The sequence below is a fragment of the Conger conger genome, chromosome 16 (genome assembly GCF_963514075.1).
Source record: "Conger conger chromosome 16, fConCon1.1, whole genome shotgun sequence".
Classification (NCBI taxonomy): Eukaryota; Metazoa; Chordata; class Actinopteri; order Anguilliformes; family Congridae; genus Conger; species Conger conger.
In genome coordinates, this window is record NC_083775.1 from 3,396,051 (window position 1) to 3,538,747 (window position 142,697).

At 42.4% G+C, this 142,697-nt stretch overlaps 10 protein-coding genes and 2 pseudogenes across 13 annotated transcripts; all 12 read right to left on the reverse strand.

The window, feature by feature from the left end:
• Window positions 1-17,225: 17,225 nt before the first annotated feature.
• On the reverse strand, window positions 17,226-23,918 carry LOC133114682 (amine sulfotransferase-like). The gene is made up of 6 exons (XM_061224245.1): window positions 23,212-23,918; window positions 21,641-21,849; window positions 20,798-20,924; window positions 18,996-19,090; window positions 18,593-18,773; window positions 17,226-18,189 (listed from the first exon to the last, which is right to left on the reverse strand). The coding sequence occupies exons 1-6, from the start codon at window positions 23,351-23,353 to the stop codon at window positions 18,065-18,067; spliced, it is 879 nt and encodes a 292-aa protein (XP_061080229.1). The 5' UTR covers window positions 23,354-23,918; the 3' UTR covers window positions 17,226-18,064.
• A 2,078-nt stretch (window positions 23,919-25,996) lies between these two features.
• On the reverse strand, window positions 25,997-32,613 carry LOC133115059 (amine sulfotransferase-like). Its single transcript, XM_061224776.1, has 6 exons — window positions 32,389-32,613; window positions 30,865-31,073; window positions 29,929-30,055; window positions 28,110-28,204; window positions 27,707-27,887; window positions 25,997-26,564 (listed from the first exon to the last, which is right to left on the reverse strand). Exons 1-6 carry the CDS (start codon window positions 32,528-32,530, stop codon window positions 26,440-26,442), a joined length of 879 nt encoding a protein of 292 aa, XP_061080760.1. The 5' UTR covers window positions 32,531-32,613; the 3' UTR covers window positions 25,997-26,439.
• Window positions 32,614-34,478: 1,865 nt separating this feature from the next.
• LOC133114540 (amine sulfotransferase-like) lies at window positions 34,479-40,659 on the reverse strand. Of its 2 annotated transcripts, none has more exons than XM_061224032.1 (7): window positions 40,430-40,659; window positions 38,531-38,739; window positions 37,716-37,842; window positions 35,909-36,003; window positions 35,487-35,667; window positions 35,241-35,395; window positions 34,479-34,730 (listed from the first exon to the last, which is right to left on the reverse strand). In XM_061224032.1, exons 1-6 carry the CDS (start codon window positions 40,569-40,571, stop codon window positions 35,271-35,273), a joined length of 879 nt encoding a protein of 292 aa, XP_061080016.1. In that variant the 5' UTR covers window positions 40,572-40,659; the 3' UTR covers window positions 34,479-34,730; window positions 35,241-35,270. The 2 variants fall into 2 exon arrangements, with proteins under 2 accessions (XP_061080016.1, XP_061080017.1); XM_061224033.1 differs by having other exon boundaries at window positions 34,479-34,779.
• A 2,536-nt stretch (window positions 40,660-43,195) lies between these two features.
• On the reverse strand, window positions 43,196-51,260 carry LOC133115040 (amine sulfotransferase-like; annotated as a pseudogene).
• Window positions 51,261-51,905: 645 nt separating this feature from the next.
• LOC133114539 (amine sulfotransferase-like) lies at window positions 51,906-55,328 on the reverse strand. The gene is made up of 7 exons (XM_061224031.1): window positions 55,104-55,328; window positions 54,566-54,774; window positions 54,148-54,274; window positions 53,679-53,773; window positions 53,257-53,437; window positions 52,993-53,149; window positions 51,906-52,478 (listed from the first exon to the last, which is right to left on the reverse strand). Exons 1-6 carry the CDS (start codon window positions 55,243-55,245, stop codon window positions 53,025-53,027), a joined length of 879 nt encoding a protein of 292 aa, XP_061080015.1. The 5' UTR covers window positions 55,246-55,328; the 3' UTR covers window positions 51,906-52,478; window positions 52,993-53,024.
• A 1,654-nt stretch (window positions 55,329-56,982) lies between these two features.
• Window positions 56,983-59,923, reverse strand: LOC133114964 (amine sulfotransferase-like). Of its 2 annotated transcripts, none has more exons than XM_061224666.1 (7): window positions 59,732-59,923; window positions 59,189-59,397; window positions 58,771-58,897; window positions 58,302-58,396; window positions 57,880-58,060; window positions 57,613-57,772; window positions 56,983-57,479 (listed from the first exon to the last, which is right to left on the reverse strand). In XM_061224666.1, exons 1-6 carry the CDS (start codon window positions 59,871-59,873, stop codon window positions 57,648-57,650), a joined length of 879 nt encoding a protein of 292 aa, XP_061080650.1. In that variant the 5' UTR covers window positions 59,874-59,923; the 3' UTR covers window positions 56,983-57,479; window positions 57,613-57,647. The 2 variants fall into 2 exon arrangements, with proteins under 2 accessions (XP_061080650.1, XP_061080649.1); XM_061224665.1 differs by having other exon boundaries at window positions 56,983-57,507.
• A 4,738-nt stretch (window positions 59,924-64,661) lies between these two features.
• On the reverse strand, window positions 64,662-70,025 carry LOC133114622 (amine sulfotransferase-like). Of its 2 annotated transcripts, none has more exons than XM_061224162.1 (6): window positions 68,639-68,771; window positions 68,306-68,432; window positions 66,878-66,972; window positions 66,501-66,681; window positions 65,176-65,335; window positions 64,662-65,070 (listed from the first exon to the last, which is right to left on the reverse strand). In XM_061224162.1, the coding sequence occupies exons 1-5, from the start codon at window positions 68,759-68,761 to the stop codon at window positions 65,211-65,213; spliced, it is 651 nt and encodes a 216-aa protein (XP_061080146.1). In that variant the 5' UTR covers window positions 68,762-68,771; the 3' UTR covers window positions 64,662-65,070; window positions 65,176-65,210. The 2 variants fall into 2 exon arrangements, with proteins under 2 accessions (XP_061080146.1, XP_061080145.1); XM_061224161.1 differs by lacking the exon at window positions 64,662-65,070 and adding an exon at window positions 69,946-70,025 and having other exon boundaries at window positions 65,182-65,335; window positions 66,425-66,681; window positions 68,639-68,844.
• A 1,159-nt stretch (window positions 70,026-71,184) lies between these two features.
• Window positions 71,185-75,307, reverse strand: LOC133114621 (amine sulfotransferase-like). Its single transcript, XM_061224160.1, has 6 exons — window positions 75,075-75,307; window positions 74,167-74,375; window positions 73,627-73,753; window positions 72,784-72,878; window positions 72,367-72,547; window positions 71,185-71,323 (listed from the first exon to the last, which is right to left on the reverse strand). Exons 1-6 carry the CDS (start codon window positions 75,214-75,216, stop codon window positions 71,199-71,201), a joined length of 879 nt encoding a protein of 292 aa, XP_061080144.1. The 5' UTR covers window positions 75,217-75,307; the 3' UTR covers window positions 71,185-71,198.
• A 3,062-nt stretch (window positions 75,308-78,369) lies between these two features.
• Window positions 78,370-83,615, reverse strand: LOC133114738 (amine sulfotransferase-like). The gene is made up of 6 exons (XM_061224332.1): window positions 83,279-83,615; window positions 82,208-82,416; window positions 81,847-81,973; window positions 81,402-81,496; window positions 79,263-79,443; window positions 78,370-78,886 (listed from the first exon to the last, which is right to left on the reverse strand). Exons 1-6 carry the CDS (start codon window positions 83,418-83,420, stop codon window positions 78,762-78,764), a joined length of 879 nt encoding a protein of 292 aa, XP_061080316.1. The 5' UTR covers window positions 83,421-83,615; the 3' UTR covers window positions 78,370-78,761.
• A 3,092-nt stretch (window positions 83,616-86,707) lies between these two features.
• On the reverse strand, window positions 86,708-93,461 carry LOC133114955 (apolipoprotein L3-like). The gene is made up of 4 exons (XM_061224655.1): window positions 93,448-93,461; window positions 92,481-93,077; window positions 89,248-89,331; window positions 86,708-88,521 (listed from the first exon to the last, which is right to left on the reverse strand). The coding sequence occupies exons 1-4, from the start codon at window positions 93,459-93,461 to the stop codon at window positions 87,582-87,584; spliced, it is 1,635 nt and encodes a 544-aa protein (XP_061080639.1). The 3' UTR covers window positions 86,708-87,581.
• Window positions 93,462-97,056: 3,595 nt separating this feature from the next.
• Window positions 97,057-104,255, reverse strand: LOC133114956 (uncharacterized). Its single transcript, XM_061224656.1, has 5 exons — window positions 104,242-104,255; window positions 103,275-103,871; window positions 100,042-100,125; window positions 98,379-99,315; window positions 97,057-97,242 (listed from the first exon to the last, which is right to left on the reverse strand). Exons 1-5 carry the CDS (start codon window positions 104,253-104,255, stop codon window positions 97,057-97,059), a joined length of 1,818 nt encoding a protein of 605 aa, XP_061080640.1.
• A 5,725-nt stretch (window positions 104,256-109,980) lies between these two features.
• On the reverse strand, window positions 109,981-116,513 carry LOC133114957 (apolipoprotein L4-like; annotated as a pseudogene).
• Between the last annotated feature and the right edge of the window lie 26,184 nt (window positions 116,514-142,697).

A 142,697-nucleotide genomic window follows, 5' to 3' on the forward strand; every position in this document is an offset into this window, starting at 1 on the left:
AAGGAGGTAAGAACACTCAGAGGTAAGGAGGTAAGGAGGTAAGAGCACTCAGAGGTAAGGAGGTAAGAGCACTCAGAGGTAAGGAGGTAAGGAGGTAAGAGCACTCAGAGGTAAGGAGGTAAGAGCACTCAGAGGTAAGGAGGTAAGGAGGTAAGAGCACTCAGAGGTAAGGAGGTAAGAGCACTCAGAGGTAAGGAGGTAAGGAGGTAAGAGCACTCAGAGGTAAGGAGGTAAGAGCACTCAGAGGTAAGGAGGTAAGGAGGTAAGAGCACTCAGAGGTAAGGAGGTAAGAACACTCAGAGGTAAGGAGGTAAGGAGGTAAGAGCACTCAGAGGTAAGGAGGTAAGAGCACTCAGAGGTAAGGAGGTAAGGAGGTAAGAGCACTCAGAGGTAAGGAGGTAAGAGCACTCAGAGGTAAGGAGGTAAGGAGGTAAGAGCACTCAGAGGTAAGGAGGTAAGAAGGTAAGAGCACTCAGAGGTAAGGAGGTAAGGAGGTAAGAGCACTCAGAGGTAAGGAGGTAAGAGCACTCAGAGGTAAGGAGGTAAGGAGGTAAGAGCACTCAGAGGTAAGGAGGTAAGGAGGTAAGAGCACTCAGAGGTAAGGAGGTAAGGAGGTAAGAGCACTCAGAGGTATGGAGGTAAGGAGGTAAGAGCACTCAGAGGTAAGGAGGTAAGGAGGTAAGGAGGTAAGAGCACTCAGAGGTAAGGAGGTAAGGAGGTAAGAGCACTCAGAGGTAAGGAGGTAAGGAGGTAAGAGCACTCAGAGGTAAGGAGGTAAGGAGGTAAGAGCACTCAGAGGTAAGGATTTAAAGGGAGAACCTGGCAGTACAGGGGTCCACACTGCATACAAAAAGTGGCCTAGCTTTCTGTGCTCCGGTTAAACACCCCATCAGTGTCCCGTGTACCACCCTCATGTTTCCGACCAGACCAGGGTCAAAAACGCAACTGCTTTTGATTCAAATATTTTCTGCACTCGATTGATCTTGCTTTGTGCAACTGAGTCAACCAAGAGGATCAAAAGGCAGGGTTTGCACTTTCTGGGAGCATTTCATTGGTTCCAGTAGAACCTTAAAACATTTTTTTTTTTTTTAAGTATTTGAATCAAGGACAATTACATATCAATTACGTACCCCGTATCTCTATCTGTATCCAGCGCCTTCAGGACCTACGGCCATTCCTCGCCGTACGAGCTCCGTGACCGAACAGGAAGTCCTAACCAGCGTCGTCCACGGTCGTCAACACAGCCCCTTCGCGGCGCCGCGAAAGGGCCGTTTAGCGCTCGTTGTTCCGGAAGCTTCCGGAGGCCATCGGGCGCGCAGAGTGCCCTCCGCCCTCCGAGACGAGGAGGCAAACAGACGGGCCGGAAACAGCGGTGCGGTCGGCCAGCGCCCGGGGCCCCGGGGCCCGGTCGCACCGTCTAATGGAGACGCGGCAGCCCCCGCTAATTTCATTCCCAAACATTGGAGCGGCTCCAGCGTCCCGATTAGCCCCGGCGTTCCTTTCGCTCGAGTGCAGACGCGGCAGCTGGAGAACGGGACCCTTTGCAGGCGTTAGAAAAAAAACACTAACCATTAACCATCCCCTTTCACCAACGTTTACTCATTGTAAACATCAATACATTTACTGTACATCCGAGACAGGAAGATGATAAGGACCTGCGGCCTTTTCGCGTACAGTATACTCAATCTATCACTCACAGCTCTCGCATTACATCAGAAAACACACATCCGTGCTCGACTGCAAATAAATCACCCCCTCATACTGGAATCCTACAAACAAATGGGATGAATCCCACACTCATCATGAATAAAAAAAAAAAAACTAAAATAAACAAATCACAGACTGGACTACACAATATCGCCATGACTGTACCTCTGAACCAAGCTGGTCATAAAGCTGGACTAGCTGGTCTGAACTGGTCAACCAGCTAAACCACACGTTTCTCCCCTTAAACATGAAACGATCGATTTTTATGATCATTATCCAGCGATAACCTGGCGTTCTCTGCTGCTTAGACGTCTAGGGCTGTGGTCCAATCTGTTAGACGTTCGGTCTCCACAAACTTCAAATGCTCACTACCCTCAGGAGGGCGTGACGCAGAAGAACACGAGCACAGACACTCAAACTAATGAGGAGGAGCAAGGCGAGGGTGGAATTATTCATGTTGGACTGCACTTGAAGAAGTGATTTCTGGTTGGTCAAACAACTGCAGAGATCATTTTAGGGAATGTGGGAGCGTTATTCCTGCGGGAAAAGGGCTCTGGGGAAGCGTATTTTGTCCTCGGGAGAGACTTCAGCGCCAGGGACCGACCGAATCCTTTCTGCTCTCTCCTCCTCTCCTCTGTGAGAACCCCTCCCCTCCCCATCCAGGGCCTTCACTTTTCATTCCTCAACACACACACACACGCACACACACACACACTCACTCACACACATACGCACACGCACACACACTCACTCATGCACTCGCACACACACACACACACACACACACACACACACACATGCACACACTCACACGCACAGCACACACACGCACATGCACACACACGCGCGCACAAACACACACACTCACACACATACGCACATGCACACACACACACACTCACTCACACACATACGCACATACACTCACTCACACACATACGCACATGCACACGCACACACACTCACTCACGCACTCGCACACACACACACACACACGCACACGCACGCACGCACGCACACATGCACACACTCACACGCACAGCACACACACGCGCGCACAAACACACACACTCACACACATACGCACATGCATAACGCACACAGACTCACTCACATACACACACACACACATGCACACACACACACACACGCACACACAAACACACGAGCGCACCCACAGACACACACAAAAGCACACAAACACACACACTCACACACATACGCACATGCATAACGCACACAGACTCACTCACATGCACACACAAACACACACACATGCACACACAAACACACACACACACACTCACACTCACAAGCACACACAAACACACGAGCGCACCCACAGACACACACAAAAGCACACAAACATGCACACGCACACACACACACACACACGAACACACACGCACGAGCACATATGCACATACACCCACAGACACACACAGGCAGACATGCACATGAACACACACGAACACACGCGAACACACGCGCACAGGCGCACGCAAGTGACTCATCTCAGAGCAGGTAAGTAACTAATCTCAGGGCCAGGTAAATCACTCATCTCAGAGGCCACGTAAGTGATTAATCTCAGATCTAGGTAAGTGACTCATCTTAGAGCCAGGTAAGTCACACAGCTCAGAGCTGAGATGTCCAGTCTGAATTCTCAAGATGGTACCCTTTTGAATGAAGGAGCTGTGAGTTCAAGCTGTGCTCTGAAATAAGATCAGGAGTGAAGGGGAATGTGTGAACAGTCAACAGGGTGAAGTACTGTTAGCGGTTAAAGAATTGCACTGACACTACACAAAGTAAGCATAAGAGAGAGTGCAAAGCACACAAACACACACATACACAAACACACTCACACACACAGACGCATGCGTGTGCGCACACACACACAAACACACTCACACACAGACGCTTGCGTATGCGCGCGCGCACACACACACACACACACACACACACACACCCACACAGAGGACCACACCAGCTATACTTTAGCTGTGATGTTAGCCTCACTGGGGGAATGAATCGTGTTGCTAAGAGACCAACTGCAGGGAAGAAATTGAGGAAAGAGAGGAGAGATTTTTCTGTGACTGTATTCGATAGAGTGAAAGGCAGGTGAGTGGGTGGCGAGAACAGAAACGAGAGAAAGAAAAAGAGAGAGAGAGAGAGATATCTGCTGTGGGAGAACGAGACAAAAGGGTGAAAGTTCATCATAGAGACGGGAAGGCCAAGCTGTTTGCCCCCCCCCCCCCCCCAGCACACACCGCTGTTGAGCCACAGCCACAACACCAAGATCCTGCAATGCAGGGGGGGAAGAAATCCTGAATCTAAATGGCTGATCATTTACTACATTCATATTATGCATTATATCCAAAAGACTTTCCATCTAAAAATACGTACATAAGAGGTCCTTCCACGGAGTTTCCGTGTGTTGAAAGCAAAAGGTCACTGCATGCAAGACCACCATTTTTGACATGACAAGATCATTTTCTGACTGATATTGATCTTCTTCTTCTGGTTCTTCTATTCTTACTCCTTTCATTGCTGATATAAGCTTCAGTACGTTCTATATTTCCTTTCTGTGGTATATTTCTATTTCCTTTCAGAAAGTAAATGACAGGAATCTTCATTGACTTTAGGGGCTGGTAGTTACCTGTACACCCCTATTGTACATAGCTATTAATGAGGTATGAATATTCAGGAATTACAATAGGTGCTAAATTGTCCTGGGATTTGAACACAGACAGAGAGGGGGGGTATCCACCAATTACTACCCTCCACGCTGGCAAGCACCCGTCTTTAAGCATGGCATCCCGCTGACAACTCGACCAATAAATACATACAGTTGCTGTGGCGGTGCGTCGTAGTAGGGAAGAGCGAAGCTCAGGCTCATAAGCCGTGTAAGACTTTCTCTTTATGGGCCGTGATGTCAGTTGACCTTTTAGTCGACAGCTTTGCGTCAAGGCGCTCAATATTTCTTAATCAAAGCAAATACCACAATAGGGACGAGTTTTAAATTGAATTTCCCCCAGTTATCGGGTGCAAGTTTGTCCAACTCATAAATCATGACGAAAGTTATAATTTGCTTCGCATTACAGCTCTTGCTTGCGTTATCCGAATCGTCCCGTCGTTTGGCTTTTCCTTAGCCTATAATAAAGTAATAAATCCGGCAATGCGTTTGGTTGGAAAAATGAAAAAAATATTGACTTATTGACCTTTCCTCTTGCATGCATGCTAACGTTATCCGGGCTGCACTCTGTAGTGTATGCTGAAGCACGCAAACTTAGCAGGAATTTAGCAGGAAATTAGAACTGATAACCCATTGTAATTCTATTAAACTGCTTTCTTTTGCACTTCGTTAGCCGCTGTATGTCGATTTAAGATCAGGCTCACTATAAAGCGTTCACAATCTTAATTTAGGGAAGAAGAAAAAAAAACTCCGACCTAAACCCTCACAAGAGAAAGCTTGAGAAAATTCCTGAATGCATGCTTGAGAATATTTTAGGCTAGACGTTACGCTAACGTGTTGATTTGTTACATTATTTGTTTAGGTTAGTGCATACTTGTAAAATGGGACGTTTTATTTTTGTTTCTGGAAGAAATGCTATAAGCCTGGCAACACTGACACTGTCCTATTACGTTCCTGAGGGTGTCGGAGTGTAATTGTAACGTAGCCTGCGAAATTCCCGAATTTCTGATTATCATGGTGAGACTAAGGAGAAGCCAATATCGCCCAGCTCTTTAGCCGCGTGTTCAGATGCAGCTCTATTTTGATATATGCAGAAACAACTGAACGAGTCTGCGCGGGGTGCATCTTTCTGAAATGGCGGTATTGCAGGTGCACCTACCGGAACAAATATCGCTCCAAAATGAAACGGGGACAAGTATCGGCCCGAAATTGAATTCTCAAAGGTAGAATAAAAACGTAGCCCAAAACACAATGATAATGTGTATTCTGGCCTAGTCTAATCACGACGTTTCCTCTTCTTGACTGAAATGTTTCACAATGTGTAATGTGTAACGGTAATGTGTTCTGTTCTAGAAACAAAGCCAATAGGAAAAGGTCGTGGACGACGTGGAGGATGCGTTCCCTGTGCTGTATAGCCGTGTTGACAATAGCAGGGATTTTAAAAGGCTTTATGGAACCCGCAGTCCCCTATCAGAGAGGACAAACAGACTGAGAGGTTAATTGCACCTGCGAGGTGTCAGCTGCTCCAGCTTTGAAAGCTCACAGGGCAGAAAACTCAAACAGAAGCCACCGAGGGCTCTCGGCCGTCCAGCGAGCCTGGTCACCGGTAAACGCAAACTCACCGGTAACCGTTTATCTTCAAAGGGTCCTCTTGAGCAAGATCCAGTTCTCAGGACCCACTTGCCAGAAGTTCCTGGTTAAAACAAAAACCTTCTGGCAACTGGGTCCCGAGGACTGAAGCTGAGAAATACTGCTCATAGAGCGCATGAACGGAGGCCGGTAACAGATAATAATTTATTTTCTAATAATTCCAAAGACAGAAGTTTATCACGGATGGGCCAACTCCTGAACTCACGCAATGACATCAAATTCACGGGGCATATTCAGGACCATGGACAGAGAACGGCCAGGAGTAAAAACGTTCAACGACTGATACAGTATCAGGACCATGGACAGAACTCGGCTTCGGGGAAGAGCTCGGCCCAGGGACAGCGCTGGGTTATGATAATCATAACTGAAAAAAAGAGAGATTCTCGTTCTACTTCCAATGGAGACGCTTTCAGTCTGATCATCACTGTCTGAACAATATACCATAACCCAAGGGAAACAAACAATGAATGACTTAATTATAAAAAAAATTATTTGTTATTTAGCTCATGCTTTTATCCAAGGCAACCTACAGTTGATCAGACTAAGCAGGGGACAATCCCCCCTGGAGTATTCTGGGGGTTAAGGGCCTTGCTGAAGGATCTTATCATGGCTACACCAGGCCTGGAACCACCAACTTTCCAGGTCCCAGTCATGCACTTTAGCCACTACGCTACAGGCTGCCCCTTTTCAGAAAAACTGTCAACACATTTTTTTGGGGGAGAGTGTCCTTAATAACAGATAGTCCCTAAAGAAGGCATCTCAAACTCCAGAGGGTTGCGGTGTCAGCAGGTTCTTGTGTTTTCCTTTCAATCAACAGTCTGTAGCCTATCGTGGGGCAGTCTGTAGCCTATTACAGTGCAATGTATACAATCATGTAGATACGGGTCAGGAGCTTCAGTTAATGTTCACATCATCACATGGGGAAAAAATGTGATCTCAGTGACTTAAACTGTGGAATGATTATTGGTGGCAGACAGGGTGATTTGAGTATCTCAGAATCTGCTGATCTCCTGGGATTTTCACACACACTAATCTTTATAGTTTGCAAAGAATGGTGCAAAAAAACAAAAAGAAAATCCAGTGAGCAGCAGTTCTGCAGACAGAAACGCCTTGTTAATGAGAGACGTCAGAGGAGAATGGCCAGACGGGGCATTGGCAGGCAGACAGGAAGGTGACAGTAACACAAATAACCACACATTGTGGTATGCAGAAGAGCATCTCTGAACACACAACGCATCATAACTCTAAGTGGATAGGCTACAGCAGTAGAAGTCTAAAAGTCTAATAAATACCTAATAAAGTGTTCGGTGAGTGTATATGCCATCAGAGGCCACTCTAGTGTTTAATAAAAGCAATGATGAGGATTGTTTTTTTATTCTGACACGTTCCGTGCGCCACCCAGTGGTCACAGAGCGAAATGCAATGGTGTGTAATTGCATTATCATATTGTCATAAAAACGGCGCACTCACATTGTAAATCAATATATCCCATATTGCATTTCACTAAGTGTTCTTGACAAAAGACAATTAAATGCAATGCAATCATTTTTTTTAAATGGCGTGATAAATCCGCATCATTGTGTCAACGCAAACGTTAATTATGTTTCACTGTAAAATGAAATTGCATTTAATTAAAGGTAGAATAGTTAATTGCGAACTTCTAACGGTCAAAAGAGGAATTGCAGCAACAAACACGCTCAAACCACAACACTGAGCGTTGGTGAGTCAACTGTATTTTGAAACTCGTTTTTAAGGACTATAAACACAGGCAGAGGGTGAGTCAACCATGTCAGTGATCCTTTTTCAATGATAGGAAGGGATTTACAATGGTCTGGTAATATGTATTATCACACAAATCTTACAAATTGTACATTTAAGTCACTGAAAATCTTCCACAGTATATGGGGTTGAGACCTGAAAGGTAAAAAGAGGCTACCAGGAACCGCTCCCTCCAATCCGAAAAAATCCCGCCAGAAATCATTCGTCGACCAAAACCGCCCCCTGCAGTCCCTGCAGAGCTCCACCGTCCTGCTTATTTCCGGTACCACGGAGAGCAGGAGCGAAGTCACATGAGAAAATGTCGCCCTCTAGTGAAACTCTAGTCTCACAACTGGGCATGCCGCATTAGAACAGGATTTCACAGAAAAGACTGTACAATGTTAAAGATATGAGTCTATAGAATAAATGTATGCCCCCTTTCATTTGGTAAGAATTTATAGCTTTTGAGTTATCGGCTATGCAAATGAGCAGGTTGGCAACTGACAGTCTATAGCAACGTATGGCCGCCCCACACTGGAAACAAAGCAACAATTGCTGGGAACATGATTTCACGGAAACCACTGTACAATATTTTATATATGAGTCTATAGATTAAATGATTAAATGTATACCCCTTTCATTTGGTATATATTTTGCAAAAATTAATAACAGTAAATACTGAAAAATCTGAATGGCTTCAGCAAACTTACTCATTGGATTAAAATATGTGTGTGTGTGTGTGTGTGTGTGTGTGTGTGTGTGTGTGTGTGTGTGTGTGGAGAGAGAGTCCATAGAATGTACAAAAACAACTCGAACTTCAAACCCCACCTCTTCCCACGGCATGTTGTAAACACACAGCCATGTGCTTCAAATAAGCCGCAGTATAGAGCTAGCATTAGACACGAATGATCCAGGATTAAAAGAGCATAAGCATAAGATAATTTTAACGACGGATGGTGCGCTCACGATTTTGTAGATATGGACATTATTTTAGCGAGAGGTAAGGTAGTATGGTTGGCAACGGACAGTCTATACACACTGTTGGTGGCATTAGGATTTGTCAAGTGATTTTTGTCGAACTTATACAGTTATAGATCGCTGCTTCTATGTCAACAAAATGGCGGCTGGCACGTAAATTACGTCAATCAAATACAATCTATAGGGATAGATAATACTTGATATCAACCGTGACGTCGGTTGCAGGTTGCCATCGATAGGCCACTGATTACACGAACGCGTCTTATTCGTAATCAAGTTTATACGTTAGAATCATGTTCAGTTAAGTCAGATATTTTAAATCGGGACAATAAATGATAAATTAATGCAGACACACTGTTGGCTGGGCAATTGGATGGCCCAGGATGGTTCTCTGAGCTCAGCTGTTTCAAAATATAGCTTAACCATGCTGAGAGCTGGTCTGAAGTGATCAACCAGCTGTTTCAAAACATAGCTTGAGCAGTTTGTTTTCAGCAGAAATGGCCTGTATGAAGTCAGATAAAACTGTACTAGGCCAAAGAAAGGGAAACCCTTTCAGGCACACTCTGTGGGCATTAGTTTGCGAGTGTGCCAAGGGAAAGATGCACATTAGACATACTTTACTTGTATGTTTGCTACCTGAAGACACCAAGCCATTCCAGAGCTAAGTTAGATGAGTTAGTTGGCAAATATTTCGCACAAAAAAACCCAAGCTTGCAAGAGTATGTGTAAAAATCCAGCTATCACCAGCCTGAAATTCCAGCTACCAGCTGTTCCAAAACATAGCTTGAGCAGGTCAAACCAGCGGTTTCAAGTTGAGTTGTTTTTTAGTTTTTTTCCAGCAGGGACGCACAATAACCCAAGCTTGCGAGAGTACATACAGCAGTGAGCCGTGCTCTTGTGCAATTAGCAGCAGTAGATTTAATTCCTCACAGCCACGTGTCTCTACAACGTGAATGAACGGCTAAACCCACACACAGAAGAGTTACGGCGTGCGTGGACCTCGCCTTCGTGTTTACACTCAGTATTCCCTGCAATCAAGTAGGCTGCACACGCGTTCTCTGTCATAAACGAATCCTCTCTCAGCCTGGTCACAGAATACACTTCATTTAGCCAATGTATTCCCTTGATTCAGCTGGTTAGGAATTATGCGATGCATGTAGGAGCCTAAATTTGTATTCGTTCCGACGTATGGAAGAAAGCAGATGGATAGGGGGGAAAGTCTGCGCCAACATCAGGCATCACATCACAACGCTAATAACGACAACAATTTTCGCAATACCCTGTAAATTTGTAAACATACCTTGATCGCCAGCGTCCCCCCGTCATGACTCCATTCTGAAATCAGCAGCAGGAAGTTGGCCGATTTATTTTGCGGCAGAGGCAAGGGCACCGACTTTTCTTCTTCCTAGAGTTCCCCGCAAAAATAGGTACAACACAGCTCCACCTAGGAACTAAGATCTTAAGATAATTAAAACCTCCACTATATTGAGGAGGAATTGGTGTAACTACCCAATCAGCTGTCTGCAGAAGAGGATGCATTCTTCAGATGTTCAGGGGTTTATGGCAAGTTTCCGCTGCTAGCTGGACACAGCCAGCAAGGGACGCCACAGTCTTATTTCCATGATATGAACTCAAAGGCCGTAGAAGTATGAACTTCCCAGATTTTCTGGCTTACACAAATTTCAGCCTGAGAAACGTACTGTGAATTGGTTTGCTGCATGTAAAAGTTGTGACTTTGTAGCCAGACTTAACCGTTAACTTGCCTCTCTGGAGGGGAAAAAACGAATCAGTCGGTGCTACCGAAGAACGTTTTGTCTCGCTGTCAGTTTTTAAAATCCACAGTGATCATTAGTGCGATTCTTGACTACCATACCCCTCTCCCGGAGATCATGGTGAAGTTTCACCAAGTTTAAAAATCCCAGCGAAGTTCAGACATGCAGTACCAGCAAAGTAAAGACGAGTGACGGCTGCGATGGTCGTCCTCATTAACACCACGGTACAGTGATCGGTGGATGATTAATACAGTTTATATTCACAACTGATATATAAATGAAGTTTGCTTCATTTAAGCCATTTTTCAAGTCTCCGTGATGCTCATCTCTGGAGTTGTCAAGCCTCAAAGTAGAACACGGCAAACATGGGAAAGGGTTGCCAAATTTGCCATCGGCGCGAAGGGATTAAACGATGTGTGGTTTTATGAAATGGAGTTCAATAAAACTTTTTAAAGGAACACTGTCAGGCTTGTTTCAGTAGAGATTATTCGGATTAAATGCATAAAATATGTGTAGGCATCACCGTCAGTATAGCCGTTTCCTAAATATGGGGCAAAACGTCTTAGGGCAAAACCGAAAAGGTCATTCTCTAACTAACTGTCCGTCATATCGCTCAGGCTAGCGAATTACGTTATATTTGTATGCTAACGTTACCATATTTTCAGGGGAATGTCATGTATAAATAAACCAATGCCATAAACCAGTCTCTGCGTTCAAGGGTGGAGTTTGAGCGCCCCTTACCATCGGGGAAACACAGGCTGGAGATTCAAGCCAAACACATCCATTGACTTCACTGGACATGTTTGGCCTAAGAAGTTTTGCCCCATATTTAGGAAACGGCTACACTGACAGCGATTTAAAAAAAAGCCTAAGCACATAATTTAAGCATTTAATTCAAATAATCTCAATTGAAACATATGTGACGGTGCTCTTTTAAATCGGTTCATAAAATAACAGACATATCATTAGTTGGCAAGAGGGTATTGCACAGAGACATACATTTATTGAAGCTATTCGGATGAAGTAGGCCTACTGGTACTGCACTCGCGAATCAAACCTGCGAGTTGCAACGAATCACTATTGCAACGAACACTTTACTTACACTCAAATCAACTCGGAAAAATACAGCTCCAAAAAGGCGACAAAACACAGCCACCAACCGAAAAAGTCTCGCTGGGCTTGAAACGCAACTACATCACACATTTTCACCATTCCACAGGCTGCGTGGTCATCTTAGCACTAATCAACTGTTCGTCGCTCTGGATAAGAGCGTCTGCCAAATGCCAATAATGTAATGTAATGTAATGGACCTGGAAAGGTTGGTGGTTCAAGGCTCTGGTGCAGCCACGATAAGATCTGCGAAGATCTGTTGGGCCCTTGAGCAAGGCCCTTAACCCCGCATTGCCCTTAACCCCGCATTGCCCTTAACCCCGCATTGCCCTTAACCCCGCATTGCCCTTAACCCCACATTGCCCTTAACCCCGCATTGCTCTAGGGCAGTGGTCACCAACCCTGTTCCTGGAAATCTACCATCCTGTAGGTTTCCATTGCAACCCAAGTTTGGCACACCTGATTCTATTAATTAGCAGCTCAACAGGATCTTTAGCTGTTGAATGAGGTATGCTTTGCTGAGGTTGGAGTGAAAACCAACAGGACAGTAGAGCTCCAGGAACGTGGTTGGTGACCCCTGCTCTAGGGGGTTGATTGTCCCCCTGACTAGTCTAATCAACTGTACCGCTAGTCACTTTGGATAAAAGCGTCAGCTGAATAACAGAAGTTGTTGTGAAATTATGATGGTTTGGGAGCTGGGGTTGCAGCTCAGAGGTTGCCAGCTCAGTTCCCTGGCAGGGGCACAGCAGTTTTACCCTGGAGCGAGAGGCACTCAACCTGAGCTGCTCCAGTGTACGCCCAGCTGTGTAAAACCGCTAAACCGCTAAACGCCTGGAATTTCAAATGTCACCGTTTTCCTCTGGAAGCCCTGCTGGGGCTGTCAGTGCCGAATCGGGTCACAGAGAAGCTGTTATTGGGCGCCCGAGACCTTTTCTGTGAGGAAAATTTCCAGAACTAAAGTAATTAATTCTGTGTCCCACGAGATGGAAAAGGTTATCATAGATCAGGTTTTTGGAGACAAGCCCTTTAAATTTGTGCCCTTTACGATCTCCAGATGCACACTGGGATCATTGCGCATTGGCATTTGTACTGGTGTCATTATTGCAAAGCATACACTTTTGTTAATTTGTTTAAAAGTAATTCATTGGTTTGAAATGTTTGCAAGTTGAGAAGCAGTCAGGTTTTCCAGGCTGTAAAGGGACTTTTCTGTGGTTTTACCTCACCTTGCATTTGAGCTCTGTGTGGGTCTTTTTTTGTGGTTCTGTCAGTGAGATGGCCAACAGACCACCACAGGACGAGGGGAACTCCTTCAGGAACCGGCAGAGGGGATTGACCTCTGCTTAGTCTAATCAACTGTCAGTTGCTTTGGATAAAAGCATCAGCTTAATGACAAAACTGCACTGAAGTCACTCAGCACAGAGGAGCTGCTGGGCGTGCTCAGGGCAGAAGTGGCTGAAGAAGGATCTGTAGGAAACTATCATACATAAGTACATGGCCACAGTAAAATAAACTGGATAACGTTAACTACACAGGCAATAGGGCACAATTTACTACAGACTAAAATACACTGCAGATATGTATAAGTGTACATGCCTTGGGTTAAAATACGTTGACATGCAAAGAAATGCAACATTTTTTTTACTATTGATCTGGGCAACAAATACCAGGTGATAATTTCAGTTCAGACTTCATGGTTTCCTGTTGAAGAACAATCTTCCTTTTTGATGGAAACTTAATCTCCTAGAATAGAATGATTTTGTTCCGTTTGATGTGGCCCCCGGGTGTGACTGGTGTAATGTGGAAGTTGTGTCTGTCAGGGGAGAGAAAGCGACAAGTTCCCTCACCCAAACCCATTTTGTGGAAGAGGACATGGACAAGAGTGAGGTTGCATCATAATAACCTAAAAATGGCCTAGGGCGCCTGAGCCCTGCTGCTGACCTGTGGCAGGCACCCCCCCTCACCGATATGAGGAACTCTGCCCAAATGCCTGAATATGCCAAATTAGCCATTCTGTAATTAAAATAATTAGGATACATGTACTTTGCCTTTGGCCTAACTGCAGAGGATTCCGTTACCAGAGTAACCCATGATTGCCTCGAAGGCTCTGTCGGCATTGGACGCCGGGGAATGACATGAACCAATGGGGAGCTGTCCTTCATCAACATCGAGACCCTGGGCTCATCCCAGTCGCTTATTTCCACTTCCACTTTTTCCTTTCCTTGCTCCTGTCCCGGGCGGCACGGATGGTGCAGTGGGTAGCACTGCCGCCTCACAGCAAGGAGGTCCTGGGTTCGAATCCCCGTCGGCCGGGGCCTCTCTGTGCGGAGTTTGCATGTTCTCCCCGTGTCTGCGTGGGTTTCCTCCCGCAGTCCAAAGACATGCAGGATAGGCTGATTGGAGAGTCTAAATTGCCCATAGGTATGAGTGTGTGAGTGAATGGTGTGTGTGCCCTGCGATGGACTGGCGACCTGTCCAGGGTGTATTCCTGCCTTTCGCCAAATGTATGCTGGGATAGGCTCCAGCCCCCCTGCGACCCTGTTCAGGATAAGCAGGTTAGGATAATGGATGGATGGATGGATGCTCCTGTCCTGAAAATCGAGTGAGGTCCGCCATCTTTAAGGACATTCCAACCCATTAAATGCTCCTTCTAGGAGCTAGAAGCAGGAGTTAGGAACTCTCAATCTTTCCTTTGAGCAAGAACATCTGCGCATCCCTTACGAAAGTTTTTTTTAAATTTTTTATCCTGACATATAAATGATCAACCTGTTGATCCACCTCCCCTCCCATCTGCCATGTCTGTAACTGACGTGGCATCCAACTGACAAACTGAAGGAGCAAGGACCTTCCGTTTGCCTAATTCATGTTTTCTTGATTTCCCCGGCTTTATTTATTTTCCTTGCCACTTTTCCTAGCCTCTCCCGATGGGTGGAGCTAGGAGAAGAGCAGACTGAAGAGTAAGAAAAAGGAAAAAGAGGAGAAAATTAAATGATTGGAATGAGCCCCTTGAATGATTCGGAGCCCAGGGGAGAAGTTAATTCTAAAGTAAAGTACGGAGAATGAACACAAACCAGAATCACTTTTACCAGAGATTTATAGAGTTTCATCAAAAAAGAAAGAAAAAAGAACCAAACTCAAATAAAAGAATAAAATCAGCCAGTGGTTCAGTTAATTTGCATAAAGGTGTAGGGGCCGATTTGAGAGTGGAACCTGCAGGAAAAGGAACACAGATGGTAAAAAAATTCACACTATTATCAGTCATATTGTGGCTTATTATTTCCAACACACAGAAAATGTATGGAAAATGTATTACCCCCTGCCATAAGTAGTTTTTTTTTTTTTTTTTTTTACATAGCTTGAAGAGATTTATTAAGTTTCTTACAATAATACATTACATTTATACAACTATTCATCTCATAAAATCATAAAATGCCAAATGACATAAAACTCACAGACATTTATGGTAAAAGCTATGTTACATATAAAATGTACCAATAAAAGTATGGCAGTTAGAAATCATTTAAAAACATTATAAAATGGCTGTTTAAGGGGACACAAGGCAATAAGAGACTGACCGGAGGTCCTTGGTCATTTTACACAGGAATGTCCCATGTGAACTGCAGTGGGAGGCCCCTCATCCTCTTCTGGAAGACCTGGCCAAAGCGCTCACTCTGGGCCACGGTGAAGGTGTTCTTCCAGTCCCCGACTTTACCTGCCAGAACATTCTCCACCGTCATCCTCCACAAGAAATCCTCGCCAAGGTTTTAGAACACTGGTTTCCAAAACAGTGTAGAAACAATGGCAAGTACAGGAATACTGAAGGATTTCAGTCACGTGACCAAGCTGTTGTGGCTGCTTACCGGGGTTGACAGCAGACCGCGGCGATTACGATTACTTCCGCACAAAGACGTAAACACAAATCAACATTTGGAGGATTGGAACCGTGTAATTTGCCTCTCTACATTTTTAACATCCTCCTGATTGCTGACAAGTTACCTGATTCTCCTTCTCACAATATTTCTGCTACATACGTTTGCCTTTTCCAGTGTTTTCCCAAGGTTTGCCAGTCATAGGTGGCACCATGAAGCATTGCATATGGAGAGCTGTGGTAAAGCCATTCACTTTGCGCACAGTGGAGCTCATTTCAACTGTGATCAACCGTAATGCATGTCGTTCGTAATTTTCTTTATGAAACTCTCTACACGAGTCAGGTGAAACGGCGGGATGTGATCGAGATCAGCTAACGTTACACGATTTGTCATTTTGATCAAAATAAATGTTCCACACGGGCTAATAATATACACTTATAATATGCACTTTATTTTTCTGACTGAGAGAAGCTAAACTAACAGCATTTCAAGCATCAAGGTTTCAAGTCATCAAAATGGCGGTCAGATGCCTTATGACGCCATATGAATTGTATGGATAGCTGCAGGCAGCCAAAGGGTTCCAAGCACCCACTGAGAAATCAGACAGAGACATGGAACACAATTTCACAAGACAGACAAATAAGCAAAGGTTTTGGAAGGACTGGAATGGCAGTTGGTAAGGTGATTTTATGCTGGGCCATGGCCCTGAATCAAGGACATCAAAAATTTGTTAGTTGGTTGGTAGGCATCAGTTGGTCTACCGTCTTGAAAGTTATGTATATATAAATATATCAATATATAAATGAATAAATATATGCATTATAGCGTCACCATCCGTCATCCATCAATACATGCAGGATAGCTTTACTTGGGCCATACCAGCCCTGTGACATAACGTCACACAGAGCTACAGATACTGTTGGTGTGTTTTTGCACTTAAGTGCTTCATTTTGGCCACTGACCCAACAAACCTCCAATTCTGTTTGTTCAAACAATAAAACTGGTTCAGTTCAGTTTGACTCAAACAATGCACCACCACTTAAAACTCTTTGAAAGTTATACAAGTATAGTTATATAAGTAAAAAAATTAATCCATGTTGAATCCAGGTCAAAGTTCTCCTTTGAAATTATTTTTAAATCTGGAGAATTTTCAGTAGATAGAAATTGCCGACCATCTTGAAAATAAAATGCCCCGTTGCCAGACTACCTGAACATAAAAAATAAAGACATAGAAAATAGGCTACTGGCTTTGCAGACTGGTTAGCAGTCACCATTATCAGTTACAATAATGATTCAGCACAGCCAAGAGAAAGTAAAATATGACTATCAAGACACTGCAGCAAATTAAAACCTTAGTGAAAAATTCTAAACGGTACTTGTATCAGAAATAATGTTGCGTAAAATTAAATACTACGAAAATGGACAAGGTCCAGACCTGACTTGGGATAGGTGACCAGAAAAATATCGCTGTCCCTTATTTTGAATGTTTGGAGTGAAATGATTTCTTCTGGCGAAGTAAGTCTTGTTCCAAAGACATAACCTTTATATTGAAGAAGGTAAGGATTGATAACCTCCATATCGTCCAATATTAAAGAGTGAAGCGCAAAGAGAAATCAGATGAGCTAAACTGGCTGTCCTGGACTGAACTACTGAACCACTTGATTACAAATTACTTATTAACATAACTAGACATTGGAGCGATGGCTATCATGACTTTTATTATTTAAACAGCATTGTGTAGTTTTTCCCTCTGTACATCTGGCATATGATTGGCTGACAGAAAGATCAGAAGGAAAATAGTTTTAGTTTTACATTTTTATGATTGCAGAAAACATTTTTTGAAATGTATCATATTTGCACAGTTCAGTCAGTTTTATTTCTTTCAATAACAGTGATGTTGAACTACTGAACCACTTGAGTATAAGTTACCTATTAATGTTGAATGGTTGTCATGGCTTATTTTAACAGCATTGTTTACTCTTTTCCTCGGTACGTCTGGCATATGATTGACCGACAGAAAGATCAGAAAGATATTTTTAGCACCAGCGCCCCCATCTAACCCATTCTGAGAGTAGCAAATCAGTACACAACTTCCCTCTTCCAACAGACATGCATGTTTCCAACTTCATCAAGTCTTAATCCTATAAAGCCTGAGCTTAAAAAACTAGCAAAAAAACTATATGAGAACAGCTCATCCATTTGTTTTACCATTAATTTTTTTATCAAATTATTAACTGAAGTAAAAAAGGAATCAAAATCATACCATACATTGACATGAATGTGTTTTTTCAAATGCAACAATGTTAGTGTGTGAACTTAGATTCAAGATTGTGGTGATTGTGGTGATTGTGGTGAGTGCGGACCCGCAAGGTTGGTGGTTCGATCCCCAGTGTAGCCACAATAAGATCTGCACAGCTGTTGGGCCCCTCAGCAAGGCCCTTAACCCTCACAAATATTATCCATGTGACAAGTCCAGTCATACAATGCTCACTTCCACTTGAAATTTGAGCCTCAACAGGCCTCAACAACCACTATGGATGCTCATGAATGTCCCATGTGAACTGCAGTGGGAGGCCCCTCATCCTCTCTTGGAAGACCTGGTCAAAGCGCTCACTCTGGGCCACGGTGAAGGTGTTCTTCCAGTCCCCGACCGTACCTGCCAGAACATTTTTTTTAATTTTCTTAGTTAGTGCGTGTCAGTCTCCTGAAGCTGTTGTCCGCAAAAAGAACCAGTAATAAAAAGGCCTGAGACAAAAAGCTGTAGAATAAAACAAGAACTGCATATAAAACAAAATGGTGGGACTGAACTACAGATCTACCAAAAAACTGTGGTGAGTGATTCCACCGTTAGTGCTTAATTAAAACTACTGATTTAGCTGTAGGGTCCAGACACCTTGGATGCTGATGGAAAGGATTCTACAAAACAAACCGGCAGACCCTGCCACCCACTAGGACTGGAGTTGAAGCCACAGACTCTGCAGCCCCCTAGTCAATCACTTCTGTTGCAGAAGTGAGCCCACAATTTTTGAAAATTGTTGGTTTAGAACATGACCCCTAACCTTTGCGAAGGAAGTGTCCCTGCTCTTGATCCAGCAGTTCTTGGGGCAGGAAGTCATAGTTGGCTTTGGGGTCCTTTTTCATGTTCTTGAAGGTGGCCCTCTCCACCACGTGGTCGATGGCCGAACTGTCCAGGTTCTTCCCGAGGAACTTGCTGATCTTCAGCACCTCAGACCTCAGATCCTGGGAGACCACAAGAGAAGATGTGGGAACAATCCTCACTTTGTAGGGACCAAAGCACTTGAGTGGCTTCTCCTGTCAGCATACACCGTCAACATAGACCGTTTTTCATCACCACCATCGGAGCTCACCTTTAGTGATGCAATGTTAACAATGAAAGATGTCAATATGAATAGGAGAAAAATATTCTCAAATGAGAGGGCATTACCTGTACAGCCATCTCACCTTGATCATGTCCTCATACGTCAAAAACAGGATGTTGTACTGATCTCTCTTTGAGTGCCATTCCCTGATGTGATCAAACCAGGAACCACCAGCAACTGTAAAACAGGAAATTCACATCCATGTGATACAGTGGGAGCAATAATTATTTGACCCCTTGCTGATTTTGTAGGTTTGCCCACTTACAAACTGTGTAGAATTTTAATCATAGGTACATTTTAACATTGAGAGACAGAATATCACAAAATAATCCACAATAACAACATCATATACATTTTATAAATGTGATATCATATTTTCACATTAAATAAGTATTTGATCCATAGAACTATAGGATTTAATACTTGGGGGAGAAACCTTTGTTGGCAAGCACAGAGGTCAGATGTTTGTTGTAGTTTTTCACCAGGTTTGCACAGATCTTGGGAGGGATTTTGGTCCACTCCTCTTTGCAGATCCTCTCCAAATCCTTAAGGTTCCGAGGCTGTCGCTTGGTAACTCGAAGCTTCAGCTCCCTCCACAGATTTCCGATGGGATTTAAGTCTGGAGACTGGCTAGGCCACTCCAGGACCTTAATATGCTTCTTTTTGAGCCACTCCTTTGTTGCCTTGGCCGTATGTTTTGGGTCATTGTCATGTTGGAAGACCCATCCATGACTCATTTTCAGTGCTCTCACTGAGGGAAGGAGGTTGTCACCCAAAATTTCCTGGTACATGGCCCTATTCATCCTCCCCTCAATACGGTGAAGTCGTCCTGTCCCCTTAGCTGAGAAACACCCCCAAAGTATAAGGTTTCCACCTCCGTGCTTCACAGTGGGGACGGTATTCTTGGGGTTGTACTCAGAATTTCTCTTCCTCCAAACACAGCGAGTCGAGTTGATGCCAAATAGATCTATTTTGGTCTCATCTGACCACATCACCTTCTCCCAAGCCTCCTCTGGATCATCCAGGTGTTCTTTGGCAAACTTCAGACGGGCCTGTACTTGTGCCTTCTTCAGCAGAGGAACCTTGCGCACGCAGCAGGATTTTAATCCTTCACGGTGTAGTGTGTTACTGATGGTTCTCTTCGTGACTGTGGTCCCAACTGCCTTCAGGTCATTAACAAGCTCCTCCTGTGTAGTACTGGGCTGATCCCTGACCTTTCTCATGATCATTGATATCCCACGAGGCGAGGTCTTGCGTGGAGCCCCAGACCGAGGGAGATTGGCGGTGACTTTGTGTTTCTTCCATTTTCTAATAATTGCTCCAACAGTTGTTAACTTCTCACCAAGCTGCTTGCTTATTTTCTTGTAGCCCATCCCAGCCTTGTGCAGGTCTACAATTTTGTCCTTGATGTCCTTAGACAAGTCTTGGCCATGGTAGAAACGTTGGAATCTGATTGATTGTGTGGACAGGTGTATTTTATACAGCTACATAACAATGTAACGAATTGACACAGGTGTTTTGGGTAATGAGTTGAGATTAGGAGTGCTTCTTAATGGAAAACTAACTGGTCTGTGGAAGCCAGAATTATTGCTGATTGGTAGGGGATCAAATACTTATTTCATGCAAAAATACAATACGAATTTATAAAAATTCATATGATGTTGTTATTGTGGATTATTTTGTGATATTCTGTCTCTCAATGTTAAAATGTACCGATGATTAAAATTCTACACAGTTCCATTCTTTGTAAGTGGGCAAACCGACAAAATCAGCAAGGGATCAAATAATTATTGCTCCCACTGTATATGATGGTTACAGTATGTGTAGACAAGTGTGTTTGTGGCCCTGTGTGTACTGTTTGTATGTATAAGTGTGTGTTCTCACCTACTCCCTCCAGGTACTCCCCTATCAGGTCCTCAAAGCTCTTGGGGGTCTCCAGTTTGGGTATAGCGTGGGAGAAGTGAAAGTAAGAGACCATAACATCCTTTGGGTTCCTCATCACATAGACAATCTGACATGGAACAAGGACAAATTATACTAAACTTTCAGTAGTTTTTGATGTTTTTATAGACATTGGGCGTCATGCAAGAACCACTCGTTTATGCTTAAATCACTTAAAACAAGTGACTTGGCACATTCACCAAAATTCTCTAATTTATATTCTCTTCATTTCTCCATAGGTAGGAGCAAGATTTACGAGTGGTCCCGACCCATTGTACAAGTCACATAAACAAGAGCCTTGCAGTGCCTGGCACACCAACTTTCAGATTCATATTGCAGGTCAAATATGAATCAAAACCAAGATTTCTCACATCAAATGTTCTTCAGTGCATTGCTTAGGAGAAAAAAGACAAAGTTTATCAAAGGTAAATAATATTATGTTTTGCTCCATCCTCCATTTAACACACATACGTGGGTGGCCTGTAGCGTAGTGCTTAAGGTACATGACTGGGAGACACAAGGTCGGTGGTTCGATCCCAAGTGTAGCCACAATAAAATCGGCACAGCCGTTGGGCCTTTGAGCAAGGCCCTTAGCCCTGCATTGCTCCAGGGTTGGATTGCCTCCTGCTTAGTCTAATCAACTGTATGTCGCTCAGGATAAGAGCATCTGCCAAATGCCATTAATGTAATGTAATGTAACACATAAAAGATCCTTTTTTCATTAATTTAGCCCCAAGAGTGAATCCAGTTGTTTGTCCACCCCATTTCCTTCCCAAAGCACCCCACCTTAGCCCTCTTGTTCTTCAGTCCAGGGGGCATCAGGGCGGGGGTGAGGTGAGAGGTGAATAAACGGGGGGAGGGACGCAAGGAGTAGTCGGGCATGTCCAGACGACTCTCTAGCCACGGCATTGTGTGCCAGTTGTTGTCGTACACAATGTTGTTTGACGGATCCGCTTCACAGAGCAGCGTGATGATCTGCTGAGTCCATACAGTGCCTATGATGGAAGTAAAGAAAGAACAGAGTTCAGAGACCCACAGAACCAGCACCTAATGTTCAAACAATAAAACTTGTTCAATACAGTACATCAGCATGAATAATTTGAGTCAATCAAATGCAGCACTACGTAAAACTCCTGGAAAGTTATTAAATTTTTGGGGGCTTTACAGTATGGGTAAAACAAAAAATTATTCCATCTGACTCAGGAACAAGGGCAAGGGCAAGGGCAAGGGCAAGGGCAAGGAAACAAGGAGGCTAGAACTGGGGGAAGGAATCAAGGGCTCAGGACAAGACGAACAAGCAGCGTGCAACTGAAAAGGACAGGTATAAATACACAGGGGAATGAGAAAAACTAGGCGGGGCATGGGAGTGAGGGCGGTCTAACAAATAAACATCAGGTGAGACACATGAAAGGGTAATAGGACAATAACGAGGGGGAAACGAAAACGCGGACTGGATTCACAAAGACACACATGTAATACAAACGGCTCCGTACTAGATAGTAAACAATTGCAGAGAATCAGGAGATGCAGAGATACAGAGAAACAAGTGGGAATACTTTGCTGACACTAAGCAAGTAATCAGTGATAGAATAGGGAGGCGGAGTTACAGAACAGAATTGAAACTGGAGATGAGTTAGTAAGTTAGTTAAGTGATTTAAATTACAAATACCCAAAACTAGTGAATGTTAGTTTGTTAGTTTGACAAACATATTAGTGTGTTAGTATAATTAGTACTGTACAAATTCTATGTTAGTTGGGATGAGTATATTAGTGCTATGTACAAACATGAAATGGAGAGAAAGCAGGAAGTAAGGAATGCAAGATTGGAAGGAAGATTGAACCCCGGAACTACCGTAAACACCCGAATAGTGGGGCACGCAGACAAGGGAGTGACTGGACTAGTAAACATTCAGACTCAGACATCACAGGGGAAGACGAGTGCAAAGACTAATGAATATAAACAAAACACCAGACATGAATATGAAAAATAATAAATGACAAGACTAAAGATAATAAACAATGATAAACTAACACACAGAACACAGGAACATAACAGTATCTGTATGGTCATGCTAGGACTCTGAACCGTACTGGCCTCTAGGGTCCTCTTCACACTTCTTCCTGTGTTCGATCTGCACTTTGTTGTACGTCACTCTGGATAAGAGAGTCTGCTAAATGTTTTGGAATGTAATGTAATGTAACAATAATGGTTCAGCACAGACAACAGAAGGTCAGATATGACTGCCAACACACAGCACTGAACGAAAACTTTAGTACAAAATTCTAACCGGAACATTTAAATGTAAGAAATAACATTGCCTAAAATGTAATGCAATGAAAATGATCAAGATCCAGACCTGACTTGGGATAGGTGACCAGAAAAATATCGCTGTCCCTTATCTCGAATGTTTGGAGTGAATCGATGTATTCTGGTGGAGAAAATCCTGTTGCAAAGACATAACCTTTATATCGAAATAGGTAAGGACTGATAACCTCCATATCGTCCAACGTTAAAGAGCGAAGCGTAAAGAGAAATCAGATGAGCTGAACTGGCTGTCCTGGACTGAACTACTGAACCACTTGATTACAAATTACTTATTAACATAACTAGACATTGGAGCGATGGCTATCATGCCTTTTATTATTTAAACAGCATTGTGTAGGTTTTCTCTCTGTACCTTTGGCATATGATTGACTGACAGAAAGATCAGATGTGACCACAAAAAATATATTGGTCTGCTGAATCTTTAAGAATTTGAAGCTGAATTTCCTAAAACCATTTCGTATTAAATTGCATTTAGTTGAAAGTTTCTCTCAAGAGTTTTATTTTAATCTGACTGTACTTCCTGCAGCCTATTTGTCTGACTTTCAACCGTACACTCCGCCAGTCAGTCTATCTGTCCTTCTGTCTGTCGGTCTGGCTCCAGATTAGCTGGATGGAGCAAGAAAGTTGTAGATAAACTGTGATCCTTCTTACATTGACTGGCCAGTCCTTCATGTCTTGAGGAACTGAAAGAAAAATACAGGAACACATTGAAGGGGTTAAGAACCACCCAGGCGCCTGTTGACCGAATCAGAAAATGGCATATCCTGGCCCACCTGAGAGTTTAGTGGTAAGTGAGGTGAGGTGAGTGAGTGAGTGAGTGAGTGGGTGAGTGAGTGAGTGAGTGAGTGAGTGAGTGAGTGAGTTAGTGAGTGAGGTGAGTGTGGTGAGTGAGAGAGTGAGTGAGTGAGTGAGTGTGTGAGAGAGTGAGTGAGTGAGTGAGAGAGTGAGTGAGAGAGTGAGTGAGGTGAGTGTGGTAAGTGATGTGAGTGAGTGAGTGAGTGAGTGTGGTAAGTGAGGTGAGTGAGTGAGTGAGTGAGGTGAGTGAGTGAGTGAGTGAGTGTGGTAAGTGAGGTGAGTGAGTGAGTGAGTGAGTGAGTGTGTGAGGTGAGTGAGTGTGTGAGAGAGTGAGTGAGTGAGTGAGAGAGTGAGTGAGGTGAGTGTGGTAAGTGATGTGAGTGAGTGAGTGTGGTAAGTGAGGTGAGTGAGTGAGTGAGTGAGTGAGGTGAGAGAGTGAGTGAGTGAGTGAGGTGAGTGAGTGAGTGAGTGTGGTAAGTGAGGTGAGTGAGTGAGTGAGTGAGTGAGGTGAGAGAGTGAGTGAGTGAGGTGAGAGAGTGAGTGAGTGAGTGAGTGAGGTGAGAGAGTGAGTGAGTGAGTGAGTGAGGTGAGAGAGTGAGTGAGTGAGGTGAGAGAGTGAGTGAGTGAGTGAGTGAGGTGAGAGAGTGAGTGAGTGAGGTGAGAGAGTGAGTGAGTGAGTGAGTGAGGTGAGAGAGTGAGTGAGTGAGTGAGTGAGGTGAGAGAGTGAGTGAGTGAGTAAGTGAGGTGAGTGAGTGAGTGAGTGAGTGAGTGTGGTAAGTGAGTGAGTGAGTGTGGTAAGTGAGGTGAGTGAGTGAGTGAGTGTGGTAAGTGAGGTGAGTGAGTGAGTGAGTGAGTGAGGTGAGAGAGTGAGTGAGTGAGTGAGTGAGTGAGTGAGGTGAGAGAGTGAGTGAGGTAAGTGAGGTGAGTGAGTGAGTGAGTGAGTGAGTGAGTGAGTGAGTGAGTGAGTGAGAGAGTGAGTGAGTGAGTGAGTGAGTGAGTGAGGTGAGAGAGTGAGTGAGTGAGTGAGTGTGGTAAGTGAGTGAGTGAGTGTGGTAAGTGAGGTGAGTGAGTGAGTGAGTGTGGTAAGTGAGGTGAGTGAGTGAGTGAGTGAGTGAGGTGAGAGAGTGAGTGAGTGAGTGAGTGAGTGAGGTGAGAGAGTGAGTGAGTGAGTGAGTGAGTGTGGTAAGTGAGGTGAGTGAGTGAGTGAGTGAGTGAGTGAGTGAGGTGAGAGAGTGAGTGAGTGAGTGAGTGAGTGAGTGAGTGAGGTGAGAGAGTGAGTGAGTGAGTGTGGTAAGTGAGGTGAGTGAGGTGAGGAGGATGGTCGAGCGTCTGGGAATGAGGCAGAAGCCCCAGGCCATCACGGCCGGAAGCTCCTGGGTTCTTTCACCGCACCACATCATTTGTTCTTGAAAATATAACCTGTTCTCTTCCAGGAATAGATGTGTGTCTTGTGTAAGGCATACTCTACAAGTAACACGTGTTGGTCATACTGTAGGACTAAATTAAAAAAGGATTAAAATGTAAAATTTAAAATTAAAATTAAAATTTAAAATTATGCATGAACTTCTTTGGTTTCCCAAACTGACCGCTTTAGCATATATTTAGTCATTACTATTGCAAACGTATGCAATGTGTGCTATAAATCAATAACATTTTTCAATGCACATTTGAACTTTGGATGCAACGTCCTTGCAAGTCCAGGTTCACTGCCTGGGATCTGTTTGCTGTGCAAACAAAACAGCATTGGAGAATTGATGTTCTTCATTGTTCAAGCAAACCAAATTTGTTAAACAAAGCAAATGACCTTTTTTTCAAATTCATTATAATTCACTGAGATTGAAGTGACTACGGAGTGATGTTGCATTCTCTAACCCTGCTCAATTTAGCGTCACAAAGTATGAACAAGATGGGAATAATGCCATTTTGAGAACATCGTTGATACGATCATTGATGTAAAACAATAAGGAGAGCAACGGTTAATGTACTCAAGTCCTTAAGTCACATAGCAATTTACCACTAAATTCATGTTTTAACTTTAATATTCTTTTTCATATTTACAATAAATCTATTAATATTTTTCATAGCAGCACTGCACATTGAAAATGATCCTACTGGTGGAGTAAAGCACTATGCAGATCTTTCCATTTAAAGTACAAATTCCTTTTCTAAAAGAGGATTTTGTCCTGAGAATGTATGTAAAGGTGAAAATAGCTGATTTGTCAGAACAGTCTTCTGCAAAAGCACAATGTTCTATTTAATATTATGAACAAAGTCTCTGGGAAATCTTGGTAAGCGACACCTCATTTTGTAGCACTGAATTCTGTGATGAAATAAAAATTGACATTTTGTGAATGTGACCCTCGAACATGTGTTCGGTCACAAATATTAACCATGTGACAAGTCCAGTAATACAATGCTTACTTCCACTTGAAACTGGAGCCTAACTGGTAGGCCTCAACAACCACTATGGATGCTCATGAATGTCCCATGTGAACTGCAGTGGGAGGCCCCTCATCCTCTCTTGGAAGACCTGGTCAAAGCGCTCACTCTGGGCCACGGTGAAGGAGTTCTTCCAGTCCCCGACTTTACCTGCCAGAACATTCTCCATGTTCACAACCTTTGTGAAATACCTGTCGACCTCACAATGGTTTTATAACAACAGTTCCCAAACGTCTGGCAAAACAATTGCAAGTAGGAATATAGCTGCAAGCAGCAATAACGTCAGGATAGACAGACAAATAAGAAAAGGTTTTGTAAGGTTGGACAGGCAGTTATGACTCACTTTGTGTTAGGCAATGACCTTTCGGCATGTTACTGAATCAAGGACATCAAAAATCAGTCTTAGGTTAACATCTACCATGTTCCATGATGATTCAACTGCCAAGGAATTCTGGCCAATTATGTTGTTTATTTTCTTAAAATAGGGCAGCCTGTAGCCTCACGGCTAAGGTACATGACTGGGACCCGGGCAGTTGGTTGTTCAAGCCTTGGTGTCGCCACGATAAGACCAGCACAGCTGTTGGGCCCTTGAGAAAAACCCTTGAACCTGTATTGCCCCGGGGGGATTGTCCCCGGCTTAGTGTAGTGTAATCAATTTGTAAGTTGCTTTGGATAATCAGCTACATAACAAATTATACTATGAATCATAAAAGCTACCTAACAGTTCATGCGATTGGATTGTTTATCATATGCTTGTGTATTTCAGTCTCCTGAAGCTGTAACCAACTTTATTGCAAAAAGGACAAATAATAAAAAAGCCTCAGAGGAGAAAACTGCTTTAGTTATCAATATGACATCAAGATGGCCGACAGCTTTAGATTTGGCACTCCCAAACGTGTGTATGAATTTTGGCATGAGTTTGGCCTCGCAGTGTAAATGTTCAGGTCCATAAATATGTGGACTATACGACCATCATCTGGCCAATACGTGTGGGATACCTTCCATGAGAAGTGTGGGGCATAACAGCAAAGCTGCAACATACTCTAGGACTTATGGACACAAAACTACCGATTTACTATCTACTTTGGGCTTTGGGTGCATGATTGCACTGTTAGTGCTTAATTAAAACCACTGAATTGGTTACAGGGTCCAGACACCTTGGCTGCTGATGGAAATGAATCTACAAAATGAAACTGCAGACGCTGCAGCCCCCTAGCTGGAGTTTTTGACACCCTTGTTGCAGAAGTTAGTCCACAGTTTGAGAATTTCTGGTTCAGAACATGACCGCTAACCTTTGCGAAGGAAGTGTCCCTGCTCTTGATCCAGCAGTTCTTCGGGCAGGAACTCGTAGTTGGCTTTGGGGTCCTTTTTCATGTTCTTGAAGGTGGCCCTCTCCACCACGTGGTCGATGGCCGAACTGTCCAGGTTCTTCCCGAGGAACTTGCTGATCTTCAGCACCTCAGACCTCAGATCCTGGGAGACCACAAGAGAAGATGTGGGAACAATCCTCACTTTGTAGGGACCAAAGCACTTGAGTGGCTTCTCCTGTCAGCATACACCGTCAACATAGACCGTTTTTCATCACCACCATCGGAGCTCACCTTTAGTGATGCAATGTTAACAATGAAAGATGTCAATATGAATAGGAGAAAAATATTCTCAAATGACAGGGCATTACCTGTACAGCCATCTCACCTTGATCATGTCCTCATACGTCAAAAACAGGATGTTGTACTGATCTCTCTTTGAGTGCCATTCCCTGATGTGATCAAACCAGGAACCACCAGCAACTGTAAAACAGGAAATTCACATCCATGTGATACAGTGGGAGCAATAATTATTTGACCCCTTGCTGATTTTGTAGGTTTGCCCACTTACAAAATGTGTAGAATTTTAATCATAGGTACATTGAGAGACAGAATATCACAAAATAATCCACAATAACAACATCATATACATTTTATAAATGTGATATCATATTTTCACATTAAATAAGTATTTGATCCATAGAACTATAGGATCTAATACTTTTTTAATTTAAAAAATTTAATACAAAGGAGAAACCTTTGTTGGCAAGCACAGAGGTCAATGTTTGTTGTAGTTTTTCACCAGGTTTGCACAGATCTTGGGAGGGATTTTGGTCCACTCCTCTTTGCAGATCCTTTCCAAATCCTTAAGGTTCCGAGGCTGTCGCTTGGTAACTCGAAGCTTCAACTCCCTCCACAGATTTTCGATGGGATTTAAGTCTGGAGACTGGCTAGGCCACTCCAGGACCTTAATATGCTTCTTTTTGAGCCACTCCTTTGTTGCCTTGGCCGTATGTTTTGGGTCATTGTCATGTTGGAAGACCCATCCATGACTCATTTTCAGTGCTCTCACTGAGGGAAGGAGGTTGTCACCCAAAATTTCCTGGTACATGGCCCTATTCATCCTCCCCTCGATACGGTGAAGTCGTCCTGTCCCCTTAGCTGAGAAACACCCCCAAAGCATAAGGTTTCCACCTCCGTGCTTCACAGTGGGGACGGTATTCTTGGGGTTGTACTCAGAATTTCTCTTCTTCCAAACACAGCGAGTCGAGTTGATGCCAAATAGATCTATTTTGGTCTCATCTGACCACATCACCTTCTCCCAAGCCTCCTCTGGATCATCCAGGTGTTCTTTGGCAAACTTCAGACGGGCCTGTACTTGTGCCTTCTTCAGCAGAGGAACCTTGCGCACGCAGCAGGATTTTAATCCTTCACGGTGTAGTGTGTTACTGATGGTTCTCTTTGTGACTGTGGTCCCAACTGCCTTCAGGTCATTAACAAGCTCCTCCTGTGTAGTACTGGGCTGATCCCTGACCTTTCTCATGATCATTGATATCCCACGAGGCGAGGTCTTGCGTGGAGCCCCAGACCGAGGGAGATTGGCGGTGACTTTGTGTTTCTTCCATTTTCTAATAATTGCTCCAACAGTTGTTAACTTCTCACCAAGCTGCTTGCTTATTTTCTTGTAGCCTATCCCAGCCTTGTGCAGGTCTACAATTTTGTCCCTGATGTCCTTAGACATGTCTTGGCCATGGTAGAAATGTTGGAATCTGATTGATTGTGTGGACAGGTGTATTTTATACAGCTACATAACAATGTAACGAATTGACACAGGTGTTTTGGGTAATGAGTTGAGATTAGGAGTGCTTCTTAATGGAAAACTAACTGGTCTGTGGAAGCCAGAATTATTGCTGATTGGTAGGGGATCAAATACTTATTTCATGCAAAAATACAATACGAATTTATAAAAATTCATATGATGTTGTTATTGTGGATTATTTTTGTGATATTCTGTCTCTCAATGTTAAAATGTACCGATGATTAAAATTCTACACAGTTCCATTCTTTGTAAGTGGGCAAACCGACAAAATCAGCAAGGGATCAAATAATTATTGCTCCCACTGTATATGATGGTTACAGTATGTGTAGACAAGTGTGTGTTTGTGGCCCTTTGTGTATTGTTTGCATGTGTAAGTGTGTGTTATCACCTGCTCCTTCCAGGTACTCCCCCAAGAAGTCCTCAAAGCTCTTGGGGGTCTCCAGTTTTGGCGAGATGTGGCAGAAGTGGAAGTAGGAGACCACAACGTCCTTTGGGTTTCTCATCACATACACAATCTGACATGGAACAAGAACCTTTTATACTCAACTTTCAGTAGTTTTTGATGTTTGACCACTCACGTAAACAAGAGTCTTGCCATGCATGTCTGGCAGAACAAACTTGGATCAAACTTTCAAACTAGACATTGCAGGTCAAATATGAATTTCAGGATTCAAGATTCAGCAACTGCGTTGCCTATTTCTCACATCAATTTTTCTCAGAAACATATTTCAGAGCATTGCTTCAGAGAAAAAAAGAAAAATAAGTTTATCAAATGAAGGAACCGAATCAGGTATCAATTATCCCTTGTTCTTGTTAATCCCATTGCCTGTCTATCTGAGGGAACCCACCAACAGTACCATATACTCTCTATTATAACGGCATAACATCTTCATTTAGGTTATCTGAAGTTAGACGTGTTTGTTCAACCCTATGTGGAACACTTGAATGAGCCCTTCATTCAACAAAAGAAAAATACATTTGTGAAAGAATATGAAAATGAAAATGTTCTTGCACGAGGCCCCTTATGATACAATCTAATTTGCTGAATTTGGAGAATTCTTGTTTGTGCATGCATTTATATGTACTGTATAGGAATGTGTGTATAACAATATACATCACACTTCTGCTGCTGTCTTCATTTCTTTCATTATTTTAACCCTGTAACATTGTTCCACCACAACACAATAAGAAACACTGACTCCATCCTTTAAACACACAACATTTTCCCTCTTTCATGTGTAATTGTGCACTACACTACTCATCCGTTTAGCCAAGAGTGAATACAGTTTTTTGTTCACCCCATTTCCTTCCCTTAGCACCCCACCTTTGGCCTCTTGTCCTCCAGTCCAGGGGGCATCAGGGCGGGGGTGAGGTGAGAGGTCAATAAACGGGGGGAGGGACGCAAGGAGTAGTCGGGCATGTCCAGAGGACTCTCCAGCCACGGCATTGTGTGCCAGTTGTTGTCGTACACAACGTCGTTTGAGGGGTCTGCTTCACAGAGCAGCGTGATGATCTGCTGAGTCCATATAGTGCCTATGATGGAAGTAGAGAAAGAGTTCAGAGACCAACAGAAACAGCACCTGATGTTACCCATAACATAACATAACATAACTTAAGGTAAACCCCCAGTGTTTCTGTCTCCAGTACATGTACTGGCAAGCTATTCCACACATTGACTACTCATTGTCTGAAAAAAATACTTCTGTACGGAATTTCTCCTTTGCCAATTTCCGTTTGTGCCCCCTTGTTTTGCTAAGCAAACTCACCCTGAAGAATCCCCTATAATTCACTTGTTAATTCCATTAAATTCCATTTAATGAATTTAAAAGCCACAATCAAATCCCCCACAATCAAGCCTTTTACTAAGCTTAAAGAGATTAAACATCCTAAGTCTATCCTCGTAACTCTTATCTGTTATAGATGGAACCAATCTAGTTGCCCTTCTCTGACCCTTTTCCAATGCCTCTATATCTTTCTTTTACATTACATTACATTACATTATTGGCATTTGACAGATGCTCTTATCCAGAGCGACGTACAGTTGAGTAGACTAAGCAGGAGACAATTCTCCCCTGGAGCAATGCAGGGTTAAGGGCCTTGCTGAAGGGCCCAACGGCTGTGCGGATCTTACTGTGGCTACACTGGGATTAGAACCACCGACCTTGTGTGTCCCAGTCATTTACCTTAACCACAACGCTACAGGCCGCCCCTTTCTTACGGTGTGGTCTAACAAGTATTGAATAAGGTGAGTATAACTTCCTTAGACTTATACTCAATACACCTGGCTATGTATCCTAGCATCCTGTTGGCCTTTTTTACTGCTACCACACATTGACAAGAACCCGAAAGGCTTTGTTTAACTATGACCGGTCTGTAGCGTAGTGGTTAAGGTTCATGACTGGGACACACAAGGTCACTACTTAAAACTCTTTGAAAGTTATACAATTTTTGTACAAGTAAAAAAATATATTCTTCCGAATTCTTATAATTCATGTTGAATCCAGGTCAAAGTTCTCCTTTGAAATTATTTTTAAATCTGGAGAATTTTCAGTCGATAGAAACTGCCGACCATCTTGAAAATACAATGCCCCATTGCCAGACGACCTGAACATAACAAATAAAGACATAGAAAATAGGCTACTGGCTTTGCAGAGAGAAGGGTCTGTCAACTGGTTAGCAGTAACCATTATCAGTTACAATAATGGTTCAGCACAGCCGAGAGAAAGTCAAATATGACTATCAAGATACTGCAACAAATGAAAACCTTTGTGCAAAATTCTAAACGGTACTTGTATCAGAAATAATGTTGCGTAAAATTAAATGCTACGAAAATGGACAAGATCCAGACCTGACTTGGGATAGGTGACCAGAAAAATATCGCTGTCCCTTATCTTGAATGTTTGGAGTGAAATGATTTCTTCTGGCGAAGTACATCTTGTTCCAAAGACATAACCTTTATATCGAAGAAGGTAAGGATTGATAACCTCCATATCGTCCAACGTTAAAGAGCAAAGCGTAATGAGAAATCAGATGAGCTGAACTGGCTGTCCTGGACTGAACTACTGAACCACTTGAGTACAAGTTACCTATTAATGTTGGATGGTTGTCATGGCTTATTTTAACAGCATTGTTGACTCTTTTCCTCGGTACGTCTGGCATATGATTGACCGACAGAAAGATCAGAAAGATTTTTTTAGCACCAGCGTCCCCATCTAACCCATTCTGAGAGTAGCAAATCAGTACACAACTTCCCTCTTCCAACAGGCATGCATGTTTCCAACTTCATCAAGTCTTAACCATATTAAAAGAGCTAAAAAACTAGCAAAAAAACAAGGGCCCTCATTTCAATACTTTTAAGCAAACTTGTTTTTTAACATATGAGAACAGCTCAGCACAGTTTTACCATTATTTTTTTTTTCAAATTATTAAGTGAAGTAAAAAAGGAATCAGAATCATACCATACATTGACATGAATGTGTTTTTTCAAATGCAACAATGTTAGTGTGTGAACTTAGATTCAAGATCCTGTAGGCAGTATTGGTATTGGTTTTTCCTTCCTGTTTTTTAATCCATTACCTTTGCCTTGCCTGTCCCTCGATTCTGAAATAACTTAAAGAAGGTCCTTAACCCTGCATTTCTCCAGGGGAGGATTGTCTCCTGCTTAGTCTAATCAACTGTACCTTGCTCTGGATAAGAGCATCTGCCAAATTCTGTTAATGTAATGTAAATGTCTTTTTTAACTTGAGCACTATCCAATTTTGTATGTTCAAACAATAAAACTGTTTCAGTACAGTACAAAAACTCTCATTAATGTAATGTAATGGATCGAGTCCTACCTCTCTGGTCGCTCCTTCCAGGTTGCCAGGGCTGGTAAAGTATTGACACCTCGGCCCCTTGCCAGTTCCCCAGGGCTCAGTCCTGGGCCTGCCTCTTTTCTTACACTAGATCCCTTGGCCCTGTTATTACTGCTCATGATCTCTCCAACCACTGCTACGCTGATGATACCCAACTCTTCTTCTCATTCCCACCATCTGACACACAGGTTTCAGCCCGCATCTCAGCTGACATCAAAGTGACATCCAGAGCTGGATGGACAACCACCATCTAAAGTTCAATCCAGGTAAGACTGAAATGATCTTCATTCCTGCTCTAACCTCTCTCCATCTGGATCTCTCCAGAGGAGATACCTCAGTGACGCCATCACCCTCTGCACGGAACCTCGGCGTGGTGATGGACAGTCTCTCTCAGAGAACATTGCAGTGGTGACCCAGTCATGCAGATTCCTCCCATACAACATCCAGAGAATCCACCCCTTTCTCACCCCCTACTCAACCCCTACTCAACCCCTACTCAACCCCTACTCAACCCCTACTCAACCCAGCTCCTAGTCCAAGAGATGGTTTTGACCCACCTGCGGATCTTAATGTGGCTACACCAGGATTAGAACCACTGACCTTGCATGTCCCAGTCATTTACCTTAACCACTACACTATAGGTCGCCCGACTGCAACTCTCTCCTGGCTGGCCATTTTTTACATTTTATGTACCTATTGGGTAAGGCCATGAGACAAATAACTATACCTTTTTAGGCACTTTACCTACCTTTATGACCAAGAGTGTATTTTATTAATAGCTTTTGTTCTATGTGTGGTGAGATAGATTTACCATTTATTGTTTGAATTAAATTGTTGGTTTTCTCATGACTTCACATGTGCTCACACTGTAAGTACACCATCCTTTCTCCCAGTTGGTCATCCAACCCTTCAAATGCAAATCAGCCCCCATATACGAAATGAAGAAATATATGAAGCAAGTATATATTTCTGGTTAGGGGAACAATTGTATGTACCTATTGGGTAAGGCCCGGGTGACAAATAATTTATCCACTTTACCGACCTTTATTTCTGAGAATGTATTTTATTATTAGCTTTTGTTGTGTACATGGTGAGAAAGTTTGACTATTTATTGTTTCAATTAAATAATTGGTTTTCTAAAAATTCTAAAATTCTCATCACTATATATGTGTATCACACCTTTCGCCCAGCTGGTCATCCAACCCTTTGAATGCAAATCAGCCCGCACACCACTCCTAAGAACAATGGGAAGGATTTTCCAGGTATCAGCAGCCATTAGAGTCCATCAGTCCTCCAGCCTTTTAGACGCAATAGAATCCTGGGATAGCTTGCCAGTCTGAGTAGGTGAGAATGGGAATAATGCCATTTTGAGAACATCGTTGATCCTATCATTGATGTAAAACAATAAGGAGAGCAACGGTTAATGTACTTAAGCACTTAAGTACTGAAGTCGCATAGCAATTGACCACTAAATTCATGTTCTAACTTTCAGATCTATTATAAATCTATGAATTATTTTTTATTGCAGCACTGCACATTGAAAATGATCCTACTGATGGAGTAAAGCACTATGCAGATCTATCCATTTAAAGTACTAATTCCTTTTCTAAAAGAGGATTTTGTGCTGAGAATGTATGTAAAGGTGAAAAGGGTGATTTCCCAGAACTGTCTTCTGCAAAAGCACAATGTTCTATTGAAGATTATGGACAGAGTATTTGGTAAATCTTGGTAAGCAACATCTCATTTTGTAACTTTTAATTCTGTGATGAAATTAAAATGGACATTTTGGACATGCGTTTGGTCACAAATATTATCCATGTGACAAGTACAGTAATACAATGCTCACTTCCATTTGAAACTGGAGCCTCAACAGGCACTATGGATGCTCATGAATGTCCCATGTGAACTGCAGTGGGAGGCCCCTCATCCTCTCCTGGAAGACCTGGTCAAAGCGCTCACTCTGGGCCACGGTGAAGGTGTTCTTCCAGTCCCCGACCGTACCTGCCAGAACATTCTCCATGTTCATTTTTGACACCCTTGTTGCAGAAGTTGACAGGTTTTAGAATTTCTGATTGAAAACATCACCACCAACCTTTGCGAAGGAAGTGTCCCTGCTCTAGATCCAGCAGTTCTTGGGGCAGGAACTCGTAGTTGGCTTTGGGGTCCTTTTTCATGTTCTTGAAGGTGGCCCTCTCCACCACGTGGTCGATGGCCGAACTGTCCAGGTTCTTCCCGAGGAACTTGCTGATCTTCAATACCTCAGACCTCAGATCCTGGGAGACCACAAGAGAAGATGTAGGAACAATCCTCACTTTGCAGGGACTTAACAATGTGTGCAGCACCAAAGCACTTCAGTGGCTTCTCCTGTCAGCATACACCGTCAACATAGACCGTTTTTCATCACCACCATCGGAGCTCACCTTTAGTGATGTAATGTTAAAAATGAAAGAGGTCAATATGAATGGCAGAAAAATATTCTCAAACGACAGGGCATTACCTGTACAGCCATCTCACCTTGATCATGTCTTCATACATCAAAAACAGGATGTTGTACTGATCTCTCTTTGAGTACCATTCCCTGATGTGATCAAACCAGGAACCACCAGCAACTGTAAAACAGGAAATTCACATCCATGTGATACAGTGGGACTAATAATTATTTGATCCCTTGCTGATTTTCTAGGTTTGCCCACTTACAAAGAATGGAACTGCGTAGAATTTTAATCATAGGTACATTTTAACATTGAGAGACAGCATATCACAAAATAATCCACAATAACAACATCATATACATTTTATAAATGTAATATCATATTTTCACATTAAATAAGTATTTGATCCATATAACTACAGGACTTAATACTTGGTGGAGAAACCTTTGTTGGCAAGCACAGCGGACGTTTGTTGTAGTTTTTCACCAGGTTTGCACAGATCTTGGGAGGGATTTTGGTCCACTCCTCTTTGCAGATCCTCTCCAAATCCTTCAGGTTCTGAGGCTGTCGCTTGGCAACTCGAAGCTTCAGCTCCCTCCACAGATTTCCGATGGGATTTAAGTCTGGAGACTGGCTAGGCCACTCCAGGACCTTAATATGCTTCTTTTTGAGCCACTCCTTTGTTGCCTTGGCTGAATGTTTTGGGTCATTGTCATGTTGGAAGACCCATCCACAACCCATTTTCAGTGCTCTCACTGAGGGAAGGAGGTTGTCGCCCAAAATTTCCTGGTACATGGCCTTATTCATCCTCCCCTCGATACGGTGAAGTCGTCCTGTCCCCTTAGCTGAGAAACACCCCCAAAGCATAAGGTTTCCACCTCCATGCTTCACAGTGATGATGGTGTTCTTAGGGTTGTACTCAGCATTTCTCTTCCTCCAAACACAGCGAGTCGAGTTGATGCCAAATAGCTCTATTTTGGTCTCATCTGACCACATCACCTTCTCCCAAGCCTCCTCTGGATCATCCAGGTGTTCTTTGGCAAACCTCAGACGGGCCTGTACATGTGCCTTCTTCAGCAGAGGAACCTTGCGCGCGCAGCAGGATTTTAATCCTTCACGGTGTAGTGTGTTACTGATGGTTCTCTTCGTGACTGTGGTCCCAACTGCCTTCAGGTCATTAACAAGCTCCTCCTGTGTAGTACTGGGCTGATCCCTGACCTTTCTCATGATCATTGATATCCCACGAGGCGAGGTCTTGCGTGGAGCCCCAGACCGAGGGAGATTGGCGGTGACTTTGTGTTTCTTCCATTTTCTAATAATTGCTCCAACAGTTGTTAACTTCTCACCAAGCTGCTTGCTTATTTTCTTGTAACCCATCCCAGCCTTGTGCAGGTCTACAATTTTGTCCCTGATGTCCTTAGACAGCTCTTTTATCTTGGCCATTGTGGAAACGTTGGAATCTAATTGATTGTGTGGACAGGTGTCATTTATACAGCTACATAACAATTTAACGAGTTGACACAGGTGTTATGGGAGTTGAGATTAGGAGTGCTTCTTAATGGAAAACTAACTGGTCTGTTGGAGCCAGAATTATTGCTGATTGGTAGGGGATCAAATACTTATTTCATGCAAAAATACAATAAGAATTTATAAAATGTATATGATGTTGTTATTGTGGATTATTTTGTGATATTCTGTCTCTCAATGTTAAAATGTACCGATGATTAAAATTCTACACAGTTCCATTCTTTGTAAGTGGGCAAACCTACAAAATCAGCAAGGGATCAAATAATTATTGCTCCCACTGTATATGATGGTTACAGTATGTGTGGACAAGTGTGTTTGTGGCCCTGTGTGTACTGTTTGTATGTATAAGTGTGTGTTCTCACCTACTCCCTCCAGGTACTCCCCTATCAGGTCCTCAAAGCTCTTGGGGGTCTCCAGTTTGAGCATAGCGTGGGAGAAGTGAAAGTAAGAGACCACACCGTCCTTTGGGTTCCTCATCACATAGACAATCTGACATGGAACAAGGACAAATTATACTAAACTTTCAGTAGTTTTTGATGTTTTTATAGACATTGGGCCTCATGCAAGAACCACTCGTACAAACAGGTTTATGCTTAAATCACTTAAAACAAGTGACTTGGCACATTCACCAATATTCTCTAATTTATATTCTCTTTATTTTTCCATAGGTAGGGGCAAGATTTACGAGTGGTTCCGACCTATCGTACAAGTCACAAGAGCCTTGCAGTGCCTGGCACACCAACCCTGGATCAAACTTTCAAATTCATATTGCAGGTCAAATATGAATCAAAACCAAGATTTCTCACATCAAAAGTTTTTTAGTGCATTGCTTAGGAGAAAAAAGACAAAGTTTATCAAAGGAAAATAATATTATGTTTTGCTCCATCCTCCATTTAACACACATACTTAGGGTGGCCTGTAGCGTAGTGGTTAAGGTACATGACTGGGAGACACAAGGTCGGTGGTTTGATCCCCAGTGTAGCCACAATAAAATCTGCACAGCTGTTGGGCCCTTGAGCAAGGCTCTTAACCCTGCATTGCTCCAGGGTAGGATTGCCTCCTGCTTAGCCTAATCTGGCAAATGTAATGTAACACATTAATTTCCTTTTTCATTAATTTAGCCCCAAGAGTGAATCCAGTTGTTTGTCCACCCCATTTCCTTCCCTTAGCACCCCACCTTTGGCCTCTTGTCCTTCAGTCCAGGGGGCATCAGGGCGGGGGTGAGGTGAGAGGTGAATAAACGGGGGGAGGGACGCAAGGAGTAGTCGGGGAAGTCCAGAGGACCCTCTAGCCACGGCATTGTCTGCCAGTTGTTGTCGTACACAATGTTGTTTGACGGATCCGCTTCACAGAGCAGCGTGATGATCTGCTGAGTCCATATAGTGCCTATGATGGAAGTGGAGAAAGAACAGAGTTCAGAGACCCACAGAACCAATACCGAATGTTCAAAAAATAAAACTTGTTCAATACAGTACATCAGCATGAATAATTTGAGTCAATCAAATGCACCACTACGTAAAACTCCTTGAAAGTTATACATTTTTTGGGTGGCAGGGCTTTATAGTATGGGTAAAACAAAAAATTATTCCTGTCCTGTTATGATGCAGCTTGAATCCAGGAAAATATGTTCTTTAAAATTACTTTAAAATCTGCAGAATTTTCAGTAGATAGAATTTGGTGACTATCTAGAAAATACAATGTCCCATCGCCAGTGTCCCATACCTGACCATAAAAAATAAACAAAGACATACAAAATAGGATCCTGGCTTCGCAGAGAGAAGAGCCACTCTGTCAACTGGTTAACAGCAATCATTATCAGTTACAACACATGTCTGATCACCACTTCATTTCCTTCTCCATCCCCCTTGCTCCCCTGCCTCCTTCCCCTCCTCACACCCCTACTGTTTCAGTCCACTGTAATCTCCGCACTCTGTCACCATCCTCGCTTGCCCCAGAGTTACCGCTTCTCGCTCTTGAATCCTTCTCCAAACTACCCACTGACTCTGCATCTTCCACCCTGCTTTCGTCTCTCTCCCGTTTGTCACCTCGGTTGTTAACTCCGCCCTGTCCTCTGGCAGCTTTCCCTCTTCCTTCAAGAGGGCCTACGTCACCCCACTCCTGAAGAAACCCACTCTGGAGCCCTGCATACAGAACTACCATCGGGTATCTCTCCTTCCTTTTCTGTCCAAATCCGCTGAAGGAGTTGCCTCCAACCAACTCTCTTCCTTCTTCTCGCAAAATCACCTGCAGGCCCCCCTCCAGTCCAGCTTCAGACCTGGCCACTCGATGGATACTGCACTCCTCTCCGTCAATTAATCCCTTCAGGCTGCAGGAGCGGCCTATCTCTCCTGTGTTCTGATCCTCCTTGACCTCTCTGCAGCCTTCGACACAGTCAACCACTCCATCCTCCTATCCTCCCTGGTATCTACGGAGATCTGTGGCACAGCCTTAGACTGGATTAAATCTTATCTCTCTGACCGGTCCTCCCAGGTGAGAGTGTCAACCCCTCGCCCCCTTGTTACAGCAGTCCCCGAGTCCTTGCTCAGTCCTCAGTCCCGTCCTCTTCTCTATTTACACCAGATCCCTGTTATCTCTGCTCATGGCATGTCATATCATTGTTATACCAATGACAACCGACTTTTCCTTTCCTTTCGCCCATTGGACACATAGGTCTCTACCTATATCCCTGCCTGACTGAGAGACATCCAGAGCTGGATGGGCAACCACCATCTAAAGCTCAACCCAGGTAAGACGGATATAATCTTCATCCCTGCTCTGACCTCTCCCTTCTCCGATGTTTCCATCTCACTAGGAGATATCACAGTGACCTCATCCCCCAGTGCAAGAAAACTTGGAGTGGTGATGGACAAGAGGCTGTCCTTCTCCGAGAACATTGCAACGGTGACCCGTTGTAATGTAACAATAATGGTTCAGCACAGAGAACAGAAGGTCAAATATGACTGCCAACACACAGCACTGAACGAAAACTTCAGTACAAAATTCTAACTGGTACATTTAAATGTAAGAAATAACATTGCCTAAAATGTAATGCAATGAAAATGATTACGATCCAGACCTGACTTGGGATAGGTGACCAGAAAAATATCGTTGTCCCTTATCTCGAATGTTTGGAGTGAATCGATGTATTCTGGCTGAGAAAATCCTGTTGGAAAAACATAACCTTTATATCGAAATAGGTAAGGATTGATAACCTCCATATCATCCAACGTTAAAGAGCAAAGCGTAAAGAGAAATCAGATGAGCTGAACTGGCTGTCCTGGACTGAACTACTGAACCACTTGATGACAAATTACTTATTAACAGAACTAGACATTGGAGCAATGACTATCATGCCTTTTATTATTTAAACAGCATTGTGTAGTTTTTCCCTCTGTACATCTGGTATATGATTGGCTGACAGAAAGATCAGAAGGAAAATAGTTTTAGTTTTACATTTTTATGATTGCAGAAAACATTTTTTGAAATGCATCATATTTGACACAGTTCAGTCAGTTTCTTTCTTTCAATAACAGTGACGTTGAAGAGTGAAGCGTGAAGAGAAATCAGCTGAGCGGAACTGGCTGTCCTGGACTGAACAACTGAACCACTTGAGTACAAGTTACCTATTAATGTAACTAGACCTCAGAACGATGGTTGTCATGGCTTATTTTAACGAGCATTGTATACTCTTTTCCTCGGTACGTCTGACATATGATTGACCGACATCCAGAGCTGTATGGACAACCACCATCTAAAGTGCAATCCAGGTAAGACTGTCATGGTGGGAGGTAGTGACCGATTGGGGCCACCAGAGGGCAGGGGCTCATTGTTTTCACCTGGCCCTCATTAGTGCCAGGGGAGCTTTCCTCCGGAGAGTATTTAAGGCCAGTGCTGACAGTTGATCAACGCTTTAGTGTCCACTGTTCGCTCTGGCACAAAGCTGGTACGCACAAGGTAGACTCAGTGATTGTTGAGTCAGGTAATGTGCTGGTTTGGGTTTCTGATACACTTAAAAGAAAAGGGTAAGGAAGGTGTTCAGTTCGTGAGTGTGTGTACACTGCTGACGCCTTCCTAAAGGTTTTTTGTTTTCTTTCTCTTTTATTTTTCGTGCTTGTGTGAGCCTGTGGTTGAGGGACGTTGTCCCAGGTAAATGTATTTTGGTTTGCGTTTTTTGCCTGAGCTGCGTCTCAAGGTTTTTATTTTCGTACCTAGTCTTTTTTTGGTTGTACTTTATCCCTGGTCTGGGGTTTTTCAGTGCTCACCTTTAAGCACTTATTTTGGTTGGGTAGTTTGGCCTGTTTTTTATGGGTCGTTTTATTTTCCTATAGCCGTTTTGGGCTTTATTTCTGATTTGGTCGGAGTTTTCATCTGAGTTATTTTCTGTTCCTCCCCCTGTTACGGGAGTAATCCCCATTTGTATTTGTATTTCCCTGTTCTTTTATCTTCCTTCACATTAGTGTGTTCACATAGGGGTTTACCCTGAGTCGCGTCTGGCTCTCCGCCCATCCCCGACATTACAAAGACTGAAATGATCTTCATTCCTGCTCTAACCTCTCCCCATCTGGATCTCTCCAGAGGGGATACCTCAGTGACCCTCTGCACGGAACCTCGGCGTGGTGATGGACAGTCTCTCTCAGAGAACATTGCAGTGGTGACCCAGTCATGCAGATTCCTCCCAGACAACATCCAGAGATTCCACCCCTTTCTCACCCCCCACTCAACCCAGCTCCTAGTCCAAGACATGGTTTTGACCCACCTGGACTACATTACACTACATTACACTACATTATTGGCATTTGGCAGACGCTCTTATCCAGAGCGACATACAGTTGATTTGACTAAGCAGGAGACAGTCCTCCCCTGGAGCAATGCCACTAATGTAATATAATATCAAAAAGAGAATACGTCTGGAAAATTTAAATGGGTTTTCCAATGGCAATATTATGCATTGAAAGAAGTGAAAAGCTATATAATATATGATTGTTAAATGTAGAAATTAAATGTTTGGAACATGGTGGAAGGCAGTCTCAACCACACCCACACAACAGCAGCTCAATCAGCTGCCTCAAAATGGCTAGTCCAGGCAAATTAGCTGAGGTCACTGAAGGAGTGTTTGTAGCTGGGCCAAGAGCTGCAACCAGGTATGAAATGAAACAAACCATATTTGTCTGAGTACCTTTTATTATTTTTCCAAAGACTCTGGCACAAACATCAGCAAGGCAAAAGCTAAGCCAACTCCTAGGATATTCATCTGTGCTATTTGTTACATTACTCTTTGATTTTCTAGGCTATACTCTCAAATAAAGTTTCAGTGGAGGTATATTTTTTGTTCTTCAAGGATTTCCCTGAAAGTGCAGAAATATTCTCTTTGGGTACGAATGACTATGTTTTCCAAGTAAAACCGGCACCAAGTAATTATGTATTGCTGGTTAGGGGTTTGTATGTACCTATTGGCTAAGGCCCCCGTGACAAATAATTTTACCTTTTTAGGCACTTTACCTACCTTTATTACTGAGAGTGTATTTTATTATTAGCTCTTCTTCTGTATGTGGTGAGATAGTTTTACCATTCATTGTTTCAATTTAATTGCCAGTTGGTCATCCAACCCTTCAAATGCAAATCAGCCCACACACCACTCCTAAGAACAGTGGGAAGGATTTTCCAGATATCAGCAGCCATTAGAGTCCACCAGTCCTCCAGCCTTTTAGATGCAATAGAATCCTAGGATAGCTTGCCAGTCTGAGTAGGTGAGAATGGGAATAATGCCATTTTGAGAACATCGTTGATACTATCATTGATGTAAAACAATAAGGAGAGCAACAGTTAATGTACTAAAGTCCTAAAGTCACATAGCAATTTACCACTAAATTCATGTTTTTTCAAATTGACTATAAATCTGCTATGCACAGTCTAATCAACTGTACATCGCTCTGGATAAGAGCATCTGCCAAATGCCATTAATGTAATGTAAAATACATTTTTTGTGAATTAGCACCTCAAATATGGGTTTGCTCACAAATATTAACCATGTGACAAAGCCAGTAATACAATGCTTACATCTGCTTGAAACTGGTAGGCCTCAACAACCACTATGGATGCTCATGAATGTCCCATGTGAACTGCAGTGGGAGGCCCCTCATCCTCTCTTGGAAGACCTGGTCAAAGTGCTCACTCTGGGCCACGGTGAAGGTGTTCTTCCAGTCCCCGACCGTACCTGCCAGAACATTTTTTTTATTTTCTTAGTTACTGCATGTCAGTCTCCTGAAGCTGTTCCCCATAAAAAGAACCATTAATAAAAAGGCCTGAGACAAAAAGCTGTTGAATAAAACAAAAAAGCTGCATATAAAACAAAATGGTGGGACTGAACTACAGATCTACCATATACCTGTGGTGTGTGATTGCACCGTTAGTGCTTAATTAAAACCACACAAACAACGTTCAACGCTGTTGAGGCTTGAGACGCTGTTGACGCTTTTGGTTTGCTACGCACTTACGTGTCTACACACTTCCTGTTTCTGGTGTTGGGTGTTTGCAAAGGGATGAAGGAGACTGAGTGAAGTTGTTTTAGTGCTTTGAATCGGAGACTAATATTAGTTTGCGTTTTAAAAAACTGCTATTTTAAACGTGTTAAGTATTTTTGCTTTTAAGGTGTAAACCTTTGCTGCCTTGGCTGTATGCCAGTCAGATAATCAGACCTTATCAAGCTAACAAGGGTTTTTCCCTCTTGGAAGCAAATCCTATTGATAGTTAATGTAGTTGCAAGTATAACTGTAGTACGGATAATATTCTGGGTGTATTTTTATCCAAATAAAAATAAAGGATGAGCAAGTTGGCCAGCTATGCATTACACATAGGGTTGCCACATGTTCTGGTTTTCCCGGGATTGTTCTCTTTTTTGAGCGACTGCCCCGGAAAATGACTATTCTTTCCCGGGACACAAATTGTCCCGGTTTTTCCAAATAAAACCAGATTCTTCTACTGCTTTTCTGTTTTTCCCTCTTTACGTTTAGACATCTAATCCCTTGTCTGTAAACAGGTACAAATGAGTAAAACGCAGTGACGGTTGGCCATATGCCTATACTTCTTTTTAATTGGTAGCAAAAATATGAACGTTTACCTTATCACCTAGAAACTGCTGCATGGGCTGTCAGTCTGGTGCGTGCATTCACTTCAACGACCCCATTATTTTGAAATCTGTATGTATTTTATAAAAGGACAGCAGCAGACAGAGTCCAGAGTGAGTGCAACTGCGTCAGGGTCAGGGTCCTACAACTGTTAACCCAGAATATTTGCAAATATGGTTTAACGCCCTGTGTCAAGTGTAAAATGTCCCGGTTTTTCACAAATCAAATGGCAACCCTAATTACACAGGCTCTTTTCTGTTCTTTATAAAATCAAGCAGCTACACTAGGTTAGTAGATTATATTGTTGATTATATTGTTGACCTTAGCGCCTGACAGTTTTATTTGTGGAGCATAATGAATTAGCTAGCTAAGCTTATAGTTAAGAGTTATTATCTCTCCAGTTTTCTACTGCTAGCTGTTCGGAGCCACCCCGTGCTTTTTTTAAGCCATGTTTTTTGGTGTTTCCAGTTGGGCAATAGCTTTTAGATTTAGGGAGCGAGAGAAGGGCATAGTTAGGGCTAAAAAATGTGGCCGAAGCTATGCGAGGAATGATCGCTCTGCTGGAAAGCGATTTTCCTTGAGCTGTTCGTCTGTCATCGTTGTCTGCTTGTTGAGCATCTCCAGAGCAAGATTCTTGATCTGGAGGGCTGGCTCAGGGCCGATTGCATAGCTCTGAATTGGAATTGGAGTTCCAGGAACTACACAGCACTTCCTTTAAGGAACTACTATGCACACCACAGCCGGCAGGGCGGAAGACTTCAGACCAGGCAGGACGAGAGAGTTGGGTGACAGTAGGGGGCTGTATCTCCAGAGGTGGTGGTGTCGAACCGAATCCAGCCCTTGCAGGAATTGGACCCGGCCCCTGTCTCTGAGAGTGGGAGGATTGATGAGCCTCTGGGCACCCCGATGGCCACATCCTCCAGGAAAAGTTTTCATGGGACAATTATCATGGAAGACTTCAATTACCTAAATATTAACTGGAATTTTGTGACCGGACAGGGAAAAGGCAAGGAAGAATTTTTGGATGTTATACACGAAATTTTTTTGACACAGTATGTCAGTCAGCCTATAAGAGGGCAATCGATTTTAGATCTGGTAATATGTAATGATTCAGACAGAATGTGCAGGATAGAGGTAATGGAAGCACTTGGGACAAGTGACCTTTCTACAATAGGTTTTGATATATTTTGGCAACTTTAAAAAGATGTGATCAAATTTAAGTAATGTAGACTGGGAGCAAGTTCTTGACTGCAGGACTGTGAATGAAAAGTGGAGCAGGTTCAAAAGGATTAAACTTGACGCACAGTGTAAATTTATTCCTAAGGTGCAGAAATGTAAGTTCAGAAAACAATCTCCACAGTGGATGAATACAGCTATACGTAAGAGTTTGCGGAAAAAGAATAAACTGTATCACATATATAAAAAGGACAGCACTGAGAGTAATACAGCTGAATATTGTAATATGCGTGCTCAGGTTAAAAAAAGAACTACGGTTAGCCGAAAGGTAATTTGAAAGGAAAATTGCAGATGATGCTAAATGCAATCCCAAACGCTTCTTTCAATACTGTAGTAGGAAAGGGAAAATTAAAGAGGTCAAGTGCATAAAGAATAACAAAGGAGAACTGCTGTATAAGAATAAAAATATTGCTGAGGCCGTAAATGGCTACTTTGTTGAGAGTTTTACCTAGGCTTGTATCACATGTAAAACACTGGAATCGATAATTAGGGACAAACTGGAATTATTTCTTGAAAAGAATAACATTCTAAGGGATAGCCAGCATGGTTTTTTGAAAGGGTAGGTCTTGCCTGACAAACCTTTTAGCATTCTTTGAGGAAGCTGCCAAGTGTTTTGATGATAGAAGGGCTTATGATATTGTATACCTAGATTTCCAAAAAGCATTCGATAAGATACCATATGACAAACTCATTATCAAAATGAGGATGGTAGGAATTGTAGGAGCCATTTCGAAGTGGGTAAGGGAAAGGACACAAAGAGTAGTAGTAGGAGGATCCTTATCTGAGCAGGGTATTGTGGGAAGTGGAGTCCCACAGGGATCGGTGCTGGGGCCACTGCTCTTCCTCATTTACATAAATGACCTAGACATGGACATTGAAAGTAATTTAGTTAAATTTGCAGATGATACAGTATACAATCTATTGACGTAATCCAGGAAGACTTAAAGAGAATCCAGAAGTGGGCGGAAACCTAGCAAATGAAATTCAATAGAACTAAAAGTTCTACACGTGGGAAATAAATATATAAAGCAGGATTACTTTATGGGGGGTACAAAATTGGATAGTGCTCAAGTGGAAAAAGACTAGGGGGTCATAGTTGACCGAAGCCGTTCTGGTTCTAGTCAATGTGCGGTAGCAGTAAAGAAGGCCAATAGACCAATGATACATAGCCAGGAGTACTGATTATAAGTCCAAGGAAGTTATATTGACCTTATACAATGCTCTTGTTAGACCACACTTGGAGTACTGTGTGCAGTTCTGGGGATTGCACTATAAGAAGGACATAGAGGCACTAGAAAATGTTCAGAGAAGGGCAACCAGATTGATTCCATGTATTAAAGATAAAATAGACTTAGGATGCTTAATCTCTTCAATTTAGTAATAGGGGGGATTTCATTGAGGATTTTAAATTAATGAAATGGATTAACAAAGTGAAGTATAGGGGATTCTTCAGGGTGAGTTTGGTTAGCAGAACAAGAGGGCAAAGGAGAAATTCCACACAGATATTAGGAAGTATTTTTTCACACAGCGAGTGGTCAATGTGTGGAATAGCTTGCTAGTGCATGTAGTGGAGGCAGAAACACTGGGGGTTTGCAAGACCAGGCTTGATACAGTGTTAGATTTTATTTAGCTTTGAGGCAATTTAGGCAGTAGGTACACTTAGGGGCAGGAAAAAGCAAGCATTGCTGGGCTGAATGGTCTGTTCTCGCTATTACCTTATCTTATGTTATAGGGTCCAGACACCTTGGCCACTGATGGAAAGGATTCTACAAAACAAACTGGCAGACCCTGCCACCCACTAGGACTGGAGTTGAACCCGCAGACTCTGCAGCCCCCTAGTTAGCCACCCCTGTTGCAGAAGTTAGCCCACAAATTGAGAATTGTTGGTTTAGAACATGACCACCAACCTTTGCGAAGGAAGTGTCCCTGCTCTCGATCAAACATTTCCTGGGGCAGGAACTCGTAGTTGGCTTTGGGGTCCTTTTTCATGTTCTTGAAGGTGGCCCTCTCCACAACATGATCGATGGCCGAACTGTCCAGGTTCTTCCCAAGGAACTTGCAGATCTTCAGCACCTCAGACCTTAGATCCTGGGAGACCACAAGAGAAGACGTGACAGCAATCCTCACTTTGTAGGGACTTAACAATATGTGCAGCACCAAAGCACTTCAGTGGCTTCTTCTGGTCCAGGGGTCGGCAACCCTGATCCTGGAGAGCCGCAGGGTGTGCTGGCTTTCGTCTCCACCTTAAAATAAGCAACCGATTCAGACCCAAGAAACCAGGTGAGGTGAGTTAACTGTGTAATCAACGGCTTTCATTGATCAATTAATGCCAAGTAACAATGAAAGCCAGCACACCCTGCGGCTCTCCAGGACCAGGGTTGCCGACCCCTGTCCCGGTCAGACAAAATACACCGTTTTTCATCACCACCATCGGAGCTCACCTTTAGTGATGCAATGTTAATAATGAGAATTATTCTCAAACGACAGGGCATTACCTGTACGGCCATCTTACCTTGATCATGTCTTCATACGTCAAAAAAACAGGATGTTGTACTGATCTCTCTTTGAGTGCCATTCCCTGATGTGATCAAACCAGGAACCACCAACAACTGTACAACAAGAAATTCACATCCACGTGATGTATGAGTGATGGCTACTTCCTATGAGGAGAGGTGACGTATGGTTACAGTATGTGTCGACAGGTGTGTGCGTGTGGCCTTGTGGGTGTAGTGTTTGCATGTGTGAGTGTGTGTTCTCACCTGCACCCTCCAGGTACTGTCCCATTAAGTCCTCAAAGCTCTTGGGGGCCTCCAGTTTGGGCACAGCGTGGCAGTAGTGAAAGTAGGAGACCAAAACGTCCTTTGGGTTTCTCATCACATACACAATCTGACACGGAACAACGACATTTTATTCTGAGCTTTCACGTAAAGTCACATAAACACGAGCCTTGCATGGCAGTGCATGGCACAACAAACCCAGATCAAACTTTCAAACTAGACATTGCAGGTCAAATATGAATCAAGATTCAGCAACTGCATTGCCTATTTCTCACCTCAAATGTTTTCAGAAACATTGTTGAGGAGCATTGTTGAGGAGAAAAAATGTTTTTGCCAAAAATGAAGGAACCGCAGTCTAACAAATCAGGCATCAATTGTTCCCTGCTAATCCCATGGGATATCTGATGGAACCCACTAAGATTACAGTATATTCTGTATTATGAAGGACATCTTAATTTTGGACAGTTATCTGAAGTTAGGAATGAGCCCTTGAGTTCAAAGAGTGAAAGATAAATGTAAGATAAGAATAAGAAAATGTTCTTGCACGAGACCCTATATGATACCATCTCATATGGTCAATTTGGAAAATTCCTGTTTGTGCATGTATGTACATGTATAGTTGTTGATCTACATCACACTTTTGCTGCTGTCTTAATTTCTTTCATGTTTTTCACTTTGTCACATTGTTCCACCACCACCACATAGGAAACACTCCCACCATCCTCTAAACACACACAAACTATCCCTCTTTGATTTGTTTTTCCTTTATGAAATCCCTCTTTCAGTTTTTTGCCTCTGTGTTCACCCCATTTCCTTCCCTTAGCACCCCACCTTTGCCCTCTTGTCCTTCAGTCCCAGGGGCATCAAGGTGGGGGTGAGGTGAGAGGCGAATAAACGGGGGGAGGGACGCAAGGCGAAGTCGGGGAAGTCCAGAGGACCCTCTAGCCACGGCATTGTCTCCCGGATGTTGTTGTACACAATGTCATTTTTCAAGAGGTCTGCTTCATAGAGCAACGTGATGATCTGCTGAGTCCACATAGTGCCTAAGAAGGACGAAAAGAAAGAACAGAGTTTGGAGACCCACAGAACCAGCACCAAACATTAAGCTTGACATAACATAAGGTAATGGTGAGAACAGGCCATTCAGCCCAGCAATGCTTGCCTTTTCCTACCCCTAAGTGTACCTACTGCCTAAATTGCCTAAAAGCTAAAAAAAAATCTAACACTGTATCAAGCCTGGTCTTAAAAACCTGAAGCGCTTTGGTCAACTATGACCAACAAGTCTTTTTCAACTTCAGCACTATCCAATTTTGTACCCCCCATAAAGTAATCCTGGTTTATATTTTTATTTCCCATGTGTAGAACTTTAAATTTAATTGTATTCAAATTAATTTGCCAGGTTTCCGCAAACTTTTGAATTCTGTTTAAGTCTTCCTGGATTACTTTCGTAGCGTCCATAATGTTAGCATAAACCTCCTAGTTTTGTATCATCTGCACATTTGACCAAATTACTTTCAATGCCCATGTCTAGGTCATTCATGCAAATGAGGAAGAGCAGTGGCCCCAGTACCGATCCCTGTGGGACTCTTTCCACAATACCTTGTTCGGACAAGGCCCCTCCCACTACTCTTTGTGTTCTATCCTGTAGCCAATTCCGAACCCACTTCAAAACGGCTCCTATAATTCCTACAGTCCTCATTTTAATAATGAGTTTGTGGTACCTTATCAAATGCTTTTTGGAAACCTAGATATACATAAGCCCTGCTATCATCAAAACACGTGGTAGCTTCCTCAAAGAATGCCAAACGGTTTGTCAGGCATGACCTACCCTTTCAAAAACCATGCTGGCTATCCCTTAGAATCTTATTATTTTTAAGAAATAATTCCAGTTTGTCCCAAATGATACAGGGACTGACAGGCCGGTAGTTTCCTAGATTGGTACAGTCCCCTTTCTTATATATTGATATTATATCACCTTGTTTCCAGTCATCTGGTATTTCTCCAGATTCTAAAGTTCAAGCAACAAAACTGCTCCAGTACAGCACAAAAGCATGAATAATTTGACCCAAATGCACCACTACTTAAACTTGAAAGTTATAACATTTTTGGGTGGCGGGTGTAGTCGTACTGTAAAACTGTTGTCAAGAAAAAAAATATTCTTGCTGTTATACTGTATAATGCCAGTTGAATCCATGTAAAAGTTCTTTAAAATGATTTTAAAGTTTTTGACTTTAAAGTTGAATTTGGAAACCATTTTGAAAATACAATGCCCCATCGCCAGACTACCTAACTATAAAAAAAAAACAAAGGCATATAAAAAAGGCAGCTGGCTTCGCAGTGAGAAGGGCCACTCTGTCAACTGGTAATCAGTAACGATAATGGTTCAACACAGCCGACAGAAGGTCAAATAGGATTGCCAACACACAGCACCGAATGAAAACTTGAGTACAAAATTCAAAACGTTACATGTATCAGTCTTTAAGTGTAAGAAATAACGTTCCATAAAATTAAAAATTAAATGCAAGATCCAGACCTGACTTGGGATAGGTGGCCAGAAAAATATCGCTGTCCCTTATCTCGAATGTTTGGAGTGAATCGATGTATTCTGGCGTGGAAAATTCTGTTATGAAGACATAATGTTTATATCGAAAAAGGTAAGGATTGATAACCTCCATATCGTCCCTGTCAACTTTAAAGAGTGAAATGTGAAGAGAAATCAGACGAGCTGAACTGGCTGTCCTGGACTGAATTACTGAACAACTTCATAACAAATTACTTATTAACATAACAAGACATTCAGACAAGCTGAACTGGCTGTCTTGTATTTCTGAACAACTTGACTACAAGTTACTTATTAATGTAAGTAGACCTTGTCATTAGTTATATAAACAGAATTGTGTTATTTATTTCCTCTTCAAATCTGGCATATGCTGTACAACAAAAGAGCATTGAATAATTTATGTTTTTCATTGTTTAAGCTAACCAAATTTGTTACAAATTGGCTTTTTCTAATTCATAATAATTCACTGAGATGGAAGTGCTTATGGGGTGATGTTGCATTTTCTAACCCAACTCAATTTTTGCACATTTAGCACCACAAAGTGTAAACAAGATGCACAATTTTAAAATGTCACTTCTTTAAGCATTTAAAAGAGAATATGTCTGGAAAATTGTAATAGGTTTTCCAAGAGCAATGTAATGCATTAAAACTGAAAAGTTATATATTATATGAATGTTAAATGTAAATGTTAAATGTACAATGAAAATGTTTGGAACAAGGAGAACCACACCCATACAACAGAACCTAAATCAGCCCCCTCAAAATGGCCACTCCAGACAAATTAACTGAGATGATTGAAGGAGTGTTTGTAAGAGCTGCAACCAGGTATGAAATGAAACAAACTTTAAAACCATCTTTGTCTGAGTACCTTTTATTACTTTTCCAAAACCTCTGGCACAAACATCAGCAGGCAAAAGCTAAGCCAACTCCTAGGATATTCATCTGTACTATTTGTTAAATCACTCTTTGACTTTCTAGGCTATACTCTCAAATAGTTTCAGTGGAGCTATATTTTTTGTTCCTCAAGGATTTCCCTGAAAGTGCAGAAATATTCTCTTTGGGGACAAATGAGTATGTTTTCCAAGCAAAACCGGCACCAAGTAATTATGTATTGCTGGTTAGGGGTTTGTATGTACCTATTGGCTAAGGCCCCCGTGACAAATAATTTTACCTTTTTAGGCACTTTACCTACCTTTATTACTGAGAGTGTATTTTATTATTAGCTCTTCTTCTGTATGTGGTGAGATAGTTTTACCATTCATTGTTTCAATTTAATTCCCAATCAGTCATCCAACCCTTCAAATGCAAATCAGCCCCCACACCACTCCTAAGAACAGTGGGAAGGATTTTCCAGATATCAGCAGCCATTAGAGTCCACCAGTCCTCCAGCCTTTTAGATGCAATAGAATCCTGGGATAGCTTGCCTGTCTGAGTAGGTGAGAATGGGAATAATGCCATTTTGAGAACATCGTTGATCCTATCATTGATGTAAAACAATAAGGAGAGCAACGGTTAATGTACTAAAGTCCTGAAGTCACATAGCAATTTACCACTAAATTCATGTTGTTTTAGCTTTAATATTTTTTTCATATTGACTATAAATCTTTTTTATTTTTTATTGCAGCACTGCACATTTAATCTGCTATGCACGGTCTAATCAACTGTACATCGCTCTGGATAAGAGCATCTGCCAAATGCCATTAATGTAATGTAATGTAAAAAAGCGGATTTCACAGAACTGTCTTTTGTAAAGGCACAGTATTCCATTTAACTTTATGGCCAAAGTATTTGGTCAATCTTGATAAATGACACCTAATTTTGTAGCTCTGAATTCTGTGATAAAATAAAAATGCATTTTGTGAATTTGCACCTCAAACATGGGTTTGCTCAAATATTTGCACAAATATTAACCATGTGACAAAGCCAGTAATACAATGCTTACATCTGCTTGAAACTGGTAGGCCTCAACAACCACTATGGATGCTCGTGAATGTCCCACGTGAACTGCAGTGGGAGGCCCCTCATCCTCTCTTGGAAGACCTGGTCAAAGCGCTCACTCTGGGCCACGGTGAAGGTGTTCTTCCAGTCCCCGACCGTACCTGCCAGAACATTCTCCATGTTCATTCCCCCTAGCTGGAGTTTTTCACACCCTTGTTGCAGAAGTTGACTGGTTTTAGAATTTCTGATTGAAAACATGACCACCAACCTTTGCGAAGGAATTGTCCCCGCTCTCGATCCAGCAGTTCTTGGGGCAGGAACTCGTAGTTGGCTTTGGGGTCCTTTTTCATGTTCCTGAAGGTGGCCCTCTCCACCACGTGGTCGATGGCCGAACTGTCCAGGTTCTTCCCGAGGAACTTGCTGATCTTCAGCACCTCAGACCTCAGATCCTGGGAGACCACAAGAGAAGATGTGGCAACAATCCTCACTTTGCAGGGACTTAACAATGTGTGCAGCACCAAAGCACTTCAGTGGTTTCTCCTGTCAGCATACACCGTCAACATAGACCACTTTTCATCATCACCATCGGAGCTCACCTTTAGTGATGCAATGTTAATAATGAAAGATGTCAATATGAACAGCAGAAAAATATTCTCAAACGACAGGGCATTACCTGTACAGCCATCTCACCTTGATCATGTTCTCATACGTCAAAAACAGGATGTTGTACTGATCTCTCTTTGAGTACCATTCCCTGATGTGATCAAACCAGGAAGCGCCAAGAACTGTAAAACAGGAAATTCACATACAAACCAGTTGTCCGCACCATAAAGTGAAATGTGAGATGTTGTCATTTGTATTAATCACTGATTGTGTGCTGGTGTGATGTAAAATTGATGGCTACGTCCTATGATGAGAGATTATGTATGGTTAAAGTACGTGTACACCAGACAAGAGTCAAATACGCAATTGAGTTGGATTCAAATACTTTTCTGTGCTCAATGAATCTTGCCTGGTGAAATTGAGACAACCTAAACAGCCAGAATGCAAGGCGTGCACATTTTGAGAATATCACAATACCCCAGACATGTTCACAGTACATGTAAACAATTGTGTGTTTGTGGCCGTGTGTACTGTTTGCATGTGTGCGTGTTATCACCTGCTCCTTCCAGGTACTGTTCCAAGAAGTCCTCAAAGCTCTTGGGGGTCTCCAGTTTGGGTGTAGCGTGGCAGAAGTGAAAGTAGGAGACCACAATGTCCTTTGGGTTTCTCATCACATACACAACCTGACATGGAACAAGATCGTTTTATACTCAACTTTCAAGTGGTGGTAAACAAGAGCCTTGCAGTGCATGTCTGGCACAACAAACTCGGATCAAACGTAATTTCTTGAATTCCTTTAACTCTATAACATTGTTCCACCACCACACAATAAGAAACACTGACTCCTTCCTCTAAACACACAAATGACCCCTCCTTCGTTTGTAATTTTATTCATTCATTCATTCATTTAGCCACAAGAGTGTATCAGTTCCAGTTTTTTTTGTTCACCCCATTCCCTTCCCTTAGCACCCCACCTTTGGCCTCTTGACCTCCAGTCCAGGGGGCATCAGTGCGGGGGTGAGGTGAGAGGTGAATAAACGGGGGGAGGGACGCAAGGAGTAGTCGGGCATGTCCAGAGGACTCTCCAGCCACGGCATTGTGTGCCAGTTGTTGTCGTACACAATGTCGTTTGAAGGGTCTGCTTCACAGAGCAGCGTGACGATCTGCTGAGTCCATATAGTGCCTATGATGGAAGTAGAGAAAGAGTTCAGAGACCAACAGAAACAGCACCTAATGTTCAAACAATAAAATTGGTTTAGTACAGTACATCAGCATGAATAATTTGAGTCAATGAAATGCACCACTATTTAAAACTGCTTGAAAGTGATTACATTTTTGTACGGGTAAAAAAATATATTCTTCCTGTATTTTGAATCCAGACGATTTGAAATGATTTAAAAATCTGCAGAATTTTCAGTAGATAGAATTTGGTGACCATTTTGAAAATACAATGCCCCATCGCCAGACTACCTAACCATAAAAAATAAACAAAGATATACAAAAGATCCAGACCTGACTTGGGATAGGTGACCAGAAAAATATCGCTGTCCCTTATCTCAAATGTTTGGAGTGAAAAGATGTTTTCAGGCGTAGACAATTCTGTTCCAAAGACATGACCTTTATATCGAAATAGGTAAGGACTGATATCCTCCATATCGTCCCGGTCAACGTTGAAGCGTGAAGAGAATTAGACGAGCTGAACTAGCTGCCCTGGACTACTGAACAATTTGGGTACAAGGTACTTATTGATATAACTAGACCTCAGAACGATGGTCGTCATGCCTCATTCTATTTAAACATCATTGTGTACTCTTTTCGTCAGCTGCGATCCTTCTAAACTTCCTTTGGAGGAGTTCCAAGGAATCTCTCATCTAAGTGAATATACAGTACTGCGCAAAAGTCTTAGGCACCTGTATAACATTCTGTACAGATAAGATTCTTTATAAATGGCTGTGCAGATAAATAAATGGACTATAGATCTGACATTACATTTTAGTAATTTGGCAGAATAGTTAAAAACTGAATCAAATCAATATTTTAACGGTTCGGCGTTAAAACTGCATCACTTCTCTGAGATAGCCAACACTGTCCTGCAGTTCTATAAGACAATCAGCAGGGAGGCTGTTCCAAGCATGTTGGAGAACTTGGTAGGCTGAAAAGCTTCTGATCTCAGACAGCCTTGATCAAGTTTTTATGTAAAAAGTAGTCAATTGCTTACAGTAATATATTACTTTTTAAAATTAAATACAAAAATGTCTCTGTAAAATTACATCTTTTGGAAATCTCAAATGTGTTCTTTTATACTAAATAAAATACATATAATAAAGTCTAGGGTGCCTAAGACTTCTGCACAGTACCGTATGACTGTGAAAACATCGTTGAGGGCATTTTCAGTGACATGACCCAATTTCATCTGAGCATCTGAATACATTCTAAAAATATTTTATTTTTCAGTATGCTTATATGTAGCATGTGAAATTAAGGATTGTGTATGACTTATTAATGGGGGTTGGGTATTTGACAAAAACTTCAATAAATGGACCTCAATGAATATATTAGTACACAAGATGGTATTAGTGTGATTATTGTACTTATTTTTCATGATCCTCTCGACCTGTTGCTGTCTGAGGAGAGCTGCAAGGATAAAAAGTGTTGAATAGTTTAGTAAGCAAAATGCAGCACTTTACACCGCATAAGACCCATAATATCATTTAGTTTCCATGTGTAATTTTGGAAAACTGCCTAGACATACTACATTAGAAAGAAACAATGCAGAATGCTCATTTCTGGTGATACTGACTTGGCTCTATTTTGTTTCTGAGTACACAAGCCACAGCTACAATAATCTGTATCCATCCAAATCTTTTCAGTGAGAAAAAAACCCCCCAAAAAATACCAGAATCATGCCTGCAGTCAAAAGGGTTCAACCATTTCATTTCTAAGCTATTTAAGCTCGTGTCAAGAACGGTGGCCATACTTAAGGGGTTAATCAATAAATTATTGAAAAGCTCAAATGAACTTGGATGGATGCAGCTTGAACTTTGGATCCGTTTGCTGCACAAACCAAACAGCTTTGGAGAATTGATGTTTAACAATAATGAACTGTATAAGCACGCCAAATTTGTTAAACCAAGCAATTTGGCCCTTCCCAATTCATTATGATCGACTGAGATGGAAGTGAATTTGGGGGTGACGTTTGTAAAAAGCTGCATACTCCGTAACCCGGTTCAATTTTTGTACATTCAGCATCACAAAGTGAAAAGCATTTAAAAGGAAATATGCGTTTTAAGGCATGCATGTCATCGCAGTGAAGGAGTGTTTGTAGCTGGGCTAAGAGCTGCAACCAGATATGAAATGAAAAAACTTTAAGACCATGTTTTTCTGTGTACCTTTTATTATTTTTCAAAAACAGATCAGTAGGCAATGCTACACCAACTCCGAGGATATACATCAGCACTATGCGTTGTTATTGGGTATATTTTTGTAGGCTACACCCTCAGGAATACAGTTTCAGTAGCGATATATTTCTTGTTCTTCAAAGATAAAATTTCCCAAATGTACCCTGAAAGTAGTCATATTTTCTTTGGGAACAAATTAGTATGTTTTCCAAACAAAACAGGTACTAGATAAGTAATCATATATTGCTTGTTAGGGTTATGATCTAATGTAACTATAGGGTAACTCCCCAGTGACAAATAATTGTACCTTTCTAGACACTTCTAAGATGAGCTTTTTTTTGTATGTGGTGAGATAGTTTTACCATGTATTGTGTTAATTAAATAATTACTTCATATGTGATTTCCCAGGTATCAGCAGCCATTAGAGTCCATCAGTCCTCCAGCCTTTTAGATGCAATAGAATCCTGGGATAGCTTGTCAGTCTGCAACACTGCACATTCAAAATCTTATTTAGTTTCCTGTGATAAAATAAAAATGCACATTTTGTGAATGAGCCCCTCAAACATGTTCATGTTCGGCAACAAATATTATCCATGTGACAAGTCCAGTAATACAATGCTTACCCCCACGGAGCCAAACTGGCAGGCCTCAACAACCACTATGGATGCTCATGAATGTCCCATGTGAACTGCAGTGGGAGGCCCCTCATCCTCTCTTGGAAGACCTGGTCAAAGCGCTCACTCTGGGCCACGGTGAAGGTGTTCTTCCAGTCCCCGACCGTACCTGCCAGAACATTCTCCATGTTCATTCCCCCTAGCTGGAGTTTTTCACACCCTTGTTGCAGAAGTTGACTGGTTTTAGAATTTCTGATTGAAAACATGACCACCAACCTTTGCGAAGGAATTGTCCCTGCTCTCGATCCAGCAGTTCTTGGGGCAGGAACTCGTAGTTGGCTTTGGGGTCCTTTTTCATGTTCCTGAAGGTGGCCCTCTCCACCACGTGCTCGATGGCCGAACTGTCCAGGTTCTTCCCGAGGAACTTGCTGATCTTCAGCACCTCAGACCTCAGATCCTGGGAGACCACAAGAGAAGATGTGGCAACAATCCTCACTTTGCAGGGACTAAACAATGTGTGCAGCACCAAAGCACTTCAGTGGTTTCTCCTGTCAGCATACACCGTCAACATAGACCACTTTTCATCATCACCATCGGAGCTCACCTTTAGTGATGCAATGTTAATAATGAAAGATGTCAATATGAACAGCAGAAAAATATTCTCAAACGACAGGGCATTACCTGTACAGCCTTCTCACCTTGATCATGTTCTCATATGTCAAAAACAGGATGTTGTACTGATCTCTCTTTGAGTACCATTGCCTGATGTGATCAAACCAGGAAGCGCCAAGAACTGTAAAACAGGAAATTCACATACAAACCAGTTGTCCCCACCATAAAGTGAAATGTGAGATGTTGTCATTTGTATTAATCACTGATTGTGTGCTGGTGTGATGTAAAATTGATGGCTACGTCCTATGATGAGAGATTATGTATGGTTAAAGTACGTGTACACCAGACAAGAGTCAAATACGCAATTGAGTTGGATTCAAATACTTTTCTGTGCTCAATGAATCTTGCCTGGTGAAATTGAGACAACCTAAACAGCCAGAATGCAAGGCGTGCACATTTTGAGAATATCACAATACCCCAGACATGTTCACAGTACATGTAAACAATTGTGTGTTTGTGGCCGTGTGTACTGTTTGCATGTGTGCGTGTTATCACCTGCTCCTTCCAGGTACTGTTCCAAGAAGTCCTCAAAGCTCTTGGGGGTCTCCAGTTTGGGTGTAGCGTGGCAGAAGTGAAAGTAGGAGACCACAATGTCCTTTGGGTTTCTCATCACATACACAACCTGACATGGAACAAGATCGTTTTATACTCAACTTTCAAGTGGTGGTAAACAAGAGCCTTGCAGTGCATGTCTGGCACAATAAACTCGGATCAAACGTAATTTCTTGAATTCCTTTAACTCTATAACATTGTTCCACCACCACACAATAAGAAACACTGACTCCTTCCTCTAAACACACAAATGACCCCTCCTTCGTTTGTAATTTTATTCATTAATTCATTCATTTAGCCACAAGAGTGTATCAGTTCCAGTTTTTTTTGTTCACCCCATTCCCTTCCCTTAGCACCCCACCTTTGGCCTCTTGTCCTCCAGTCCAGGGGGCATCAGGGCGGGGGTGAGGTGAGAGGTCAATAAACGGGGGGAGGGACGCAAGGAGTAGTCGGGCATGTCCAGAGGACTCTCCAGCCACGGCATTGTGTGCCAGTTGTTGTCGTACACAACGTCGTTTGACGGATCCGCTTCACAGAGCAGCGTGATGATCTGCTGAGTCCATATAGTGCCTATGATGGAAGTAAAGAAAGAACAGAGTTCAGAGACCCACAGAACCAGCACCTAATGTTCAAACAATAAAATTGGTTTAGTACAGTACATCAGCATGAATAATTTGAGTCAATGAAATGCACCACTATTTAAAACTGCTTGAAAGTGATTACATTTTTGTATGGGTAAAAAAATATATTCTTCCTGTATTTTGAATCCAGACGATTTGAAATGATTAAAAAATCAGCAGAATTTTCAGTAGATAGAATTTGGTGACCATTTTGAAAATACAATGCCCCATCGCCAGACTACCTAACCATAAAAAATAAACAAAGACATACAAAAGATCCAGACCTGACTTGGGATAGGTGACCAGAAAAATATCGCTGTCCCTTATCTCGAATGTTTGGAGTGAAAAGATGTTTTCAGGCGTAGAAAATCCTGTTCCAAAGACATGACCTTTATAACGAAATAGGTAAGGACTGATATCCTCCATATCGTCCCGGTCAATGTTGAAGCGTGAAGAGAATTAGACGAGCTGAACTAGCTGCCCTGGACTACTGAACTTGGGTACAAGGTACTTATTGATATAACTAGACCTCAGAACGATGGTTGTCATGCCTGATTCTATTTAAACAACACGATTTCTCTATTTCAAAAGACATGTTCCCATTTTTATTGTGTTTGAACCCTATAAAGCCTTACTTATATAAAAATTATAATAATAATTCAACAATGGCTCCCCTTTTTTCGATGTTTTGAAAGAAAATTTACATTTTCATGTTTCCTTTGTTTCTTTTAAATGCATCATATTTGACACAATAGGCATTTCAGTCAGTTTCTTTATTTCAATAATAGTGACCAGAAAATAACATTTGTTCTGCTGAAGCAAACTTGTTTTTTAAAAATAAGAGGACAGTTAATACATTTGTTTTACCATTCATTTTTATCAAATTACCAAATTAAGTAAAATGTGAAAATTTGACCCCATACATTGAGATGAATGTGCTTTATTCAAATGCAACAATGTTAGTGTGTGAACTTAGATTCAATGCCCCACGTCCCCAGAGTATAAAGCACCTGCTCTTAATCACCACTCCCTATTTTTTATTTTATTTTGTGTAGTGGTTAAGGTAAATTGGGACACGCAAGGCCGGTGGTTCTAATCCCGGTGTAGCCACAATAAGATCCGCACAGCCGTTGGGCCCTTGAGCAAGGCCCTTAACCCTGCATTGCTCCAGGGGAGGATTGTCTCCTGCATAGTGTAATCAACTATACGTCGCTCTGGATAAGAGCGTCTGCCAAATGCCAATAATGTAATGGAATGTAATGTTCCTGAGTTTTCTGTAGCCAGCAGGCAGCATTGGTTTTCTGTACCCTGCAGTTCTATCAGTAGGGAGTCCATTAGCCGCCTACCAGTCAGTCATTCAGGCTTACCAGAACCGGGCAGAGGTGTTCGCCCCAGTCAAAACCTCCTCATCGCCCCTGGTATTGTGCCATTGACCTGCTTGCTGGCTCTGCTACTCCACTGAATTGCATCCGTCCCTTGGCCGTGGCAGAGACCCAGGCCATGGCCGAGTACAACCAGGAGGCCCTGAAGCACGGGTTTATCCACCTCCCCTGAATCAGACAGGTTATTCTTTGTGTGGCCAAGGAGGACGGCGGTCCGCATCCTCGCATTGACTACAGAGGGCTCAATTCTGACATGGCAAAGTACTGTCATCCTCTCCCTCTGGCGCCTGCTGCCATCAAACAATCTGGTCCGTATCTGAGACGGAGACGAGTGGAACACAGATTTCAGCGCTTCCTCTGCCCATGACGAATACCTGGTGATGCCATTTAGGTTAGCAAATATACCCCATTGTGTTCCAAGCGTATGCACATCGACCAAGTCCTGAGATGTCTCCTGGACAAACAGCGGTATGTCAATGGTGAGAAGTGCCTGTTCCATCAGCATACCATCTTCTTCCTTGGTTAGCAGTTCAGCCCAGAGGGAGTGAAGATGGAGGAGCAGAAGGTTGGAGAAGTCACGTCATGGCCAGAGCCCAAGGTCACAAAGGACTGCTTCCTGGGGTTTGCCAATTTCCAGCGCTTACAATGGAGGCTTCACAGAATGCCAGATTAGCAGGATGCAACGAGAAAGTTGCAGATCAACTGTGATTATTCTTACGTTGACTGTCCAAGTCCCTCTCATCAAGAAACTGAAAGAAAAATAGGGGAACACCTTGAATGGATCAAGAACCACCCAGGCGCCCGTTGGTCGTATAAGAAAACGGCCCTCCCTGGCCCACCTGAGAAACCAGTTTGATGAGTGCGGTGGGTGAGGCGAGAAGGATGGTCAAGTGTCTGGGAATGAGGCAGAAGCACCTGGCAGTCACGGCTGGAAGTTCCTGGTTTTCTATGACCGCATTGCATTGCTGAAAATGTATCTCCCGGGAATAGAGGCATGTTGGTTCCTTGTTTTTAGGCATACACAACCAGTAAACACATTCTAATGAGCAGGACTTAATAAAGCAAGGAGAAATATGCATAAACCTATGGGCTCCCCAACCTGACAGCTTTTGCATATTTGCTGCCATTATTAAGGAAATTTATGCCATTTATTTTATTAACTCCTTAAGTCTCACCGGCACAGGAGCATGGATTCATTCAGTTTTCCAGCCTGCAATTCTCAATCACTGTGGTAACAGCATATACCGATTGAAAGCCATCACGGTTCTATCTGTATAACCTATTTTCACCTGGCATTGCTTTCGTGACAACAGTTCCTTATTTTGTGGCTGGTAAAACAAGTGTGGGGGGGACCTCATCGTCTCTGCATTTTGGAAATCCACATACAACAAGAATTAAGGTAATCTTTTTCACAAGTGTACAGAGGACCAAATGTATAATAGTCTCGATAAATGTCCATTGTTTACTTGCCATTTCCCTGTTGTATACCTCCACAAAAGTACCCGTACATAGAAATGCTATTATCCACATTTAGTAGGGGTTCTCTCGAACATGATAAGCCCAAGTACAAACGTCTTAGAACAGTATTTGTAATTTAGTTGCAGAGAAAATGCGTTACCCCCATCCGTGTGTATGTAAATTCAGTATGAATTCTGCTCATCAAAGAACCGACAGGCATGCCATTATATGACGACTAAAAAGCATTTTAGAGAATTACATTACGTTTCCAATGGTCTGTAATTTGTTAGGCTTGCATAAAACACAGCATTTTTTGGCAAAAACAGTTGAGAATCTATGCCAGAAAAGGTTGACGTTTCACAAAAAAAAAAAAAAAGTGTGCTGCCTACGTCTAAATCCTTCTAAACTTCCTTTGGAGGAGTTCCAAGGAATCTCTCATCTACGTGAATATACAGTACTACGCAAAAGTCTTAGGCACCTGCATAACATTCTGTACAGATAAGATTCTTTATAAATGGCTGTGCAGAAAATTAAATGGACTATAGATCTGACATTACATTTTAGTAATTTGGCAGAATAGTTAAAAACTGAATCAAATCAATATTTTAACGGTTCGGCGTTAAAACTGCATCACTTCTCTGAGATAGCCAACACTGTCCTGCAGTTCTATAAGACAATCAGCAGGGAGGCTGTTCCAAGCATGTTGGAGAACTTGGTAGGCTGAAAAGCTTCTGATCTCAGACAGCCTTGATCAAGTTTTTATGTAAAAAGTAGTCAATTGCTTACAGTAATATATTACTTTTTAAAATTAAATACAAAAATGTCTCTGTAAAATTACATCTTTTGGAAATCCCAAATGTGTTCTTTTATACTAAATAAAATACATATAATAAAGTCTAGGGTGCCTAAGACTTCTGCACAGTACCGCATGACTGTGAAAACACCGTTGAGGGCATTTTCAGTGACATGACCCAATTTCAAACAGGTGAGCATCTGAACACATTCTAAAAATATTTTATTTTTCAGTATGCTTATATGTAGCATGTGAAATTAAGGATTGTGTATGACTTATTAACGGGGGTTGGGTATTTGACAAAAACTTCAATAAATGGACCTCAATGAATATATTAGTACACAAGATGGTATTACTGTGATTATTGTACTTATTTTTCATGATGGTAAATGGTTGGCATTTATATAGCGCCTTTATCCAAAGCGCTGTACAATTGATGCTTCTCATTCACCCATTCATACACACACTCGCACACCGACGGCGATTGGCTGCCATGCAAGGTGCCGACCAGCTCGTCAGGAGCATTTGGGGGTTAGGCGTCTTGCTCAAGGACACTTCGACACAGCCCGGGTGGGGGATTGAACCGGCAACCCTCCGACTGCCAGACGACTGCTCTTACTGCCTGAGCCATGTCGCCCCCACAAGATGGTATTATTGTGATTATTGTACTAATTTCTCATGATCCTCTCGACCTGTTGCTGTCTGAGGAGAGCTGCAAGGATAAAAAGTGTTGAATAGTTTAGTAAGCAAAATGCAGCACTTTACACTGCATAAGACCCATAATATCATTTAGTTTCCATGTGCAATTTTGGAAAACTGCCTAGACATACTACATTAGAAAGAAACAATGCAGAATGCTCATTTCTGGTGATATTGACTTGGCTCTATTTTGTTTCTGAGTACACAAGCCACAGCTACAATAATCTGTATCCATCCAAATCTTTTCAGTGAGAAAAAAACCCCCCAAAAAATACCAGAATCATGCCTGCAGTCAAAAGGGTTCAACCATTTCATTTCTAAGCTATTTAAGCTCGTGTCAAGAACGGTGGCCATACTTAAGGGGTTAATCAATAAATTATTGAAAAGCTCAAATGAACTTGGATGGATGCAGCTTGAACTTTGGATCCGTTTGCTGCACAAACAAAACAGCTTTGGAGAATTGATGTTTAACAATAATGAACTGTATAAGCAAGCCAAATTTGTTAAACCAAGCAATTTGGCCCTTCCCAATTCATTATGATCGACTGAGATGGAAGTGAATTTGGGGGTGACGTTTGTAAAAAGCTGCATACTCCGTAACCCGGTTCAATTTTTGTACATTCAGCATCACAAAGTGAAAAGCATTTAAAAGGAAATATGCGTTTTAAGGCATGCATGTCATCGCAGTGAAGGAGTGTTTGTAGCTGGGCTAAGAGCTGCAACCAGGCATGAAATGAAAAAACTTTAAGACCATGTTTTTCTGTGTACCTTTTATTATTTTTCAAAAACAGATCAGCAGGCAATGCTACACCAACTCCCAGGATATACATCAGCACTATGTGTTGTTATTGGGTATATTTTTGTAGGCTACACCCACAGGAATACAGTTTCAGTAGCGATATATTTTTTGTTCTTCAAAGATAAAATTTCCCAAATGTACCCTGAAAGTAGTCATATTTTCTTTGGGAACAAATTAGTATGTTTTCCAAGCAAAACAGGTACCAAGTAATTATATATTGCTTGTTAGGGTTATGATCTTATGTAACTATAGGGTAACTCCCCAGTGACAAATAATTGTACCTTTCTAGACACTTCTAAGATAAGCTTTTTTTTGTATGTGGTGAGATAGTTTTACCATGTATTGTGTTAATTAAATAATTACTTCATATGTGATTTCCCAGGTATCAGCAGCCATTAGAGTCCATCAGTCCTCCAGCCTTTTAGATGCAATACAATCCTGGGATAGCTTGTCAGTCTGCAACACTGCGCATTCAAAATCTTATTTAGTTTCCTGTGATAAAATAAAAATGCACATTTTGTGAATGTGCCCCTCAAACATGTTCATGTTCAGCAACAAATATTATCCATGTGACAAGTCCAGTAATACAATGCTTACCCCCACGGAGCCAAACTGGCAGGCCTTAACAACCACTACGGATGCTCATGAATGTCCCACGTGAACTGCAGTGGGAGGCCCCTCATCCTCTCCTGGAAGACCTGGTCAAAGCGCTCACTCTGGGCCACGGTGAAGGTGTTCTTCCAGTCCCCGACTTTACCTGCCAGAACATTCTCCACGTTCAATTCCTGAAAAACCCCCTGCCAACCTCAAGCAGCATAGCCGTAGGCGGCAAGCACAGAGATTTTATCAAAGGAAATCAACGCTGGCACTTAGCGAACATGCCAATTATGCATAAAGGGCCTGGGCCAGGTTTGAACTGGGGATCTTCTTGCTCAGAGGCAACTGCACCATCCACTGGACCACTGTGCAAACAGGGATCTGTGTCACTGGCCAAAGGAAAAGTTAAAAGATTAACCATTCAAAATGGCAGCCAATTTATGAATTGTCCATTGGGACTGCGAAAGCTTTCGTGCTGACTGTTTTTTTTTTTGAACAGTTCTTCGAATGGTCATATATGGACTGTATTGACCTTTGGTTATGACACAGCATTTTTCAAGGTATTTGGCAAAGAATAACCCTGTTAGAGATTTGGTGGACACGCACCACATAGTGTTTCAAAAATTCGGATATCTCCAGAGAATCATGGACTACATAATTTTGTTGAGGATCGGGTATAGGTAAGTTAATTGACCTGTCATGGACACATGGTTTGAATCATCGGGATTAGTCCAGTTTGTGCTGGCCATATACTTTTTAGCAAAGAAATAAAGATGAAAAATAAAATGAAAAACAGAACAAAAACAACAGGGTTCCAGAATTATGTGCTGAAGGTTTTGTGAGGATTGCACAGGCAAGTTATGACTCATTTTGTGTTCAGCCATGACCTTTCGGCATGTTTATGAATCAAGGACATCAAAACCTTTCCATGTTCCATGATGATTCAACTAACTGCCAAGGAATTGTGGCCAATTATGTAGTTTATTTTCTTAAAACAGGGCAGCCTATAGCCCAGCGGCTAAGGTACATGACTGGGACCCGGAAGGTTGGTTGTTCAAGCCCCGGTGTAGCCACAATAATACCTGCACAGCTGTTGGGGCCTTGAGCAAGGGCCTTAACCCCACATTGCTCTAGGGGGATCGTCCCCTGCTTAGTGTAATCATCTTTAATTCGCTTTGGATGAAAGCATCAGCTAAGTAATGAAGTTTATTATATATTGTAAAATCATCCAACTGTATACCAACTTTACCTGGTCTTTTGGACACCCCCTGTTGCAGAAGTAGCCCATAGTTTGGGAATTGCTGGTTTAGAACTTGACCCCGGACCTTTGCGAAGGAAGTGTCCCCGCTCTCGATCCAGCATTTCCTGGGGCAGGAACTCGTAGTTGGCTTTGGGGTCCTTTTTCATGTTCCTGAAGGTGGCCCTCTCCACCACACGGTCGATGGCTGAGCTGTCCAGGTTCTTCCCGAGGAACTTGCTGATCTTCAGCACCTCAGACCTCAGATCCTGGGAGACCACAAGAGACGACATGGCAAGCACTTAAGCGGCTATTCCTGGTCTAAAAAAATACACTATTTTTTTTGTCACCACCATCACTACTCATTTAGCTGATGTAATGATAATGATAATGATGAATGTTCTCAATATGAATGGCAGAAAATTATTCTCAAGCAAAAGGACATTACCTGTACAGCCATCTCACCTTGATCATGTCCTCATACGTCAAAAACAGGATGTTGTACTGATCTCTCTTTGAGTACCATTCCTTAATGTGATCGAACCATGTACCGGCAGGAACTGCAAATAGAGAATACATGCTGTCTCCAGAATAGCCAGGCATAACCTGAAGCTCAACCCCCAAAAAATGGAGCTGCTCTTCATCCCTCACAGAGCCTCCCGACTACAAGAACTCTCAGTCACCATTCATGGTACTGCACTGACCGTTTCCTGCTCTGCTAGGAATCTGGGGGTTGTCCCGTTTCCCCCGCCCCCCTTTCTGATATCCATAACCCTCTTGTCTAACCCCCCCCCCCCCCCCCCAAAAAAAAAAAAATGATGATGAAATTATGAACTTATGATGACTACATGTTTAGAACAACACTTCATGTGTATTTTACTAGTTATGGATGTGATGCTTTAACTTGGAAGAACCTATGCACTTGTAAATCGCTTTGGATTAACAGCGTCTGCCAAATGACAAAAATGTAAATGTAAATGAATGACCAGCGGGACTTCAAAGGGCAAGTTGCAGCAACATCACAATCCTGCTGATTCATTCTGGATAACATCAGGAGGATTCAGCTATATCTGACCACACATTCCACACAGCTATTTTGTCCCCGGTATAGTATCTCCCGACGAGATTACAACAGCTCTCTCACAGCAAGACCGCCAACCTAAGCTCTCCAGCCGCGACAGCTCATCCAGAACACGTTGGCCGAACTCGTCTTCAACCTTCCAAAGTTTTCACACGTCACGCCCCAGCTGAAGTGACTCCACTGCCTACCAGTCGCCAGGATCAGATTCAAAGTTCTGACTCTGACCTATGCTGCAGCCAACAGGACGACCCCCCCCTACCTAAAGGACATAATTCAACCTCAGGCACCAGCTTGACCACTCCACTCGGCCCCGACTTGCTTATCCTGCCAGCCGTGTGAATGGCTCTCGCTTGTTCTGACTACGGAGCTTCTCCACCCTAGCTGCCCAGTGGTGGAACGACCTCGCCATCCCCATAAGAACTGTTCTCTCACTGCATATTATCCACAGCAGTCTGAAGACTCATCTCTTCACGCCGTACCAGGACTCCCTTTGCAGGAGTGCTCTAATCTATTGTCACTTGCTTTACACCTGTTTCTATCTTCAGCCACTTCTATTTTGTACCTTAGTCAAGGAATTTTGAGTTTGTATTCATCTCGGTACTGTAGTTCCTGAAGTTGTCGATGCCTTGGTATGGTAGTTACAGACTTGGCCTATCTACCTTGTGTACTGGACTTGTGTTCATGGCCATACAATAAATTATATATGAATTGTGCCTCATCCAACCTGTTTGGCTGTTTGTTCTATGACCTTAATGTGCACTTGTGTAGACCTTGTGTGCGTATTGCTTGCATGTGTAAGTGCGTATTCTCACCTGTTCCCTCCAGGTACTGTCCAAAGAGGTCTTCAAAGCTCATGGGGGTCTCCAGTTTGGTCACAGCGTGGCAGAAGTGAAAGTAGGAGACCATAATGTCCTTCGGGTTCCTCATCACATACACAATCTGATATGGAACAAGAAAACGTTACACAGAACATTCAGTAGTTTTGGAGCTACACAAAAAGAAACACTGACTCCAAACACACACATTTTTTTGTTTGTTATTTCACACTTCACTACTCATTCATTTAGCCAGTTTCTGTATCCATCAGTACTAGCACAAGTTCCTTTCTTCAACGTTCACCCCATTTCCTTCCCTTAGCATCCCACCTTTGCCCTCTTGTCCCTCAGTCCAGGGGGCATCAGGGCTGGGGTCAGGTGAGAGGCGAATAACCGGGGGGAGGCACGTGTGGCAAAGTCGGAGTGCCCCTCGGGAATCTCCAGCCACAACATCGCCTCCCGGTTGGTGTCGTACACAACGTCTGAGAGGTCCCCTTCACAGAGCAACGTGATGATCTGCTGAGTCCATATAGTGCCTAGGGAAGAAATAACAGAGTTCTGAGGCCCACAGAACCAGCACCTGATATTTAAACAATAAAACTGCTTCAGTACAGTAAATAAGCATGAATAATTTAACTCAATCAAATGCACCACTCCTTAAAACTCAATGAAAGCTTTACTCCTACTGTAAAACTGTTACACAAAGTGTAAAAAATTTAATGCCTAAAATTAAATGCTACCAAAATGGATGAGATCCAGACCTGACTTTCGATGTATTCTGGCGTAGAAAATCCTGTTACAAAGACATAACCTTTATATTTAAATAAGGAAGGACTGATAACCTCCATATCTCCCCAGTTATCGTTACAGAGTGACAAGCAGACGAGCTGAACTGGCTGTCCTGGACTGGACTACTGAACAACTCGAGTACTAGTTACCGATTACTGTAACTAGACCTCAGTTCACAGTCATCAAGCCTTTTATTCCATAGAACAGCATTGGGGACTTTTTTTTCCTCTGTACATCTGGCATATGATTGGCCAACAGAAAGATAAGAAGGTTTTTTAACACCGCTTGTCCCCCGTCTGACCGCAGCAACTACACAACTTCCCTCTTGCCATAAACACGCATGTTTCCCATCTTTACCATGTCTTAACCGAATAAAGATAACCCGGTATCTGTTCTGCCCATCAAAAATGTGCAGCTCGAGATGTACAGGCTGACAGATGTAAATCAGTAACATCTACTCCCTTTATGACAACTTGGGTGTGGTGAGGTCAGAAGAGGCTGAGGTTCAGGAGGTGGCTAGGCTAGGTAGTTTCATGAGGGCCTCAACAGCATTAAACCTACTGATGGGTCATAAGCAGTATCGGTTACACGGTTAACCGCTTTGAAAATGGGATGGTAACCATTTACAAAAACTGATGATTTGTCACATCCCTAGTGTGTACTTTCTGTAGGCTTTGTGTCTGCCTTTCAATCATTCCCTCAGCCAGACTGTTCATCTTTCTGTCTGTTTGCCTGGGTCCTTTAGGTGTGTCTACACAATCTGCATTCAGATGTTCTGTACTTTGGACTGTCCTGGCAGACAGCACGGGCAGAAAGATTGCATGAGCAGGTAAGAGACTGAGCCTTACAATGGAGGATTTGCAGAATGTCAGATTGGCAGGATGTAATGAGAAAGTTGAATGTCCTGGCGTGCGCATCTCAAGAAACTGAAAGATAAATAGGAGAATACCTTGGTTCCAAAAAATTTAAAAAATGATCTTCCAGGAATAGACGCAGGTCTTGTTTTAAGGCATACGCTACCAGTAAAATGTTGGTCATACTGTATTTAAATAAGCAGGACTAAATTAAAAAAGGAAAAAGTTGGCAATTGTGCATAAATTGACCAGCGTTACAATCACAAAGAGTAAAATTCAATTAAAAAATAAAATAATAAATAATAATAATAATAAAAAATAAAATAAATAAATAAATAAATAAAAAATTAAAAAATACAGTCATTTAGCGTCTGCTAATGCAATGTTATGTAATGAAATTGGTTTTGCTAATGTCAACAACAACAGCAGCTGAATCAGCTGCCTGGCTAGTCCAGGCACATTAGCTGAGGTCACTGAAGGAGAGTTTGTTGGGGTACGAGCTGCAACCAGGTATGAAATGAAACAAACTTTAAAACCATGTTTGTCTGTGTACCTTTTATTATTTTTCAAGTATCGAATTTCCCAAGCAATAGAAGTTCTCTAGATTCTAAAATTCTCATGACTTCATATATGCTCACACTGTAAACACACTCTCCTTTCTCCATGCAATCTGGCCCGTCTATGCAAATCAGCCCCCACACCACTCCTAAGAATAATGGGAAGGATTTTCCAGATATCAGCAGCCATTAGAGTCCATCAGTCCTCCAGCCTTTTAGATGCAATAGAATCCTGGGATAGCTTGCCTGTCTGAGTAGCTGAGAATGGGAATAGTGCCATTTTGAGAACATCGTTGATCCTATCATTGATGTAAAACAATAAGGAGAGCAACGGTTAATGTACTAAGGTCCTGAAGTCACAGAATGATACGACAGGGATATACAGAGACAGACACAGAATGGGAAGTGTAAAACAATCATAATTTTCCACCAAATAATTTCTTTAACTCCAATATTATTTTCATATATTCAAGAACTGAACTGTGGTTCTCAGAATTGTGGTTTGCAAAAGCACAATGTTCTATTTAACATTATGGCCAAAGTAGTTGGCCAATCTTAGCGAGTGACACATCGTTTTGTTGCTCTGAATTTGTTATTTCGGTTTCCTGTGATAAAATAAAGATTTAGTGAATGTGCCCCTCAGTAATACAATGCTTACCTCTGCTTGAAACTGGCAGGCCTCAACAACCACTATGGATGCTCCTGAATGTCCCATGTGAACTGCAGTGGGAGGCCCCTCATCCTCTCCTGGAAGACCTGGTCAAAGCGCTCACTCTGAGCCACGGTGAAGGTGTTCTTCCAGTCCCCGACCGTACCTGCCAGAACATTCTCCATGTTCACAACCTTTGTGAAACACCTGTCGATCTCACAATGGTTTTAGAACAACGGTTCCCAAACGTCTGGCAAAACTATTGCAAGTACAGAAATATAGCTGCAAGCAGCAATAGGGACAGGATAGGCAGACAAATAAGCAAAGGTTTTGTAAGGATGTTCATGAATGAAAGACATAAAAAAATCAGTCTTAGGTTAACATCAGTCTATGTTCCATGATGATTCAACTAACTGCCAAGGAATTCTGGCCAATTATGTCGTTTATTTTCTTAAAATTGGGCTGCGTGTAGCCTAGTGGCTAAGGTACATGACTGGGACCCAGAAGGTTGGTTGTTCAAACCCTGGTGTAGCCGCAATAACTCCTGCACAGCTGTTGGGCCCTTGAGCATTGCCCCTTGACCCCACATTGCTCCAGGGGGGATCGTCCCCGGCTTTAGCGTTATCATCTTGAAGTCTTTCTTATTTCTTTGGAAATAATAAATAAGAAATTATACAATGAATAATAAAAGCTGCCAAACAGTTCATGCGATTGGATTGTGTATCATATGTTGGTGTATTTCAGTCTCCTGAAGCTGTAACCAACTTTAATGCAAAAAGGACAAATAATTAAAAAAGCCTCAGAGAAGAAAACTGCTTTAGTTATCAACAATGACATCAAGATGGCCGACAGCTTTAGATTTGGCACTCCCAAACAATTTTGGCTTTCGTTGGTTGCAGTCTGAATGTTCAAGACCATAAATATGTGGACAATAGCACCACCACCTGGCCAGTATGTATAGGAGAACTTGCATGAGAAGTGTGGGGCATACCAGCCCAGTTGCAACATATGGATACTCTAGGACTACAGATCTACCTTTGGTGCGTGTTTGCGCTTCACTGCTTAATTAAAACCATTGATTTGGCTACAGGGTCCAGACACCTTGGCTACTGATGGAAAGAAATCTACAAAACAAGCTGGAGTTTTTGACACCCTTGTTGTAGAAGTTGACTGGTTTTAGAATTTCTGATTGAAAACATGACCACCAACCTTTGCGAAGGAAGTGTCCCTGCTCTCGATCCAGCAGTTCTTGGGGCAGGAACTCGTAGTTGGCTTTGGGGTCCTTTTTCATGTTCCTGAAGGTGGCCCTCTCCACCACGTGGTCGATGGCCGAACTGTCCAGGTTCTTCCCGAGGAACTTGCTGATCTTCAGCACCTCAGACCTCAGATCCTGCGAGACCACAAGAGAAGATGTGGCAACAATCCTCACTTTGTAGGGACTTAACAATGTGTGCAGCACCAAAGCACTTCAGTGGCTTCTCCTGTCAGCATACACCGTCAACATAGACCGCTTTTCATCACCACCATCGGAGCTCACCTTTAGTGATGCAATGTTAATAATGAAAGATGTCAATATGAACAGCAGAAAAATATTCTCACATGGCATTACCTGTACAGCCATCTCACCTTGATCATGTTCTCATACGTCAAAAACAGGATGTTGTACTGATCTCTCTTTGAGTACCATTCCCTGATGTGATCAAACCAGGAAGCGCCAAGAACTGTAAAACAGGAAATTCACATACAAATGACCAAAAAATAAAATTTAAAGATGCATGTGAAAAGTTCTGAATAGAATTTGAGTGCCCACGGTGACCACCCCCACTAGTCTTCAGAGGAACCCCGATTCCCAAGGTCCAAGACCTCTACAATGCACTCGGACCAGATGGGGCGGCCTTTAGCATAGTGGTTAAGGTAAATGACTGGGACACGCAAGGTCGGTGGTTCTAATCCCGGTGTAGCCACAATAAGATCCGCACAGCCGTTGGACCCTTGGGCAAGGCCCTTAACCCTGCATTGCTCCAGGGGAGGATTGTCTCCTGCTTAATCTAATGAACTGTACGTCGCCCTGGATAAGAGCATCTGCCAAATGCCAATAATGCAATGTAATAAGTTGTCCCCACCACAAAGTGAAATGTGAGATGTTGTCATTTGTATTAATCACCGATTGTGTGCTGGCGTGATGTAAGATAGATGGCTACTTCCTATGATGAGAGATTCTGTATGGTTAAAGTATGTGTACGCCAGACAAGAGTCAAATACGCAATTGACTTGGATTCAAACACTTTTCTGTGCTCAATTAATCCTGCCTGGTGCAATTGAGCCAACCTAAACAGCCAGAAGGCAGGGCTTGCACTTTGCACAGTATTTCAATACACCAGACACACTTGTCGGTTTATAGTTTGTGTAAACAATTGTGTGTTTGTGGCCCTGTGTGTACTGTTTGCATGTGAAAGTGTGTGTTATCACCTGCTCCCTCCAGGTACTCCCCCAAGAAGTCCTCAAAGCTCTTGGGGGTCTCCAGTTTGGGTGTAGCGTGGCAGTAGTGGAAGTAGGAGACCACAATGTCCTTTGGGTTCCTCATCACATACACAATCTGACATGGAACAAGAACGTTTTACACTCAACTTTCAGTAGTTCTAATCGTAAAACAAGTGACTTAAGAGAACGTGGCGCATTAACCAATATTCTCTTATTTAGAGTTTTTCCATAGATAGGAGCAACGTTTACGAGTGGTCCCGACCGGTCATAACTTTCATAGCCGTTTTTGATGTTTGACCGCTCACGTAAACAAGAGCCTTGCCAAGCATGTCTGGCACAACAAACTCGGATCAAACTTTCAAACTAGACATTGCAGGTCAAATATGAATCAAGAGTCAGCAACTGCATTACCTACGTTTTCAGAAACATATTTTAGAGAATTGTTTAGAAGAAAAAAGACAAAGTTTATCAAATGAAGGAACCGCAGTCTACCAAATCTGGTACCATTCCCTTCCCTTAGCACCCCACCTTTGGCCTCTTGTCCTCCAGTCCAGGGGGCATCAGGGCGGGGGTGAGGTGAGAGGTGAATAAACGGGGGGAGGGACGCAAGGAGTAGTCGGGCATGTCCAGAGGACTCTCCAGCCACGGCATTGTCTCCAAGTTGTTGTCGTACACAATGTCGTTTGAAGGATCCGCTTCACAGAGCAGCGTGATGATCTGCTGAGTCCATATAGTGCCTATGATGGAAGTGGAGAAAGAACAGAGTTTAGAGACCAACAGAACCAGCACCTAAAGTTTGAAGCATGAATAATCTGACTCAATCAAATGCATCACCGCTTAAAACTGCTTTAAAGTTATTAAATTTTTGGGTGGCAGGCCTTTACTTGTTTTGAAAACTGTACAAGAAAAATTTAAAATTATTCCTGTCCAGGAATAATATAATGCATGTTGAATCCAGGTCAAAGTTCTTTTAAATGATTTTAAAATCTGCTGAATTTTCAGTAGGCGACCAGAATTTGGCGGCCATCTTGAAAATACAATGACCACCTGACCATACACAATAAACCAAGATATACAAAATAGGCTACTGGCTTCGCAGACAGAAGGGCCACTCTGTTAACTGGTTATCATTACACTATATTACATTACATTACAGGCATTTAGCGGACGCTCTTATCCAGAGCGGCGTACAATGAAATGCAAATCGAACACAGTTCGAGACAAGTGACACAACGACCCGAGAGTCCTCGCGTGACCACATAGATTATCAGTAATCATTATCAGTTACAATAATGTTTCAGCACAGCCAACAGCCAATCAAATATGATTGTCAACACACACCACTGAATGAAAACCTTAGTGCAAAATACTAAACGGTAAAAATTGTCAAGTGTAAAATGTAACGTTGCGTAAAATTAAATGGAAAAGATCGAGACCTGACTTGGGATAGGTGACCAGAAAAATATCGCTGTCCCTTATCTCGAATGCTTCGAGTGAAACGACGTTTTCTGGCGTAGAAAATCCTGTTGCAAAGACATGGTCTTTATATCTAAATAAGTAAGCATTGATAGCCTCCATATCGTCCAACGTTAAAGAGTGAAGCGTAAAGAGAAATCAGACGAGCTGAACTGGCTGTCCTGGACTGTACTACTGAACTACTTGCTTACAAATTACTTATTAACGTAACCAGACCTTGATTAAAGACCACGATTAGTTCATTAGTACAATCAGGTGTGTTACTGCTGGGTTAAAACAAAAACCTGCACCGACGCCGGCCCTTTTAGGATAAGATTGGAGACCCCTGCTATAAAGCCTGAGCTGGAAAAAAAAAACAAGCAAAAAAAAAAAACAAGGGCCCTCATTTGCTTTACCATTAGTTTTATTTCTTTTTTTAAATCAAATTATCAAATGAAGTAAAATAGGAAAGTGCAAAAATCCCATACATAATGTGTTTTTTTAAACGCAACAATGTTAGTGAGTGAACTTAGATTCAAGGTCACTACTCTATTTATTCTGTAGGCAGTATTGCAATAGTTTTTTCCTTGTGTGCTTTGGACTTCATCCATGACCATTGCCTTGTCTTAACACACAGAACAGTTACAATTAAGGCGACTGTAATTTGGATCAACGCTTCGTGAAAGATAATGTCACAAATGGATGGCGTCTAGGTGATAGTGTTTGGTTTAATTTGGATATAATAACAAATAACAAAACACCTAACGTTACTATAAAGTGTAGGCGATGATATTAGGTGTACCAGGTAGACGAAATAGTTCAAATAAAACAAAACATTGAAATTACATTTGTATTTTACAACGTAACTAGATTTTTAAATCTGACCGCAAGATTAATTTTAAACCCTTTGAAATATCGGCATCTAAGCCCACTTTTCTGACGAGCGCTAAAGCTGGGCATAAATGCAAAAGTTCAATAGAAAACCACAAGGTAGCAGGCGGATGAGAACCGAGCCAATTTACCGATTGCCTACATTGACGCGCTTGCGACGTGCGTTTGTGACTAGCGATTGGCATTCTCGCGATTGGCATTCCTCGAGAATAGACGCATCTTTTTAAAGGCACATGCTATCAGTAAAACGCGTTGGTCATTCTGTATTTTAATAAGCAGGACTAAATGAAAGAAGGATGGGCTTCCCAACCTGACAGCTTTAACGTATTTTGTGTCTGTATTAAGGCAAACATATGCCATTTATATGACTAATTAATACAATATTAAAATGCACATATGAACTTGGGATGCAGCTTAAACTTAGCTCGGGTTTCATTGCCTGGGATCTGTTTACAAAACATCCATCCATCCATCCATCCATTACCTGAACCCGCTTATCCTGAACAGGGTCGCAGGGGGGCTGGAGCCTATCCCAGCATACATTGGGCGAAAGGCAGGAATACACCCTGGACAGGTCGCCAGTCCATCACAGGGTACACACATCATTCACTCACACACTCATACCAATGGGCAATTTAGACTCTCCAATCAGCCTAACCTGCATGTCTTTGGACTGTGGGAGGAAACCGGAGTACCCGGAGGAAACCCATGCAGACACGGGGAGAACATGCAAACTCCGCACACAGAGAGGCCCCGGCCGACGGGGATTCGAACCCAGGACCTCCTTGCTGTGAGGCGGCAGTGCTACCCACTGCACCATCCGTGCCGCCCGCACCTGAATCAGCTGCCTCAAAATGGCTAGTCCAGGCAAAGGTAATTGAAGGAGGGTTTGTAGCTGGGGTAAAAGCTGCAACCAGCTATGAAATGAAAAAAAACATTAAGACCATGTTTGTCTGTGTACCTTTTAATGCTTTTCAAAAACCATCCATAACCATCACTCATTTCATTTTAATTGCAATGTAATTCATCGCTGAATAAAATGTGATATTTTCCAAAAATTTAACTTTATTCAATTATTATTTTTCTAAAATTAAATCACATTTCTTTGCTGCAAAACCTGCTATGTGCGTGTTTTTTGCTCTCAGTCCACATGTTTGGACAAGGCATAGGAAACTGTTGCAAAACCAGAAAGTCCTAAAATTAAAAATATGCAACTGGAAACATTATAATCGTTTAAAGCAGAATTCAAAATGGACGAAACAAGGAACAGATGGCAGTCTATGATCCCAAAATGTTGAAAATGTACTTTGCTCCATCCAATAAACAACATTGACAAGTAAGAGTACCACATCAGGTTCTTGCCTAAAAAAAGACTCTTACCTTTTGCAGCAGAATACCATGGGTTAAGTTGGGTATTGCACTGATCTGCCACGACATTAAAACCACCTGCTCCAGCTTAAACCAGCTTACACCAGTTCTTTCATGATTAAAAATGCTTTAAACTGTATAAACTTGTCTATAAACACTTAAGATTTCATTACATGATATGTGTACTTGTATAAGCTCATTGAGTGGGTGGGTGGGGTGCATTGTTTTGTTTTGTGTATCTTGGTACACGTGACGACTTCAGTCTTAAACTTCTCATATTAAACATGGCATCTAATCCTACATCAGTTTCACCCTTCTTCCCTCCTTTGGAATTACATGAAACTGCATGTGGTGAAACTTATGTAGGAATAGAACACATGCAATTCAAAATACGGTGGCTTTATTGATTTTAAATATGAAAAATTCTACAGGTCCTGGAGCACCTGTTAAGATAGACGACATTATGAATACCAGTATGTACCGAGATATCTAAAAAACAAAACAATGCACCCCCGCCCACACAGCTCTCTCATTCGTGTTCATTTTAAAACTCGCTAGCAGGCGATTATTAAGTCACCTACTTTACTGTTTGAAAATACACAGCACCGTGGAGACGAACAATGCCAGGATTACCATACAACGTTGCAGTATATAAAAAAAAAAAAAGAATACCGTAAATGTGCCGTGCAGTCCCTAGGTTTTTGGGCAGTGGAACAGTTTCTGTTCTTTTGGCTCTGCACTCCAGCTTGTAGGGTTTTGAAATGCCTTTGAACGGGCAGAGTTACATGGCTGACGGCGTTCATCCATTTCATCAAAGTCTTCCAACTTATTTAATGTTAATTTGGCACGAAACTGGCTTTGCCATTTTGAGCACATCGTCGATAATGTCTTTGATATAAAACAACAGGGAGAGCAACTGTTAAAGCACTGAAGGATACTTCATGGATATGCAGATACGACACAGAATGAGAAGAATAAAAAAAAGACATTCATATTTTAACTTGAATATTTGCTACCTTTTTTTTCTCTGCAAAACTGCACATTCAAAATGATCTTACTGACAGGGTACCGCATTATCGAAATCTATCCATTTAAAGCGCTAATTCCTTTTCTAAAAGTGGATTTTGGGCTGAGAATGTATGCAAAAAAAAAAAAAGAAGAAGTGATTTCTCAGAACTGCAAAAGCACAATGTTCTATTTAACAATATGGTTTTTTTATCAATCTTGGTAAGCCACACCTCATTTCGTAGCTCTGAATCAGTTCCATAGTCTATAATATAAAATTCACATTAGGTGAATGTTCCCCTCAAACATGCATCTGTTCACAAATATTATCCATGTGACAAACCAGTAATAGAACGCTTACTTCCACTTGAAACTGGAGCCAAAATGGCAGGCCTCAACAACCACTATGGATGCTCATGAATGTCCCATGTGAACTGCAGTGGGAGGCCCCTCATCCTCTCTTGGAAGACCTGGTCAAAGCGCTCACTCTGGGCCACGGTGAAGGTGTTCTTCCAGTCCCCGACCGTACCTGCCAGAACATTCTCCAGGTTCACAACCTTTGTGAAACACCTGTCGACCTCACAATGGTTTTATAACAACAGTTTCCAAACGTCTGGCAAAACAATTGCAAGTACAGGAATATAGCTGCAAGCAGCAACAGCGTCAGGATAGACAGACAAATAAGCAAAGGTCTTGTGAAGATTTGACAAGCAGTGGTTTTAATTTTGCGGCTAATTTTGTATTAGGTCATGACCTTTTGGCATGCTTATGAACCAAGGACATCAAAAAAATCAACAAACATGATTCAACTAACTGCCTGGTCCATATTTGGAGTTTATTTACACCCCCTGTTGCAGAAGTAGCCCTCAGTTTGAGTATTGTTGGTTTAGAACTTGACCCCTGACCTTTGCGAAGGAAGTGTCCCCGCTCTCGATCCAGCAGTTCTTGGGGCAGGAACTCGTAGTTGGCTTTGGGGTCCTTTTTCATGTTCTTGAAGGTGGCCTTCTCCACCACACGGTCGATGGCCGAACTGTCCAGGTTCTTCCCGAGGAACTTGCTGATCTTCAGCACCTCAGACCTCAGATCCTGGGAGACCACAAGAGAAGATGTGGCAACTGTTGTTGAAATCAACCACTCTGAATTATGGAGTCAGACTTGAAGACTATGTATTAATGCAGCATAGAGAAGGCCATCATACAGTGCACAATGAGGCTCTGTTTAAAAATAAAAAATAAAAGCCTCCTTCAGTGCAAAGATACAAAACAAACTATTTGCACACATTCTTCAGCAAGCTCCTATCTTTCATGGCTCAGGCTCAGGCTCAGGCTCAGGCAGTAAGAGCAGTCGTCTGGCAGTCGGAGGGTTGCCGGTTCGATCCCCCGCCCGGGCTGTGTCGAAGTGTCCCTGAGCAAGACACCGAACCCCCCAATGCTCCTGACGAGCCGGTTGGTGCCTTGCATGGCAGCCAATCGCCGTCGGTGTGTGAGTGTGTGTATGAATGGGTGAATGGGTGAATGAGAAGCATCAATGGTACAGCGCTTTGGGCAAAGGCGCTATATAAATGCCAACCATTTATTTCACAAAATATGGCAACTGCTCCCAAACGAGGAACATCCTGACCGATTATGCCAGGTTTTGTGTTCCCCCCTTCTCTCTCGACACTTATAAAAACACATGAATATAGGCCAGAAAATGAATGAATATAAACTTGTGTATTATATAAACTTGTGTATAATAAGTTCTTCTACACAACAATCCTTGCTTTGTAGGAACTTCATGTGTGCAGAGAAAAAAAAAAAAACACTTAAGTGGCTTCTCCTGGTCAGACAAAATACAGTTTGGTAAAATGCAGGAAGTTAAGGCACACACACACACACACAATATTCTGGCTTGATTTGTTTGATAATTGGCCAACCAAGTTTCTCAATTATGGAGTCAAGAATGAACCTTATATAGCTGGTGAAAGGAATTCAAATTTTATATATTTTTTTTAAAGAAAACAAACTGGGAACTCAAAAAGTGTGGATTCTTTGTTATATTTAAAGTAGGCGTAGTGGTTAAGATGAATGACTGGGACACGCAAGGTCGGTGGTTCTAATCCCGGTGTAGCCACCATAAGATCTGCACAGCTGTTGGGCCCTTGAGCAAGGCCTTAACCCTGCATTGCACCAGGGAAGGATTGTCTCCTGCTTAGTCTAAACAACTGTACGTCGCTCTGGATAAGAGCGTCTGCCAAATGCCAATAATATAATAATGTAATCGTCTTTATACACGTTTTACTTTAACAGTACAGTTGTAGCTCATTGACTTTCAGGGTAAAACCCTAGCAAATCAGACAAACATAGAATATGTACAATTTCCATATTTTTTTCAATACAATGGATAGGTCAGGTCCTTTGTCTCTATTGGTCAGTTTGCGTTCCGGCCGTGCCAATATTCACGATATACGCACAGCTAAATGGAATGTTTCTTTCAATATTACTCCGCATTTGTAGATCACCGTTATGTACTTTGTAACCGAAATTAACGGTATAACAATTTCGCCGCAAGTACCCTAATATTACCAAAGTAAAACTCAAAGACGCTATGAGTTATTTCAATAACGGCACGTTATCTGGCAGTGTCAGACAAATTACTTGTGTGTCAGTGTCGTCACGTATAACGTACGCAAGCTAGCTAACGTTAGTGCAGTGGGGATACATTACTGCAAGTAGCTAACGTTAGTACCGTTGCTTCAGTAGTGCAGTGGGGATACTAACCTTAGCAAAACCTTAGCTTTGCTTTGTGAAATTTTTAAGCGTTGTATAAAAGCGTTATGGAACTCGAACCTGTGGTATATCGTGGATATTGGCACAGCTAGGGGGTGTAACGGCACTCCGCTAGCTGTGCCAATATCCATGCTAGGTCATGGGTTCTCGTTCCACAATGCTTAAATAAATCGCTGCTCACCTTTAGCTGATATCTTGATAACAACGAATGTTCTCAATATGAATGCCAGGAAATTATTCTCAAGCAAAACTACATTACCTGTACTGCCATCTCACCTTGATCATGTCCTCATAAGTCAAAAACAAGATGTTGTACTGATCTCTCTTTGAGTACCATTCCTTGATGTGATCAAACCAGGAAGCTGCACCAACTGTAAATAGAGAATATATGCGGTCTCCAAAAGTCCAAAAAATTACATATAAAGACGAATGTCTTTAATAGAATATAAAGCTTTGTTCCAGAACTTTTGTGGCTCATCTCTGTACTTCTTTGCAAATTGTAATCTCATGTACATATTTTGACCTCAAACTCAATTATCTTCAGTGTATAGCAAAAACAAAGGTATTGACCTTGCCCTTTGCACAACACTGTTGGCCTTTTAAAAAATATATACTTTTTCATTTTTAATTATTGCTAGTGGAAGGAGGATAATCTTGCTGTTCCACTACTTATGGAGCCGACTGTAAATGCAGTCAATTTACCATTGATGCACATTCTCACCTGCTCCCTCCAGGAACTCCCCCATGAAGTCCTCAAAGCTCTTGGGGGTCTCCAGTTTGGCCCAAACGTGGCAGTAGTGGAAGAAGGAGACCACGACATCCTTTGGGTTCCTCATCACATACACAATCTGACAAGGAACAAGAACATTTGAGACTGAACCTTCATTTATTCATGTGGGATATGTATATACATTGTTCCACCACAACAGTAAGAAACACTGACTCCAGTATCTACACACGGAAATCCCTCTTTCATTTCTACCTTTCCACGACTCATTTACTTAGCCACAACAGTGTATTGGTTCTAGTTCCTGTTTTTTTTGCCTCTATGTTCACCCCATTTCCTTCCCTTAGCACCCCACCTTTGCCCTCTTGTCCTTCAGTCCAGGGGGCATCAGGGCGGGGGTGAGGTGAGAGGCGAATAAACGGGGGGAGGGACGCAAGGAGTAGTCCGGGCGCCCCTCTCGATACTCCAGCCAAGGCATCGTCTCCAGGTTGTTGTCGTACACAACGTCGTTCGCGAGATCTGCTTCACAGAGCAGCGTGATGATCTGCTGAGTCCATATGGTGCCTAAGAAGGAAGCGAAGAAAGAACAGCGTTCTGAGGCCCACAGAACAATAAAACTGCTTCAATAGGCTACAGTGCAAAAGCATGAAGTAGGCCATAACGTCATGGCGAGAACAGACCATTCAGCCCCTTGACTCAATCAAATGTGCCGCTGCTTAAAAATCCTCAAAAGTCCCAAACTCAGTTGGATTAGTTAGTTTTGGTGATGGCTGAACTCGTAAAACTGTTTTTGTAAAGACGAAATTATAATTGATGATGTTATTCGGCTATGTCAGTTAAGCTGTTTATTATCCTATGTAAATGGATATCCTTCTATTGTGTTGTGCTGTATAGCCCTACAAGGAATAGGCCCTAGTCCTTATCTTTGTTGTAGTGTTAGCTCTTGAAATTGTACTCCCTGCGCACTTGTTCCTGGTGTTGGGTATGCACTTTGTACTTTGTTGTCCGTCGCTCTGGACAAGAGCGTCTGCCAGATGCCAATGATTAAATGTATTTGTTCGTCAAAGTTATTGATGCACGCTGATTGAATCGAGACCTAGCCGCCAACATACACAAAACAAATAAGTCATTGGCTCTCCAGGTAGGGTTGCCACAACTGTCCTACAACTGTTAACATAGTATATTTGCAAATGTGGTTTAACGCCCCGCGTTGCGTGTAAAATGTCCCGGTTTTTCACAAATCATTTGTGGAAACCCTATCTCCAGGGAGAAGGAACATTGTCAGCTGTCTATCATTCACGACATTTCATTTCAGCAGTCAACTAAAATAAACGTGATTTTCAACACACAGCACTGAATGAAACAAAAAGCAAAGTAGAAGAAATAACGTTGCCTGAACTCTAATTCTAACGGAAGAGATCCCTACCTGACTTTGGGTAGGTGACCAGAAAAATATCGCTGTCCCTTATCTTGAATGTTTGGAGCGAATCGATGTATTCTGACGTAGTAACTCCTGCTGAAAATACATAACCTTTATATCGACATAGGTAAGGAGTAAGAACCTCCATATAGTTCCTCCCTGTGAACGCTAAAGTTAAACGTTGAACTTCTTAAGTGAAACGGATCAAGACCAAGAGAGCCGAGCTGGACTGTCTTACTGAACGCCTGATCGCAATTAACTTTTTCAATCACTTATTAAGAGTAGCTTTTTTATTAAGCTGCATGCGCCCATTTCAGAAGATGGCGACCAAGAACGTCGAGTTGGTTCTCACTGCAGAACATTTGCCCCTTGCCTCGGAGCAACCCCGCCCACAGGAGCAAATGTTCTTTGTACTTGGGAACGTCTCGTAACTGGAGATGGCAGTATCTCAACACCAAAAAACAGGGATGGTGTGTTTTCCCAGTTGCCAATATCACTCCAAAGTCACATTGTCCCGAGTGCTGATGAGTTTCATGGTAATGTGAGGGAGTCGAAGCTTGACAAGTGCTACGTTATTTTCAATTATTGATGTAGGAAGATAGACGCAATTCTACCGTAAGTGGCTAGTTACCTACAGCCAACGAAACAATCTAATTCTGTTTATACAACAAGATATGCTTTGGGTGATGCAAATATTCATAGAAAATGGATGGTTAATACATTTTACAAAGGTAACTTTGCGTAAAATATCAGATAGCAAAATGCTAGCTAACTAATATACCTGACGATAGTCGTATTCACCTGGGAGACGGGGGTTTCAAAACGGGCTCCTCCCAACACAGGATAATTTAATCCCCTTCGCCCCTAGAAATATAGCTACCCTTGTTTTAATTTCCCCCGGTTCTACTTAAATCTCGATGGGCCCGAATTTTAAGATGCTTGATTTACTCCTTGTGTACAAATAACTTAGCTGTTTACTTTTAAGACCGTGCAAAGCAAGGTCAATTATCCAAGTCCAGCTCGTGTGTGCTTAATGTGTCATTTTCACACGACAGATGTTAAACGAGCACCCAGTAACCAAGCGAATCCGATAAACTGTATAAAATATGAAAATACATTTAACTAGCTATCGTTAGCATCCTAGCGGTAGCCTTATATCATGTTCGCTTGTGCAGAAATTCGTAAATCCTGTTACGGGTTTAAACTTTTTTCATGGCTAATATGGAGTCACATTATCTTTACTTCTGATACCTGGGCAGTGGGTACAGCATACAGTATAGACGCATGGGCAGAGATGTGGACTCGAGTCGACTCGAGTCACCTTTTTGACGACTTGCAACTTGACTTGACAGAAAATAATTTACTTGAGACTCGACTTGGAAGTTAAAGACATTATTATTATTGGCATTTTGGCAGACGCTCTTATCCAGAGACTTGAGACTTGATGTGACTTGAGACATGATGACTCGAATGACTTGTTTGTGTTCGTTTTGTTTTCAGTTTAAATATTATTCAAATGTTCAAGTGGTCAAGGTTACCGGTATGCGAGCGCGTACACTGGGAATGGCATGGTCATGATTGGATGACTGCCCTGTCATGTGAATGTGATCTGATCATGGCGACCGCGACTGTGCCAAGAGTCATCACTTTTGGATTTAAAAATTTCAAATGTGATGGAAAAAAACGAACTGCTGAATGCAAGACCTGCTCAACAACGATTTCTGACAGCCAGAGTACAACATCAAACTTTGTTCGTCATTTGAGGACTCATTCGGATCGGTAAGTGTGAGGGGTGGCTCATGTTAGCTAACGTTAGCCAGATAAAATGAAATAACCAGTGCTTAGTTTGTAAATCAGGAGGTCCCGATACAAAAAGAGGCTGCTGTTCCGTCGCGTCAGGGGGAGAAAAAAAAGTCCTGGAACGCCGCCAAGAGTTACCAACTATCCCGTATTAGCCGGGACATCCCATACATTGGGCTAAATTCGTTTGTATTGACTGCTACTCTACTCTGCTCACTGATCGGAATCCTTGTTGCTTCAAAAAGTTAACGGTTATTTTAATCTGAACACTGTGGGTATGCTCAGTGAGCAAGGAACGAGCATGAGTCCGTAGCTGCAGTTAAAGAGTGTTTATTGATACTACGACAAAACATTGCTCTGCATAGATGGTATTGCATTTGGACTTAGATGTTAGCGTTTAGTGGTCAACAGAAATATCGGCACCCTGACTCACCCTCTCTCAGTTGCAAACAACAAACAGACTGATTCCTAAATAGGCGCAGGTGATATTAATTATTAGGCTACCATTCTGCCCCGGTGCCGCGCGCGCGCGTGCACACACACACACACACACACACACACACACACACACCACTACCACTGGTGAAAAAGTAATAAAACACATTGCTGCTCCTACAGTCACTATTTGGCTAGATTTTATGTCATTTTCAGTAAAGACTCATCTAGATATAAAACGTGTGTTAAGCAGCCTACTCTCACATCTTTACTTGACTTTTATGTCGCCAGAGCGCACAGCTGATAGGTATGTGGTTTGTTTACATGACGTCATGGATTCAGTGTGGACAGAGCGTCTGATGTTACGCGATGAGACGCGATAGTGATTGACGTTAAATTCAGATTTAATATGTTTCTAAAATAGGCAAACAAGCGATTTTGATAGTGACAAAGGAGGTTCCGGATCCGGCACAAGTTAAGCACTGGAAATCGACTCGACTTGGGACTTGACTTGCCGTAACCAAGGACTCGACTTGACTTGACTTGACATAACCTGTGACTTGACTTGACTTGACTTACCCAACAAAAAAATACTTGGGACTTGCTTGAGACTTGGACCAAATGACTTGAGACTTACTTGTGACTTGGATAAGGGGGACTTGGTCACATCTCTGCGCATGGGTGTTTTTTTATTTTGTATTTGTTCAGCCTGGGTACATTTTTCCTTTGTACATTCGAGGTACGAATGGTAGACTGAAATATCTGATAATATTTTAACTCCCTGTGGTTTGTCGACACTGACCGCACCAACTGCACGACACGATTTCCTTCTGTATGGCACCTCTCTGTTGAAATAATCATCACAGAACGGCCACCTCTTCAGTCTCTACCCTTACCGTTGTATAATTAAATATAAATACCTTTAGTTGAGATTGTAAGCAACGCGTGAGTTGCAATGAATATTTATTATTATTACTATTGACAGTATTACCATGAAGAAAATAAAATATGACAGTAATTTAGAAAGAGTGGTATGGCTACTGATTTTGCTTACGCATAGGTGAAATCCAAATAAACTACATTCTTAACGGTCAAAAAATAAAGTCTGAAAGACAGGCAAACAAAATTCATACTGATTACATGGACTTTATTTTCTAATTTGAGTGGATATGACAAGCACTGTAAGTATGTTAGCAGAAATATTCATGAGAAAAAACATTTATAGGAATATATTGTATATGATTTTACTTTAGAGAAAAAAGAACACACTTGATTAAAAAAAATAGGTTTAATCATTATATATGTATATATATTTTTGTCGACAAATAGTACAAGCTAGCACATTTACAAATATTAAACTGCCAAACTGAATGTGTACCCCTTTTTGTGCATTTTCCACAACATTGCATTTTCTACTGCTCTTCATGCCTAAACTCGATTTCTAATTAAATGCTATTCTTAAAGCAAATACAGAGCACCTGAGTAAAACCAGCAAGTAATTAACTTACCTCTAGTATAAACTTTATATAGATAAATTCATATCTACATCAGAGTCGGATTTCATAAATAATGACTTACTCATGGTTTTCTGCATAAGCCACAATTTAAAATGTAATTTCATCATAAGATAGTTATAAAAAAAGGCGGCACGGATGGTGCAGTGGGTAGCACTGCCGCCTCACAGCAAGGAGGTCCTGGGTTCGAATCCCCGTCAGCCGGGGCCTCTCTGTGCGGAGTTTGCATGTTCTCCCCGTGTCTGCGTGGGTTTCCTCCGGGTACTCCGGTTTCCTCCCACAGTCCAAAGACATGCACGTTAGGCTGATTGGAGAGTCTAAATTGCCCGTAGGTATGAGTGTGTGAGTGAATGGTGTGTGTGCCCTGCGATGGACTGGCGACCTGTCCAGGGTGTATTCCTGCCTTTCGCCCAATGTATGCTGGGATAGGCTCCAGCCCCCCTGCGACCCTGATCAGGATAAGCGGGTTCAGATAATGGATGGATGGATGGATAGTTATAAAAAAATTAGGCCCCAGGTTTCACAACATTGCAGTTGTTACAACCAACAGTATTCTTCAGCTAGGTGTAAAATGGCCTCCGTAGGACCTCCTTACTCCTTCTGAACCTCCATATCCCGATGCACAGAGAGCGATGGATCTTCTCCCATGCATCCAGCTCGGTCTTCCACAGACTGGCCCTCCCGCGGATGACCTTTGACACATCGCTCTTGCCCCCATTGGCCAGGCTGATGCTGTCCTTGCAGATGAAGAAGAGGTCCACGCCCATGAAGATGGAGTTGAGGGCGATGAACCCCGCCCTGGCAGACTTGCTTAGGGCGAGGGGAGTGCCCTTAGCCAACTGCCCGATATCGGTGAGATCGGCCGCCATGTTGGGGACGTTTCGGGCAGCTTTGACTTCCTGAGTCACCACCTTGACTGTACTCGAGGCCACCTCTTCGGCTCTGATCACCTTTACGGCAGAAGCACAATCCACTAAGACATCTATCCCTTTAGCCACGCCACCTGTGGTTTTGGCAAGAGTCACAACACCTGTCGCAACATCCAGCACATCTGGCACCGTGTTGGGTATAATGCACCTGGCCGCTTGCTCCAGACACTCCAGCATAGTCTCCACGTCTTCAAAGTAGCTCTGGAAGATTTCATTGATCTTCTTCCCATGGTGAGTGTTGACCGATAATTCGGTGATACCTGTAGCTAAGCTGTTCACGCCACTGGTGACCCCCAGCCCAACGCCGACCATCGTAAGGGTCAGCGATGCCCCCGCTGTGAAAGGGGCCAGAGCCAGGCCCACGATGGACACAATGCCTCCCGCAAAGCCTACACTGCTGCCCGCCACGCTGGAGATGCTGGCCCCCATCTTCATCCTGTCCAGCTGCACTGCTTCTTCCTCCAGAGCCACCAGGAACTGCTGCATCCTGGAGCGGCGCAGGCTGAACAGGCCGATGAACCGCTGGGCTGATCCCCTGAACAGGTAGGTCATTCTGAAGTGCTGGTCTAATCTGAGGGGGAGAGGTTTCACTATGAGCCAGGGCTCCAAAACGTTTTAGATCCCTGGATAATTTGACTGCCCTTTGTAATCTATTTGGTGACAAAGATGACCATCAAGAGAAGACTTAACAACAACATAACGTCAAGAGGGCTCACCACAAGATGCAACCCATGGCAAGCCTCAAAAATAGAATGGCCAGGTTACAGTTTGCAAAAACGTACATTAAAAAACTTGTAGTGATCTGGAACAAAGTGTTATGAATAGATGACACAAAGATTCACCGAAAAAAACAAAAACTCTTTCTATAATGGACTTAATTAAGCGACTAAATGCAACAGGCTATCAATGTATTTGTTCCTACCAGCTATATGACCAAGTTATTTAAATAATTTCCCACTGCTGCACAGTGATTTAGTAAAATACATTTTGTGTTATTCTGTGATTTGCTGTGAGTGCTCCACAACTTCAGCCAATATTTTCTATGACAAACACACAGCCTGACTTATAATTAATCATGAGGCTATGGATCTGTGCCAGGGTGGTTGAAGTTAATGGACTTTGCCATTGGGAAAAGTATAAATGCAAACAGTTACACCTGAACTCACTACATCAGGAACAAGCCGTTATCAAAGCAAACAAAACACCTGTTATAACTGCACCTATATCACACACAATGAATTTACTGTAAAATGTCTCTGTCGACATTAAACCTCATTAAGGATCAGGATGTACTTACCTGATGCTCCTCAGATGAGTCAAATGTTCATACATGTTCTGAATGGCTTCGTTGGTCAAATTGGGGCATGGGGCTTTCTTTGTCCTAGGAAGAATAAGAAAAATCTGCCACTGTATGAGACGTCTCAAATTAATTTAACCGTGTTTGCCGACTATAATGGATTAAAAAACAATAAGCACTATTTTTACTTTATTACACCTACTTATTCATGCGATTATCTAATCAGCCAATTGTGTGGCAGCAGTGCAATGCATACAATCATGTCCATACGGGTCAGGAGCTTCAGGTAATGTTCACATGAACCATCAGAATGGAGAAAACATCTTTTGTTTACTTGATCTGAGTAACTTTGACTATGGAATAATTTTTGGTGGCAGAGGGTGGTTTGAGTATCTCATAAACTGCTGATCTCCTGGAATATTCATGCACACTAGTCTGCAAAGTTTGCAAAGAATGGTGCAAAAAACAAAAAAATGTAAATACAGTGAGCAGCCGTTCTGCAGGCAGAAATGCCTTGTTAAGGAGAGACATCAGAGGAGAAGGGTCCGACTGGTCAAAGCTGACAGGAAGGTGACAGTAACGCAAATAACCACACATTACAACACTGGTATGCAGAAGAGCATATCTGAACAAACAACACATCATAACTCTAAGTGGATAGGCTACAGCAGTAGAAGTAAAGAATATATATGTCAAATAAATACCTAATAAAGTGCTCTGTGAGTGTATATTAGTATTATACACTGCCCAAAAAAATTAAGGGAATGCAACATTTAATCATCACAGTGTAACACCAGGTCAGTTAAACTTCAGGGATATCAGTCTGTCCATTTAGGAAGCACAAGTGATTGTGAATCAATTTATCCTGCTTTGGTGCAAATTAAAGTGACAACAGGTGCAATGGAGATGCAAAAGGAAGACAACCGCAAAAAAGGTAATGGTTTTGCATGTGGTGGCCACAGACAATTTCTCTCTCCTTATCTTTCCTGACTAATTCTTCTCTAGTTTTCTGTTCTGCTAGTGTCCTTGTCACTACTGGTAGCCCAATCAGGTTGCACAGGTAGTCCAGCTCCTCCAGGATGGCACATCCATATGTGCGATCACAGGAAGGTATGCTGTGTCTCCCAGCACAGTCTCAAGAGCATGGAGGAGATACCAGGAGACCGGCTGTTACACAAGGAGAGCTGGACAGGACCATAGAAGGGCATCAACCCAGAAGCTAGACCCATCAGAGGTCCGGTCCTTTTTGTGCGAAAAGGAACAGGACGATCACTGCCAGAGCCCTACAAAATGACCTCCAGCAGGCGACTGGTGTGCATGTTTCTGACCAAACTGTCAGGACTCCATAAGGGTGGCATGAGGGCCCGACGTCTTCTAGTGGGACCTGTGCACACAGCCCAGCACCGTGCAGCTCGATTGGCATTCGCAAGAGACCACCAGAATTGGCAGGTCCACCATTGCCCCCCTGTTCTCTTCAGACGCTATGGTGAACATTATGCTGCCTGTAAGATCATCCTGCATGACCAGTATGGCGGTGGGTCAGTGATGGTCTGGGGAGGCATATCCTTTGAGGGTCGCACAGACCTCCATGTCATAGCCAACGGTACCCTGACTGCTGTTAGGTACGGGGAAGAATTCATCAGACCGATTGTCAGACTTTACGCTGGTGCAGTGGGCCCTGGGTTCCTCCTGGTGCAGGACAATGCCCGGCCTCATGTGGCCAGAGTGGCAGTTAGATGAGGGAGGCATTGATGTAATTGACTGGACCTCACGTTCCCCTAAATCCAATTGAGCACCTATGGGACGTTATGTTTCGGTGCAAGTACCGCCGCAGACTGTCCAGGGGCTCACTGATGCCCTGATCCAGGTCTGGGAGGAGATCCCCCAGGACACCATCTGCCGACCCATCAGGAGCATGCCCAGACACTGTCGGGAGCGCGTACAGGCACGCGGGGGCCATACACACTACTGAGTCACATTATGAGTTGCCATCACAAAATTCACACAAGGATCAGCCTGTGATTTCAATTTTTTACTTTTCGGGGTGATTATGAATCCAGCCCTCATTGCGTCGATGATTTTGGTTTCCTTTGACCGTTGTTACGTCATTTTGTTCTCAACAAATTAGACAATGTACATCAGTAAAGATTTTCAACTTGAATAAATCATTAATCAAGATCTGATGTGTCCCTTAATTTTGTTTTAGCAGTGTATTAACTACTGTATGTACAATGCATTAAGAACTGATATAGTCTGTATTCATTAAGAGAGACAGAACATAATATATATTCACACATGCAGAAACACAGGGGAAAGGCTTCAACTGGTGAATGTATTGGGGGAAGTATTTCTGCTTACCTATAATTCATTCCAAGAAATGATATACTTCCTGAACTGGAAAAAAAGAGAAAATATCAGCTGTGAAAGTTGTCCCCCGTCCAACTAAACCGATTTCCTTCAGTGATTCTAGAGTCAGTCAGCACTCTACAAATGCCAACACCATTATCTACCTCCTGACAATTGAAGCTTCATACTCCATTTTGTTTTTCTGGTAGAGCCATTTAAAATTTGCCGGAGTGACGATGAAAAGTGCATCGCTGGAAAAAATTAGGTTGTAAGGAAAAACCCTATATCTTTGGAAATTAGTATTTTTAGGTAATTTCATATGTAGAATTCCTATCGGGTCTCAGAAAACATGCATCTAATTTTGTATCCCTTACTAGGGACCAATTTTGGGTTGGTATATTTCCAAAAATTAAACAGTATTTTTTGTGCAATTTTATTTCTAAATAAGAGTAATCCGAGAGCACTTTCTCATTGTGTAAAGATAAAACACATTACGAATAACATTAGCTGAGATATGACCCATGGACATATTTTAATTTGACCATTTTCAGCACATTTAGACCCACCCGGAAACCAATGTCAGAAATGTAATCTGACCCTCCACTTTGAATATGTTGATATTATATAGTTCAACTCAGTCGACTTTTCTAGAAACATTTAGCTGGTACTCAGTGGATTTTGTTTATACACCACTTGCACAATGGGACAGCTAATTCACATTATGAGTTGCCGTGATAAAATTCACACAAGGATCAGCCTGTGATTTCAATTTTTTACTTTTCGGGGTGATTTTGAATCAAGCCCTCATTGCGTTGATGATTTTGGTAATGATTAAAGCTAACGATGGAGTATGTTACGCTGTGATTTGATTGAAACATTAAAAATACCTTTTCTGGAGCTTCTCACACAACTCCTGGGAAACCCTCAAGTATTTGTCCAGCTGGAAAGCCAGCAGGTCCACGTTCACCAGGCTGGGAAGAAAGAATTCGCTGTTGTCTCTCTTGAAATGGATCAAAAGCGGACAGGCTCGCCTGGCGGCGGTGATGACTGAACGAACGGCATCAGCGCTCACCCCCTCGGGGAGCTGGCACACCGGATTCTCCTCCTCGAAGACAGAGAGCGACGTGACCGCCAGCATCTCCACAGCCTCCAGGAACAGGGTCAGCTTCTCAAGCCCCTTCAAGGTGTCCTGGAGCAGGCATCCCAGCTCCTTCTCCAGCTCCTGGGCCCTTTTCCCAGCGGTTACCTGGGTCACCTTGCTCCACATAAACTCCCCGAAGGCCTTCTTCTTGTCCTCTGAATTTCGGAAGTGGTCAGTTGTGAGGTTGATCATCTCCGCTCTGTCAGTGATGTCTCGCATCATCTCCAGCTCTGTCTCTCTCTGTAGGAGCCATTTTGAGTGTCTGTCGCAGAACTCCTGCACCGTGTGAATACAGCTCATAGTGTCTGAAATGTAGCCAGCAGTCAGGTGATCCAGTTCCTCTCTGCAAGGCAATAAGAACTTACATTGTTGATTCACATCGACACTCTTTCAGTCATATTGGCCAGTTCCCCTACCTCCAACCAGTGTGTCGGAGAGCACTATTTTAAGTTTAGGCTGTATTTAAATAATTATTTGGCATAATGATTCAATTTGTGTCCTTGTATTCAGCTGTACTTTAGTGCAGACACGTGAAGCTGCCTGAGAATTCCATTATTTTATTATTTCCAATGAAGCTTCCTTTTCAGAAGCATTTTCACACATATATTTATCCCAGATCTGGAACATACAATGTTCATTCTCAAATCCAAGAGCACAAAAGGTAGACCCTGTGTGATTAAACTGGGAATATTCGACACCTTTACTTATCTCACCGTATATGGGCCATGATTATTGTCTGGAGCTCTTGTCCAGCGCTGTCTGAACTCGCACTTCAGGAAAGTTGAGCGGCCTCGTCTGACTGGAATCTTGTTCTCCCACCTTCCGTAATAAAATATGAGCGAGTGCAGTAGAAGTTTAATATCGAGCGAAAAAGAAAAAGAGCGAAAACACGACAACATTCAATGGCACTCTCGGCAACAAAACGGCTGTGGTAGCAGTTTCGGTCTCGTACCTTTAAGTGCAACTTCATCCCAGTCCCTAGTTTCATTTCCTGATAATCTGTTTATTCACGTCTTGATACTCCTCCAGTCACGCCCACATCTCGAACTAGTGTTGCTTCTCATTCGCAGTAATGTTGTTGACTTTAGCAGACGCTAAAATGCCCAGCTAATAATGTAGCTACAATGAATGGCACGCCCTACCGTGAACATACCTGTATACACACCGCAAAAGACAGTTTGAATGTTCAGGCACTTTGCTTTCATTCATCTTTGTTGAATTCAGTTGAAGTTGAAAACCAGGTCAAGCTCCTATCGGATACTACTACCTTTTATATTATGTACCACTGCACTATTGTTCAATAAACATTCTCTCCAATGCAAAACATGGATTGTCTCATGTAAGATATTGGAAGAAAGTTCTTGCACACTTGGACTGTACATAAATGAGAGATTTATGACTTTTATACCATGGATTATTCCATGGAGATCGATTTTAAGAGCTCAAATACAAGTTTCCCTTTCAGAGAAAATTTGCTGTTATCAGGAATCCGCTAATGTTAACTCTCCTCCAGAGCCAGCGCTTTCCTTCCCTCAGTGACAGCTATAAGGCAGCTGCTGCCTCCAACACTGCAAACAGCCGGTCGGCCAGCGGGTTCAGCTCAGCCAACCGCAGATCATCTGTACATACCTCTTTGCAGGCCGTTTTTCTTTAATGTATTTGAATTAAATCTGTATCTACGTCACTGAGCTTTGTTAGTTCGCGAATCTGGTGGAATTTTTCACGTTCTACAAGTTGCCACCTTCCAGGCGTCTCTGAGACAAGGAAAGTCCTGAGCCACTCCCACATATCAAACAAACTTCTCAGGCGCAGTAATGCAGTTGACTTTACAATGTTACCGGCCTTCTCTTTTTTCTAAGGTTTTTAATCTCCTCTCCCTGTCTGTTCTTTCCTATAGGTCTACAGACCGTTCGTTCTCTATACGCCAGATTAGCAGGCTGTAACAAGAACATTTTAGAACTTCTTACACGTGTTGAGAAAATGAAAGGAAAACATAGGTAAATAACTTGAAGGGATTAAGAAAAATCCAGGCGTTCTCAAAAAACTGCACATCGACATTTCAGATTACCATTTTATTACATTCAGCATTTGACTGACTGATTTTTAATTAATTTAAAACAAAAAAAAACATGTTTTCACTTTATTGAGTGTAAGAATATTACAGCAATTTAGAAAGAGTAGCATGGCTACTGATTTTGCTTACCCAGCAGGTGAAATCCAAATAAACTACATTCTTAACAGTCTGAAATTAAATACAAAAATTAACGTTCCAGTACACAATATATTTCTCTGAAAGACAGGCAAATAATTCCATACTTATTACATTACATTGGACTTTATTTTGTGACTTCAGTGGATATGACAGGCACTGTAAATATGTTGGCAGAAACATTCATGAGAAAAAACATTTATAGGAATATACTGCATATGATTTTACTAAAGAATACACTTGAAGATTTTTCCAAGAAAAGAGATTAAATGGTTTAATTATATTTTTATCTTTTTGTTGAGAAATAGTACAAGCTAGCACATTTACATACATTAAATTGCCACATTGCAAATGTGAATGTTTTACCCCATCTTGTGCATTTTCCTCCACATTGTATTTTCCATTGCACTTTTCATGTCTAAAATTGATTACCAATTGCCAAAATGCTATTATTATTATAATTATAATATATTATATTATATATTATATATATTATATATTATAATAAAAAATAGATTTTGGATGTTTCCCTTTTTCTCCCAATTTGGGAGCCAATTGTACCCTTTCTAATCCAAATACTGTCTAATCCAAATAGATCTGCTAACCCTGACAAGTCCCTCCCTCTGGAGCAGCGAGCCAATTATGCCGCTCCATGAGAGCAGGACCGGGAATCGAACCCCGGTCCTCAGTGTGCAACTGCAACAAACTGCAACTGCAAGGCCGTGCACAGACATTTTGGGGGGCAGGGGTTCAAGCAAAAAATAGGGCACTCATCCCACCGACGCGCACTATTCCCACCCCAATGTTGCCACACCACCGCCAACCATAATCACACACTATGCTCATAACATGGGACCTGTTTCTGTTTTCATGTTCTGTATCATTCTGCATATATTTTATAAATGAGATGGTAAAACTACTGAACAACAGTTAGATTTTAGTAACGTTTTTGAACATCACACTAAGAGGAAAAGAGACCACAGTATTATATTCAAAAGAACATGTGTGCACACACACACGCAACATGCACAAGACAAAGCTAAAAATCTATTGGTCAAACAAATCCACCCCCCGCCCCCCCCCCTAAACGTAAAGACTAAATGTAAAGTTCTACACGTGGGAAATAAAAATATAAGGCAGGATTACTTTACAGGGGGTACAAAATTATGTGGGGGGTCATAGTTGACCAAAACCTTTCAGGTTCTAGTCAATGTGTGGTAGCAGTAAAAAAAAATACCAATAGGATGCTAGGATACATAGCCAGGAGTATTTATTATAAGTCCAAGGAAGTTATACTCACCTAACCTACTCCTGTTAGACCACACTTGGAGTACTGTGTGCAGTTCTTGGGACCGCACTATAAGAAGGACATAGAGGCACTGGAAAAGGTTCAGAGAAGGGCAACCAGATTGATTCCATGTATAAATATAAGAGTTACAAGGATAGACTTAGGATGCTTAATCACTTTAAGCTAAGTGAAATGAGGTTTTGGAGGGATTTGATTGAGGGTTTTAAATTTATTAAAGAGATTAACAGTCAGGTTGAAGCACGAGAGGGCACAAATGGAAATTGGCAAAGTAGAAATTCCGCTTGATACGTGTTAAGATTTTATCTAGCTTTTAGGCAAATTAGGCAGTAGGCACTTTTCGGGGTAGGAAAAGGCGAACTTTACCTTATGTTATGTTACGTTATGTTATGTTTCTTAACCCACTTATCAGTAGGTCAAGCTAAATTCCTGAAGAATTACTCATTGCCAAGGAAATAGCACACAATATAGGGTTAACCATAGATAATTAATATAAGCATCTGTCATTCATTTTAGCTTACATTTACATTTTTGTCATTTGGCAGACGCTTTGAATCCAAAGCGACTTACAAGTGCATAGGTTCTTCCACAAGTTAAAGCATCACATCCATAACTAGTAAAATACACATGAAGTGTTGTTCTAAACATACAGTCATCATAAGTACAATTTGTTAAATTGCCCTTATCTTCCACAGGATGGCAGGCAGCGATCCATGCCATCCTTTTCCCGTCTCTTTGATTGCTGCCGTACTTTTTATTGTCCGGTTCAGTCGTTCCACCATTTCTGGTCCTTCCATCCGCTTGCTTTTAGCTCAGAGCGCAAACGTATGTCAGTTCTCCCACCCAGAACCGTAGGTGGAAAAGCTTTTCTGCATCTGGCAGGCGAAGGGCTGGTGCTTGAGACAACTGCTCTTTTAATCCAGTGAAGGCCTCTTCCTCTTCAGGCCCCCACTCCAATTTTCCACTTCCTGGTTTCCCTCCTTTCAGCATCCTCTGCAATGGCGACACCAGCTCCCCCAAAGTCTTGTACAGATGATCTGTAGTAATTGGCTAGGCCCATAACCTGTCTCAGTCCAGTTACTGTAGTACTGCAGTTACTGCAGGGCGGCCTGTAGCGTAGTGGTTAAGGTACATGACTGGGACCCGCATGGTCGGTGGTTTGATCCCCGGTGTAGACACAATAAGATCAGCACAGCCGTTGGGCGCTTAACCCTGCATTGCTCCGGGGGAAGAATGTCTCCTGCTTAGTCTAATCAACTGTACGTCGCTCTGGATAAGAGACTCTGTATTTGTCTTGCACATCAGCTGAGGGAGTCACTCTGTAACCGGACTATCCTGTTTATTGGGATACCGGTAACCGGACTATCCTGTTTATTGGGATACCTGTAACCGGACTATCCTCTGTTTATTGGGACACCAGTAACCGGACTATCCTCCGTATCTGAGTAAAAAGTCCCAATAGTTATGTGAAATGAACATACATTTGTAATAAATGAAAAATAACAAAACACTTAAATCAAATAAATATTTTGTTGGTTAAACATTTTGGTTAACATTTTCTTTAAGCACTAACATATATATGGTAATTAGCTCAATGGTTTTATCAGTCCTTTATTCAAGGTCCCTCACTAATCACTAAACTACCAAAAACTATGCAAAATGTAACTATCTGCATCATAAAATTGCATATTTGTAAGTTGTGCAAGACGGAGATAATGTTGTTTTCATGATAATTAGACTAGCTTGCTTGCTCGCGAGTACTGAGGCTAGTAATGACGAAATTACAGCATGAAGGTTGCAACTGGCAAGACCTCGTGAGCCACTACATAGTTTTCTAACTGATATATAACATAAAATTCACCGTAAGCGAACTGTGGCTGGGGACGTGGGGCTTTTAAGTTGTATTTGGAAGTTGTATGTCGGACGATGATGGACTGAAACTGGCAAAACCATATGGGGGGGTTGGACAGCGGAGTATTAATTTAATACAGTGTATTTTTATGTGGATACTACTATACATTTCCCTCTTTATATTTGATAGACTTTCAATAACAAATAAATAAAGAATAAAATACAACTAATACCAGCCAAAGAAAGCCAAGTAACTTTAAAGTGTGCCTTTTTTGTGCCTGGTAAAATGGCATCCGTAGGACCTCCTCACTCCTTTCGAAGCTCAATCTCCCGATGCACAGAGAGTGATGGATCTTCTCCCATGCATCCAGCTCGGTCTTCCACAGACTGGCCCTCCCGCGGATGACCTTTGACACATCGCTCTTGCCCCCATTGGCCAGGCTGATGCTGTCCTTGCAGATGAAGAAGAGGTCCACGCCCATGAGGATGGAGTTGAGGGCGATGAACCCCGCCCTGGCAGACTTGCTTAGGGCGAGGGGAGTGCCCTTAGCCAACTGCCCGATATCGGTGAGATCGGCCGCCATGTTGGGGACGTTTCGGGCAGCTTTGACTTCCTGAGTCACCACCTTGACTGTACTCGAGGCCACCTCTTCGGCTCTGACCACCTTTACGGCAGAAGCACAATCCACTAAGACATCTATCCCTTTAGCCACGCCACCTGTGGTTTTGGCAAGAGTCACAACACGTGTCGCAACATCCAGCACATCTGGCACCGTGTTGGGTATAATGCACCTGGCCGCTTGCTCCAGACACTCCAGCATAGTCTTCACGTCTTCAAAGTAGCTCTGGAAGATTTCATTGATCTTCTTCCCATGGTGAGTGTTGACCGATAATTCGGTGATACCTGTAGCTAAGCTGTTCACGCCACTGGTGACCCCCAGCCCAACGCCGACCATCGTAAGGGTCAGCGATGCCCCCGCTGTGAAAGGGGCCAGAGCCAGGCCCACGATGGACACAATGCCTCCCGCAAAGCCTACACTGCTGCCCGCCACTCTGGAGATGCTGGCCCCCATCTTCATCCTGTCCAGCTGCACTGCTTCTTCCTCCAGAGCCACCAGGAACTGCTGCATCCTGGAGCGGCGCAGGCTGAACAGGCCGATGAACCGCTGGGCTGATCCCCTGAACAGGTAGGTCATTCTGAAGTGCTGGTCTAATCTGAGGGGGAGAGGTTTCACTATGAGCCAGGGCTCCAAAACGTTTTAGATCCCTGGATAATTTGACTGCCCTTTGTAATCTATTTGGTGACAAAGATGACCATCAAGAGAAGACTTAACAACAACATAACGTCAAGAGGGCTCACCACAAGATGCAACCCATGGCAAGCCTCAAAAATAGAATGGCCAGGTTACAGTTTGCAAAAACGTACATTAAAAAACTTGTAGTGATCTGGAACAAAGTGTTATGAATAGATGACACAAAGATTCACCGAAAAAAACAAAAACTCTTTCTATAATGGACTTAATTAAGCGACTAAATGCAACAGGCTATCAATGTATTTGTTCCTACCAGCTATATGACCAAGTTATTTCAATAATTTCCCACTGCTGCACAGTGATTTAGTAAAATACATTTTGTGTTATTCTGTGATTTGCTGTGAGTGCTCCACAACTTCAGGCAATATTTTCTATGACAAACACACAGCCTGACTTATAATTAATCATGAGGCTATGGATCTGTGCCAGGGTGGTTGAAGTTAATGGACTTTGCCATTAGGAAAAGTATAAATGCAAACAGTTACACCTGAACTCACTACATCAGGAACAAGCCGTTATCAAAGCAAACAAAACACCTGTTATAACTGCACCTATATCACACACAATGAATTTACTGTAAAATGTCTCTGTCGACATTAAACCTCATTAAGGATCAGGATGTACTTACCTGATGCTCCTCAGATGAGTCAAATGTTCATACATGTTCTGAATGGCTTCGTTGGTCAAATTGGGGCATGGGGCTTTCTTTGTCCTAGGAAGAATAAGAAAAATCTGCCACTGTATGAGACGTCTCAAATTAATTTAACCGTGTTTGCCGACTATAATGGATTAAAAAACAATAAGCACTATTTTTACTTTATTACACCTACTTATTCATGCGATTATCTAATCAGCCAATTGTGTGGCAGCAGTGCAATGCATACAATCATGTCCATATGGGTCAGGAGCTTCAGGTAATGTTCACATGAACCATCAGAATGGAGAAAACATCTTTTGTTTACTTGATCTGAGTAACTTTGACTATGGAATAATTTTTGGTGGCAGAGGGTGGTTTGAGTATCTCATAAACTGCTGATCTCCTGGAATATTCATGCACACTAGTCTGCAAAGTTTGCAAAGAATGGTGCAAAAAACAAAAAAATGTAAATACAGTGAGCAGCCGTTCTGCAGGCAGAAATGCCTTGTTAAGGAGAGACATCAGAGGAGAAGGGTCCGACTGGTCAAAGCTGACAGGAAGGTGACAGTAACGCAAATAACCACACATTACAACACTGGTATGCAGAAGAGCATATCTGAACAAACAACACATCATAACTCTAAGTGGATAGGCTACAGCAGTAGAAGTAAAGAATATATATGTCTAATAAATACCTAATAAAGTGCTCTGTGAGTGTATATTAGTATTATACACTGCCCAAAAAAATTAAGGGAATGCAACATTTAATCATCACAGTGTAACACCAGGTCAGTTAAACTTCAGGGATATCAGTCTGTCCATTTAGGAAGCACAAGTGATTGTGAATCAATTTATCCTGCTTTGGTGCAAATTAAAGTGACAACAGGTGCAATGGAGATGCAAAAGGAAGACAACCGCAAAAAAGGTAATGGTTTTGCATGTGGTGGCCACAGACAATTTCTCTCTCCTTATCTTTCCTGACTAATTCTTCTCTAGTTTTCTGTTCTGCTAGTGTCCTTGTCACTACTGGTAGCCCAATCAGGTTGCACAGGTAGTCCAGCTCCTCCAGGATGGCACATCCATATGTGCGATCACAGGAAGGTATGCTGTGTCTCCCAGCACAGTCTCAAGAGCATGGAGGAGATACCAGGAGACCGGCTGTTACACAAGGAGAGCTGGACAGGACCATAGAAGGGCACCAACCCAGAAGCTGGACCCGTTAGAGGTCCAGTCCTTTTTGTGCGAAAAGGAACAGGACGATCACTGCCAGAGCCCTACAAAATGACCTCCAGCAGGCGACTGGTGTGCATGTTTCTGACCAAACTGTCAGGACTCCATAAGGGTGGCATGAGGGCCCGACGTCTTCTAGTGGGACCTGTGCACACAGCCCAGCACCGTGCAGCTCGATTGGCATTCGCAAGAGACCACCAGAATTGGCAGGTCCACCATTGCCCCCCTGTTCTCTTCAGACGCTATGGTGAACATTATGCTGCCTGTAAGATCATCCTGCATGACCAGTATGGCGGTGGGTCAGTGATGGTCTGGGGAGGCATATCCTTTGAGGGTCGCACAGACCTCCATGTCATAGCCAACGGTACCCTGACTGCTGTTAGGTACGGGGAAGAATTCATCAGACCGATTGTCAGACTTTACGCTGGTGCAGTGGGCCCTGGGTTCCTCCTGGTGCAGGACAATGCCCGGCCTCATGTGGCCAGAGTGGCAGTTAGATGAGGGAGGCATTGATGTAATTGACTGGACCTCACGTTCCCCTAAATCCAATTGAGCACCTATGGGACGTTATGTTTCGGTGCAAGTACCGCCGCAGACTGTCCAGGGGCTCACTGATGGCCTGATCCAGGTCTGGGAGGAGATCCCCCAGGACACCATCTGCCGACCCATCAGGAGCATGCCCAGACACTGTCGGGAGCGCGTACAGGCACGCGGGGGCCATACACACTACTGAGTCACATTATGAGTTGCCATCACAAAATTCACACAAGGATCAGCCTGTGATTTCAATTTTTTACTTTTCGGGGTGATTTTGAATCCAGCCCTCATTGCGTCGATGATTTTGGTTTCCTTTGACCGTTGTTACGTCATTTTGTTCTCAACAAATTAGACAATGTACATCAGTAAAGATTTTCAACTTGAATAAATCATTAATCAAGATCTGATGTGTCCCTTAATTTTGTTTTAGCAGTGTATTAACTACTGTATGTACAATGCATTAAGAACTGATATAGTCTGTATTCATTAAGAGAGACAGAACATAATATATATTCACACATGCAGAAACACAGGGGAAAGGCTTCAACTGGTGAATGTATTGGGGGAAGTATTTCTGCTTACCTATAATTCATTCCAAGAAATGATATACTTCCTGAACTGGAAAAAAAGAGAAAATATCAGCTGTGAAAGTTGTCCCCCGTCCAACTAAACCGATTTCCTTCAGTGATTCTAGAGTCAGTCAGCACTCTACAAATGCCAACACCATTATCTACCTCCTGACAATTGAAGCTTCATACTCCATTTTGTTTTTCTGGTAGAGCCATTTAAAATTTGCCGGAGTGACGATGAAAAGTGCATCGCTGGAAAAAATTAGGTTGTAAGGAAAAACCCTATATCTTTGGAAATTAGTATTTTTAGGTAATTTCATATGTAGAATTCCTATCGGGTCTCAGAAAACATGCATCTAATTTTGTATCCCTTACTAGGGACCAATTTTGGGTTGGTATATTTCCAAAAATTAAACAGTATTTTTTGTGCAATTTTATTTCTAAATAAGAGTAATCCGAGAGCACTTTCTCATTGTGTAAAGATAAAACACATTACGAATAACATTAGCTGAGATATGACCCATGGACATATTTTAATTTGACCATTTTCAGCACATTTAGACCCACCCGGAAACCAATGTCAGAAATGTAATCTGACCCTCCACTTTGAATATGTTGATATTATATAGTTCAACTCAGTCGACTTTTCTAGAAACATTTAGCTGGTACTCAGTGGATTTTGTTTATACACCACTTGCACAATGGGACAGCTAATTCACATTATGAGTTGCCGTGATAAAATTCACACAAGGATCAGCCTGTGATTTCAATTTTTTACTTTTCGGGGTGATTTTGAATCAAGCCCTCATTGCGTTGATGATTTTGGTAATGATTAAAGCTAACGATGGAGTATGTTACGCTGTGATTTGATTGAAACATTAAAAATACCTTTTCTGGAGCTTCTCACACAACTCCTGGGAAACCCTCAAGTATTTGTCCAGCTGGAAAGCCAGCAGGTCCACGTTCACCAGGCTGGGAAGAAAGAATTCGCTGTTGTCTCTCTTGAAATGGATCAAAAGCGGACAGGCTCGCCTGGCGGCGGTGATGACTGAACGAACGGCATCAGCGCTCACCCCCTCGGGGAGCTGGCACACCGGATTCTCCTCCTCGAAGACAGAGAGCGACGTGACCGCCAGCATCTCCACAGCCTCCAGGAACAGGGTCAGCTTCTCAAGCCCCTTCAAGGTGTCCTGGAGCAGGCATCCCAGCTCCTTCTCCAGCTCCTGGGCCCTTTTCCCAGCGGTTACCTGGGTCACCTTGCTCCACATAAACTCCCCGAAGGCCTTCTTCTTGTCCTCTGAATTTCGGAAGTGGTCAGTTGTGAGGTTGATCATCTCCGCTCTGTCAGTAATGTCTCGCATCATCTCCAGCTCTGTCTCTCTCTGTAGGAGCCATTTTGAGTGTCTGTCGCAGAACTCCTGCACCGTGTGAATACAGCTCATAGTGTCTGAAATGTAGCCAGCAGTCAGGTGATCCAGTTCCTCTCTGCAAGGCAATAAGAACTTACATTGTTGATTCACATCGACACTCTTTCAGTCATATTGGCCAGTTCCCCTACCTCCAACCAGTGTGTCGGAGAGCACTATTTTAAGTTTAGGCTGTATTTAAATAATTATTTGGCATAATGATTCAATTTGTGTCCTTGTATTCAGCTGTACTTTAGTGCAGACACGTGAAACTGCCTGAGAATTCCATTATTTTATTATTTCCAATGAAGCTTCCTTTTCAGAAGCATTTTCACACATATATTTATCCTAGATCTGGAACATACAATGTTCATTCTCAAATCCAAGAGCACAAAAGGAAGACCCTGTGTGATTAAACTGGGAATATTCGACACCTTTACTTATCTCACCGTATATGGGCCATGATTATTGTCTGGAGCTCTTGTCCAGCGCTGTCTGAACTCGCACTTCAGGAAAGTTGAGCGGCCTCGTCTGACTGGAATCTTGTTCTACCACCTTCCGTAATAAAATATGAGCGAGTGCAGTAGAAGTTTAATATCGAGCGAAAAAGAAAAAGAGCGAAAACACGACAACATTCAATGGCACTCTCGGCAACAAAACGGCTGTGGTAGCAGTTTCGGTCTCGTACCTTTAAGTGCAACTTCATCCCAGTCCCTAGTTATGTTTCATTTCCTGATAATCTGTTTATTCACGTCTTGATACTCCTCCAGTCACGCCCACATCTCGAACTAGTGTTGCTTCTCATTCGCAGTAATGTTGTTGACTTTAGCAGACGCTAAAATGCCCAGCTAATAATGTAGCTACAATGAATGGCACGCCCTACCGTGAACATACCTGTATACACACCGCAAAAGACAGTTTGAATGTTCAGGCACTTTGCTTTCATTCATCTTTGTTGAATTCAGTTGAAGTTGAAAACCAGGTCAAGCTATCGGATACTACTACCTTTTATATTATGTACCACTGCACTATTGTTCAATAAACATTCTCTCCAATGCAAAACATGGATTGTCTCATGTAAGATATTGGAAGAAAGTTCTTGCACACTTGGACTGTACATAAATGAGAGATTTATGACTTTTATACCATGGATTATTCCATGGAGATCGATTTTAAGAGCTCAAATACAAGTTTCCCTTTCAGAGAAAATTTGCTGTTATCAGGAATCCGCTAATGTTAACTCTCCTCCAGAGCCAGCGCTTTCCTTCCCTCAGTGACAGCTATAAGGCAGCTGCTGCCTCCAACACTGCAAACAGCCGGTCGGCCAGCGGGTTCAGCTCAGCCAACCGCAGATCATCTGTACATACCTCTTTGCAGGCCGTTTTTCTTTAATGTATTTGAATTAAATCTGTATCTACGTCACTGAGCTTTGTTAGTTCGCGAATCTGGTGGAATTTTTCACGTTCAACAAGCTGCCACCTTCCAGGCGTCTCTGAGACAAGGAAAGCCCTGAGTCACTCCCACATATCAAACATACTTCTCAAGCACAGTTATGTAGTTGACTTTACAATGTTACCGGCCTTGTCTTTTACTGCAAAACAAGATTACGAGGGGGAGTGTTATCAGTGTGTTATCAGCGGGTGATCGCTTCCTTTTCACAAAATTTCTAATAAAATAAATCGTGCCCCGCTGATTGTGTGGCAAATGCGTGCCACATCAGAAAAGCACGCATATACCTGTCCGCATGCTGCAAAAGACAGGCAAGGCAAAATATAACATAATTGAAGTCACATTTCCCTCTGAATGAAAATTAATTGGCCACTTGCTCATGAACATTTCTTCCACTGCACTCCAGTGGATTTTGTGTGTGTGTGTGTGTGTGTGTGTGTCTGTCTGCACATTTCCATGTACACATTATGCCCATGCATCTTATTATAAACGTGTATTTCTTGGTTGTTTTACTTTCTCTACATCTACACTCTCATTTGAAGAGTGAGCATACATTTTAAAGACATTCAACAACAATCAAAATAATACATTCTGGGGAAAATCTACTCACAACAGGTATTAAACATACAGAGCTTCTAGGTGATGGTTGGTAACAATTTGTTTGTGCACACTGAAGTCAGTAGGCATACATTGTTCTAATAATACAGACAATACAGACAGTATTATATACAAGATAGTACTATTCACACCTGGTTAAACATTTGCAATGAAAGTACACGTGCATACGTGGCAGTTTTTAAATTCTTGTTCTGTGTTTTGTGATCGGCATTGCAGAAATGAAAATCCATTAATCATAAAAACAGACTATTACTCAAACGAACACACTTATGTAACCATAACACTTATTCTCCATACACAAAGACAAGGCAGACGTGAGCAGTGTAATCATTAATCGTCATTTTACATTTACATTTTAGTCATTTGGCAGACGCTTTTAATCCAAAGCGACTTACAAGTGCATAGGTTCTTCCACAAGTCAAAGCATCACATCCATAACTAGGAAAATACACATTAAGTGCTGTTCTAAACATATAGTCATCATTAGTGATTTATTTTTTTTTGGTTAGACAAGAGGCATAGGGATATCAGAAATGGGGGGGGGGGGAATTAGGAGGTAGGACTAAGGTACAGTTTGAAAAGGTGTGTTTTTAGTTTGCGTCGAAAAAGGGGGAGGGATTCTGCTGTCCTGACATTGGTAGGCAAGTCATTCCACCACTGAGGAACCAGAACGGAAAACAGGCGTGAACGTGCAGCTCGACCGCCAGGTGCACATAGAGAGGGAACCATAAGGCGACCAGAGCTGGCAGACCGGAGTGGTCTAGCTGGGGAGAAGGGAGTGATTAAGGATTGTATGTAAGGTGGGGCAGTCCGCTTAGCAGCCTGAAGTGCCAACACTAGGGCCTTGAATCGGATGCATGCGGCAATAGGAAGCCAGTGGAGGCCAATGAGGAGCAGGGTGATATGAGCCGACCTGGGCTGACTGGTGATCAGGCGGGCTGCAGCATTTGGGACCAGCTGGAGGGGCTTGATGGCACACGCTGGGAGACCGGCTTGAAAGATATAAAAAGACACGTTGGTAGATAATGGTGAGATATAGACGTCCTTACAATTGAAGCTTCATACTCACCAGCGTAAATGGTAAATGGCAGGCATTTATATAGCGCCTTTATCCAAAGCGCTGTACAATTGAGGCGATTGGCTGCCATGCAAGACCCCGACCAGCTCGTCAGGAGCAACTGGGGGTTAGGTCTCTTGCTCAGGGACACTTCGACACAGCCCAGGCAGGGGATCAAACCGGCAACCCTCTGACTGCCAGACGACCAGTGTGATGCCAGGCAGGCAGCTGCTGCCCCCAACACTGCAAACAGCCGGTCACATCTGTACATACACCGCAGATCATCTGTACATACCTCTTTGCAGGCCGTTTTTCCTTAATGTATTTGAATTAAATCTGTATCTACGTCACTGAGCTTTGGTAGTTCGCGAATCTGGTGGAATTTTTCACGTGCTACAAGTTGCCACCTTCCAGGCGTCTCTGAGACAAGGAAAGTCCTGAGCCACTCCCACATATCAAACATACTTCTCAGGCGCAGTAATGCAGTTGACTTTACAATGTTACCGGCCTTCTCTTTTTTCTAAGGTTTTTAATCTCCTCTCCCTGTCTGTTCTTTCCTATAGGTCTACAGACCGTTCGTTCTCTATACGCCAGATTAGCAGGCTGTAACAAGAACATTTTAGAACTTCTTACACGTGTTGAGAAAATGAAAGGAAAACATAGGTAAATAACTTGAAGGGATTAAGAAAAATCCAGGCGTTCTCAAAAAACTGCACATCGACATTTCAGATTACCATTTTATTACATTCAGCATTTGACTGACTGATTTTTAATTAATTTAAAACAAAAAAAAACATGTTTTCACTTTATTGAGTGTAAGAATATTACAGCAATTTAGAAAGAGTAGCATGGCTACTGATTTTGCTTACCCAGCAGGTGAAATCCAAATAAACTACATTCTTAACAGTCTAAAATTAAATACAAAAATTTACGTTCCAGTACACAATATATTTCTCTGAAAGACAGGCAAATAATTCCATACTTATTACATTACATTGGACTTTATTTTCTGACTTCAGTGGATATGACAGGCACTGTAAATATGTTGGCAGAAACAATCATGAGAAAAACATTTATAGGAATATACTGCATATGATTTTACTAAAGAATACACTTGAAGATTTTTCCAAGAAAAGAGATTAAATGGTTTAATTATTATATTTTTATCTTTTTGTTGAGAAATAGTACAAGCTAGCACATTTACATACATTAAATTGCCACATTGCAAATGTGAATGTTTTACCCCATCTTGTGCATTTTCCTCCACATTGTATTTTCCATTGCACTTTTCATGTCTAAAATTGATTACCAATTGCCAAAATGCTATTATTATTATTATTATTATTATTAAAAAAAAATAGATTTTGGATGTTTCCCTTTTTCTCCCAATTTGGGAGCCAATTGTACCCTTTCTAATCCAAATAGTGTCTAATCCAAATAGATCTGCTAACCCTGACAAGTCCCTCCCTCTGGAACAGCGAGCCAATTATGCCGCTCCATGAGAGCAGGACTGGGAATCGAACCCCGGTCCTCAGTGTGCAACTGCAACAATCTGCAACTGCAAGGCCGTGCACAGACATTTTGGGGGGCAGGGGTTCAAGCAAAAAATAGGGCACTCACCCCACCGACGCGCACTATTCCCACCCCAATGTTGCCACACCACCGCCAACCATAATCACACACTATGCTCATAACATGGGACCTGTTTCTGTTTTCATGTTCTGTATCATTCTGCATATATTTTATAAATGAGATGGTAAAACTACTGAACAACAGTTAGATTTTAGTAACGTTTTTGAACATCACACTAAGAGGAAAAGAGACCACAGTATTATATTCAAAAGAACATGTGCGCACACACACACGCAACATGCACAAGACAAAGCTAAAAATCTATTGGTCAAACAAATCCACCCCCCGCCCCCCCCTAAACGTAAAGACTAAATGTAAAGTTCTACACGTGGGAAATAAAAATATAAGGCAGGATTACTTTACAGGGGGTACAAAATTATGTGGGGGGTCATAGTTGACCAAAACCTTTCAGGTTCTAGTCAATGTGTGGTAGCAGTAAAAAAAAATACCAATAGGATGCTAGGATACATAGCCAGGAGTATTTATTATAAGTCCAAGGAAGTTATACTCACCTAACCTACTCCTGTTAGACCACACTTGGAGTACTGTGTGCAGTTCTTGGGACCGCACTATAAGAAGGACATAGAGGCACTGGAAAAGGTTCAGAGAAGGGCAACCAGATTGATTCCATGTATAAATATAAGAGTTACAAGGATAGACTTAGGATGCTTAATCACTTTAAGCTTAGTGAAATGAGGCTTTGGAGGGATTTGATTGAGGGTTTTAAATTTATTAAAGAGATTAACAAAGTCAGGTTGAAGCACGAGAGGGCACAAATGGAAATTGGCAAAGTAGAAATTCCGCTTGATACGTGTTAAGATTTTATCTAGCTTTTAGGCAAATTAGGCAGTAGGCACTTTTCGGGGTAGGAAAAGGCGAACTTTACCTTATGTTATGTTACGTTATGTTATGTTTCTTAACCCACTTATCAGTAGGTCAAGCTAAATTCCTGAAGAATTACTCATTGCCAAGGAAATAGCACACAATATAGGGTTAACCATAGATAATTAATATAAGCATCTGTCATTCATTTTAGCTTACATTTACATTTTTGTCATTTGGCAGACGCTTTGAATCCAAAGCGACTTACAAGTGCATAGGTTCTTCCACAAGTTAAAGCATCACATCCATAACTAGTAAAATACACATGAAGTGTTGTTCTAAACATACAGTCATCATAAGTACAATTTGTTAAATTGCCCTTATCTTCCACAGGACGGCAGGCAGCGATCCATGCCATCCTTTTCCCATCTCTTTGATTGCTGCCGTACGTTTTTATTGTCCGGTTCAGTCGTTCCACCATTTCTGGTCCTTCCATCCGCTTGCTTCTAGCCCAGAGCGCAAACGTATGTCAGTTTCCCACCCATAACCGTAGGTGGAAAAGCTTTTCTGCATCTGGCAGGCGAAAGGCTGGTGCTTGAGACAATTGCTCTTATAATCCAGTGAAGGCCTCTTCCTCTTCAGGTCCCCACTCCAATTTTTCACTTCCTGGTTTCCCTCCTTTCAGCATCCTCTGCAACGGCAACACCAGCTCCCCCAAAGTCTTGTACATATGATCTGTAGTAATTGGCTAGGCCCATAACCTGTCTCAGTCCAGTTACTGTAGTACTGCAGTTACTGCAGGGCGGCCTGTAGCATAGTGGTTAAGGTACATGACTGGGACCCGCATAGTCGGTGGTTTGATCCCCGGTGTAGCCACAATAAGATCAGCACAGCTGTTGGGCCCTTAACCCTGCATTGCTCCGGGGGAGGATTGTCTCCTGCTTAGTCTAATCAACTGTACATTGCTCTGGATAAGAGGCTCTGTATTTGTCTTGCACATCAGCTGAGGGAGTCACTCCGTAACCGGACTATCCTCTGTTTATTGGGATACCAGTAACCGGACTATCCTCCGTATCAGAGTAAAAAGTCCCAATAGTTATGTGAAATGAACATACATTTGTAATAAATGAAAAATAACAAAACACTTAAATCAAATAAATATTTTGTAGGTTAATTTTGGTTAACATTTTCTTTAAGCACTAAAATATATATATGGTAATTGGCTCACAACCCCTCACTAATCACTAAACTACCAAAAACTATGCAAAATGTAACTATCTGCATCATAAAATTGCATATTTGTAAGTTGTGCATGACGGAGATAACGTTGTTTTCATGATAATTAGACTAGCTTGCTTGCGAGTACTGAGGCTAGTAATGACGAAATTACAGCATGAAGGTTGCAACTGGCAAGACCTAGTGAGCTACTACATAGTTTTCTAACTGATATATAACATAAAATTCACCGTAAGCGAACTGTGGCTGGGGACATGGGGCTTTTAAGTTGTATTTGGAAGTTGTATGTCGGACGATGATGGACTGAAACTGGCAAAACCATATGGGGGGGTTGGACAGCGGAGTATTAATTTAATACAGTGTATTTTTATGTGGATACTACTATACATTTCCCTCTTTATATTTGATAGACTTTCAATAACAAATAAATAAAAAATAAAATACAACTAATACCAGCCAAAGAAAGCCAAGTAACTTTAAAGTGTGCCTTTTTTGTGCCTGGTAAAATGGCATCCGTAGGACCTCCTCACTCCTTTCGAAGCTCAATCTCCCGATGCACAGAGAGTGATAGATCTTCTCCCATGCATCCAGCTCGGTCTTCCACAGACTGGCCCTCCTGCGGATGACCTTTGACACATCGCTCTTGTCCCCATTGGCCAGGCTGATGCTGTCTTTGTAGATGAAGAAGATGTCCACGCCAATGAAGAAGGCGTTGAGGGCGATGAACCCCGCCCTGGCAGACTTGCTTAGGGCGAGGGGAGTGCCCTTAGCCAACTGCCCGAGATCATCCGCCATGTTGGGAATGTTTCGGGCAGCATTTGACTTTGAGGCCAACTCTTTGGCTCTGAGCACCTTTTTGGCTGAAGCACAATCCACTAAGCCATCTATCCCTTTAGACACGGAATGTGTGGTTTTGGCTAAAGTCACAACACGTGTCGCAACATCCAGCCCATCTGGCACCGTGTTGGGTATAATGCACCTGGCCACTTGCTCCAGACACTTCTGCATAGTCTTCACATCTTCAGAGAATCTCTGGAAGATTTCATTGATCTTCTTCCTGTGGTGAGTGTTGACCGATAATTCGGTGATACCTGTAGCTAAGCTGCTCAAGCCACTGGTGACCCCCAGCCCAACGCCGACCATCATGAGGGTCAGCGATGCCCCCGCCGTGAAAGGGGCCAGAGCCAGGCCCGCGATGGATGCAATGCCTCCCACGAGGCTCACACTGCTGCCCGCCACACTGGAGATGCTGGCCCCCATCTTCATCCTGTCCAGCTTCACAGCTTCTTCCTCCAGAGCCACCAGGAACTGCTGCATCCTGGAGCGGCGCTGGCTGAACAGGCCGATGAACCGCTGGGCTGATCCCCTGAACAGGTAGGTCATCCTGAAGTGCCGGTCTGATCTGAGGGGGAGAGGTTTCACTATGAGCCAGGGCTCCAAAACATTCTACTTTACACAATAGATCTCTGGGTAATTTGTCCACTCCCTTCTTGTATTACATTTGTATTACATTTATTTCCACAATATAATTAAAATACATCCACAATTTTTATTGACATACAATGCAGTCTGTAAGTACATGGACAGTGATGAAGACGACCATCAATGTCAACATAACGTCAGAGGGCTCACCACAAGATGCAAACCCCTGGCAAGCCTCAAAAATAGTATGGCCAGGTTACAGTTTGCAAAAACGTACATTAAAAAACCTGTAAAGATCTGGAACAAAGTGTTACGAATAGATGAGACAAAGATTAACCGAAAAAACTAAACTTTCTTTCTATAATGGACTTCATTAATTAAGATAAGCTAAGCTAAGATTAATTAAGCTTGAGACTAAATGCAACAGGCTGTCAATGTATTTGTTCCAACCAGCCAGAAACTGACCAAAAAAGTTATTTCAAACATTTCCCACTGCTGCACAGTGATTTATTAAAATCACTTTTTAGTTTTTCAGTGATTTTCTGTGACTGCTCCACGACTTCAGCCAATATTTTCTGTGACAAACACACAGCCTTATTTATAAGTAATCACGAGGCTATGGATCTGTGCCAGGGTGGTTGAAGTTAATGGACTTTGCCATTAGGAAAAGTATAAATGCAAACAGTTACACTTGAACTCCCATTTTCTGCTCTTTTCCAATTTTACCACTTTTACCATCCATAACCATAACGTTAATGGCATTTGGCAGACGCTCTTATCCAGAGAGACATACAGTTGATTTTAGACTAAGCAGGAGACAATCCTCCCCAGGAGCAATGCAGGGATAAGGGCCTTGCCCAAGGGCCCAACAGCTGTGCAGATCTTGTTGTGGCTACACCGGGATTAGAACCACCAACCTTGCGTGTCCCAGTCATGTACCTTAACCACTACGCTACAGACCGCCCCCACTACATCAGGAACAAGCCGTTATCAAAGCAAACAAAACACCTGTTATAACTGCACCTATATCACACACAATGAATTTACTGTAAAATGTCTCTGTCGACATTAAACCTCAGTCAGGATCAGGATGTACTTACCTGATGCTCCTCAGATGAGTCAAATGTTCATACATGTTCTGAATGGCTTTGTTGGTCAAATTTGGGCATGGGGCTTTCTTTGTCCTAGGAAGAATGAGAAAAATCCGGCAATGAATTTAAACGTGTTTGGTGAGTATAATGGATTCAAAAATAATGCCACCAACAATCATTCCACGGTCAAAGTCACATAGATCACATTTTATCCCCGTTCTGATGGTTGATGTGAACATTAACTGAAGTTCCTGACCCATATCTACATGAATGTATGCATTGCACTGCTGCCACACAAATGGCTGAATATTATACCAACTTATTCATGTGATTATCTAAAGTAAAAATGTTCCAAATAAAGTGCTCAGTGAGTGTATATTAGTACTATATGTATAATGTGTCATGAATGTAAAACTAATAACTGATACGGTCTGTATACATTAAGAGATTCAAAACACAATATATATTCACACATGCAGAAACACAGGGGAAAGGCTTCAACGGGTGAATGTATTGGGGGAAATATTTCTCCTTACCTATAATTCATTCCAAGAAATGATATACTTCCTGAACTGGAAAAAAACAGAAAATATCAGCTGTGAAAATTGTGTCCAGTCTTCCAAAACTGATTTCCATCACTGATTCTAGAGTCTGTCTGCACTCTACAAATGCAAAAGGGCCATTCCATGTCAACTCCTCGAGGTAGCACCACTCTTTTTCTTGATAATGTAAGGGAGCGGGATCCGAGGTCCAAACGCAACCAAGTTGGGTTCTACAAGTCACAAGACATGAGATAACCACTCAGTGTTTTCTGGGGACGTCCCAAGAGACCAGGGACGCCCCCAGAGGAGGACGGGTAAACCATAAAGGGACTCCCCGGCAATTTAGGCAATGAAGAGAACGACCTATAAGAACCGGTGGACAATTTTAATCTAAGACCTTTGAGGGAAAACTTATGACATAGGTAGCCTACGGAAATTGCGCCAGGGAGGAAAACTACGCAGGCTCCTACGTGTCATTAACCTTAGTGTAACGCATAACAGATCGGCACTAAGAAGGAAACGAAAAAGCATAAGCCACCCGGGTATGAGGTTCATGCGAATGTAACCCGACTACACCAGTGACCGACAAAGACGACACAACCACGAAAACAATGCATTGTGACAAAACGCAATGCCTCCCTATTCTAAAGTAAACGTCAGATTGCTACCAAACTGGGAAACCGCACTCTACTGAAAAGACACATAATGGCACCAAGACCAATATCCACCTACAGATAGAGGAAATATTGACCTCTCCTGACACTTGATCAAAACTGTAGGCAGTCTGAACCAATCTTAATTACCAGCGGGTCTCAGTATTCCTGGGTCCACTTCAAGTTAGCCTAAAGCTCCTTACTTCCCAAAGGTAGCTATTAAACAAGACAAAATCAAACTACGTGGACAAATAGCCAATGAGAGCAAGCGTGCGGAACAAGGGTGCAATAACCTCAAAACTCTTAACACTTGGCGTAGACTGTAGGAAGCTGCGACCGGGGTCTCAAACTCCCAGAGGAATCCCATCTTCCTACGGTCTCTAACATTCGTGCACCAAAATAAACGTGAAAGTGAAGACTATCCTCGTTACCCTAAGTTGACAAAGAATTGCTACGTGTTTAGCTCCCATAGACTCCATCATAATAGGTCATAAAGAATCATCAGTCACACCTCGCATAATGCACAAATGAAAAATAAAATAACGTGCTATGGTGAATGCAACAAACAAAGAGAAACAGGACTTAAATAAGACAAGCACGCAGCTAACCTTGATCAGTAATCAGATCCCACACAATTATAACCATTTATCAGCACGAGGACATTGATTACCTAATTGCCATTCATTGCCAAAGTGACATTAATTACCAAAATAGGCCGGAATGCGTCAAGGATTCCATTTAGCGGTGCAGAAAGGCAATGTCTGGAAAAACTAGCCAAATCCCTACCACAACCATGACAGATAATGCTGAGACATAGACCTCCAGAGAATTGAAGCTTCATACTCCATTTTGTTTAGCCATTTAAAATTTGCTGGTGTGACGATGAAAGACGTCATTACAAAAAATGAGGTCCAAAATTTAAGAAATTTGTATTTACAGGAAATCTAATATGTAAAATTCATAACTAACCTACATCTACTTTTGTATTGGAGATATTTGGTTACTGGTGACCATTTTGCTAGGTCATATCTCCAAAAGTAAACAGTATTTTTAGTGTAATTTTATTTCTAAATTCGAGTCATCTGAGAGGACTTTCTCACTGTGTAAGGATAAACACATGACTAATAACATTAGCTGAGATATGACCCATGGAAAACATTTATTTGGCCATTTTTGGCTCATTTAGAGCTATGATTGAAACATTAAAAATACCTTTTCTGGAGCTTCTCACACAGCTCCTGGGAAACCCTCAAGTATTTGTCCAGCTGGAAAGCCAGCAGGTCCACGTTCACCAGGCTGGGCCGAAAGAATTTGCCGGCGTCTCTCTTGAAATGGATCAAAAGCGGACAGGCTCCCCTGGCGGCGGTGATGACTGAACGAACGGCATCAGCGCTCACCCCCTCAGGGAGCTGGCACACCGGATTCTCCTCCTCGAAGACGGAGAGCGACGCGACGCCAGCATCTCCACAGCCTGCAGGAACGGGGTCAGCTTCTCAAGCCCCTTCAAGGTGTCTTGGGGCAGGCATTCCAGCTCCTCCTCCAGCTCCTGGGCCCTGCTCTCCACAGTCCCCTTTGTGACGTCTCGCATCCTCTTCAGCTCAGACTTTCTCCGTTGGAGCCATTCTGAGTGTCTGTCACAGAACTCCTGCACCGTGTGAATACAGCCCATGGTGTCTGAAATGTAGCCAGCAGCCAGCTGATCCAGTTCCTCCCTGCAAGGCATTGACTTGGTATTGAATGATTGAAGTAACAAGGAACAAACAAGAATTTTACACTTTATTCATTGAACAGTTAGTAGCTTCAGTAGTGGGTGGAAGAACCATACACAGTTACAATAGCCTGGCACCTCAATACCAACAGGAGAATACACTGTTTGACATTGGCAGGGAAATTAGGTACATTTAACCACCCACATAATCAGCTGAGCTGCTCATCCCACAAATGCATGATCCTGACAAATGGGACATTATTGTAAAGGGCAATTAACAGGCGTTCCGATTATGGAAGATATTTATACAAGATCTGGTACATACAATGTATTCTCAAACACAGAACAGGAAGACACTGTATGATTTAACGGGGAATATTGGACACCTTTACTTATCTCACCGTGTATGGACCATGATCATTGTCTGGGGCTCTTGTTCAGCGCTGTCTGAACTCGCACTTCAGCAAAATTGAGCTGCGTCGTCTGACTGGAATCTTGTTCAGCCACCTTCCGTAATAAAATATGAGCGAGTGCAGTGGAAGTTTAGTGTCGTGGACAAGAAAAAAAAAGAAAAAAGAGAGAGCATGAAAATGAAACCGAGGTGCGACAAAACATTATCCGTCAACTGAAATCTTCACATTTCCCTCAGTCCAGCTTCCTCATTGTTCGCCGCAAATCTTTCAGACCGTTTGCAAACACAGCGAACAGAATGCTAACAGAAAAAAATGTAATTGTTTGCAAACGTTCGCCTGTTTGCTGAACTTCAGGCACAAGTTATGAACTAGAGAACGTTAGCGTTTCATCCGCAGATACTCTCATTCAGAAACACTGAAGGTAAAACAAGCGTGACAGCTACATACACTACATACACTACACTCACTACACTATCATGCTTCCGCAACGGTAGACATGTAGCAACTGCGACTCAGCGAGGCCGGCAGACCGAGCAAGGTTACGATGGTATGGTCCAGTAGGGGTGTATGAAATAATTATAAAATAGGTAAGAAGGATATCTAAGCGTTTATACCATCTGTGCTGTTATTTTCACCTGTAATAGGGAGGAGGTAATCATTCATTATGTTTTGGGGGGGGGGGGGGGGACAAATTCACCTCTTCTAAATATTGAGCGGGCATGTCCCCCCTGTCCCCCCCTAAATCTACGCCCCTGATAACACTTATTCTCCATACACAATGACAAGGCAGACGTGAGCAGTGTAATAATTAATCATCAAACCAAGTATTTGCTATATAATGTCAGTATGTACATTCTCCTTGTAGGGTGTGTTGGGGAGGAGAAGGGATTAGAAACTGTGAGATGGTCTACGGGTTAGGGGCGGGGGGTGAGGTTATGGTGCATGAAAACCAGTTACCAGATATTAATTTGAGGGTCTTTAAGGGTTCTTACTTCTTCCCTTGGGCCAAGCTTCTTCCCAACCATGAACTCCCCAGTGGGAGGAGCAGTTCAGCACAGCCCCACCAGGTCTGTCAATGGGTTGGTGAGTATGGCTGTTTACATCTCCAGTTTATTTAGCTATGTTCTGTTGTTCATTGTGTTACTTATGTTTCCTTTTGAGTGGCCGGACCGATCTGAATCTCACCTGTGGGTAAGCAAAATGAGTAGCCATGCCACTCCTTCTACATTGCTTTAATATTGTATTTTCTTCATGGTCGTTTTGTCAATAATAATAATTAATATTAATTGCAACTCACCCATTGCTTACAATCTCAACAAAAGGTATTTATATTTAATTATACAAGGGATAGGTCCGGTCCATTTTCTCTTTTGGTCAATTCGCGTTCCAGCCGTGCCAATATCCATGATATACGCACAGCTAAATGGAATCTTCCTACATCTTTTAATATTAATCCACCTTTGTAAATCACCGTTGTCTACTTTGTAACCGAAATTAACCTAACGCTGTCATTATTTTGCCGCTAGTAGCCTAGCAATTAAAACAAAAATAGTGATTTTAAAGTGTCCTTTGACCTACTCTGGGATTTGGAAAGGAGTAAGAAAGGTACGAGATAAATAACTCAGGCAACATCCACAGATCGAAATACCAGCAAGACCACCAAACCTCGGCGAAGAAAATGATGACCCATAACGACTCTATGAGTTATTTCATTTACTGCACGTTATCTGACAGTGCCCAGATAAACATCTACAATAAAGACAAATTACTTGTGTGTCAATGTCGTCAGGTGTAACGTAAACTAGCAAGCTAGCTAGCTAACGTCAGTGCGGTGGGGATACATTATTGCAATAGCGTTGCTTAGCTAACGTTAGTGCAGTGGGGATTGCTAGTAAGTTACCTGAGGTTAATACCTTGCTTAGCTAGTGGAGTGGGGATACATTATTGCGAGCTAGCGCAATACCGTTAGCATTAGCATTAGCATTAACGTTAGCAACTGTCGTGGTTCCCCAAAGATGACAAGAGTTAGTCCAAATTCCCTCTATCTTATAATCAGGAGTCTGGCAGCAAAGTGCTGAATAATGGGCTTTTATTCCATGAGATATAATCAAGTTACAAAAGCCGTGGTGTCTGCAGAACAACCCAACGATCCACCCGGCACACTGTCATTATATATGCTTGTGAGCCCTCTGCGCCTCCTTTCTTCAAGGCGTGGTCTCGTCCCATCCTGGTGCGCCACAGTTGTTTACTTGCTTCTGATTGGTCTCTGGTCACTTCCCCTTCTGCTGTGATTGGCTTACACATTCTCATAGACTTATTAGGAAATACTTGTGGCTACATACTTGTGGCGCGACCTGACTTTTCATTACGTATTCATCTTTTGGCTAACCACTCCCCCTAATACTTTGAGCTTAAGAAAATATTGGTAGTTACAGTGCTCAGTGAGCATATATAAAAAATAATAGGCAAGGCAAGTTTATTTATATAGCATATTTCATACAGCAATGACAATTCAAAGTGCTTTAAAAGAGTAAATCAGAGTCATTCGGTGTTCACTCATAGATACTGCAGAACATGAACGTTTTTAGCCTAGTTTTGAGGCCTGTTTGAGTTCTACAGGGAGTTTATTTGAGATGCACGAGGCAGAATGACTAAAAGCTACCTCATTGTGTTTCGTTTTCACTCTTGGAGTGCTTAATACAGTGGTTCTCACACTTTTTTTGTCAGGCCCCCCATCGAAACTACAAAGATTTTCAGCCCCCCCCCCCCCCCATCATAATGCAACCCTCTTTCTATGAATGCTAATCTATAATATTGTAAAATGTTTGCACTTAACAATGTTGAATAATGGAAAACAAGGTAGTTAAAAATTTTATACAGAAAAACAACACTAAGAAAAACATTAATTTCATTTTTTCTTCCAGCTTTATATCTTTGTTTCAGTTTAGTAGTGAAAAAAAAACAGAAGTTAAACTTTTTAGAATAAAAAACCACAGTGACTGTGAATTGATACAGCGCACAAGCAGTTAACAAGCAGTCAGTCCTTGTTGCTGTCAGTGGCCTCATCCACTTGCCGTGCGAAGCATTTCTTTTATTTAGTCAATGAGCTGTTCTTCCAAGTCATTTGATTTGTCATGTCTACGTCTGGACTTGGCGTCATTGGATGGCGGAATAGCCTTTAATTTCACTGCACTTGCCTCATCGAGCATAGTTCACACCATATCTAATGCAGCGGGGAAGTATCAACGAACAAATCTTTTTTCAAACAAATATTTTTAAATGAATTAACTGAGCCGAGGCTTTTAATTTGGCTCTCTCCCCAAATGCTAAGATCAGCCCGCCCCCTTAGCCAAAGACAGTGCTTTTACTGACTTGCAGTGTCCAATGGGTATCAGGACAGCATTCTGTGATTAAGCGAACGAAGAGCCGAAGAGCCATTGATTGAGTCAAAAGAGCCATTGGATGACTGAACAAACGAGTGAGCCAAAAGAGCCATTGAACGAACGAACGAACGAGCCATGAGCTGGTGTTGAACTGAAAGTACAACACAGTTGAGCCGTAGGGCGTAACGTTAATGCCGTCAGCAGACATTCTGTGGACCAGCAGGATAGTTATGATATCACAGATAATATTTTGCGAAATCATGTTGTCTTTTAATTTAATATAGTCTGCTAGGCTATGCAATAAAAGTGATGAATGGTTTTGAAAAGACCACAACGTACATCGTGTCATTTCATTTTTGTAGGTAGTATATTGAAACATAGCTAGCTATGTATAGGCTGCAGTAATTTCAGGTGTTGTCTTAATTGAATTAAAGTTTAATTTTAGCTAATGTTACATTATATACAATTGTAATTGTAGCCTATGTAATTTTACTTTAACATCAATGTCGCATAGCATAACAATTTCTTAAGAAACCTGAAATGAAGCTTTGGAAGATGTTTATTAATGCTATTCAAAAAACATTTAATAATGCTATGCATAACTGATGTATTATTTTGGCTACTAAACAGATGGCTTTTGTGCAGTAGGCTATCATCCATACTGCAAAGCAAAATTAAACAGATGTTCAATGTATTGACCAGCTGCCCACATAGCAAGTGACGCCGGACCGGATCTGTGCCGGTACCAACTTACTTTGGGCCAGATCCAAGCGCTTACTGTCTGGGTGCAATCCAAAAAGTAAAAATATTGCGTTAGTTTTATTTTCCTCGGATTCATAGGCGATGCTACAACAGGGCAACAAGTCACGTCAACAAATGCTGTCTAAAAGAGGGGAAATGATTATGGTTATTTCACCAATAACACTTTGGTTGCGGTTTACACGTTATACTAAATTAATATTAAAAGGGGGAATGTTAAATCAATTCCGCAACTAGACTGGGTGATATAACGAGGGAGCCACATGCGGGCGGCTTGTTTACGTTGTGAACCAATACAGTTCAATGCTGCGAACGAACTGAGACTCATGCACGTACTTTCCGGAAGTACAAGTGAACGGACGAGTGAGCCGAACGAACAAATCTTTTGAACGGACGGAGCCAAAAGATCAGGCTCTCCTAAATGAACGAACGTTCCCATCACTAATTGTCTCTATTGGTCAGTTTACATTCCAGCCGTGATATACGCAGGGCTAAATGGAATGTTCACACATCTTTTAATATTACATATATTAAATTCCACATTACAACTGTGAATGTGTTTTACCCAGTCTTGTGCATTTTCCTCCACATTGCATTTTCTATTGCCAAAATGCTATTCTTAAAGCAAATATGCAGCACCTCAGTAAAACCAGCAGGCAATTAACTTGCCTCTAGTAAAAACTTTACATTGAAGTCAGATTTCAGAAATAACTTCATACTCATGGTTTTCTGCATAAGCCACTATTTAAGATAAAATTTGATCGTAACATTGTTATGAAAATGAGGCCCCAGGTTTCAAAACATTGCAGTTTCTACAGCCTAACAGTATTCTTCAGCTAGGTGTAAAATGGCCTCTGCAGGACCTCCTCACTCCTTTCGGAGCTCAATCTCCCAGTGCACAGAGAGCCATGGATCTTCTCCCATGCATCCAGCTCGGTCTTCCACAGACTGGCCCTCCCGCCGATGACCTTTGACCCATCGCTCTTGCACTGATTCGCCAGGTTTTTTATTTCTCTGCAGATGAAAAAGAGGTCCATGCCCATGCAGAAGAAATTGCTGGCGATGATCCACAAAAGGTAACATTTGCTTAGGGCAAGGGGAGTGCACTTAGCCAATTGCCCGATATTGGTGAGATTGCCCGCCATGTTGGGGACGTTTCGGGCAGCTTTGACTTCCTGAGTCACCACCTTGACTGTACCCGAGGCCACATCTTTGGCTCTGACCAAGAGGGTGGAAGCATCCACGATGGCATCTATAAGTTTAGTCAGGGTGTACGTAGTTTCGGTGAAAGTCACGACAGAAGTCACGACAGAAGCTGCAACAACTGGCACAACTGTAATGTCACTGGCCGCTTTCTCCAGACACTCCAGCATAGTCTCCACATCTTTAGAGTAGTGCTCAAAGATTTCTTCGATCTTCTTCCCATGGCGAGTGTTGACACAGAATTCGGTGATACATGTAAATATGCTGATTATGGCACCGGCGATCCCCAGCCATGAGCCGACAGTCAGCAATAACACAACGGACACAACAGACACAACGGACAAAGTGCCTCCCACTAAGCCCAGACCGCTGCCCAAAATGCAGAAGATGCTGGCCCTCATCTTTATCCTGTCCAGCTGCACAGCTTCTTCCTCCAGAGACTTCAGGAACTGCTGCATCCTGGAGCAGCTCCGGCTGAACTGGTCGATGAACTGCTGGGCTGATCCCCTGAACAGGTTGGTCATCCTGAAGTGCCGGTCTAATCTGATGGGGAGAGGTTTCACTATGAGCCATTATTTCACTCAAAACTTCCTCCTCCCACTCACGACTACTGTCTCTTCTGGCTCCACAGTGGTGGAATGAACTCCGAGTGGAGGTCAGAACAGCAGAAACTGCTGTTGTTATTATTTAGTTATGAATATAATCCATTAATCAAATAGGCCCTGGTCCTTATCTTTGTTGTACTGTTAGCAGTTGAAATTGTACTTCTCTCTAGGGTCTTTCAGCGCACTTATCCCTGGTTATGGGTATGCACTTTACACTTTGTTGTATGTCGCTCTGGATAAGAACGTCTGCCAAATGCTATTAATGTAATGTAACTGTAAGTCGCTTTGGATAAGAGTATCAGCTAAATTACACATTACTATTATTATTATTATTATTATTATTATATTATTACTCTATTTAGAGAAACATTCTGTTAAATTAAAGGTGAAAACTCATGCGCTTTCTTAAATTTTTCTGTGATGTTCAACAAATTTGCTGTGACTGTTCCACGTCTTCAGCCAGTATTTTTGTGAAAAACACACAGCCTGACTTCTAATTAATCATGAGGCTATGGATCTGTGCCAGGGTGCTTGGAGTTAATAGACTTTGCCATTACGAAAAGTATAAATGCAAACAGTTACACTTGAACTCACTACATCAGGAACAAGCCGTTATCAAAGCAAACAAATCACCTGTGATAACTGCACCAATATCACACACAATGAATTTACTGTAAAATGTCTCTGTCGACATTAAACCTCAGTAAGGATCAGGATGTACTTACCTGATGCTCGTCAGGTCAGTCAAATGGTCAAACATGTTCTGAATGGCTTCGTTGGTCAAATTGGGGCATAAGTCATTCTCAGAGGACTTCTCTGCCCTTGGAAGAATGAGAAAAATCCGGCAATGAATTTAAACATGTTTGGTGAGTATAATGGATTCAAAAGATAATGGTTGATTTGAGAAGTATTATGTACACTCAGTGAGCACATTAGGTATTTATTAGACTTATATTTTAGACTTCTCCTGCTGTAGCCTATCCATTTAAGAGTTATGATGCATTGCATGTTCAGAGATGCTCTTCTGCATACCACTGTTGTATTGTGTGGTAATTTGTGCTACTGTCACCTTCGACCAGTCTGGACATTCTCCTCTGACGTCTCTCATTAACAAGGCGTTTCTGTCTGCAGAACTTGAGACGGGTGCGTGGGGGTTGGACCCAAAATGCACGACTCAGAAACAATAGTTAAATAAAGTCCCGTTAGGGCTTTATTCGGGACGAGTCCCAGGAGCGTAGTAAACACAAGCAAAGTCCATACACGAAGATCCAGCCAAACAAATATAAAACAAACAAAAAGCACGGTGCCGAGGGAAGAGGCAATCTCGTAGTCGGTAGACGTGCAGGGAGGTCCGGTAGCAGGAGAGCTGTCAGCGGGGCAGATGAACAGGCGGACGGCAGGCAGAGGCGTAGTCGTGGGCGAAGCGGGAGTCGAAACCATGAAACAATCAGCGGGGCAAAAGTACAAAAACGGTAGGCGAGGACGTAGTCAAAAAACAAACGATGGTCACAAAACAGAAATCAATAAACTATGGTCGGTAAACAGGCTTGGATCGTAACGTGTAATCAAAACAGTAAATGCTCAAGCGTTGCGTGGAAAACAGAGGCAGACAATTTCGCAGTGAACAGTTGCGCGACTGGGCTATAAATGCAGGTGTAGACAGGTGTAGACAATTAGTTAGAGCGTAGCAAGGAAATGGAAAACAGGTGCGATGGATGACAAGTTTAACAAGGAGATTAGTAATCGTTAGTAATAAACCTATCCTGCCCTAGCATTAGTACATTAGTAAATGACATGCACGAGAAACGTAAGGTAACATGAACACATGATTAGTTTGTTAGTCTCTACCCAATCCTGATCTAGCGTTAGTAGTTTTAGTAAATAGAAAAACATGTAAAAGTTTGCGGAAAAACATGTAAAAGTGTATGCATAAACCGTGACCAGTAAACGTAACAATAAACATAAATCAAAACATGACACAACGCGACACTAAGACGATAACCACTAAACATAACCAGGAATAATATCGTACGAAAACATAACTAGACATGACAAGAAAATAAATCGTAACGAGACATAACTAAACATGACAAGAAAATAAATCGTAACGAAACATAACTAAACAACATGACGAACCTAGACAACATAATACATGATAAGACACTACGTGACTAAGACGACATAAATAAACATAAAACATGGCGAGACAGACCTGAAACGTGACAGAACTGCTGCTCCTTAGATTTTATTTCATTCATTTTGCAAACTCTAGAGACTACTGTACATGAAAATCCCAGGTCTGTATATATTAAGAGATATATACATCTATATACATATATACATAATCACACACGGAGGAAAGGCTTCAACTAGTGAATTTATTTGGGGAAATATTTCTGCTTACCTGTAATTAATTCCAAGAAATGATATACTTCCTGAACTGGAAAAAAAGACAAAATATCAGCTGTGAAACCTGCTAATCTGCACTCTACAAATGCAAAAGGGCCGTGCCATGTCAGCTCCATGAGGTTTAAATAATCAAATATATAACATTTTAATGACGTTGTGAAGTGGCTAGGTAAAAGTGGATGGTATCAATGATCTGCTGGGGAATCAAGGAGTATGTTGACATGATTGAAACATTAAAAATACCTTTTCTGGAGCTTCTCACACAACTCCCGGGAAACCTTCAAGTATTTGTCCAGCTGGAAAGCCAGCTGGTCCACGTTCACCAGGCTGGGCCGAAATAATTTGCCGGCGTCTCTCTTGAAATGGAGCAAAAGTGGACAGGCTCCCCTGGCGGCGGTGATGACTGAACGAACGGCATCAGCGCTCACCCCCTCGGGGAGCTGGCACAGCGGATTCTCCTCCTCGAAGACGGAGAGCGACGTGACTGCCAGCATCTCCACAGCCTGCAGGAACAGGGTCAGCTTCTCAAGCCCCTTCAAGGTGTCTTGGACCAGGCATTCCAGCTCCTTCTCCAGCTCCTGGGCCCTGCTCTCCGCGGTTACCTGGGTCACCTTGCTCCACATAAACTCCCCGAAGGCCTTCTTGTCCTCTGAATTTCGGAAGTGGTCAGTTGTGAGGTTGATCATCTCCGCTCTGTCCATGATGTCTTGCATCCTCTTCAGCTCAGACTCTCTCTGTAGGAGCCATTGTGAGTGTATGATGCAGAACTCCTGCACCATTTGAATACAGCTCATGGTGTCTGAAATGTAGCCAGCAGCCAGCTGATCCAGTTCCTCCCTGCAAGGTAATAAGAATTTACATTGTTGATTCACATCAACACTCTTTCAGCCATATTGGCCAGTTCCCCTACCTCCAATCAGTGTGTCGGAGAGCACTATTTCAACTTTAGGCTGTATTTAAATAATTATTTGGTGTAATGATTCAATTTGTGTGCTTGTATTCAGCTGTACTTTAGTTGACCGAAAAGTCATTCTAGCCGCAGAGCCACTGAGCCGGTGAACTAGTCTGTGAACGAAGAGCCGAAGGGCCATTGATTGAGTGAGTCAAAAGAGCCATTGAATGACTGAACGAATGAGTGAGCCGAAAGAGCCATTGAATGACTGAACGAATGAGTGAGCCAAAAGAGCCACTGAACGAATGAACGAACAAGCCATGAGCTGGTGTTCAACTGAAAGTACAACACAGTTGAGCCGTAGGGCGTAACGTTAATGCCGTCAGCAGAGGTAAGCAAGCATGCCCGTAAGCATGCCCGTAAGAGGAAAAATATGTGGTTCAGAGATAATGAGCAGCCATACTTGTCAGAAGAGGAGTCTGAAGTCGGGGGACTTAGATTTAGAGTACTAAGGAGCAAGGTTAAAGTTCTGACTGAGGCCAAGCATAGAATGAGTTCCAGCATAACCTTGGAGGAGATTCAACATGCTGAGCGAGCAGTCAGGGAAAACCCCAACCCTACAGGGGAGGAGCACCATGCCTGGCTAAAGCAAAAAGATAAGGAAAACGGAAGGGATGTAAATACCGAAAGAATATTAAGAGGCTTTAAGGGCCTTCCTGATTATAATCTGATAATTTATTGGATAGATTCAAAGGACTGACTGTAGAAGAGTTGGGGGATGATTTACACTCAGCTATTGGCTGGATGTCCTTTGTAGATCCCTTAAGGCGCCGCGGAGAGGGGCACCTGAAGAGTGTGTTGAGATGGTTGAGGGCACTAACTTCTGGCTTGTATGAAGTTTGGAGAGAGTCCAAGGAGAGATTATGACAGGGAGACAAATACCAGTGATGAATAGGTTCATTGAAAAATTACATAAGAGCTAGTGTTTTTCCACTCGTATATTGAGATGGTGGAAACTCCCAACCGGAGGGGCACATGAGATAAAGTATTGGGGAAATTTCCTTTGAGGTATGAGAAAATGACAGTGAGACAAACAGAAGTAATGAATATGGTCATTCAAAAAGTTGCATAAGAGATAAATGTCTTCCTACTCGGAATATTGGGGACATTTCTTATAAAAAAAAAAAGGTACACTTTTATGCAAGCTAAGGATATATAAGGAGTGAGCTTTAAGACGTTAAAAAGCAGAGAAAAAATAAGAAGAAAGAAGGAGAGAAGAAAAAACCCTCTTAGAATTTCGCTGTTGAAGATATCTATGGGCTGTTGAAGAGAGAGCAACGCAGGACAGCTGTAGTCAAGCTGGAGTGGCGCGCTCCCTCTGCGCGCCACTCCAGGATCTGGATATGTACGCGGTGCGGACTTAGCCCAAGAGTTGTGGCAACAGGACTGATGTCGAAAGAGCAGCGCAGAACAACTATAATCAAGCTTGAGTGGTAATTATAATCTATATTACTTGTAGAAGTAGAAAAAGTAATACATAGAAGTAATACATGATAAGTTTCCTTTTATTTTTATGTCTTTTATTTCTCATTAAGGTACTATATAAGGTAGAAAAATGTTTTTTGAGGTTAGATAAATATAATATTCTAGGAATAGTATCTTTTAAACGTCCAGAAGGGAGAGCTATAGGATAAGGCTAAGGCCAAAGAGGATGGGTATTTGAGGGGTGTACCTTGACTTTTAAACATCATGGTGGAAAGGTAAATTAGAAAGAGCTAAAGGGGTATATGTAACTTGCATGTGATCAGCAAACTGAAAGATGATATTTACACTGTAATCTGTATAACTCTATTCTTTTGATTGATTATAATAAAGTATATCTTACTATAATCATATGTGATAAAGATTCTTTTAGAGGAATACATTGAATACAGGACATCGAATACCAGATTTGCATCACACCCTTCACTTCGAGACTGGGCTGGAAGTTCAGTAGAATTTACCAGGGCTCCAGAACGTTCGGAGTACTTGAGTTCGTCCCCGAGACACCTCATGGTGAGCTACTGCTCGTGGGAACGTGAGGTCTGAGCTCGGCAAGGGGTCCGTGGCTCACAACAATTTCACAGATAATATTTTGCTAAATCATGTTGTCTTTTAATTTTCTGTAATATAGTCTGCTAGGCTATGCAATAAAAGTGATGAATGGTTTTGAAAAGACCACAACGTACATCGTGTCATTTCATTTTTGTAGGTAGTATATTGAAACATAGCTAGCTATGTATAGGCTGCAATAATAGGCTATATTTCAGGTGTTGTCTTAATTGCATTAAAGTTTAATTTTAGGTATTGTTACATTATATACAATTGTAATTGTAGCCTATGTAATTTAACTTTAACATTAATGTCGCATAGCTTACAATTTCTTAAGAAACCTGAAATGAAGCTTTGGAAGATGATATGTTAATGCTATTCAAAAAACCTGCTGATGTATTATTTTGGCTACTAAGCAGATGGCTTTTGTGCAGTAGGCTATCATCCATACTGCAAAGCAAAATTAAACACATGTTCAATGTATTGACCAGCTGCCCACATAGCAAGTGACGCCAGACCAGATCTGTGCCGGTACCAACTTACTTCGGGCCAGATCCAATCGCTTACTGTCTGGGTGCAATCCAAAAAGTAAAAAAATGCCATCAAGTGGCATCAACAAAAGCTGTCTAAAAGAGGGGTAATGATTATGGTTATTTCACCAATTACACTTTGGTGGCAGTTTACACGTTATACTAAATTAATATTAAAAGGGGAATGAACAAATCTTTTGAACGAACGTAGCCAAATGATCCGGCTCTCCTAAATGAACGAACGTTCCCGTCACTAATTGTCTCTATTGGTCAGTTTGCATTCCAGCCATGCCAATATCCATAATATGCGCAGGGCTAAATGGAATATTCACAAATCTTTTAATATTACATATATTAAATTCCACATTACAAATGTGAATGTGTTTTACCCCATCTTGTGCATTTTCCTCCACATTGCATTTTCTATTGCCAAAATACTATTCTTAAAGCAAATATGCAGCACCTCAGTAAAATCAGCCGGCAATTAACTTCATTCATTCATTCATTCATTATCCTAACCCGCTTATCCTGAACATCGTCACAGGGGGGCTGGAGCCTATCCCAGCATACATTGGGCGAAAGGCAGGAATACACCCTGGATAGGTTGCCAGTCCATTGCAGGGCACACACACCATTCACTCACACACTCATACCTATGGGCAATTTAGACTCTCCAATCAGCCTAACCTGCATGTCTTTGGACTGTGAGTACGCCTCTGTAGGACCTCCTCACTCCTTTCGAAGCTCGATCTCCCGATGCACAGAGAGCCATGGATCTTCTCCAAAGCATCCAGCTCGGTCTTCCACAGACTGGCCCTCCTGCGGATGACCTTTGACACATCGCTCTTGCACGAATTCTTTATTTCTTTGTAGATGAAATAGAGGTCCATGCCCATGCAGAAGAGATTGCTGCCGATGATCCACACAAGGTCACATGTGCTTCGTGCGGAGGGAGTGCCCTTAGCCAACTGCCTGATATCGGTGAGATTGGCCACCATGTTGGTGATGTTTCGGGCAGCTTTGACCTCCTGAGTCACTACCTTGACTGTACTCGAGGCCACCTCTTCGGTTCCGACCATGAGGGTGGAAGCATCCGCGATGGCATCTATAAGTTTAGTCAGGGTATACGTAGTTTTGGTGGCCTTCATAATAGAAGCTGCAACATCCAGCACATCTGGCACCATGTAGCGTGTAATGCTACTGGCCACTTTCTCCTTCACAATAGAAGCTGCAACATCCAGCACATCTGGCACCATGTAGAGTGTAATGCTACTGGCCGCTTTCTCCAGACACTCCAGCATAGGTGTCACTTCTTCAGAGTAATGCGTGAAGATTTCATTGATCTTCTTCCCATGGCAAATGTTGACAGCGAATTCGGTGATACATGTAGCTATGCTGAATATGGCAACGAAGATCCCCAGCCCTGCGCCAAACTTCAGGAATAACGCAATGGACGAAATGCCTCCCATGAAGCCCAGAACACTACACACAATGCAGGAGATGCTGGCCCTCATCTTTATCCTGTCCAGCTGCACAGCTTCTTCCTCCAGAGACTTCAGGAACTGCTGCATCCTGGAGCAGTGCTGGCTGAACAGGTCGATGAATGGCTGGGCTGATCCCCTGAACAGGTAGGTCATCTTGAAGTGCCGGTCTAATCTGAGGGGGAGAGGTTTCACTATGAGCCAGGGCTCCAAAACGTTTTACTTTACACAACAGATCTCTGGGTCATTTCTCCCTCACTCCCTTCTTGTGAGCAAGAGGGCTTCCATTTGTATTACATTTATTAGCATCATATAATAAAAATAAGTTCACAATCTTTAATTACATAGAATGCAGTCTGTAAGTACTTGGACAGTGACAAAGACGACCATCAAGAGAAGACTTTGTCAACATAATGTCAGAGAGCTCACCACAAGATCTCAGAAATAGAATGGCCACATTAGTCTGCAAAAACATACATTAACAGCTCATGATCCATACCAGACCACCTCATCTGTCAAATATGGTGGAGGTGTTATAGCTTGGGCACTGGAACTGCTGTGGCAGTCATACATGCCCAGCAGTGCGAGCAGCCTCCCTCATTCTTCTAGATCTCTCTGCTGCCTTTGAGACTGTGGATCTCTCCATCCCCCTGTCCTCCCTGTCAGCAACAGGGATCTGTGGCACCACCCTGAACTGGAACTCTCTGGTCGCTCCTTCCAGTTTGTCTGGGCTGGTATAGTATCGACACCTCGGCCCCTTGCCACAGGAGTTCCCCAGGACCGGGTCCTAGGCTAGCTTCTTTTCTCCTTTTACACTAGATCCCTTGGCCCTGTTATTACTGCTCATGGTCTCTCTACCACTGCTACGCTGATGATACCCAACTCTTCTTCTCATTCCCACCATCTGACACACAGGTTTCAGCCCGCATCTCTGCTTGCCTGAGTGACATCCAGAGCTGGATGGACAACCACCATCTAAATCTCAACCCAGGTAAGACTGAAATTATCTTCATTCCTGCTCTAACCTTTCCCCATCTGGATCTCTCCATTTCCCTAAGGGACACCTCAGTGACGCCATCACCCTGAGCAAGGAACCTCAGTGTGGTGATGGACAGCAGACCCGCCTGGACTCTTTTGACCCGCCTGGACTACTGCAACTCAGTGCCTGTCAGACCTCTTTGTTTGGGCACCACAGTGCCTCCCCCTCTCAAAACTTCCTCCTCCCACTCACAACTACTGTCTCTTCTGGCTCCACAGTGGTGGAATGAACTCCGAGGTCAGAACAGCAGAATCTTTTACCACCTTCAAGCGCAGACTGAAGACGCACCTCTTAAAGCTGCACCTCTCCCCTGCCCCTCCCTAGCTCCCTGTAAACCTTAACTGCTGTTGATTTCTTTACTTGTGTTAGTATGATACCTTTGCTAGTTTTGTTTGACTAGGTAAGCTGTTTATTGTTCAAATATTTGCGTGGTGCGGTGTATACATTTTTTATTTATTATTTAGTTATAAATATAATCCATTTATCAAATAGGCCCTAGACCTTATCTTTGTTGTACTGTTAGCAGTTGAAATTGTACTTCCCTCTGGGGTCTTTCAGCGCACTTATCCCTGTTTATGGGTATGCACGTTCCACTTTGTTGTATGTCGCTCTGGATAAGAACGTCTGCCAAATGCTATTAATGTAATGTAACTGTAAGTCACTTTAGATAAAAGCATCAGCTAAATTACACATTACTATTATTATTATTATTAATATTAAAATTATTATTATTATTATTATTATTATTATTATTATTATATTATTACTCTATTTCTAGAAACATTCTGTTAAATTAAAGGTGAAAACTCATGCGCTTTCTTTCATTTTTCTGTGATGTTCACCAAATTTGCTGTGACTGCTCCACTTCTTCAGCCAGTATTTTCTGTGAAAAACACACAGCCTGACTTCTAATTAATCATGAGGCTATGGATCTGTGCCAGGGTGGTTGGAGTTAATAGACTTTGCCATTAGGAAAAGTATAAATGCAAACAGTTACACTTGAACACACTACATCAGGAACAAGCCGTTATCAAAGCAAACAAATCACCTGTGATAACTGCACCTGTATCACACACAATGAATTTACTGTAAAATGTCTCTGTCGACATTAACCCTCAGTATGGATCAGGATGTACTTACCTTATGCGCCTCAGGTCAGTCAAATGGTCAAACATGTTCTGAATGACTTCGTTGGTCAAATTGGGGCATAGTTCATTCTCAGAGGCATTCTCTGCCCTTGGAAGAATGAGAAAAATCCTGCAATGAATATAAACATGTTTGGTGAGTATAATGGATTAAAAAGATAATGTTTGATTGGAGAACTATTATGTCCACTCAGTGAGCACTTTATTAGGTATTTATTAGACTTATTTTTTTAGACTTCTACTGCTGTAGCCTATCCATTTAGAGTTATGATGCATTGCATGTTCAGAGATGCTCTTCTGCATACCACTATTGTATTGTGTGGTAATTTGCGCTACTGTCACCTCCCTGTCAGCTTTGACCAGTCTGGACATTCTCCTCTGACGTCTCTCATTAACAAGGCGTTTCTGTCTGCAGAACTGCTGCTCATTTTTCTTTCATTCTTTGAACTCTAGAGACTAGTGTACATGAAAATCCCAGGTCTGTATACATTAAGAGATGCAAAAAATATATGTAATCACACAGGCAGAAACACTGAGGAAAGGCTTCAACTAGTGAATTTATTTGGGGAAATATTTCTGCTTACCTGTAATTAATTCCAAGAAATGATATACTTCCTGAACTGGAAAAAAATACAAAATATCAGCTGTGAAACCTGCTAATCTGCACTCTACAAATGGCAAAGGGCCATGCCATGTCAGCTCCATGAGGTTTAAATAATCAAATATATAACATTTTAATGACGTTGTGAAGTGGCTAGGTAAAAGTAGAAGGTATCTGCTGGGGAATCAAGGAGTATGTTGATATGGATTGAAACATTAAAAATACCTTATCTTGAGCTTCTCACACAGCTCCTGGGAAACCCTCAAGTATTTGTCCAGCTGGAAAGCCAGCAGGTCCACGTTCACCAGGCTGGTCTGAAAGAATTCTCCGTCGTCTCTCTTGAAATGGATCAAAAGCGGACAGGCTCGCCTGGCGGCGGTGATGACTGAACGAACGGCATCAGCGCTCACCCCCTCGGGGAGCTGGCACACTGGATTCTCCTCCTCGAAGACGGAGAGCGACGTGACCGCCAGCATCTCCACAGCCTCCAGGAACAGGGTCAGCTTCTCAAGCCCCTTCAAGGTGTCTTGGAGCAGGCATCCCAGCTCCTCCTCCAGCTTCTGGGCCCTTTTCCCCGCGGTTACCTGGGTCACCTTGCTCCACATAAACTCCCCGAAGGCCTTCTTCTTGTCCTCTGAATTTTGGAAGTGGTCAGTTGTGAGTTTGATCTTCTCCACTCTGTCCATGATGTCTCGCATCCTCTTCAGCTCAGACTCTCTCTGTAGGAGCCATTGTGAGTGTATGATGCAGAACTCCTGCACCCTGTGAATACAACTCATGGTCTCTGAAATGTAGAGAGCAGCCAGCTGATCCAGTTCCTCCCTGCAAGGCAATAAGAACTTACATTGTTGATTAACATCAACACTCTTTCAGTCATATTGGCCAGTTCCCCTACCTCCAGCCACTGTGTCGGAGAGCACTACTTCAACTTAATTATTTGGTGTAATGATTCAATTTGTGTCATTGTATTCATCTGTACTTTAGTGCAGACACGTGAAGCTGCCTGAGAATTCCATTATTTTATTATTTCCAATGAAGTTTCCTTTTTAGAAGCATATTTACATTCATATTTATCCCAGATCTGGTACATACCCATTTCATTGTCAAACACAAAAGGAAGACACTGTATGAGTTAATGGGGAATATTGGACACCTTTACTTATCTCACCGTGTAAGGTCCATGATCATTGTCTGGAGCTCTTGTCCAGCGCTGTCGAAATTCGAACTTCAGCAAAGTTGAGCAGCCTCGTCTGACTGGAATCTTGTTCTGCCACAGTGCAGCGCAAGTTCAAGTTTATTATCATTAACAAGAAACAGAGAATGAAAATGAAACCTAGGTGCGACAAAACATGATCCGTTAACCGAAATAACATGAAACTAGTTGCAAAAACACAAAAACATTCAATGTCACATTCAATTTACATTTTTACATTTACATTTTAGTCATTTGGCAGACGCTTTTAATCCAAAGCGATTTACAAGTGCAATTGAAGACCATGACCAACATTTTCCTATTGGGTAGTGCTATCTATTATTTTATGCCACACAACATTTTCTTCTATGCTGTAGGCTACATACAATATATTATTTCATAAAATATATAATAGGAAGAGTTTCATCGACTGCACACAAATCTGAGATGAACTTACTTCTCCGACGGCTCTCTCGGCAACAACACGGCTCTGTTAGCAGGTTTGGTCTTTTGCGCAACTTCAACTGAAACCCAAGTCAGGTAATTTCCTGCTAATCTGTTCATCCACATCTCTGCTAACCGCCCACTCGCAGTTGTGGTTTCTCATGCAGTAGCTGACATCCTGTTGAAACAGAAGACAGCACAGCAGCAAGCAAGATGTTTTTTTGGGGCAAATAGTGGAATGTTCTTGACTGGCCAAGTCAATCACCTAATCTCAACCCAATTGAGCATGCATTTCACTTGCTGAAGACCAGACTGGAGGCAGATAGACCCCAAAACCAGCAGGAGCTGAAGAGGGCTGCAGTGCAGGCCTGGCAGAGCATCACCAGGGAAGATACCAGCACCTGGTGATGTCTGGGTCATAGACTTCAGGCAGTCATTGATTGCAAAGGATTTGCAACAAAATATTGAATATGATTTCTTTATTTAATCTTATGCTAGTTGGTCCAATTACTTTTGAACTACGGAGATCAAAATTTTGGTTCTTGTCAGCTGCTGTAACCAGATGTTTGACGACTCCCTGACACCAGTGTTGATACCCAGTGGTCCTTCACTTGTTACGGTAACAACAGTGACAACTGGCACTCCATCAAAGACTCAAACCTCACAATGTACAACATATTTAACCAAAACAAACTTACATTTTACATTTACATTTTTGTCATTTGGCAGACGCTTTGAATCCAAAGCGACTTACAAGTGCATAGGTTCTTCCACAAGATAAAGCATTACATCCATAACTAGTAAAATACACATGAAGTGTTGTTCTAAGCATACAGTCATCATAAATGCAATTGCTTTAGGTTTTTTTGACAAGAGGGATAGGGATATCAGAAAGGAGGGGCAGGGGAAATCAGGAGGGAGGACTAAGGTAGAGTTTGAAAAGGTGGGTTTTGAGTCTGCGTCGAAATAGAGGGAAGGGATTCTGCTGACAGTGGTTGGCAAGTCATTCCACCACTGAGGAACCAGAACGGAAAACAGGCGTGAACGTGCAGCTCGACCGCCAGGTGCACGTAGAGAGGGAACCGTAAGGCGACCAGAGCTGGCAGACCGGAGTGGTCTAGCTGGGGATTAGGGAGTGATCAGGGATTGTATGTAAGGTGGGGCAGTCCCCTTAGCAGCCTGAAATGCCAACACTAGGGCCTTGAAACGGATGCGTGCGGCAATGGGAAGCCAGTGGAGGCCAATGAGAAGCGGGGTGACATGAGCCGACCTGGGCTGACTGGTGATCAGGCGGGCTGCAGCATTCTGGACCAGCTGGAGGGGCTTGATGGCACATGCTGGGAGACCGGCTAGGAGGGAGACTACATTCTTAACAGTCTAAAATTAAATACAGAAATTTACGTTCCAGTACACAATATATTTCTCTGAAAGACAGGCAAATAATTTCATACTTATTACATTACATTGGACTTTATTTTCTGACTTGAGTGGATATGACAGGTACTGTAAATATGTTGGCAGAAACATTCATGAGAAAAAACATTTATAGGAATATATTGCATATGATTTTATTAAAGAATACACTTGAAGATTTTTCCAAGAAAAGAGATTAAATGGTTTAATTATTATATTTTTATCTTTTTGTTGAGAAATAGTACAAGTTAGCACATTTACATACATTAAATTGCCACATTGCAAATGTGAATGTTTTACCCCATCTTGTGCATTTTCCTCCACATTGTATTTTCCATTGCACTTTTCACGTCTAAAATTGAATACCAATTGCCAAAATGCTATTATTATTATTATTATTATTTTAATGAATTGATTTTGGATGTTTCCATTTTTCTCCCAATTTGGTAGCCAACTGTACCCTTTCTAATCCAAATAGTGTCTAATCCAAATAGATCTGCTAACCCTGACAATTCCCTCCCTCTGGAACAGCGAGCCAATTATGCCGCTCCATGAGAGCAGGACCGGGAATCGAACCCCGGTCCTCAGTGTGCAACTGCAACAATCTGCAACTGCAAGTCCTTAAAGCTATTCTTGAAGCAAATATGCAGCTCAGTAAAACCAGCAGGAAATGAACTTGCCTGTAGTATAAACTTTACAGAGAGATAAATTCAGATCTACATTTCATGAATAAATACTTACTCATGATTTTCTGCATAAGCCACTATTTAAGATAAAATTTGATCGTAAGATTCTTATAAAAATGAGGCCCCAGGTTTCACAAGATTGAGTATAGGGTTTAGAACACTGCAGTTGTTACTAAGGTGCTCTTCAGCTTGAGGTAAAATGCAAGGCTGTGCACAGACATTTTGGGGGGCAGGGGCTCAAGCAAAAAATAGGGCACTCACCCCACCGACGCGCACTATTCCCACCCCAATGTTGCCACACCACCGCCATCCATTATCACACACTATGCTCATAACATGGGACCTGTTTAAACTGTACTGATCAATCCATTCCATAATCACACACTAGGTTCATAACATGGGACCTGTTTAAATTTCACTGAAACGCATTATTCCATGAAGAAACCACAGATTTGATGTAGACCTACTCTGATATGCTTGATACATGAGCCCCCTGAATTTTGTGGTTTCAAAACTTTTTCTGTTTTCATGTTCTGTATCATTCTGTTACTCTGCATATATTTTATAAATGAGACGGTAAAACTACTGAACAACAATTAGATATTAGTAACGTTTTTGAACATCACACTAAGAGGAAACGAAACCACAGTATTATATTCAAAAGCACGCGTGCGCACACACACACACACACACACACACACACACATTTTTATATGTATGCATATGGCTGAAAAACTGATCCAGTGTCAGGGAGGGGAGAAGTATTTTGCCTTTCACTGGAGACAGATGTATTTGCCTTATCTAGCAGTGTTTATGCTGCTTCTTATTTCCCAATCAAAATTGATTGATTGAAACTTTTATTTTAACAGGGAAAACACACTGTGACATGCCCAAACAATAATATAGTAGTTTTTTTCATTGCAATACTATTCTGGTCCAGAAGAGCAATGCACAAGACAAAGCTAAAAATCTATTGCTCATACAAATCAAATACAAGTTTTACGACTAAATGTAAAGTTCTACACATGGGAAATAAAAATATAAGGCAGGATTACTTTACGGGGGGTACAAAATTATGGGAAGGGTCATAGTTGACCAAAGCCTTTCAGGTTCTAGTCAATGTGCGGTAGCAGTAAAAAATTACCAATAGGATGCTAGGATACATAGCCAGGAGTATTTATTATAAGTCCAAGGAAGTTATACTCACCTACTCTTGTTAGACCACACTTGGAGTACTGTGTGCAGTTCTGAGGACCACACTATAAGAAGGACATAGAGGCACTGGAAAAGGTTCAGAGAAGGGCAACCAGATTGATTCCATGTGTAAATATAAGAGTTACGAGGATAGACTTAGGATGCTTGATCTCTTTAAGCTTAGTGAAATGAGGCTTTGGAGGGATTTGATTGAGGGTTTTAAATTTATTAAAGAGATTAAAAAAGTCAGGTTGAAGCACGAGAGGGCACAAATGGAAATTGGCAAAGTAGAAATTCCGTACAGATAATAGGAAGTTTTTTTTCACACAGCGAGTGGTCAATGTGTAGAATAGCTTGCCAGTGCATGTAGTGGAGGCAGAAACACTGGGGGTTTTCAAGACCAGGCTTGATACATGTTAGATTCTATCTAGCTTTGAGGCAAATTAGGCAGTAGGCACTTTTCGGGGTAGGAAAAGGCGAACTTTACCTTATGTTATGTTACGTTATGTTTCTTAACCCACTTATCAGTAGGTCAAGCTAAATTCCTGAAGAATTACTCATTGCCAAGGAAATAGCACACAATATAGGGTTAACCATAGATAATGAATATAAGCATCTGTCATTCATTTTAGCTTACATTTACATTTTTGTCATTTGGCAGACGCTTTGAATCCAAAGCGACTTACCAGTGCATAGGTTCTTCCAGAAGTTAAAGCATCACATCCATAACTAGTAAAATACACATGAAGTGTTGTTCTAAACATACAGTCATCACAAGTACAATTTGTTAAATTGCCCTTATCTTCCACAGGACGGCAGGCAGCGATCCATGCCATCCTTTTCCCGTCTCTTTGATTGCTGCCGTACTTTTTATTGTCCGGTTCAGTCGTTCCACCATTTCTGGTCCTTCCATCCGCTTGCTTCTAGCCCAGAGCGCAAACGTATGTCAGTTCTCCCACCCAGAACCATAGGTGGAAAAGCTTTTCTACATCTGGCAGGCGAAGGGCTGGTGCTTGAGACAACTGCTCTTTTAATCCAGTGAAGGCCTCTTCCTCTTCAGGTCCCCACTCCAATTTTTCACTTCCTGGTTTCCCTCCTTTCAGCATCCTCTGCAACGGCGACACCAGCTCCCCCAAAGTCTTGTACAGATGATCTGTAGTAATTGGCTAGGCCCATAACCTGTCTCAGTCCAGTTACTGTAGTACTGCAGTTACTGCAGGGCGGCCTGTAGCGTAGTGGTTAAGGTACATGACTGGGACCCGCATGATCGGTGGTTTGAACCCCGGTGTAGCCACAATAAGATCAGCACAGCCATTGGGCCCTTAACCCTGCATTGCTCCGGTGGAGGATTGTCTCCTGCTTAGTCTAATCAACTGTCCTTCGCTCTGGATAAGAGGCTCTGTATTTGTCAGCACATCAGCTGAGGGAGTCACTCCGTAACTATCCTCTGTTTATTGGGATACCAGTAACCGGACTATCCTCTGTTTATTGGGATACCAGTAACCGGACTATCCTCTGTTTATTGGGATACCAGTAACTGGACTATCTTCTATTTATTGGGATACCAGTAACTGGACTATCCTCCGTATCAGAGTAAAAAGTCCCAATAGTTATGTGAAATGAACATACATTTGTAACAAATGAAAAATAACAAAACACTTAAATCAAATAAATATTTTGTAAGTTAAACATTTTCGTTAACATTTTCTTTAAGCACTAAAATATATATGGTAATTAGCTCAATGGTTTTATCAGTCCTTTATTTACGGCCCCTCACTAATCACTAAACTACCAAAAACTATGCAAAACGTAACTATCTGCATCATAAAATTGCATATTTGTAAGTTGTGCATGACGGAGATAACGTTGTTTTAATGATAATTACATTTGTTATAATTACTTTCAATAACAAATAAATAACAAAATACCAATACTAATACTAATACTAATACTAAAATACTAATACCAGCCAAAAAAAGCCACTTTTGTGACTTTAAAGTTTGCCTTTTCTGTGCCTGGTAAAATGGCCTCCGTAGGACCTCCTTACTCCTTCTGAACCTCCATATCCCAATGCACAGAGAGCGATGGATCTTCTCCCATGCATCCAGCTCGGTCTTCCACAGACTGGCCTTCCCACGGATGACCTTTGACACTTTGCTCTTGTCCCCATTGGCCAGGCTGATGCTGTCCTTGCAGATGAAGAAGAGGTCCATGCCGATGAAGAAGGATTTGAAGCCAATGGACCCCACCCTGGCAGACTTGCTTAGGGAGAGGGGAGTGCCCTTAGCCAACTGCCTGATATTGCAGAGATCGGCCGCCATGTTGGGGATGGTTTGGGCAGCTTTGACTCCCACCTTGACTGCACTCGAGGCCACCTCTTCGGCTCTGACCACCTTTACGGCAGAAGCACAATCCACTAAGACATTTATCCCTTTAGCCACGCCACCTGTGGTTTTGGCAAAAGTCACAACATCTGTCTCAAAATCCAGCACATCTGGCACCGTGTTGGGTATAATGCACCTGGCCGCTTGCTCCAGACACTCCAGCATAGTCTCCACGTCTTCAAAGTAGCTCTGGAAGATTTCATTGATCTTCTTCCCGTGGTGAGTGTTGACCGATAATTCGGTGATACCTGTAATTATGCTGTTCACGCCACTGGTGACCCCCAATCCCGTGCCGACCATCGTGAAGGCCAGCGATGTCCCCAACGTGACAGGGGCCAGAGCCAGGCCCGCGATGGATGCAATGCCTCCCACAAAGCCTACACTGCTGCCCGCCACGCTGGAGATGCTGGCCCCCATCTTCATCCTGTCCAGCTGCACAGCTTCTTCCTCCAGAGCATCCAGGAACTGCTGCATCCTGGAGCAGCGCTGGCTGAACAGGCCGATGAACCGCTGGGCTGATCCCCTGAACAGGTAGGTCATCCTGAAGTGCCGGTCTAATCTGAGGGGGAGAGGTTTCACGATGAGCCAGGGCTCCAAAACATTTTACTTTACACAATAGATCTCTGGGTAATTTGTCCACTCCCTTCTTGTATTACATTTGTTTTACATTTATTTCCACAATATGATAAAAATACATCCACAATTTTTATTTACATACACTGCAGTCTGTAAGTACATGGAAAAGCCTCAAAAATAATATGGCCAGGTTACAGTTTGCAAAAACGTATATTAAAAAACCTCTAGTGATCTGTAACAAAATTGTATGGAATGTTAAGTTATGAAAGAAGACCGTGGGGAGCAAACCATACTGGAGACAAATAGGCCCCAAAACAAGCAGGAGCTGAAGAGGGCTGCAGTCCAGGCCTGGCAGAGCATCACCAGGGTAGATACCAGCACCTGGTGATGTCCATGGATCATAGACTTCAGGCAGTCATTGATGACAAAGAATTTGCAATAAAATATTGAATATGATTACTTTCTTTCAGCTTGTGACAATATGGCCAATTACTTTTGGTCCCCAAAAATGGGTGAACTATGTGTAAATGTGACTGTTATTCCAACACCTTTAACCCAACATGGATGTAAAAACCTTTAAACGTTTGTTTGAGTACAGCGAAAACAAACAAAAAAAATGTCAATGTCCAAGTACTTACGGACTGCACTGTACATCAAATGCCTTGAGATTAAGGATAGGCCTTATAATTACGGCCAGGAGTCTTTTGTGAAGGAAGTCACTGATACTGGGAGTTTTGCCATTTTTTTGTGTGTTCCGTGACGTTCCCCTTTTTTTGTGGTTTTCAGCAGTTTCGGATGGGAATTCTCAACAGTACCGCAACCTTCAGTGTATAGCCTCATGCCAATTACGGGGAGAAACAAATGTATACAGATTCTGGAATGAGCAGAGATCAAGATTTCAGTTCTTGTCAGCTGCTGTAATCAAACGTTTCCCCTCCCTGACACCAGTGTTTATACACAGTGGTCCTTCCCTTGTTACGGTAACATCATTGACAACTGGCACTCCATCAAAGACTCAAACCTCACAATGTACAACATATTTTTCCAAAGCAAACTTAACTGACGGTAAGGTATGTAAGAATGTTTTATTTTAGTAATGCAATTTGAGCATGAACTTTGGGCAGCCTGTGACCTACAGGCTAAGGTACATGACTGGGACCTGAAAGGTTGATGATTCAAGCCCCAGTGTGGCCACAATAAGATCCACACAGCTGTTGGGCCCTTGAGCAAGGCCCTTAGCCACACATTGCTCCAGGGGGTTGTCACCTGCTTTGTCTAATCAACTCTGTCCTTTCTTTTCCAAGAACAACCTGCTTGACCCCCATCAGTCTGGCTTCAGACTGGCCACTCAACGGAGACAGCACTCCATCCACTTCCCGGTGGATGTCAGAACAGCAGAGTCTCTGACCTCCTTCAAGCGCAGACTGAAGACCCATCTCTTCAGGCTACACCTTTACCTCCCCAACTCACAATCACCGTGATTAGCCTTAGACCGTAATGGCACTTATGTATAGATATCGTTACTTGTATAGGTATTGTTGTTTTTATTGGCTGTTGTATTGTTGTCTTCTAGCTGCCAACTGTGGTATGCTAGTTTGAAAGTTGATTGTACTCTTCAAGGGTTCTGAATTTCTGTATGTTTACACTAGGACTTGGAACAGTACTGTCCTCTCAGGTCCACTTTTGCACTTGCTCTTGTGCTCTTGTGTTTGATTTGCACTTTGTTGTACCTCGCTCTGGATAAGAGCGTCTGCTAAATGCCACGTAATGTAATGTAATGTAATGTAACTCCTTGCTGCACGAGCAGCCTCTCTCTCCTCGGTCCTGATTCTTCTAGACCTCTCTGCTGCTTTTGACACTGTGGATCTCTCCATCCTCCTGTCCTCCCTGTCAGCAACAAGGATTTGCGGCACAGCCCTGAACTGGATTGAGTCCTACCTCTCAGGTCGCTCCTTCCAGGTTGCCTGGGCTGGTACAGAATCGAAACCTCAGCCCCTTGCAATAGGAGTTCCCCATGGCTCAGTTCTTGCTTCTTTTTTCTCTCTACACTAGATCCCTTGGCCCTGTTATTACTGCTCATGGTCTGTCCTACCACTGCTACGCTGATGATACCCAACTACAGTGGGAGCAATAATTATTTGATCCCTTGCTGATTTTCTAGATTTGCCCACTTACAAAGAATGGAACTTTTTATAATAGGTACATTTTAACATTGAGAGACAGAATATCACAAAA

Coding starts and splice junctions, on each gene's coding strand:
- LOC133114955 (XM_061224655.1), bottom strand. Junction 89,332..92,480: donor TGTGAGAAGCTCCAGAAAAG/GTATTTTTAATG, acceptor TATTCTTCCTAG/GACAAAGAAAGCCCCATGCC. Junction 88,522..89,247: donor ACTCATCTGAGGAGCATCAG/GTAAGTACATCC, acceptor TCTCCCCCTCAG/ATTAGACCAGCACTTCAGAA.
- LOC133114738 (XM_061224332.1), bottom strand. CDS start 83,420: ATGGAGGTTCTTACTCCTTACCTATGTCGATATAAAGGTTATGTATTT. Junction 82,417..83,278: donor GGTCACCTACCCAAAGTCAG/GTAGGGATCTCT, acceptor CTTCCTTCTTAG/GCACCATATGGACTCAGCAG. Junction 79,444..81,401: donor CTTATGAGGACATGATCAAG/GTGAGATGGCAG, acceptor GTGGTCTCCCAG/GATCTGAGGTCTGAGGTGCT.
- LOC133114956 (XM_061224656.1), bottom strand. Junction 100,126..103,274: donor TGTGAGAAGCTCCAGAAAAG/GTATTTTTAATG, acceptor TATTCTTCCTAG/GACAAAGAAAGCCCCATGCC. Junction 99,316..100,041: donor ACTCATCTGAGGAGCATCAG/GTAAGTACATCC, acceptor TCTCCCCCTCAG/ATTAGACCAGCACTTCAGAA.
- LOC133115059 (XM_061224776.1), bottom strand. CDS start 32,530: ATGGAGGTTATCAATCCTTACCTTCTTCGATATAAAGGTTATGTCTTT. Junction 30,056..30,864: donor TGGAGGACAAGAGGCCAAAG/GTGGGGTGCTAA, acceptor GTTCCATGTCAG/ATTGTGTATGTGATGAGAAA. Junction 26,565..27,706: donor GGGACACTTCCTTCGCAAAG/GTTAGCGGTCAT, acceptor ATGTTCTGGCAG/GTAAAGTCGGGGACTGGAAG.
- LOC133114682 (XM_061224245.1), bottom strand. CDS start 23,353: ATGGAGGTTATCAGTCCTTACCTATTTCGATATAAAGGTTATGTCTTT. Junction 20,925..21,640: donor TGAAGAACAAGAGGGCTAAG/GTGGGGTGCTTT, acceptor GTTCCATGTCAG/ATTGTCTATGTGATGAGGAA. Junction 19,091..20,797: donor GGAGTACCTGGAGGGAGTAG/GTGAGAACACAC, acceptor CCTGTTTTACAG/TTGCTGGTGGTTCCTGGTTT.
- LOC133114622 (XM_061224162.1), bottom strand. CDS start 68,761: ATGTTGTGGCTGGAGATTCCCGAGGGGCACTCCGACTTTGCCACACGT. Junction 68,433..68,638: donor TGAGGGACAAGAGGGCAAAG/GTGGGATGCTAA, acceptor GTTCCATATCAG/ATTGTGTATGTGATGAGGAA. Junction 66,682..66,877: donor CGTATGAGGACATGATCAAG/GTGAGATGGCTG, acceptor GTGGTCTCCCAG/GATCTGAGGTCTGAGGTGCT.
- LOC133114539 (XM_061224031.1), bottom strand. CDS start 55,245: ATGGAGGATATCAGTCCTTACCTATTTCGATATAAAGGTCATGTCTTT. Junction 53,774..54,147: donor ACAGTACCTGGAAGGAGCAG/GTGATAACACGC, acceptor CCTGTTTTACAG/TTCTTGGCGCTTCCTGGTTT. Junction 53,438..53,678: donor CGTATGAGAACATGATCAAG/GTGAGATGGCTG, acceptor GTGGTCTCCCAG/GATCTGAGGTCTGAGGTGCT.
- LOC133114621 (XM_061224160.1), bottom strand. CDS start 75,216: ATGGAGGCTATCAATGCTTACTTATTTAGATATAAAGACCATGTCTTT. Junction 74,376..75,074: donor GGTCACCTATCCCAAGTCAG/GTCTCGATCTTT, acceptor CTTCCATCATAG/GCACTATATGGACTCAGCAG. Junction 73,754..74,166: donor TGGAGGACAAGAGGCCAAAG/GTGGGGTGCTAA, acceptor GTTCCATGTCAG/ATTGTGTATGTGATGAGGAA.
- LOC133114964 (XM_061224666.1), bottom strand. CDS start 59,873: ATGGAGGATATCAGTCCTTACCTATTTCGTTATAAAGGTCATGTCTTT. Junction 58,898..59,188: donor TGGAGGACAAGAGGCCAAAG/GTGGGGTGCTAA, acceptor GTTCCATGTCAG/GTTGTGTATGTGATGAGAAA. Junction 58,061..58,301: donor CATATGAGAACATGATCAAG/GTGAGAAGGCTG, acceptor GTGGTCTCCCAG/GATCTGAGGTCTGAGGTGCT.
- LOC133114540 (XM_061224032.1), bottom strand. CDS start 40,571: ATGGAGGTTATCAATCCTTACCTATTTCGATATAAAGGTTATGTTTTT. Junction 36,004..37,715: donor GGAGTACCTGGAGGGAGTAG/GTGAGAACACAC, acceptor CCTGTTTTACAG/TTGCTGGTGGTTCCTGGTTT. Junction 35,396..35,486: donor GGGACACTTCCTTCGCAAAG/GTTGGTGGTGAT, acceptor ATGTTCTGGCAG/GTACGGTCGGGGACTGGAAG.